Source organism: Anabrus simplex, chromosome 1 (genome assembly GCF_040414725.1).
Source record: "Anabrus simplex isolate iqAnaSimp1 chromosome 1, ASM4041472v1, whole genome shotgun sequence".
NCBI lineage: Eukaryota > Metazoa > Arthropoda > Insecta > Orthoptera > Tettigoniidae > Anabrus > Anabrus simplex.
The window spans coordinates 62368846-62513024 of record NC_090265.1 but is presented as its reverse complement, the minus strand read 5'-3'; the positions used below and the strand labels follow the sequence as shown (position 1 = coordinate 62513024).

At 39.5% G+C, this 144179-nt stretch overlaps 1 protein-coding gene and 4 non-coding genes across 5 annotated transcripts; 1 reads left to right on the top strand and 4 right to left on the bottom strand.

The window, feature by feature from the left end:
* Positions 1–42147: 42147 nt before the first annotated feature.
* On the bottom strand, positions 42148–42221 carry TRNAS-CGA (transfer RNA serine (anticodon CGA)). Its single transcript has one exon. It is a non-coding gene; the product is annotated as a tRNA-Ser (tRNA).
* A 223-nt stretch (positions 42222–42444) lies between these two features.
* Positions 42445–42518, bottom strand: TRNAS-CGA (transfer RNA serine (anticodon CGA)). Its single transcript has one exon. It is a non-coding gene; the product is annotated as a tRNA-Ser (tRNA).
* A 223-nt stretch (positions 42519–42741) lies between these two features.
* On the bottom strand, positions 42742–42815 carry TRNAS-CGA (transfer RNA serine (anticodon CGA)). The gene has a single exon. It is a non-coding gene; the product is annotated as a tRNA-Ser (tRNA).
* Positions 42816–43038: 223 nt separating this feature from the next.
* TRNAS-CGA (transfer RNA serine (anticodon CGA)) lies at positions 43039–43112 on the bottom strand. Its single transcript has one exon. It is a non-coding gene; the product is annotated as a tRNA-Ser (tRNA).
* Positions 43113–48854: 5742 nt separating this feature from the next.
* On the top strand, positions 48855–98440 carry mRpL38 (mitochondrial ribosomal protein L38). Its single transcript, XM_067138805.2, has 8 exons — positions 48855–49022; positions 50640–50786; positions 54436–54644; positions 67084–67202; positions 80080–80238; positions 92907–93043; positions 94342–94429; positions 98163–98440. Exons 1-8 carry the CDS (start codon positions 48893–48895, stop codon positions 98362–98364), a joined length of 1191 nt encoding a protein of 396 aa, XP_066994906.2. The 5' UTR covers positions 48855–48892; the 3' UTR covers positions 98365–98440.
* Positions 98441–144179: the final 45739 nt, after the last annotated feature.

Here is a 144179-nt window from a genome sequence, read left to right as displayed (position 1 = left end):
GCTTGGACTGAGTTATATAGTTTTTCACACTCATTTTTCACAATAAATTCATGAGTTTCCTGATTAGAAGACGTGTGTATATTTTAGCATTTCATTCGTTTACTCGCTCTTTCAAAGCAGGATACATCACATTCTCTTTCAGGTTTCTTCTTATAGCTCTCATGAAAAACAGATGGTATATATGATGGATGATTTTCAATATTACTTGGCTTTCCTCCAACAAAATATTTCGCCGGGCTGAGTGGCTCAGACGGTTGAGGCGCTGGCCTTTTAACCCCAACTTGGCAGGTTCGATCCTGGCTGAGTCCGGTGGTATTTGAAGGTGCTCAAATACGTCAGCCTCGTGTCGGTATATTTACTGGCACGTAAAAGAACACCTGCGGGACTAAATTTAGGCACCTCGGCGTCTCCTAAACCGCAAAAGAGTAGTAAGTGGGACGTAAAACAAGTAACATTATTATTAACAAAATGTTCACTGCAAATGACGGAGCATTTGCTGGGTTCCCATGGAGTTCCATCTGCACTGAAATGCAGGAAAACATTTATTATTATTATTATTTTTATTATTATTATTATTATTATTGTTATTATTATTATTATTATTATTATTATTATTATTATTATTATTATTATTATTATTATTATTATTATTATTATTATTATTATTATTATTATTATAAATATTCGGCCTAGTCAAGACACGTGCACATGGAAGTACATGAATGTAAACATACGAATCTGCTGCAATGCATACTTGAAGTGAAATGTACTATTTCAAAATGTACTTAAATAAACGTGTTCTTGACTTGGTATACCTGGTATGTTTGAAATGTGTGATATGAAATGTGTGATTTACGTCACTAATGAAATAAGGTACTGTACTTACCTTATTCTTCCCACAGCCAAAATCCCCTTCCTGTGTCTGTTCGATTCCCATGGACGACCAGGAAATGTGTGAAATTTCTTTTCCATGTGTGTTTCTTTGTGTGTTGTGGCAGTTCACTGCACTACAGTTTCTATTTTATTTAGGCATTTCAATACACTACTACTACCACCACCACAATTTCACACCCACAGTTACACAGCCTGGACTGACCGCTCAAGACAAGATTACCTAAACGTTACCGATTTATTCCGCTAGAGGCGCTAAGAGCTGCCGTGCACGCTCTCTATAGAAACCCCTATAGAAGCCTGTACAGGCTGTGTGTTCTGTGTGTTCCGTGTGTTTGTATGTTCCGTATGTATGTTCTGTCTGTTCTGCCCTTCTGTCTATTTCTGTGTTTTTATATTAAATTTGGTTATTAATGTATACTGCTTGTACATTATGTCTGCTTTTATTTATAAACTATTTATAAAAATATGTTTTGTCTGTATATTTTTGTCTGTTCTGTCCTTCTGCCTATTTTGTGTTTTTTATATTTAATTCGGTGTTAATGTATAGCATTGTACATTATATCCCTAATATGTCAAAAATTAAAAAAATTAAAAGGTAAAAAAATATAAAAGAATACAACTAAATTTAACAAAAATGAATACAAAAAACAAATATGCTTTAAATCCAGTCTTGTCTATAATTACTTCCAAATTTTTAATATCTTCCTCTATATCTTGTTTTCCAACTCTTACAGGTTCCTCGTTTGTGTTTTCGTAATAATCTTCTATATTATCTCTCTCGCTTTCCTCGCTAGTATCTTCCGAATCGTTTTCTTCCTTGTTACATTTTGTAAGCGCTTTAAGCATTCTATTTATGTACTTTGTTCTTGTTCGTTTTGGAAGGTCATTTAGAAGTACAAACTTGTCTTTTTCTTTGTTGTAAACCGTAATTTTTGCACAACCATTCTTAAGTAGAATTATGTCTAAACATTATACTTGGTACTCTTCATCTAGTAAATCGTTTAATTTTTCTCGTGTTTCTTGGTAATGCATCTTATTACTATAATATAAGTCTATAATTTTAGAATTAAACTCTTGGACTCCATTTAAAAAGTATAACATATAAACCTGTCCTTATGTATCTGTATTGGCCGAGCAATTATAAGAGATATAAAACCGATTCGTGGATAAAATATGTTAGACGCCTATCGAATAGGGGTCTTAAATTATAATTCTACTTATAAATTAAATTAAAATTTGTTAACCGTTTTTTACTATTTAAAATTTATTTTTACTATTTAAATGTATAAGTTAATTGTTCCTAAAGATATAGCTCCATGGCATTGCGATGTGGAAGTATACATAACAAATAAAATAATAATTAACGACGACTATGTTTTCTTAAATAGTTTTTGCAATTATTACGTTTACCATAAATTTGTGCCAGAAGATATTATAAAATGTGGACGAGTTTATTATTTTGGAAGTAATTATATAGAGAATTTTATTAGGAGTATATCTGGATTAGCATGTAAATAATATCCTAAATTTATGTTGGATTATTGTAAAGATAACAAAATAAAAATTCCAGAAACATTCTAAGTAATTACTGTTAATTGCTAAATTTAGATTGTAAAGATAAAATATTAAGCAATAAACGCTAATCTCTCTTTATGTTTATTTGGTGTCGTTTTTATTTTATCCAACTTAACTTTTAACTTAAAATTTAAATCTTTCTTTTTATCTTGCATTTCTTTCTCCAACCAATAATTGGAAATGTAACAATCTGCAATGTTTTCGAATTTAAATATATATCTCTCTTTTCCTCTATAGCTTATTACAGATAAGTTGGAAATAATTAATTCTAAACCTTCTTCTAAGCTTTCGAGTCTTTTACAATCTATTGGTTTTATTTTTCCAGTTATACTACCCATTTTCGAATTATCTATTTGTTTCTTGGTGTCTTCGGAGTATTCTAGATTAATTTTAGACTGGAAAGAATCTAAGGCTTTATAGATTTTTACATTTGGAAAACTATTTCCATTGTACGTTTTAGTACCATCCATTTCTATTTCCATAAAAGGATTCTGTGTTGGATAATAAATTATTTCTAAATCTTTTTTTGTATGGAATAAAAACAAACCCTTCGTTCTTTAAATTTTCTCTGTCTTTAGCGATATTTATTAATGTATTTTTAAATACACCCTTAATAAAATAAACATCTTTACCGCCTTTTCTTTCGCATAATGCACCAACATAAATATATTTTCCTCTTCCGTTTACTAAAAATGCATGTAAATTATAATTCCCAAATGTGTGTAAATTATCCCATTTTTGTCTAAAGTAATTCCCTATTTCGTCTTCTGTTTTCTTAATCTGTTCCTCCTTTTCTAATGCTGTTTTGTAATCTTGTTGTATAGCTTTCGTTTTATTTAAATATTCTAATTTTCTCTCTTGTAGCATTATTTCTTCCAATTCTTGTTCTCTTTTCTTTGTGGATGTTAAGTATGCATTATTAATTGGTTTTACTTCTTTAAATGTATAAGGGAATAGCTTACTTGTTATGTTAGTTCTCTTTCTTAAAACTAAAGGCATAACATTCTTAGTTTTAATTAATCCCAATCCTTCGATATCGATATCTTTATCTAAAGAAGAATAAAGAGTATTAGATTTGGAAAAAATAAGTTTCTCCAGCTTTAATATAAGATTTTTGGATTATAGACACATTATTATTATCTTCTGCATCTTCTAAAATTTCTAAGTAATTAATTGGTAACATGTTAAAACTAAAAGCCGATAATACATAATTTATATGCTTGTTTCTATCTTCTGGTTTTTCTGGTAGTTTTATTTGTATTCCAGTTAATTTTTTAGTATTTATATTTCCCCAGTATGCATATTGTAACAAGTTTTTAGAAACAACACAACAACTGTTTAATAAACAATCTGTTAATTTTATCCACATTTTTTTGCTAGGGGCTTTACGTCGCACCGACACAGATAGGTCTTACGGCGACGATGGGATAGGAAAGGCCTAGGAGTTGGAAGGAAGCGGCCGTGGCCTTAATTAAGGTACAGCCCCAGCATTTGCCTGGTGTGAAAATGGGAAACCACGGAAAACCATCTTCAGGGCTGCCGATAGTGGGATTCGAACCTACTATCTCCCGGATGCAAGCTCACAGCCGCGCGCCTCTACGCGCACGGCCAACTCGCCCGGTATCCACATTTTAGAGAGTGGAACAGAATAAAATGGAGCATTATCGAAGTATTTTCTACTATCTCGTATTAAATTTACGCAGTCGTTTAATGGATCAAATTCTTGTTTGTTTTGGAATTCTTTACTAATATAATTGTAAATTGTTGCTTCTAATCTTGTTATTCCATTCTCCTTTGCTAAGTTAGATGTAAATGTATCTTTTAATCTTTTATCTGGACAATTTAGAAAATCTATAATATGGTTTCCTAATTGTTTACTAACTCCAGGACTTGTTAATTGGCATATAAATTTATTATAAATTTTAACTCTAGAATTACAATTAATCCATGTTAGACAATTTATTCCAACTGTTTTGTCGTTATCTACAATTATATTACAATCTTTTTCATATTCTCCTTCCTTTCGAAAATTATAGTTGTTTATTAAATAATTAACCATTTTTCTTTGTTAAATATTCCAGCAAAATCTTGGTGTTATATCCAAATTTAATAGACAATAGTGTTCTTTTCTAATCCCTTCTAATATTTTTGGTAATTCGTTTAAAACCGTTTCTAACTTAACGTCCGCAAGTTCTATCTTATATGGCATAATAATTGGATTGTTATATTTCCTATTTATTATATCCATGTCTTGTTTCGCGATTTGTTTTACTCCATTAACTATGTTATTTGTTTTAGAAGAAGAATTTAGTAAATACGGAAGTTTAACTTTAGCACCATGTCCAGCTAACTTAAAATTAGAAAAGCAAGATCTAAGAAAGCTATTAAAAGACCCACATGCAGATTTTTTAAATAAGAATTTTCCATTTTTTAAATCTCCTTCACAATGCAAAGAATCTGTTTTAACTACCATAATATTATCGCAAAATGGTTCTGTAATAGGTTTAAATTCTTGTAGTTTTTCTTCTCCTTGTACATAATTAATATCTCCAATGTTGGTAACCAAATTATTTTTATGCATATTTTCTGTTAGTAGCCATAATCCAAATCTTTCGTTTGTTGGTTTTATTTTATTTCCGAGAAACTCTGTAATAGAATATTTATTAGTAGTAGCAGAGTTCTTATTTTCAGCTTCCATTTATTAAAGACAAAAAACATTTAATATAAGAAAGTTTTTAGAACATGTTATAAAAATAGGTAGATTACAAAATATTTGGTGGTAAAAATAAGTAAAATATAACACAACTCGTGGACTGGAGTGAAAATTAAATAAGCGTAAATTATAATAATACTAGATTAAAAATTAATAAACGATAAAAAACTTAGGAATATTAAAAAGTAGCAGAAATGAGAGGGAGCTGAAAATTTTTCTTACCTATCTGAAGGAGGAATTTTGCCTCTTATATTTGCTGCTCTGGGTGCTCTTGGTGCATTAGCTGGAGGTGCTGCGGCAATAACAAGTTCTGTACACAATAAACAAAAGAATGACGCTGAACTAGAAGAACAAAAGAGACATAATCTAGCTGTAGAGAAAAAAAGATTCTGGTTTACCAACAATTCTCGGATCACTTTTAGTCAAGTACGGTTTAGAAAAAATCATTGAGGCACTAAAAAAGAAATCTGGTCGAGGGATTTTTTAGAGAAATAGACGATGGTATATTAAATTCATTGATCAAACAATACTCACAGGCACTGAGTAATTTTGACATAGAGAAATTAGTTATAAAATTAAAGATTAAAAATTTTAGAGGTGTATTTATGATTAATGAACTACCAACTAACCCTAATAAAAAATTGAATCAGGGATTGTAAATCTAGATACTTCTGATCATGTTGGTACGCACTGGATTTGCTACTACAAGAAAGGCGATGAAAAATTTGTATTCGATTCCTACGGTGGTAATGTTCCGAAAGAATTGGTTGATTATCTTAAACCCGAAAATTTATTCTTTAATGCTGAAAGAATACAAAACTATGACGAATATATCTGTGGTCACTTGTGTCTATTTGTTTTGAAACTGTTTTCGGAAGGACATAGTAATCCGAGTGAAATTTTAGATATCGTAAATAGCCTTAGACGCTAAAGCAAAGACACGATATTTTCTTTCATATAAATGGAGAAAATCGAAAGCTATCAGTGGCATTCATTCCCAGTGAATGAAAGAACTAAAAATAATGTCATGGTTCCAAACAAAGACACTGAAAATAGAAGTCAAAGTTGGTGATGGATGGATAAATGATAAATTCCAACTATTCATGAATTTAAATGTTACTCATGTTAATGGCACAGACTATACACATGAAAATCGAACGTAAGACTCATAGATAATTATCCAGCATTCTTGTTCTCTGCAGTAACTGTTAAAAAAGGTAACAATGATGTTTCTAGAACAGAGAATCCAGGTATCGTTGCCTCTGTATTGCATCAACTCCTTTCGTCTTTAAGTGAGGAAGTTAGACTTGAATCTAACATTGTCAACAATGGAAGGTTGCAATCAAAATCAGTCGAAGTACTGTATCCGTTAGAAAAGTTAGGTGGATTCTTCAAAGATTATCAAGATATTGAGTGGGAAGGTAATTATACAATAAGTTTCACTTGGAGCCCAAACGCAGGAGATGTGCTATACAGATGGTTCAGTAAAGATGAAACAGGAGGTGATATCGTTGGAACTCGGCCTGAGGAAGGAAAAGTAACTATTACGCATTTAGACATACGCACTCCTGTTGTCAAGTACGAACCAAATTATCAAGTTGAGTGCAGAGAACAAATATATAAAATCCAAAAAGTCTCATCTCATTTTTTGACCTACAAGCACATGAATTTTCAGATATTGTTGGTAAAAGGAACTTTGAGATAGACATTACCAATTACTATCAGACTATGGAGTTTGATCAACATTTATTTATTTTTGTAGTATTCCAGACAAACAGAAAAGGAAATCAGTTGCTAGATTCGTCTCTCTTTGGTCACGTACAGCTTCAGAACATATACGTAAAAAATGCTCGAGATGAAATATTTCCAGAAGAATCTCGGAATCTTGACCCTCCAGGAAAATTCTTAAAAGCTTACGACGCATTTACAGATTTCAAGAGAATAACTCAATTAAGCACAGATGTTGGTATTAGTCCTCGTCAGTATATTAAATCATATCCTGTTTATGTTATTTGTTACGGAGTTTTGGTGGATCCGCAGAGGTGAAAGAAGGTGCGGGCTGGAATAGGTCTCAACTACAAAATTAAAGTTAATTTAAAACTTTAACAAAGGTTATATTTTCTTTTCGAAATCAACAAATAACAGAGTATAACAGGTACCAAGTAGCAGATCAACAAATTAAGAACTTACAAATTACAGTTCATTACAAGATTTAAGCTTCGAGCCCCAAGTATAATTTCTGAGCTCTAAGCTCACAACCACAATTGCTAAAGGGTAGAAAACCCCTAAATGCATAGAGCACTTGCTCCCAGCTTTTAACTCAAGCCTCTCAGAGGCACCTTTCACACACAAGAAAGAGCTGACCCGCTCTCAAAATTTTCAAGCCTATTTAAGAGGCCATAAACTGACTTTCCACTAACTGCCCTCAAGGCACACATATAATAGAACAGGGGTACCTCGTAGCCAATCTACAGGGCCTTCTCGAGAAGAAAACAAAACATCAGGTTAAGTTACTTGCCCAAAGTACAGAAAGGACTGGAGGCGTGAACTTGCACTCCTAAATACACTTTTAAAACCTAAGTGGCTCTAGGCCGGTACACAGGGGCTAATCCAAGCTAGGGAGGTGACCCGTATGAGAACTTTAATACATTAAGAAAGAGAAGAAACGGTTATGAAAACGTAGTCACCTCAATTTCAAAATGATGGGGAGTTCGAGAGGGAAAAGCACTCCCTATCCCCGCTTTACAGTGAAAGAGATTTGTAGATTTTACATAGACAGAAAAGGAATTTACATTTTAAAAAGATGGGTTACATATTAAAGGATTCGAACCCTCCCCGAGAGTTAGACTGCTGAGCTAGCAAGAAATACAGATGTTAAAAGGCCATTACCTTGTAGAAGAACTGCTGCTTGAAGAAAGAGGCGCTTCCCGCCCCCTGCTACACATCCACACACTGAGTTAGATGTTATACTACTGGCCCTGAGACAAGAAAAACAGCAGTTTTTATACCCTCGTGGAAAATTCGAGACTTTTCAGGAATGAGTAGACACACCCTCTCACTTTTATTGGATAGCTTAGAGTAACATACCCGTATCGAAGAAGACATACATGATTGGCTGAAAATTAATTAAATTCTGGATTGGCTAAGTTCAAACCTGGCGGAAGGAAGGATTAATATTGCCAACCCAAAAATAAAAGAACAAAATTTAGTAAAGACAATAACTTTTGACTACAAAATTTCTTCAAGAAGGTTCATTCCTTTGCACCAGAGTGCATGATCATAGTTTCTTGTAGAGACATCTGGTAGAGAACGTCCACACTTCTTGATCAATGACGAACAAAACACATCAAAATTCACACAGAGCCATCTTCGGAGAAACAGTTGAGTTAATACAGTTTTTTTTAAGTTCAGGCTTTCTCCTGTAGAGGAGTTTCAATTGGCGCAATGTTTGAACAAGCGGCGTGGAGGTGTACCGCCCGGTACATTATTAATATGAGTAAACGTAGAAATGTTATAACTGCTACAAAAACAAGTATGAAGTTGTGTGCAACATTTAATGCACCTATTCCTGGTAATACATCGATGTATGTAATCATGTATGGAAAGAAGAATCTAATCTTCGATGCTCAGCATAGACTAATTACAGAAAAATTTAAGCTATATAAATGAATAAAAAACTAAAAGGCATTCTAGAGTTGATTGGTGTATGTTTTTCATCCTTAGTTTTCTTAGAAAACGCGAGAAGGAGAATAATTAATTCAAAGTCTCTCTTTTATATTTTTATATTTTCATTTGCAGGGACATTAAGGACAAATACGAAAATATTAATAATGTTAATATATTTGTCTTTCAAGACAAATCGGAATAATAATAATAATAATAATAATAATAATAATAATAATAATAATAATAATAATAATAATAATAATAATAATAATAATAATAATCGCGCGGCTGTGAGCTTGCATCCGGGAGATAGTAGGTTCGAATCCCACTATCGGCAGCCCTGAAATTGGTTTTCCGTGGTTTCCCATTTTCACACCAGGCAAATGCTGGGGCTGTACCTTAATTAAGGCCACGGCCGCTTCCTTCCAACTCCTAGGCCTTTCCTATCCCATCGTCGCCATAAGACCTATCTGTGTCGGTGCGACGTAAAGCCCCTAGCAAAAATAATAATAATAATAATAATAATAATAATAATAATAATAATAATAATAATAATAATAATAATAATAATAATAATAATAATAATAATAATAATAATAATTGTCTTAAATGATTTTTATTTTATATTTTTTACGAGGGGGTACACTTAGGACAAATTATAGGTATTTAAACAGTTTTTTCATCATTTTAGGTATTTACACATTTTTTTTCATTGGGGCGCGTTTGGGACAAAAAGGAAAAATAATAAAAATAGTGTTTATTTTTTCGTAGGCTTATCGAGGACAATAGGAAAAAATTATGTGTTGTAAATCGGCATGCCGGGTGAATGCTGGGATTGTCCTGATGGGCCCATATACTACTACTACTACTACTACTACTACTACTACTACTACTACTAATAATAATAATAATAATAATAATAATAATAATAATAACAACAACAATAATTGTATGGATTATTCATGTCGTGGCAAGCAAAACTCGTCTTCTCTGCCTACCCCTGTCTGACGTGTATAGCGTATCGTTTTCGTTTGTGAGAACAAAACACAGCAGTGCAGTACTTGTGCACTGTGCAGTTATGGTCAGTCACTCGCTCTGTTCGACTGTGTATATCAGTATATTTTTACTTTATTGTAAAATTCAATAATAATTCTTTTCGTTATTCGACAACAGCAGTGTACATTTATAATATCTGTGTGTAAACGTGGAGGTGGACCTAATCTAATGTGTTCATCGTTTAAAAAATGCCGACGGATAATGAACTTTCTTCGATACGTGTGTGCATAAGTGGACAATCAAGTCTCCCCTCTCTCACTTTCATCAAAGCAGCTTTCGGGACAAGTTGAGCTAAGGTAAGCACGTGTGTACTGTTTGTAAAAAGAATATCTATTTATATTTAAAAAAGTAAAATGAATTATATTTTTACGATTTATTTTAGAGAATCACCATTATCATCGCCATCGACATCGGTGAATGTTATCTGAAGTCTACTCTTATAAAAAATGGTGTGTCTTGATTTCCTACATTCATCAGAAAAGTAAGTTGATTATAAAATTTATAAAATATAATTTTTCGGTATTTTTCATAGATTTTTTAGATATTATCTTCATTTTGTAAAAAGAAGACACGTAATATCAGAGCGACAAAAGTTGTATGAAAAACGTATACTTATTGGGTATTTTTTGCTGCATCCACGTCGCAGAAAGGATTGGATGCTTAGCTTTAACCACTTTCGCCGCATCCGTAATTTATTTTTGAAGGTATGTTTTATCTTTTTATTAAAACAACCGTGCGTTTGTTAATTGTAAAAATAGGCTAATATTAGTATTTTCATTATAGTATGAATACAATTAACAATCTGGGATGATTCACAGGAACTCCTACAAGACTAACCGTTCTTTTAACGAACAATTTAGAGTTATTTCACTACAGAGAATAACTAAGAGATTTGGAGATAGAATATTATGTACCTGACAAGATTTTAAATTATTTCTGTCTAATAGGTTTAATAAGCTAACCTATTCTGGTCTTGAAAAGATCAATCAACGAACAATTGCCTTGTCATAATCACGGATTAGAAAACAACACGTGTATTCTTAGTTTTAACGATATTTAATTTGAATATTATATCATCTAAAACAACATCGCACACATTGCACGAATTGAATATACATTTTTATGACATGGCATCTAATTGAGAAACTATTAACACATGTTTTTCATCACGTATAATAAGTGGTATTATACAAAATTCAATGAATATTTTAGATCAGACATTTTTAATATCATGCTATAATGTTGTTCCGGGGTATCTGTGGAACGAAGAGGTGAAAGAAGGTGCGGGATTGAATGGGTCTAACTACAATGTCAAGAATTGAATTAAAACTTTAACAAAGGTACTATTTCTTTCATTATAACAAAAACAAACTTAACAAGTTTCCACAACGGAAAAATAACAATCAGGTACAATGCCGATCTTGAGACCAGATTAGGAAAATCCAAGATTCAGAATCTTAACACTGTGGGCTTTAAACCCCTAGTTTTACAATTTTACAAATGGAAGAAGAATTATTTAGTTAAGGCCAGAAATCCCCTAATTCAAGAGCAGTTGCTTCCTAAATCATAATATCTAGCCTCCCAGATGCACTCGTTACTATTACAACACTTGAAAACCGACCTCGATAGCTGCAGTCGCTTAAGTGCGGCCAGCATCCAGTAATCGGGAGATAGTGGGTTCGAGCCCCACTGTCGGCAGCCCTGAAGATGGTTTTCCGTGGTTTCCCATTTTCACACCAGGTAAATGCCGGGGCTGTACCTCAATTAAGACCACGGCCGCTTCCTTCCACTTCCTAAACCTTTCCTATCACATCGTCGCCATAAGACATATCTGTATCTGTGCGACGTTAAGCAAAATAGCAACAACAACAACACTTCAAAAAGAGGTAATAGGCTCTCAGTTTCTTACTGCCCACTCAAGGCAACGTTGCACAGAACTCTTACACTCTCTGGCCTCTATATGCACAATTTACAATTAACATTTATTTTACATGGGGTATTTATAACCCAACCTACTGGGCCTTCATGGAAAAGAACAGGTTAAATAACTGTCCCAAACACAAAAGGAATGGAGGCGTACACTGCGCTCCAAGAGAATGAAAACTTAAAAACCTAAAGGGCTCTATGCCGATAAAACAGGGGCTCTTCCCACACTACCGAGGTGACTCGTATCGAAATTACTTCAACACATTACAGAAGGAAAACAGTTACAAAACATAGTCACCTAAAACCAAGATGAAAGGGAGCTCGAGAGGGTAATTCACTCTCTATCGCCGATTTCCAATTAAAGGGTTTACGAAGTTTTTACATTAGTCGAAAGAAGATTTACATTTTAGAAAAGTTTGCTACATAACTAAAGAGTCGGACGTTTCCCTCGGATTAAACTGCGGAGGTAGCAAGAAAGAATGAAGTTATGTGGCCATTACCTTATAGATGTTCTGGTTGTCGACGAAAGAGTCCTTCTGCATAACACACACACTCAGATAGACGATGATCAATTGGCCACGAAACGTGACAAGCCGCAGTTTATAAACCCTCAGGGAAGGTTGGAGATCATTCAAGACTAAACTAGCCACAGCCTCTCAATTTTATTGGTTCATTTCAAAAGTAACACTCAGAATCGAACTGGCGGAATTAAAAAGGAAATATTGCCAACCCAAAAATAAATGAACATCAATCAGATACAAAAACCTAGAAATACAAAACTTCTTAAAATTATAAGTTCTTTCACTTTGCACCAGACGGCATGGTTATAAATGTTTTAGTGGTGTTACCTGCAGAAAAATATCCAAACTTCTTGATGAGTATCAAAACAAAACAAGGAGAAATTCACTCAGTTTAGTAAAATGCACAATAACAAAATTACATAATATTTCGTTGGTGACATCTTCTGCTTAAAGTTCTAAGTTCCTGTTGTATTAGTTTCCACTTTTATTCGATAAGGGAGTTCATTAATGCGCGTATTTTGAATGAGCGGCGTTGAGATGTACCTCCCGGTACAGACCTCCCCCCCGCAAAATGTCCTTGCTTGGGGTGACACAGAAGAATTTTGAGGAAACATTTACAATTGAAAAAATTCTACGTTTTTTTTTTACGTTGATAGACAGAAACTGGTTTAACTTCAGCTTTAGAGTGTCTTTGTTGTTGTAGAATATGAAATACACGTTGGTAGATTTGACGGCAAGTCCTGCCGCCGCTTGCCTACAACCAGGTGAAGGTCGCCCGGACCCCCCAGTACTCTGAAGTACACCTCTCCCGCTTCTATGAGAGGGGTAATCTTGGTGATGGTCGCCGCAGATTAGAAGTATATGTACAGTCCCCATATGAGTTGGCAGTAAGGTCACCTTACTTCAGCCTTTGCCGGGAAGGTGGACTCCGGTACGCCGTTCAGAAGGAGACATTGTCGTGTCTGCCCCAGTTCGAGCTCACGACTCACTCTTCCGAGGATCGAACCCATGACCGGGAACGTAGGAGGAATGGTGTCGCTGAGACATACATTGATATTATGGGGAAATTAAGAGCTAATATTAATGACTATGTAATGGCAGTAAGGCCATGGTATCATAATTATAATGCTGAGAGAAGAATATAAGTAGATTAAGAATCATAAAAGACTTAAGAGTTTGAAGGCACACAAATGTTTGAAACAGCAAGTTGTGAAATTAGGAGAAAGGCTTGGTCGAAGTAGGGTGAGTCACATGCTGCACCCTGCTGAAGGTGCGTAGTATGTCTTTAGAAATGGTGGGTGGAAAGTGAACGGAAAGAGGCAATTCCGTTTTTGTGTGTCTGTGGACAGTCTCCATAGGATGAGAACTTCAATGGCCTTCTCGAAGGGAGGCGAAAGTTAGTGAGGGTATTGCACCCGTCCCTACACATAATGGCTCCGGCATGATATCTACAGGGCGTTAACGGGTTGGAATAAAACAAAATAGGCGCTTAACTAGACTTAGCTTAAAGGCATACAGGGTAGGAGACGGATCATACCTAATTACAATGAGAACACATTCGGGTTAAAGTTTAGATTAATACAAGTGGTTTATTAGGCCTTGATGATGATGATGGTAATGACGCATTTATATACAAATGAATTACATGGATTATTATCAATTGTTGTGGTTTGTTATCGACTTTTAGTCGTATGTGATGGATCCGAGTATTATCTATCGCAGAGCGATCCATTGTGACGAGATTCGAACGGAAAACACTTATCATAGACACTGAGGCTATGTGATATCATTGACTAATAGGATTAACATGCATGCAACGAGTCTGAGCAATCCCTATACTAAACACACAACTATTCCCCAACGAAGTACCAAGAAGGAACTCATAAAAATGTGGAACAAACGCCCGGGTTTGAACCGACCCTCACTTGTATACAATTCACCACCCCGATGGTCAGCACCATCGGCAACTCAATTATAATCACAACAAGATACATAAACACTTAGAGAACACAAATTATATACAGTAAACACGTGAGACATCCAGCCTTCGGTTGAGCATTGGGGTACCAATGCCGCTGTCGGGAACTGAACTGACACCCCTTTGGATGGAAGTGGGACTCTGAAAACCCTAAGCTACATTATACTCAAATGCGTAATGACAGTAAACTAACAAGTACTGGTAACAATCGCCGTGTCATTTATTAGCGACTACATCATTCTGGCGTGTTGAATATTTCCATTATTAGGCGATTCTTCCGGGCCTCGTTCTCTTTAACTCACGGCTCCCCCTTATACGAGCGGACGAGCATACAAAAAAAAAACACTTCTCCTCACTAGGTCAACTGCCCCAACCCCTGCACGGCGGGTGGTCAATGGCCTCGGCCTTCACAGGCATAACGCCCTTTCTTAACAAAACACCCCATCTCGGGGATCGTTCACTAATAAACTGAGCTTCATTGTTCATTAAGCAAAATTACATCGGCTCTCAATACTTCACTTCAATTCAACACACACATTCGTTTACAATATCATGATCCCGCGACGCGACACCGGTTTCTATGATACCAATACTTGCATGATTACCTTAATTACAATTCATTATTATTATTATTATTATTATTATTATTATTATTATTATTATTATTATTGGGTTCATCATTACACTATCTCCCTACACGACTTACCTGGAAATTAGACCATACTGCGTGATCATAATTAACTTCCTCGTAATAACGGTGTAATTAATCCATATCTAAGTTGTGATTTCTGATAAAATCGTCACACGGTAATACAATTATGAATTAAATATTCCTCAATTTGCACTTAAATTGTGATAAGCCTGCCAATTAAAATTGTACAATTCCTATCTAAATATATGTCAGTGGAGGCCTGTGGTGTCAGTTCCGAAGTCATATCTCGTAGTTCTGGGTGCTCACGGAATAAAATTACACTATTCACCAGCCATGCATTATCAACGCTGGACTAACTACAGCCTAACTTGAATTACTCTGAATTACTAAAAATTGGTTTCCTGACGCATCAATAATTACAAGTTTCCCCAAATAAAATGATTAAGCCAATCTACTACTGCATGCAAACTTATCGTATTACACCTTTATTTACAATTGATTGCTCAGACGTGTTACTAATTAAATAAAGTAAATAGGAGCTACGTGTATCATGGTAGCACATCTACATTACTGAAGTTACAATCTCTAACATTATAGCGTCAGGTAATGATAACTGTTCCCCGCCCAATCTGATCACGTCATATTAAATATGATTAATACTCATCTCCATCACTTGATGACCCGTTGTCGGCTTGGGAAGTCCATTATTGGTTTAGTGCTGACCCATAGGCACCAAAGCAGTTACTGGAGGCACCATTCTTCTTTCCAACCGGGAGTCCATTGTTCTAGGTTGACGAAACCGCTGGCAGTATTCCTGAGGCACACAATACGTCACTATTTATTCCAAGATTTGTTTAGTTACATTCAGTGTGAACGTCCAGCCACGATATCGGACCTCACTCCGCAATCCGCGGTTCAGTATCGGATTCCGCGTACCTTTGTTACTACTCGACACAGTAGCGCCGTAGTAATAATAATAATATTATTACAAATTATATTAAATGTTCGCGACACGTCCCTGATCTTTAAAGTTTAGACACTAGCATCGCGTCTATCCAATCTCTGCAATATTTACGCACAGTACACGATTTCACTTGTAAATTAAATTTAAATTCACTCAAACAAAAGATCGCTGGAAGCTCGACTGCACATAGCTTCGCCGTCTGTAAGCCACGAGTCCCGACTGACTCTTGTCCCTTCCTGCAGTAGTTTTTACTAGGGAGCGATACCCCTTCCACTAATTTGCGTAGCGCCTATTCCCGGCGTACTCGAGGTATAATAGTACGGGTAGTCGGTGACCAGTATCTAGTTGGTGCGATTGAGACATAACCACTCAATTATCCTTCGGTGAATCTCTTTAAATTAATTAAAATCTGTTCTGCTTCCCCTACCACACGGGGTGAAGTCCCTCCGTCGAGGACGTGTCATGAGAATAACCAGATGGCCTCAGTACCTTTCCACGCAGAAACAACACAGTATTCTTTCTTCTGCTGAAAGTTATCACGGAAGAGAACATTAAACACTCTAAATAAATGTCCCAGTAACATTTATCCCTTTTAAATCGGGAGATGAGCCCCTAATTCGAGTTTTATTAATTTTCTAGGTCGTAGGTAATTAAGTTGGCCAGTCCGATTCCAAGATGGCTCCTATATTTCGTTTCGAAAAAGTTAGTTTCCCCTCATTCTGTGAGTCTTGAGGAGGGATGTCTTCTCTCGAGTGATGTCACAGGGAATCCCCATTCGTAACCCCTCCCGGGTCTAAGTTGGCTTGGCTTCATCTACGGGGCCCCCGCTACACAAAGGATAATACTGCGCAATAAGTCGCAGACAAAGAAATCTCGTAAAATAATTTTAAAATACACAATTTATCTATCTCAATGGTATGAATATTAATTAGTTTCGGTATGACCTCTATTAATGATATGAATATTAATCATTTTCAGCGTTCTTTCCCTTTAATAGCATTGCGTGCGTAATTACGGAGATCGATATCAACCTAAGGTCCTTGGATCATGCCCCTGTCGGGTTCAGTATAAAACAGGGATACACACCCTAGTCGACAATTTTTGGAACAATTCTACTAGGAGTGCGGGCGGAAGCTTTGCCAGTCAGGTCTCCGATAGTAATAATAATAATAATAATAATAATAATAATAATAATAATAATAATAATAATAATAATAATACCCTTGTGGGGATTTACCAGTTACCTCCATCGGGCAAGTCCCATTGGAATTGGGGAAGCTCGCTGACTCTGCCACCAGCTGAGTCAGAGAGAAGTAGGGAAATAAAATACCACCGTGAAAAAAACTGCCCCCTTGCCAGGGTTACGGCGAAGACTGGTAAATGACCAGAAGCCAGAAAACATATTGAGGTAACCTCTAGGGCTAACAACCCTAGTTGTAAAAGGATGGGTACCCGTCCAAAGCAAAGTCAAGTCAAAAAGCATGATGGCACAACATTTCAAGAAACATACCCCAGGGGGTAAATCTTCGGATAAATCCCTCGTCGTGAACGCCACGGCGCACGAGTCTCGTTCGGATTCTGGGGGAGACTCGACATCATGCAAGAGACGAGACGGAGCGTCTCGGTGTACCCCGAAGAATCAAAAACTCAGGCCGAAATCTAAAACCTTTCCAGCAACTTTCAACATAAATTCACTTACACAAACTGGCAAGCTGAAAACCCTCACCAAAGCTCTTCACGAAAATCAGATATCCAAAATGGCCCTACAAGAAACAAGGTACCGAGATGAAGAGATTTTTGAATCCGAAGGCTACCGATTTTTCAAGAGCAAAGCGCAAAGAGGAATGCTCAATGGAGCTGTGATGCTTGGAACCGCGTTTGCTGTTAGAACCAAGATCCTTAAATCGGTTGCAAATTTCGAACCTGTGAATGACAGAATGTCTATACTCACAATTAAATGCGCGAACAAAACCTACGCCCTAGTTAACGCACATGCTCCTACAAACGATAAGAACAAGTCTGATCCAGACGAAGTTGAAAATTTCTGGGACCTACTGGATGAAAAATTAAACAAAATCCCCAAACACCATGTCAAGCTTCTTTTGGGTGACTTCAATGCCCAACTAGGTCGTGAACAGAAGTACAAGAAAGTTATAGGAGATTACCCTGCTCACAAAAGGACCACTCCCAACGGCGAAAGACTCGTGTCCATTTGCGAAAATCACAACTTGCAGGTCATGTCGACCCACTTTCGCCATCTACCCAGAAAGCAAATGACTTGGCGTTCTCCCGTCCAAGCTCTCGGAGAGTTCCAAATTGATCATGTTGCAATCTCCAGGAGAAACAGCCCTGAGTTTATGAATGTCAAGGTAAAGAAAGGCATCAATGTGGCCTCAGATCATTATATGTCTCTTATCAAATTCAAACCAATTCCCGCAAACACAAGGAAGACAACCAAACAGATCGCACGCTTCGACAATGATAAACTTCGGCAAAGGGTCGAGGAGTTCCAGGAGAAGGCTAGACCAAATGACTGTGACTTTAACAACGCCAAAAGTCTCCTTGTTGAGGCCGCCAAAGACGTTGCAGAAATCAAGAGAAGCAAAAAGCATGCCTGGTGGAATAGTACCTGCGAATCAGACCTCCAAGAAAGACTCAATGCGTGGAAACAGTACTACTCTACGAAATCAGAAAATGATTGGGAAACCTACAAAACCCAACGTGCTCAAGCAGCTAGGGTGTTCAGAACTGAGAAACGTAAATACGAAAAATCTCTCATTGAAAAGATAGAACAAAACTTTAGGAAGAATGAAAGCAGAGAGTACTACAGAGCCTTCAAACGCAAACTCACTGGCTATAAACCACCATCTCTATGCTCTGAGCGAAAGGACGGCACACTGGCGACGTCAAATGAATAAAATTGCAGCATTCTGGCAGATTACTTCAAGAATTTACTTAATTGCTCTAAACCGCAAAGCCCCATCGAGACCAGGGAACCCTTACTCAGGTACCCAGATTCCAGACCACCAGACAGAGATGAAATCAAGCGCCACATTGCCCGTCTCAAAAATAACAAAGCGCCGGGGGAAGACTCAGTAGTAGCAGAACTATGGAAATATGCCCCAGAGGAATCACTTGATATCTTGCAAAAGCAAATAGAAGAAATTTGGAACAAGGAGACCCTACACGAAGATTGGAAAATAGCTTTGATCCATCCATTACACAAAAAGGCAGCATGAAGAACATCAACAACTACAGAGGAATATATTTGCTACCCGTGACTTACAAAATTCTATCACTTGCCATCCTGGAGCGTTTGGAAGCACAAGTCGAACATCAAATAGGTGAATACCAAGGAGGGTTCAGAAAAGGTCGCTCAACATCTGAACAGATCCAAAATCTCAAAACGATCATCAGATATTGTACACTAAGGTCCAAGCAGTATGTGTCTGTCTTTGTGGACTTTAAGAAAGCGTACGACTGCATTGACCGGGAAGTCCTGCTAAACATCTTAAATGAATTTGGAATTGATTTGAAACTGCTGGCATTAATTAGAGCCACCCTGACCGATACAAAATCCAAGGTGAAGTTCCACGGATGTCTCTCGCATTCCTTTGACATCAAAACAGGAGTCCGACAAGGTGTTCTTGAAAAGATCATCAGAACCTGGCGGGTGAGATTACAGGAAACCAACTACAGTCCATTGAGAATAGGAACCAAATCCAAGGGGATCGCAACAGACTGCTTAGCATTTGCCGATGATATTGCTGTTCTCTCAAACGACATAGAAACCGCTAGAGCTCAAGTTGAAATTTTAAAGGAAATTGCCGAACAAACTGGTCTGCAGATATCGTTTGAGAAAACAGAAGTAATGACTAACATCAAAGAGGCTCCTCCAAAACTCCATACAAAATACGGGGCATCACCCGAGTCGACAAATTCAAATACCTGAGTGAGATCATCATGAAAAATGGACTGGACAAAGAAGCACTTCAGGAGCGAGTACGCAAATTGGAAATAGCCTACCAAACATCCCGCACAATCTACAACAAAAAATGCCTTTCCCAAAACACCAAGATACGTCAGTATGAAACAGTTCTGAAGCCAGTAGTTCTATATGCAGCCGAAACCCTGTCTCTAAATGCCAACAAAGGACTCCTTGAAGAACTGGAGAAAAGAGAACGCAAAATTGTGAGGGGAATCTTGGGATCAAAGTATAGAAATGGAATCCACCAGAAGAGATCCAACAAGGAAGTCTACAGCAAAATAGAGAAAATTACCGACATAATCAGAAAAAGACGGGCACGATTTTCCGGTCATCTGAAAAGAATGGACGGAAGAAATTTAACTAAGGAAATCGTTCACTTTTTTGATTCAAACCTCAAAACCACAATTCCCTGGTTTAGAAATACCAAAGAAGACCTGCAAATGCTTCATATCTCAGCTGAAGACGCCCTTAACAGAGATCTCTTCCGCAAGAAAATATTGACGAACGGGCTAAACCGAGACGAGCAACCGAAGAGAAGACATGGTGCCCCTTGGACAGAGGAGCGTAAGCAGGCCCACTCACAAAGAATGAGGGAAATTTGGGCTCTAAAGAAGGTCAAGTTCAGTGTCAAATGCAATAGGACTTAACGTGGTCCTTGATGGCCCCAGCGAATTATATAATAATAATAATAATAATAATAATAATAATAATAATAATAATAATAATAATAATAATAATAATAATAATAATAATAATAATAATAATAATAATAATAACAGGGTCCGAGTTTGGACTTAGAATATTCAGTACGGTACTTCGACCACGCCAAGTCTTCTATATTCTAATATTTGAACTTGAGGAGAAGTTGTAACTACTGTATGTAACTATACATATATATATTCATCAGTTTATAATTAAAGAAGGTTTTGGGAAGCAGAGGACTTCGTCTCATTCACACGTAGCGAATCACCCAGGCCATTTGAAGTAAACATCCTTACCGCTCGGGAAAACAATCTGATTATTCATCACTACTCGTCGTGGCAAAACCTGTGTCACGACAGACTACCAATCTTAACTGGTGTGCAGATGTAGGGTACTGGCTTCGATTCCGCCTCAGTGAAGAGACAGATTTTTTAAGAGCCCCGCAGAAGAGGCTAGCTCAAGCAAGAAGATTCGCAGATCCGGTCCAGAGTAGCAGACGGGAGACCTATCGTTCCAGCCGACGCAGGAGGCAGCGGACATCAGGACAGAGGAACAGCAGCAGGCACAAGGCCCCTGGAGGAGCTCAACGTCGGGATGCCAGGAGAAGACAGCAGATATTCGGGCAGTGGTAAGTACCCACAAGTGTTGTAAATATGGCAGATTCCAATGTACCCAATGATGTGCCAGATAATGTTTCTGATTATGATAGTGCGGGGAGCGCAAGATGGACATTTATACGTGTCAGTTACTGAGGGATACCGGTTAATTGGTCATGAATTCAGTGGTGCTAAACCAGAGCAATTACGAGAGTTTATTGCTAATGTGGATGCCGCACAGAGTATGATTAAGGATAGGGACCAACCGTTGATCTTTAAATATATTTTGACAAAGTTTACGGGTTCTGCTCGCGAAAAGTTGTTATCTACAGGTGATATAGTCAATTGGGAAAGAGCTAAGGACGCTCTTTGGGAATATTATGGAAAACAGGGCACTTTTGACTTTTATTTGTGTCAATTGTTCCAAAAAAGCCAAGGACCGAAGGAGACGGTGGTCGAATGGGCACATAGGGTTGAAGAAATAGCGTTGATGTTTCGAAACGCTATCCTAGAAAATGAACCGATAGAATATCGTACAGGACAGCGCAGAATGCTAGTGAAAATCGCGATAGCGGCTTTCATTCAGGGGATCCATACGGCGCGAATACAGGGTAAGCTACAGGATCGTAGTCCTCAGACTTTTGAGGCAGCTGTAGCCATTGCTAGACAGGAAGAAGCCTTAATTAATTCCCAGAAGGAGAGAGAGGCACTCCTCAGGAATAGTACGGCTTCTAGAAGAGAAGGCGCCCATACCCAGCCGGTAAGCCACTCGAGAATTCGGTGGCAGAGCAAGGCCGCGCAGGGGACGCAAAAATCTGGTAAATCTCCCCATTATAACAAAGTAATGTTAATATGCTTTAATTGTAACAAGGAGGGACACATGGCTAGGGATTGTAAGCAGAAAAATCAGGGCTCAAAGGCGAAGGAATCCCTTAATCCTCGAAGAAACTCCACGGGAGAGATAAAATGTAATTATTGCGGAATGCCAAGCCATTGGGCAGTGCAAAAAGGAATTAGCTAATCAGAACCGAAATAAGGTTGCAGGTAACAAGGTGAACATAGTGCGCACCTCTGGTTACCAACAGCGCGCGAATAATATGGGATTGAAGTGCTTTAAGTGCAATGAAAGAGGGCACAAGAAGGCAGAGTGCCCACGTAGAGACCCGAAGTCAGAGTCCACGCGTTGTTATGCTTGCGGCAAGGTTGGCCACCTACAGTGGCAGTGTCGCACCAGATGCGATAGTGAGCCCAAAAGCAGGACAGAGTTCTTGCCTAGGAGTCGAACTAGGAATATTCAGAATGTTAACAGTAATAATAATAAATCCTGTGACAAATCACGCGAAAAGGCGTGGTGTAGAATCTGTGAGAGATGGTCGCATTCAGCCAAAGAGTGGTGGTTCAATACTGAAAGAGAGGCTTTAAACTAGGCAGGGAATACAAGTCAGGGACGCTTAAGACCTCCCCGAAGACCATCAGTCCCAGTAAGGTTGGACAGCATGAAGAAGGTACCGTACTAATAACGGTAGCCGGGCGTAAGGATGCCTTAAGATTTTTAATCGATGCAGGAAGTCATGTCTCTCTTATTAAGGAAGGTAGTGTTCCTTACGGTGCTTGGGTTAACCGCAAGGAAATTTTGAAATTAAGAGGAATAACGAAAGATTCGAAGCAAACCAAAGGAAAGGTCCGAATCCCCGTTGTTGGTAGGTGCCCGGACTTTCATGAAGTGGATAGTGACTTTAACTTGAAACAGGACGCTATAATTGGAAACGACGTGTTAAGAGGCAGCGTCCTAAATTATAAGGAAGGCTATGCTGTCATAGCAGGTAAACGATATCCACTGGGTGGAAAAAGGCGATATGTGGGTAGTACTCGAACCAAGAGTGGAGAAAATCGTGTCTATAGAGATAGATAAACAATCAGCCGAAGGCTTAATAGAGCGACAGGAAATAAAACGAGGCGTATATTTAGCTGAGTGTTTAACGAAAGCCAAAGATTATGTCGCACTCGTTAGTACACTGACTGACAGAGCAAATGCAACACCAAGAAGGAGTGGTTCGAAAGGGATGAAAGTTGGGGAAAAAACAGAGACGACACGGACGAATAATTGATGTTTATTTCAAACCGATATGCAGGTTACACAATGCGCACGGCATCGACTCAGTAGGATGTAGGTCCACCGCGAGCGGCGATGCACGCAGAAACACGTCGAGGTACAGAGTCAATAAGAGTGCGGATGGTGTCCTGAGGGATGGTTCTCCATTCTCTGTCAACCATTTGCCACAGTTGGTCGTCCGTACGAGGCTGGGGCAGAGTTTGCAAACGGCGTCCAATGAGATCCCACACGTGTTCGATTGGTGAGAGATCCGGAGAGTACGCTGGCCACGGAAGCATCTGTACACCTCGTAGAGCCTGTTGGGAGATGCGAGCAGTGTGTGGGCGGGCATTATCCTGCTGAAACAGAGCATTGGGCAGCCCCTGAAGGTACGGGAGTGCCACTGGCCGCAGCACATGCTGCACGTAGCGGTGGGCATTTAACGTGCCTTGAATACGCACTAGAGGTGACGTGGAATCATACGCAATAGCGCCCCAAACCATGATGCCGCGTTGTCTAGCGGTAGGGCGCTCCACAGTTACTGCCGGATTTGACGTTTCTCCACGCCGACGCCACACTCGTCTGCGGTGACTATCACTGACAGAACAGAAGCGTGACTCATCGGAGAACACGACGTTCCGCCATTCCCTCATCCAAGTCGCTCTAGCCCGGCACCATGCCAGGCGTGCACGTCTATGCTGTGGAGTCAATGGTAGTCTTCTGAGCGGACGCCGGGAGTGCAGGCCTCCTTCAACCAATCGACGGGAAATTGTTCTGGTCGATATTGGAACAGCCAGGGTGTCTTGCACATGCTGAAGAATGGCGGTTGACGTGGCGTGCGGGGCTGCCACCGCTTGGCGGCGGATGCGCCGATCCTCGCGTGCTGACGTCACTCGGGCTGCGCCTGGACCCCTCGCCCCCTCGCACGTGCCACATGTCCCTGCGCCAACCATCTTCGCCACAGGCGCTGCACCGTGGACACATCCCTATGGGTATCGGCTGCGATTTGACGAAGCGACCAACCTGCCCTTCTCAGCCCGATCACCATACCCCTCGTAAAGTCGTCTGTCTGCTGGAAATGCCTCCGTTGACGGCGGCCTCGCATTCTTAGCTATACACGTGTCCTGTGGCACACGACAACACGTTCTACAATGACTGTCGGCTGAGAAATCACGGTACGAAGTGGGCCATTCGCCAACGCCGTGTCCCATTTATCGTTCGCTACGTGCGCACCACAGCGGCGCATTTCACATCATGAGCATACCTCAGTGACGTCAGTCTACCCTGCAATTGGCATAAAGTTCTGACCACTCCTTCTTGGTGTTGCATTTGCTATGTCAGTGTAGTTAGTGGGACGTAAAGATATTATTATTATTATTATTATTATTATTATTATTATTATTATTATTATTATTATTATTATTATTATTATTATTATTATTATTATTATTATTATTATTATATGTCCGCCTCTGTGGTGTAGAGGTTAGCATGATTATCTGCCACCCTCGGAGGCCCGGGTTCGATTCCCGGCTCTACCACGAAATTTGAAAAGTTGTACGAGGGCTGGAACGGGGTCCACTCAACCTCGGGAGGTCAACTGAGTAGAGGGGCGTTCGATTCCCTCCTCAGCCATCTTCGAAGGGTTTATTTGTGGTTTTCCACTTCTCCTCCAGGAAAATGCCGGGATGATACCTAACTTAAGGCCACGGCCGCTTCCTTCCCTCTTCCTTGTCTATCCCTTCCAATCTTCCTATCCCCCACAAGGCCTCTGTTCAGCATAGCATGTGAGGCCACCTAGGCGATGTTCTGGTCCTCCTCCCCAGTTCCATCCCCAACTCAAAAGTCTCGTGCTCCAGGACACTGCCCTTGAGGCGGTAGAGGTGGGATCCCTCGCTGAGTCCGAGGGAAAACCCCTGGAAGGTAAACAGATTAAGAAAAACAGAACGAAAGAAAGATTATTATTATTTATTTATACATCGAGTTGAGCCTCTATGGACTGCGTGGTAACAACCAACTTCATTTCAGTGTCTAGGTCTTGTTCTTGTTCCGGCTTTGACTTCCTGCCAGTATCTTCTAAGCCCAGCGACGAGTGCCTGTTTATGCTCTTCAGACAAAGGTCCTTTCCGTTTTCTGGAAGTTGATGCCATTTGGAAACCTTGATAGTTGTTTACCAATCTTCTGAATGTGCTCCTGTCATGAATTTCTTGGTCTGAAATACCAAGCTGCATCAGATCTTTGATTATTATTATTATTATTATTATTATTATTATTATTATTATTATTATTATTATTATTATTATTATTATTATTATTACTATTATTATTATTATTATTATTATTATTATTATTATTATTATTATTATTATTATTATATAATTCGCTCGGGGCATCAAGGACCACGTTAAGTCTTGTTGCATTTGACACCAGCAGCGGCTGCTGAAGGGGACTGGTGGAGGGGCACTACTTTTTTTTACAAATTTACGTTATTACCAAGCACACACAACAAACAAATGCATACCCGGATACAAATCATACAATGTTAAATACTTGGTCATTACTCACCTATTTCACTGTCATCTTCTTCATTTTAAGAGAAAATGTGGAGTGAAATGTTGGTGTCCATTTGAAGAAGGCGGCGATCGAGACTCTTACCTCACCCAAGTATCTTGAATTGTTTAAATGTACAGTAACTACTGTCACTAAAGTATCTTGAAATATTTAAATGTAGGCCTACGTACTGTCACTGAATGCTATCTGAAATACATTCACAGCTCTATATGTATTATCGAACTACCGTTGGATGCCCGCGTAATTCTTAAGTCCATCCAGTGGCGTATGCTGGTATCAAGACATGGGATACCACTAGACTTAGGCTACCCCTTTTCGATAATTGGATTAGGGAACATCAAGCCTTAAGCATTTGGAGCTGCAGCCAACAGCCAACGGAGCTACGCGTTGTGTTGTTAAGGCTGCTTCACAAGCTACTGCCCTGGCCTCTGCCACCGCCAATACTCACCAGCTGATCAATCGAGTTGGTAGCCTGTAACGGTTCAAATCCCGTTACAAGATGATATCTGTATTTTTATTATTTTATTCTTTTATCTGTATTATTATTATTATTATTATTATTATTATTATTATTATTATTATTATTATGTCAGTATTATTATTATGTTATCTGTGATATTGTTACTATTATTGTAATTATCAGTCTTATTTAATTCGATTTTGCAATTGCCTGTTGCTTGCAAGATTGTACTTAGATGTATGCATATATACGTATGTGTAGAATAACACTCAATATCTGTACAGTGAGAATTGTTGTATATATCAGAGATTGGGTGTGACGTTGGTGCATTGTGCAATATTGTTGGCGATTCTGCCAAGTCATCGCCACTCCATGGCTATGTCATCGTATTTATTTAGATATGCGCTCAGAGAGTCGGCCGGCCCGGGGCTATTTCACCACTGTGTGTAATATCTGTCGCGTAGGTGGGAGTATGTCATTGTTATTGCTGGAGATTACGTACTGGTGTCAACCAACGTCTATATAAGGTGGATGCATATTGTAGCGGCAGTCATTACTTATACGGATGCAGTACAGTGAAGTAGTCTACTAGATCAAGAGGCCTTAGTTGGTCAGTGAACGAGAGATGGAGAAGACTCAGTGAGCCATTAATTATTGGTCATCGAGAGAGTGAGACCAAATGGTTGGTCCGTCACTTAGTGGAAGACGCGGACGCAAGGCTTACCAAGGAGTCAGAGAGGGCAACCCTGGACCTGCCAAGAGGTCATACCATACTGACTTACAAAGAAGTCAGATGAGATGGAGAAGAAGCAGTCACAAGGATGTATCACCACGTTAGGCGTGACACATCTACAGTAAACACCAGAGCAATGGATTACGTCGTAATTACACTCAAAGTGTTGAAGGTACAGTCAAGTGAATCAGTGAGGGAAATATTTCGTATAAATTGTTAAATGTCCGGTCAAGAAGAATTCAAATTCATGCCTAGTTTCTTTCAGTTGCAATGTCATAATTTCATATTCTCATCTGTTTTATCGCAACAAGACTCACTATTTTTGATATATTATTTAAAGAATATATATTGTTCTATCAAACGAATTCATAGTTTTATTTCAATTACAGTAAAATATTTTAACCTCAAAATCAATGGGGAAACCGAACGCCAATCTCCTTTTCCCAGAACTTATATGGTATGTTGTCAACAGTAAGCTTATTACCCCACACCCTAGAGATGGTCAAGAGTCTCATTCTATTATTGCTGTACTGAGTGACAGCTGGCGCCCTTCAAATAACGTATGTGTAAGTAAGCAGGTAACAGGTGGGTGTGAGTACAAGGTACGACGAGTGTGTATTTTATTTAATGAATGTTGATTTTCATAATTTCCATTTTAAATGCAGATATACAGATTTTTCAAGTTAAATGCAGTTTTATATATATGTTTGTAAATTTAGTCAGCGACTTGGAAAACTTTCAATGTGTCGACGCAACGTGGGACTCGAATAAATTCAGAATCTGTTCTGAATGACAGCATATCATAGGTTCATTTGGGAAGAGTATGCACATTTAAGCCAACGGAATTATTACCGGTAAATTTCAGGACTATAATTTTGTGATATATATTTGTATTTTGGGGATATGTCAAGGGATTTGAAGAGGGAAATTAATTTGAGATCGCGTACTATCACTAGTGAACCAAAGATGGACAAGGAAGACAATAACAAGTCATGTGACAACGAGGTCATTGCTTCTGCGGACATCCAAGGTGAGATTGAAAATAGGGAGCAGGTGAGCACGATGGAAGGTTCTGAGGTAATTCAGGAAAGTGCAGAAATTGAGAAGCACACAGAAACAGAAGGAAGTCCCAGGGGGGATGAACCAAGATCAATTTTCCTTACTGATGGCCACAATAATTAGTAGTAATGAAAGTCAGAAAAGAATGGAGGAAAAGATTGATACTAATAATGAAAACTGTAAGAAAATGATTGATACTAGTAGTGAAAATAATAAGAAAGAGATGAAAGAGATAAAAGAATTAATTAGTAATAATAATGAAAATAATAAGGAGCAAATGGAAGAATTAATTGGCAGTAATAAAGAAAATTTTAATGTGACCAATGAGAAAATAGATGCTTTAAGTGAATCACTAAATTATAAAATAGATACTAAGATAGTAGAGGTAACTAGTCATATATCTAAGTTAGAAAATAAGTTAAATAAAGTGTGTGTTGACCTTAGGGAAGAAATGGAGTCGAGTCGGAGCGAGCTTCATACTCAAATTGAACATGTCAAAGGAACTTGTACAGAGAATATCTTAAAGTTAAGTAATAAGATTTCGAGTAATCGGGAAGAAATTCATGAGGTAGTCGAGAAAAGATTGGACAAGATTTGCAATGCAGTTAGGGAAGATACGAGAGAACAGATTAGTAGAAATGAACAAATTGAAAGCAAACTTGTGGAGGTCACTGAACTACGGAACGAACAGGAAACGCTATCACAGCAGGTGAGAAATAGAGAGGAAGAATTGCAGGAAGACGTGAGAATAGTGGAAGAAAATGCTGAGAGAGCAGCGGAGGAAGAAGAAGAAGAAGTTGTGAACTGCCAGGGAGTGACGCAGGAATTTGCAGGTGAGTCGGCGGGTGAGGTGATAATAGCGAGTGGTTTGTTCAGTAGGGATCGTGATTTAACCAAGTTTTCTGGAAAACAGTTCAGTACTATAGAATTGGTAAAAGTAGTTGAGAAAAGATTTGCAAGGAAGTTGAGGAATAATGTTATTGAATGGGAATACGTGCTGGAAGTTTTGTCCAATGTTTTTATCGGTGAAAGTAAAATATGGTTTCGAGTGTACTGGAATAATGTGTCTAATTTGGGAGAATTTAGAGAAAATTTCATTGACAGGCTTTGGAAGGAATGTGTGGAAGGGCGCGCGCGTGAGAGAGAACGCATGAGGTCTGGTAAAAGTATTATAGTAGAGAGAGGGGGAAAAATGTTAGCCATGTATCAGAGAAGAGGTAGTGATCATGATCCGCAGAGGATTAATAGTTGTGTTGATGGTGATAGTGGTCGGAAGAGTAATCAGAGAGAATTGGAAGATGGGAGGCGTATGAATTTGAGTTGTGAGAGAGAGTATCAGAGGAGTAATCAGAGAGAATCGGAAGATGGGAGGCGTATGGATTTGAGTTATGAGAGAGAGGTTCAGAAGAGTAATCAGAGAGAATCGGAAGATGGGAGGCGTACGGATTTGAGTTATCAGAGGGATTATGATAGTCTCAATATGAATGTTATCAAGGTGTCGTTATCAAGCCAGAGTATTGCAGATTCACAGGGAATCGGGTAAATTAAGTGAACAGTCTGAAGGTAGTAGATGAACAGGTACGTAGTATAAGTAGTTATGTAGTGAAAGTAGATTTAAGAGTACAGTGTGATTGTGACCTAAGTAATGTTAAGTGAGATATTTAAATAGTGCCGTAGTCGTAGATCATGCAGTAATTAATGGTAGCAGTAAGTTAGACGTAAGAAGAGTTCTGTTAAGTGATGTAAGTACTTATAATACTGAGAATATGATGTAAGTAGTGAGATAGTAACTCCAATGATGGAAATTGTGTTGTGAAGAAGGTACTATTTTATAACAGCTGTTGGGAAAGTCACAGTGAGTAAATAAGATAGCGGTACCAGTCAATTGAAGATAATTGTAAGTTTCAGCCACGCCTTGTTGTACCAGAACTTGTGTATTCAGTTGTTTTAGGAGCTGACTTGGTTGCAAATTATGGAGGTAGAGTAGACTTTAATTTAGGTAGTGTGTGTTTGTTCTGTGAGGAAACTAGCAAAGAAGTACGTGTTAATTATGATGGTCTGAGGTAAGTGTGTTGGTGACGTGTGTTCTTTGAAAGATATGAGAGGTAAGTGAAGTTGTTCCTAGTGAGAGGAAATGTTTTGTTGGGTGTGTTACGTGCCTGTACGACCAGTATCCGAGGGATAGTCGGTATGAGGCAGTGACGTGAGGTAATTTGAGTGAATTACAGGAGGAGTAATTGTGTTCGATGTTAGGTAAGCATCGAGAGATATTTAGTGGTAAGTGAGGAAGAACACGTATATGAACATAAATTTGTAGTATATGACCATAGATCGTTTGTGGGAGGTAAGTACCCCATTCAATTTAAATGTGCTAGGGAAGTCTAAGAACAAATAAACATTATGCTGGATTACGGTATAATTGAACCATCTTGTAGACATAGTGTTGATTCTTTAATTATTGTTGCCAAGAAGGATGTGATTTATTGATTTGTAAATTAATGAGGGCAAAATTGATTCAGTTTGAGTGACAGGGTGCTAATCACAGTTCCATTTCATCATCTGCAGAGGAGGGAAATATGTTGAAGTTATTTTTTATCAGGGGTATTTCACTATTGTGAACCGTATCGGGGAGTGTGCATATTCTTATAAAGATCAGGAGGGGGATATTGTCGCTATCTATAGTATTATATATGTAAAGAAGTACTTCGCGTGAGATTTGTTGAAATAAGAGTAAGATGATTAAATGTTGTGAGAAACTGGCAAAATAAAACTAACATCTGCGATATGCGTGTGAACCAAGTGTCGTATTGGTGTATTGGAAGAATAAGTGCTACATTGTCATGTACTGTGTGACAAAAAAACGGAGAACAGGACATTGGACAGTTATCTACGATAACAATATGCGAGAAAAGTTCTCATATAAGTGATATTTCACAAAAAGTTTTGATATGTTAAAAAAAGAAGAATGTAGCGTAATCATTTAAAATTATTTGTGTGTGTTAAATTAAGGGCTATGCTCTTATGTATTGTATGAGAATGGGACACTGAACAATTATCTACGATGGCAATGTGCGAGAAAAATTCTCATATTTGTGATGTATTATAAAATGTATGGATGTTAAAAAAAGAAAATTATTGTTGTATACTCATTTAAAGTGTTTATCTGTGTCAGTGTTATATATATAATTTTGTTCATAAATCAATCGATTCTTTGTTCTTCGATTTATTTATGAGGGAGGCGAATTGTAACGGTTCAAATCCCGTTACAAGATGATATCTGTATTATTATTATTATTATTATTATTATTATTATTATTATTATTATTATTATTATTATTAGTATTATGTCAGTATTATTATTATGTTATCTGTGATATTGTTACTATTATTGTAATTATCAGTCTTATTTAATTCGATTTTGCAATTGCCTGTTGCTTGCAAGATTGTACTTAGATGTATGCATATATACGTATGTGTAGAATAACACTCAATATCTGTACAGTGAGAATTGTTGTATATATCAGAGATTGGGTGTGACGTTGGTGCATTGTGCAATATTGTTGGCGATTCTGCCAAGTCATCGCCACTCCATGGCTATGTCATCGTATTTATTTAGATATGCGCTCAGAGAGTCGGCCGGCCCGGGGCTATTTCACCACTGTGTGTAATATCTGTCGCGTAGGTGGGAGTATGTCATTGTTATTGCTGGAGATTACGTACTGGTGTCAACCAACGTCTATATAAGGTGGATGCATATTGTAGCGGCAGTCATTACTTATACGGATGCAGTACAGTGAAGTAGTCTACTAGATCAAGAGGCCTTAGTTGGTCAGTGAACGAGAGATGGAGAAGACTCAGTGAGCCATTAATTATTGGTCATTGAGAGAGTGAGACCAAATGGTTGGTCCGTCACTTAGTGGAAGACGCGGACGCAAGGCTTACCAAGGAGTCAGAGAGGGCAACCCTGGACCTGCCAAGAGGTCATACCATACTGACTTACAAAGAAGTCAGATGAGATGGAGAAGAAGCAGTCACAAGGATGTATCACCACGTTAGGCGTGACACATCTACAGTAAACACCAGAGCAATGGATTACGTCGTAATTACACTCAAAGTGTTGAAGGTACAGTCAAGTGAATCAGTGAGGGAAATATTTCGTATAAATTGTTAAATGTCCGGTCAAGAAGAATTCAAATTCATGCCTAGTTTCTTTCAGTTGCAATGTCATAATTTCATATTCTCATCTGTTTTATCGCAACAAGACTCACTATTTTTTGATATATTATTTAAAGAATATATATTGTTCTATCAAACGAATTCATAGTTTTATTTCAATTACAGTAAAATATTTTAACCTCAAAATCAATGGGGAAACCGAACGCCAATCTCCTTTTCCCAGAACTTATATGGTATGTTGTCAACAGTAAGCTTATTACCCCACACCCTAGAGATGGTCAAGAGTCTCATTCTATTATTGCTGTACTGAGTGACAGCTGGCGCCCTTCAAATAACGTATGTGTAAGTAAGCAGGTAACAGGTGGGTGTGAGTACAAGGTACGACGAGTGTGTATTTTATTTAATGAATGTTGATTTTCATAATTTCCATTTTAAATGCAGATATACAGATTTTTCAAGTTAAATGCAGTTTTATATATATGTTTGTAAATTTAGTCAGCGACTTGGAAAACTTACAAGCCTAAGGTTTAGCAAATTGAAGTCCAGCTTTGAGGCTAAATGGATAGAATGCTTACCTTTGGTCCGACGGCCCCGGTTCAATTTTCAGAATCAACCCCGTCATACTGTTAATTCCCCTGGCTTGGGAACTGGGTGTTTATGACGTCTTCACCATTCATTTTATCCTTATTAGGTCACCACCAAGCCTATGTAGATGCCATGCACCATTATTATTATTATTATTATTATTATTATTAATATTATTATTATTATTATTATTATTATTATTATTATTATTATTATTATTATTATTATTATTATTATTATTATTATTATTATTATTATTATCGTTAAATAACAATGTTGAATTTTACAGCGGTCGTACCCATTGTTCAATGGTTAATTATCTTCCTCGGAAGATCAGTGGAGTGGTGGTGTCCGACCCATGATCACGGGTTCGATTCCAATCAACAAAAGTGAACATTAAACCTGAAAGATCGCGTTTCATTTTAGCAGATCTACCAATAAAAAGTAAACTATATTACTCCTATAACAGCAGCCCTGCAGTGTCTTCCTACAAGGATGTAGAAGTAAACAGGAGTGAAATACCAGCACTCCGTTATCTGTATATTTAAGACAGAAGGATGAATTGAGGAAGTATGCACGATGAGTAAGGCATGGTGATAGCAGTGGCGATCTGACGGACCGAAGCCTAGCACAGCTATCTTCCGCCGGTCCCCGCGCCTGTAGGCAAACAGCAGCAAGCCGAGTGAGGCTAGTCGATGGGAAGGGGGCGAGAGTCTGGGCTGCAATATCAGTCTCCGAAGCCTTGTTCTCAGAAATACGTGCGACGTGTTTTCTCATTGCTTTCAATGTTTGCAAATGGAGCAATGTGTCAGATGCTTACAATATAATGTGCTTTAGATTTCCATCCCTCGCATTTGAGGTTTGGGCTTCACTGATAGCCTTGGTAGCCCTCAGTATACGCCACTGAGTCCATCCAAATTACTGTACCGACTGATAGGCCTACTATTGAGTCTACAGGACAAATGAAATACAGTCTACTCGCCCTGGCCATACAAATGAAGAATGCGGTAGGGCCTGTGCAGTGTTCGATGATGGCAGTGTTATTCCTTTATTTAAAGCCAAATTCCGTTCTAATACGCCGTAAATCCACAAACTTAGAAATGACTTTATCTTCAAAGGCAGGCGTATCGTAAATGAGGTCTTTCGCAATAGAAATCATTGCCAGAGCAGACAGTCGTTCTTCGGTCATTATACTGCGTAGAAATGTCTTAATACGAGCCAGTGTCGGCTGTGGACATGGATGTTGTCACAATTATCCTGAAAAGCTTTAGCGTTTCTTTGAACGTTGATTTGACATTATTTTCTAAAATAAAAGCGAGGAGTGGTAGAGCTCCTTTTACTTGCCTGAAATCTGTCCGTTTATAAATCACTTCTAATTCCCTCTTTGGCCTTTCTTTCTGGAACATTGGAATGTGTCACACAGTAGAATTTAACACATTTTCTGGAACGTTTATAGAGAATATGTCAAATGAATCGGAGTACAGTACTGTTTTCAGCTGCAATATACCCAGTAAATGCAAACCTATCATGCACCTGGTTCATTACAACGTCACAAACTTCCTTCGCTGCAATGGTCCTTATTTCACTTCTCTACGTCTTTTATCGGAATTATTGTAGTCCGTGAGATCACATGCAATTGTATCTATTTCTTCACGTTGTTGTGTTACACACTTTGCGAAGTCAGAAATAGCCTTTTTTATTTGGATTGAATCTGTTTGGCGTTTTTGTAGCTGATTGTACATTATGTCAAAATGCGGCATTAATTTGTGAAAAACAGACAACCAGAACATGAGTCTGGTATCCTCATGAGCACGGCGTAGTCCACTGGCTTCATTTACGCTAATAGACGTTTTGCCTTCTTCTTCTATTCTACGAAAGCACTCAATCAGTTTCTCTCTATTCTCGTAAACTACATTCACCGTACGAATGTTGTAGTTCCAACGAGTTGTGATTGTCCGAGGGAGTCTAGTCTTCATTATTTCATTTAAGAGGTCACTTCTGTGAGACGAGTTGTAAAAAGAAGTTGGATTTGCGGTCAGGTTACATAAAAATAATTTGACTTTGGGATCGTACGAACAAGCCTTCTGCATTGTCAAATTTAATTGGTGTCCATAACAATGAACGAAATATGTATTAGGGTAGTGTACTTTCAATTTCGCCTGCATACCTCCTGTCCTTCCACAAATAAGTTTATGTGGTGTGTCCCTCAATATGGGATTAATTTTTTCTAACAGACACTGACTCAATCCATCGGCTGTCCTGTCGGTTGGATTCACGAACTCCCAAAACCTTTCATGGACGTGATCCTCTAATGCATATCGAAAAACAAGTACCACTTCGCATTTGTTTGATACATCCGTTGTTTCATCTGCTTCTATTGGAACGAATTGGGATTCCCCGATTCCTGAAAAAAAAAATTCCCTACACACATTCATCATACAGTTGAGAAGCTTGTTCCGAATGGTCTTTGTCGTACCTATAAATACAGAAGCTTTCGCCAGGTGTTCTTTCATAGCAACGACTATTTCAGCTGTAAATAAATGAGACCTTTGAAAATTTTAGGATTTAGAGAATTTTCCGTCTCATCATGGCCACGGAGTACCTCTTCAAATACGCCACAGAATTTTATGCACTGAATAATTCTGCGTAATATGTGCCTATTTTTCCTAACTTGATCATTGTGTTTCTAAATGGATTGGCAATAAGCAGGCCCGGTTGAGTCACTATATTAACTTTCCCTACTCTAGAACAGCTAATTCCAAGCATGAATTGATATGTTGGCAGGAACTTTCGTGATTTTTAACTTTTTTCCTTAGTGTTTGAGATCGGTTACTCGGGTTTTCGTCCACGTCAGGTCATGTCCGAATAACATGCACGGAAAACAGAAAAATGCATTCCTTGAATCACAGCCACACAACCACTCGTATTCTGCATACAGTCCTGGCTGGAATCTATGTCGATATTCGCGCCACTGGGCGAGTTGGCCATGCGGTTAGGGTCGCGCAGCTATGAGCTTGCATCCGGGAGATAGTGGGTTCGAACCCCACCGTCAGCAGACCTGAAGATGGTTTTCCGTGGTCTCCCATTTTCATACCAGGAAAATGCTGGGACTGTACCTTAATTAAGGCCATGGCTGCTTCCTTCCCACTCCTAGGCATTTCCTGTCCTATCGTCGCCATAAGATCTATCTGTGTCGATGCGACGTAAAGCAAAAAAAAAAAAAAGAAAGATATTCGCGCCCGTTATATTGTCCGACTTCTTCTAGTTGTAAATGAGGTGTTGGTCGACTGAGTGTCTTTACCTCCGTCTTTTCCGTTAGGGACAGTTGAGAAAAAGGTCTACTTAACCTATTACTCACAGAATTCATTGTACGTAGTCTAGAGGTTAATCACACATGTGTGATATACCTATTGCGACTCTTCATAGGGATTCTATATATCCGCACACAACATACAACAGATTTACTTATAACGACATCACAGTAAATATTACGAGATAGGATACTGACTAATTTCATTAGCCAGTAGAGCACGTTTATCAGACCGCAGATGACAGACTTGGAACACGAATTTGAAACGGATGTTCTGCTCGGCGCGATAAGCCTTCGGGTATTTTCGGAATCGTAGCGGGCTGGCTTCGCCAATGACCCAATCTCCCATTCAGTGTATGTTAAAAAATAGTTACTTCTACGCGTGCGCGAACGAAAATTACCTAAGAAAGAGTCAACAGCGGCCAGCGTAGAGCCCGCCGGAGGAAGCAAAGTACGTGTCTGATGAAAACATTGACGCACTAGCTGCATGCGACGCCTAATATCAAAACTGAATGTATCATCATTCAAATTGCCAGTACTTGTAAAACAATGCATTAAGAGATACTTAGCTGGTGAGGCACGTGCCCCTCTGCCCTTTAGAGCGAGCCGCTACTGTTTGACACTGAACTTGACCTTCTTTAGAGCCCAAATTTCCCTCATTCTTTGTGAGTGGACCTGCTTACGCTCCTCTGTCCAAGGGGAACCGTTTCTTCTCTTCGGTTAGTCGTCTCGGTTTAGCCCGTTCGTCAATGTTTTCTTGCGGAAGCGATCTCTGTTAAGGGCGTCTTCAGGTGAGATATGTAGCATTTGCAGGTCTTCTTTGGTATTTCTAAACCAGGGAATTGTGGTTTTGGGGTTTGAATAAAAAAAGTGAAAGATTTCTTTAGTTAACTTTCTTCCGTCCATTCTTTTCAGATGACCGTAAAATCGTGTCCGTCCTTTTCTGATTGTGTCGGTAATTTTCTCTATTTTGCTGTAGACTTCCTGGTTGGAACTCTTTTGATGGATTCCATTTCTGTACTTTGATCCCAAGATTCCTCTCACAATTTTGCGCTCTTTTTTCTCCCGTTCTTCAAGGAGTACTTTGTTGGCATTTAGAGATAGGGTTTCGGTTGCATATAGAACTACTGGCTTCAGAACTGTTTCATACTGACGTATCTTGGTGTTTTGAGAAAGGCATTTTTTGTTGTAGATTGTGCGGGATGTTTGGTAGGCTATTTCCAATTTGCGTACTCGCTCCTGAAGGGCTTCTTTGTCCAGTCCATTCTTCATGATGATCTCACCCAGTTATTTGAATCTGTCTACTCGGGTGATGTCCCTGTATTTTGTATGGAGTTTTGGTGGAGACTATTTGATGTTGGTCATTACTTCTGTTTTCTCAAACGATATCTGCAGACCAGTTTGTTCGGCAATTTCCTTTAAAATTTCAACTTGAGCTCTAGCGGTTTCTATGTCGTTTGAGAGAACAGCAATATCATCGGCAAATGTTAAACAGTCTGTTGTGATCCCCTTGGATTTGGTTCCTATTCTTAATGGACTGTAGTTGGTTTCCTGTAATCTCACCCGCAGGGTTCTGAAGATCTTTTCAAGAACGCAGTTGAAGAGAATCCGGGATAGCCCATCACCTTGTCGGACTCCTGTTTTGATGTCAAAGGAATGCGAGAGACATCCGTGGAACTTCACCTTAGATTTTATATCGGTCAGTGTGGCTCTAATTAATGCCAGCAGTTTCAAGTCAACTCCAAATTCATTTAAGATGTTTAGCAGGACTTCCCGGTCAATGGAGTCGTACGCTTTCTTGAAGTCCACAAAGACAGACACATACTGCTTGGATTTTAGTGTACAATATCTGATGATCGTTTTGAGATTTTGGATCTGTTCGGCTGTTGTGCGACCTTTTCTGAACCCTCCTTGGTATTCACCTATTCGATGTTCGACTTGTGCTTCTAAACGCTCCAGGGTGTCAAGTGATAGAATTTTGTAAGTCACGGGTAGCAAAGATATTCCTCTGTAGTTGTTGATGTTCTTCATGCTGCCTTTTTTGTGTTATGGATGAATCAAAGCTATTTTCCAATCTTTGGGTAGGGTCTCCTTTTTCCAAATTTCTTCTATTTGCTTTTGCAAGATATCAAGTGATTCCTCTGGGGCGTATTTCCATAGTTCTGCTACTACTGAGTCTTCCCCCGGCGCTTTGTTATTTTTGAGACGGGCAATGTGGCGCTTGATTTCATCTCTGTCGGGTGGTCTGGAATCTGGGTACCTGAGTAAGGGATCCTTGGTCTCAATGGGGTTTTGCGGTTTAGAGCAATTAAGTAAATTCTTGAAGTAGTCTGCCAGAATGCTGCAATTTTATTCATTTGACGTCGCCAGTGTGCCGTCCTTTCGCTCAAAGCATAGAGATGGTGGTTTATAGCCAGTGAGTTTGCGTTTGAAGGCTCTGTAGTACTCTCTGCTTTTATTCTTCCTAAAGTTTTGTTCTATATTTTCAATGAGAGATTTTTCGTATTCACGTTTCTCAGTTCTGAACACCCTAGCTGCTTGGGCACGTTGGGTTTTGTAGGTTTCCCAATCATTTTCTGATTTCGTAGAGTAGTACTGTTTCCACGCATTGTGTCTTTCTTGGAGGACTGATTCGCAGGTACCACTCCACCAGGCATGCTTTTTGCTTCTCTTGATTTCTGCAACGTCTTTGGCGGCCTCAACAAGGAAACTTTTGGTGTTGTTAAAGTTACAGTCATTTGGTCTAGCCTTCTCCTGGAACTCCTCAACACTTTGCTGAAGTTTATCATTGTCGAAGCGTGTGACCTGTTTGGTTGTCTTCCTTGTGTTTGCAGGAATTGGTTTGAATTTGATCAGACACATATGGTGATCTGAGGCCACATTGATGCCTTTCTTTACCTTGACATTTATAATCTCATGGCTGTTTCTCCTGGAGATTGCAACATGATCAATTTGGAACTCTCCGAGAGTTTGGACGGGAGAATGCCAAGTCATTTGCTTTCTGGGTAGATGGCGAAAGTGGGTCGATATGACCTGCAGGTTGTGATTTCCGCAAATGGACACCAGTCTTTTGCCGTTGGGATTGGTTCTTTTGTGAGCAGGGTAATTTCCTATAACTTTCTTGTACTTCTGTTCATGACCCAGTTGGGCATTGAAGTCACCCAAAAGAAGCTTGACATGGTGTTTGGGGATTTTCTTTAATTTTTCATCCAGTAGGTCCCAGAAATTATCTACTTCGTCCGGATCAGACTTGTTCTTATCGTTTGTAGGAGCGTGTGCGTTGACTAGGGCGTAGGTTTTGTTCATGCATTTAATTGTTAGTATAGACAATCTGTCATTCACAGGTTCGAAATTTGCAACCGATGTAAGGATCTTGGTTGTAACAGCAAACGCGGTTCCAAGCATCACAGCTCCGTTGAGGATTCCTACTTGCGATTTGCTCTTGAAAAATCGGTAGCCTTCGGATTCAAAAATCTCTTCTTCTGGGTACCTTGTTTCTTGTAGGGCCATTATGGATATCTGATTTTTGTGAAAAGCTTTGGTGAGGGTTTTCAGCTTGCCAGTTTGTGTAAGTGAATTTATGTTGAAAGTTGCTAGAAAGGTTTTGGATTTTGGCCTGAGTTTTTGACTCATCGGGTTACACCGAGACGCACCGACTCGTCTCTTGCATGATGTCGAGTCTCGCCCAGTACCCGAACGAGACTCGTGCGTCGTGGCGTTCACGACGAGGGATTTATCCGACGATTTACCCCCTGGGGTATGTTTCTTGAAACGTTGTGCCATCATGCTTCTTGACTTTGTTTTGGACGGGTACCCATCCTTTTACAACTAGGGTTGTTAGCCCTAGAGGTTGTCTCAAGATGTTTTCTGCCGGGCTGAGTGGCTCAGACGGTTAAGGCGCTGGCCTTCTAACCCCAACTTGGCAGGTTCGATCCTGGCTCAGTCCGGTGGTATTTGAAGGTGCTCAAATACGACAGCCCCGTGTCGGTAGATTTACTGGCACGTAAAAGAACTCCTGCGGGACTGAATTCCGGCACCTCGGCGTCTCCGAAGACCTTAAAAAGTAGTTAGTGGGACGTAAAACAAATAACATTATTATTATTAAGATGTTTTCTGGCTTCTGGTCATTTACCAGTCTTCGCCGTAATCCTGGCAAGGGACCAGTTTTTTCACGATGGTATTTTATGTCCCTACTACCCTCTGACTCTGCTGGCGGCAGAGCCAGCGAGCTTCCCCAATTCCAATGGGACGCGCCCGATGGAGGTAACTGGTAAATCCCCAATATTATCATTATTATTATTGTACCGGAAGGTACACCTCATCCCATGCATTTAAATGAAGCGCCTTAAGGAACGCTACCCATCATACAAAGCTTGAAACTGCTAATGCATGAAGTTGGGACATTGATCAGAAGATGTCACTACTACTGTAAATTATGTAATTATGTTATTTGAAAGTTTCCTAAACTGATTGGATTTCTTTGTTTTGTTTGGGTGTATCACAGGAAGTTCGCACTTTTCTCCATAGATGTCTCTACTAAAAACTGAGTTCATGCACTCTGGTGCAAAGTGGAATTAGAGGTTTAGAGAAGTTTTGTGTTTATATGTTTTTTCAACTGAATTGACTTTCATTATTTTGATACTTCAAGGTTTGCAACACTTCCTTCTCATCCCGCCAGCTTTGGGTCTAGCCAATGGCAAATTTTCTGTATTTATTTTTCAGCCAATCAAATGTTTCTTGTACCTATTTTATCTGCCAATAAAAATGAGAGGGTGTGTCCGGATTTAGTCCAGAGCCTTCTCGAAGCTTCCCCTCGGGTATATAAGCTGACGCCTTTTCGAGTTAACTTGACTTATTGATCGTCGAATTACTGAGTGTGTGTGTTAAGGCAGGAGGCGGGGGCCTCTATCTTCGGCAGACAGAACATCAGCTAAGGTAATGGCCAACAGTTTTTCCATCTAAGTAGTTATCTTCGCAAACTGACCCGAGGGGAAGGTTCTAATCTTTAACTATGTAACCGCCTGTTTTCTAAAATATAAATTTTCATCTTTCTAATGTAAAATTGTAAATCGGGGATAGAGAGTTCGTTACCCTCTCGAAATCCCTCTTCAAATTAATCTTGAGGTGACTACGAATTTGTAACTGTTTTTCCCCTGTAAATCTTAAATTAACTTTCCTTCTAGTCACCTCAGTAGTGTGGGATTAGCCTCTGCATCGTCGGGCTGCAAACCCAAGTAGGGTTTTAAAACTTGGTTTTCTAGGAGCACAAGTGTACGCCTCCATACATTTCGTGTTTGGGCCAGTAATATAACCTGTTCCTTTTCATGAAGGCTTGGTAGTATGGGTACTAGATACCCCTGTATAATATAAAAGGTAATCAATCTGGCGTTGTAAATTGGAGGTTGTGCCTAGAGAGGCCTAGAAATATAATTTTATTGAGCAAAGAAGCTCTAATCTCTAATGTAATTTAAAGGTTGCCTGAATTAGGCTGTAAGGGTTGGGAACACAGTCTCCTTTGTGAAGTTGTAGAGCCTGTAAGCTCTTTTCTGGTTATGTAACAGATAATTGTGTAATAGTGAGTGGTGCCGTTGGAAGGCCGTAAATTATAACCGTTGGAGCAAAGTGCTCTTGAAAAATTTGTGTTTTGGGAGATACCTCTCCTTTGCCAGCTGTCTATCACAACAATTTGAATGTTGGGACCTTGGTAAATTATGAGCTAGAAGCTCAAATTGTAACTAGTCTTTTCTGGGTCTTCCCAGTTTTTCTACTTTGTACCTGACTACCTGTACCTGATATATTGTTTGTTAAAATGTAATTTCTGAAAAGAAATATAACCTTTAATCGAAAGCGACTTTCAACCTATTAGGTCGTGTTGCGTGCATTTAGTACGTGTTGAAGAGATGTTAAGTACAGAACAAAAATGGCCAACCAGGCACCAGTGGGATCCGAACCCACAACCTCCCGATTTCGCGTCGGTTGCTCTACCAATTGAGCTATGGTGGCCCAGGCCATCTTTGTTCTGTTGGAAAGGATCTAAACTACAGGTCTGGTACTACTACCATCACACTGTAGAGTGCGTTTAAGTTGCCCGTTGAGGGCCAAGTCAATGAATATTGAATTTTCACGGCCACATTGTAATCGAAAGCGACTTTCAACCTATTAGGTCGTGTTGCGTACATTTAGTACGTGTTGAAGAGATGTTAAGTACAGAACAAAAATGGCCAACCAGGCACCAGTGGGATCCGAACCCACAACCTCCCGATTTCGCGTCGGTTGCTCTACCAATTGAGCTATGGTGGCCCAGGCCATCTTTGTTCTGTTGGAAAGGATCTAAACTACAGGTCTGGTACTACTACCATCACACTGTAGAGTGCGTTTAAGTTGCTCGTTGAGGGCCAAGTCAATGAATATTGAATTTTCACGACCACATTGTAATCGAAAGCGACTTTCAACCTATTAGGTCGTGTTGCGTACATTTAGTACGTGTTGAAGAGATGTTAAGTACAGAACAAAAATGGCCAACCAGGCACCAGTGGGATCCGAACCCACAACCTCCCGATTTCGCGTCGGTTGCTCTACCAATTGAGCTATGGTGGCCCAGGCCATCTTTGTTCTGTTGGAAAGGATCTAAACTACAGGTCTGGTACTACTACCATCACACTGTAGAGTGCGTTTAAGTTGCCCGTTGAGGGCCAAGTCAATGAATATTGAATTTTCACGACCACATTGTAATCGAAAGCGACTTTCAACCTATTAGGTCGTGTTGCGTACATTTAGTACGTGTTGAAGAGATGTTAAGTACAGAACAAAAATGGCCAACCAGGCACCAGTGGGATCCGAACCCACAACCTCCCGATTTCGCGTCGGTTGCTCTACCAATTGAGCTATGGTGGCCCAGGCCATCTTTGTTCTGTTGGAAAGGATCTAAACTACAGGTCTGGTACTACTACCATCACACTGTAGAGTGCGTTTAAGTTGCCCGTTGAGGGCCAAGTCAATGAATATTGAATTTTCACGACCTTTATTTTAAAATTTTAAATTCATCTTTGACTATCGTAGATAGACCCATTCCAGCCCGTACCTTCTTTCACCTCTGCGTTCCACGACAACCCCGAAACAATTATTATTATTATGATTATTATTATTATTATTATTATTATTATTATTATTATTATTATTATTATTATTATTATTATTATTATTATTATCACCGTCACAGACACTCATTGACAGAAATAATACTCACAATAAATCGCACAAGATAAACACAACATCACAATTACTCCGCACATCGAAGACCGACTCCAATCCTCAGACCGTAATTTTTAAAAACATGGCGACCGAAGTAGCCGGATTCCTGGGATTGGCCAACGCCAAAATATCACGTACAATGGTGGTAATTTAACATGATAAATATAACATCATAGGGAAAACACTTTTTCACGAATGAAAACGCTTCGCCAACAAGTACGCACCACATATAATGAACTAAAATCACATATATTCAACTAGAAAAGAGAATAACAAGGTGATTATTTAGACATTTCATTTAGTCAAATAACATTTTCTCTTAGATTTCACACGGGTGGGTCGGTCAAAATGCATGATAAAACTGTTAAAATGATATTTAAAACATCATTTTGAATGTTTCAAAGTAAATTAACGTGCGAAATTCCTCAATTTATTCGCTCTTATGAGAACTATGAAACATAATTTGTTGCCTTAGTTTTGAAGTGGTGGACAATTTCTTATATTCAGCACACAGGGAAAGGTAAGTACCCGAAGTAATAATATTATTGGATTTACGTCCAACTAACTACTTTTTACGGTTTTCGGAGACGCCGAAGTGCCGGAATTTAGTCCTGCGGTAGTTCTTTTATGTGCCACTAAATCTACCGACAAGAGGCTGATGTATATGAGCACCTTCGAATACCACCGGAGTGAGCCAGGATCGAACCTGCCAACTTGGGGTCAGAAAGCCAGCGCCTAAACCGTCTGAGCCACTCAGCCTAAGTACATCCGAAATAATTATGTTAACCCATTGAACGGCCCTGGTAATGCTAATATAATGTTGACATATGGCATAGCAACACTTCATACAATGATGGTAACCTTAGTAATGAAACGTTCAGGCACTAAAGATATAGCCTAATAGATTTCTACCCATTAAAAATAAGTGCAAAATCTCTGTTGATTCTAAACATTGATATCCAACCACATGGACGAGCTTCAGTTCGCTGTAGTCTGCTTGATAACAGATAACCACAGCATGAATCGGAAGGTGTTGGTAGTGTTAAAACCCTGAGTTACAAACCCAGCTAAGCCCTCCAAGTCACTATTTCTTCTGTGTAACAGTATACAACAAATAGGGAATCTGCCACCTGGGTGAATGTCCTAAATGCAGAACAGTATTGATTGATTGATACAAATTGCTCCATCTCTCACACTTTTGTTATACTCCACAGTTGTGTTATACTCCATAAGATCCAGCCAAACATTTCCACAGGCAAGCACAGATTATTGTAAAATACACTTGCATCTAAATCACTCGACACTTTAAAAAACATTCACACTGACGGAATATCACAACATCGATTATATTCTATCTAAATTAATATTTTTGAGGAATACGAATAGGTTCCCCGTTTACAATTAGAGAAAAGTCTTCCCTAACCTCAGAAATATTCTCAAAATAATTTATGCACACTACAGTTTTGCCTTAGACTTCAAAGGGGTCACGATGTATATTCCTAATCCATCTCTCTCTAAATATTGTATTCCGTAGAACACTTAAGAATGGTTGTAAGAGAGATATCGTCGTAGTTAGACAAACCTGGCTCACAACATGATCAAAACCAACACATTCTCACATTACTGCGTATAATTACAGATCCCAAGTGTCCACTGACTCATATAAATACACTCGCTCACGTATACTCTACAAAGAAACTGACATTTATAGTCAATTTTCATGAAATTACACCGACTACATACGATAACAACAAACCAAAACAAACGCACATTTCCAACATATCCGGCTACTCGATTCGCCATCTTTGAACGATCGAGAGTAGCATTAAGGTCTGAGGATTGGAGTCGGTCTTCACACATCATAATGTTAAAGTTCGCCTAGAACAGAACAGAAACCTGACATCTGCACCAGCCGGTACCGTCCTTTGAGCTGGTACGAGTACACGACAAGGTAAATAAATACATAAAGATAAAATTAATCACTGGGCACATACCCCCACACAAACATAATCACCAAAGTAAAGAAAACTTACCTTTAGATAACAAGAAGTCCCCGTGGATACTAGAATAAAACTGGTACAGTATTAACCGGTACAACTAATTGAAAGAAAGACCAACCAGATATGGAGTTTAAAAGGCTTTAATTTTAAAACATTGAAGAGTGTTTAACAACTAGGGAAAAACAATGCAATTATTTAGGCTTAAAGAGCTGCAACGTAATGAAGTTAATTAATTAATAAATTTAACTTAGATTACTAGGAAAAGAAGAAATTAACGGTTAACTCACAAATTCAAAGACGGCCGTCAATTAAATTAAATTAAAAGAAAACAATCTGATACCTTAAGTAGGCCTACGGCAGGAGTTAAGTTACCTATCTGCAATCTCAATGAATTTCCACCAAAATTCGCAATTACTTTTAAAGTTTCAGAAAACACTTGACCAGATTCAATTTTTTTGCCATGAGCTTTCACAAACGTCAAGATTTTAAAAGGTCTCAATTATGAACCCGAAATAGGCCAAAAAAACCACAACAGAAAATCGGACGAAAATAAACAGAGATTCCCCGAAAGGGTCATTAAAACATCAATCAAGAAACCAAGTACACCGAAAAAATAGCGCAGAATGCCGAAGTCATGCTCCAAAGGAAAAATCCACCCTCAACATTAAGTCAAACAATCATCAACAATCATTAAAAATTAGTAAACGTCGCCATGGTTACGGAGCAGGCAAAATTTACGAGGTACCAATCCCAAGGGACACACAATAATGGAAAACGAGAAAGAACAAAGGAGACTCAAGGATAATGAATTATCAGAATTAAGATAAAATAGAGAGAAAGCATGACACCAAAATGAATAGAATCAACAAGGGAACGAAAACTAGAAATAGACGCTTGTGGGAACTCTTTCATGCATTACACAAATGAATTATACATTTCTTTAGAGCGAAGCAAAACCACCCCGTAACTCCCGAGAACATTACTTTAAATATAAAATAACAATAGCCAAAATTTTGGGAGCAAGCTTTTAGAAAATTACAAATGAGAAACCCATGTTTCAGTAGGAGAATTACCAATACTGAAAAGTTCTTTCCTTTTTTAGTGATTACATTAATTTCAAGAATCAGACGATTTCCAAAGCACCGCTCAAAGTTCGGAAAATATTCGGAGAGGAAGATTTATATGAAGTCACAGACTCATTGATGATGAAGACTTGATGCATGAAAATGTAACTTACAGTTCCAATATAGCTTCCAGGTTCTGGAGACGCGTTGTTTACATACTCACAAATTTATTCGCCGTAGTCGTACTTAATCCACTATTAGGAAGGTATAACCAATTCTAAATATAAATGAAGTTCTTGAGGATGAACAACATCCTCGCGCATCAACGGTTTTATCCGTAATCCATGGTTACACAGATTGCTCGCGTAGAGCCACAATGAAGTTTGCTTCTGATCGCCATGATAGCTTCCAACAAACAACGGGCCACTACAAGCCAGAGAGAGAGAGGTCCATTACGTAACAATCCTCGCTAGCCCTGATTAGCCAGCTACATAGGCACGGCTAAGAGTCACGCTCGCTTGCGCAGAAGGCAGATACTAGTTTAGCGCTGTTTGGCACAGAATACGCGAAACACCAACAGACAGTTCTTGAATGAAAATAGTATAGAGAGTTTTAGGCAAGTCGAAATAATATGTTAGGAGTACGGCCTCCAGTAACTTAGAAGTAGTCGTAGAAAACAAGTTTGAAAGATGACCATGATGTGATACAAATTTCTACAGCGATAGCCGGCCCAAACATGAATGGGGAAGGCTAAAAACGTTACTTCGGTAACACATCTAGTGGCCAAACCGTGAACTCGATCGGGCCATCTTTTCATCGATAAATGGATAGCTATGTCCCCACAAACGGGCTAGAAAGAGGACTATTTGTAGCTCGTTAGTCCCCGCAGACATATAGTAAATAAAGAGGCAGCGCCCTATCTCGTAGCATCAGTGTAAGTGAAGTCGCAAACGTGCGGCTGACGCCATCTTACGTCACTACGGATCTATACTACTATAAACATGTATTTTGTTGTGTTACATGCAGTTTTGGTTTATGTTGTTTTTATGTACATTTTACATTAATTTTTTGGCAAAATACTGTGTGGCAAAATGGTGAATACCTGCGTAGTGTTTGAGTGTGGATTTCTTCTATTCACGTCGAAAGAAGAGGGAAGGAATAGGAGTTTCAATACACTGCTAAGTGCCTTACATGTGCTCATGTAAACTTGTTGTCTACTTATTAATTCAGTTAAATTCACTATTAAAGATGCCTAATTATGTAGGAGACAGAGTTCACCTTCTTTCGATATATATTTGTAAGCGTTAGCCCTCTTGTGATAGAGTGTGACACAGGGAATAATAATACTAATCATAATAATAGTGTCAACCTCTCTGGATTAGTGGTTAGTGTGATGAGCTGCCACCCCAGGAGGACCGGGTTCGATTTCTGGCTCTTCTACGAAATTTGAAAAGTGGTGCGAGGGTTGGAATAGGGTCCACTCAGCCACGGGAGGTCAGTTGAGTAGAGGGGGTTTCGATTCCTACCTCAGCCATCCTCGAAGTGGTTTTCCGTGGTTTCCCATTTCTCCTCCAGGCAAATGCCGGGATCGTACCTAAGTTAAGGCCACGGCCGCTTCCTTCCCTCTTCCCTTCCAATCTTTTCACCCCCAACCAAGGCCCCTGTTCAGTATAGCAGGTGAGGCCATCTGGGCGAGGTACTGGTCCCCCTTCCCAGTTTATCCCCCGACCCAAAGTCTCATGCTTCATGACACTGCCTTTGAGATGGTAGAGGTAGGATCCCTCGTTGAGTCCGAGGGAAAAACCAACCCTGGAGAGTAAACGGATCAAGAAACAAGGGAGATAATAATAATAATAATAATAATAATAATAATAATAATAATAATAATAATAATAATAATAATAATAATAATAATAATAATAATAATAATAATAATAATAATAATAATAGGTTAAGTTTAGGTTTTGTTAGTAATTGAATAAAAGTGGTCTCGGCCTCTTCTAATTTTTAAAGATTAATGTAAGGATGTCAAAATTACTGTTAAAATTAGAGTGGAAGGATTGGTAAGCTTGCGTCAATCAAAATAGGTGTTAGGTTTATTATCACAGAATATTATTACATATATCTCAGGGTTTGTGGAAAACATGTTAGTCAATTCTCTACCTTATGACACTTGTAGGGAACTATACATAAAAGAAAATCCTTATCTATTAATGCATCGGGGTAGTGTAGTGTGGTAAGATGGCGGTAGCCGCGCGCTTCCGGCTTCAGAATCCTGCTGCTCATTGTCAGTCTATCTGTTTATGGACTATGTCATGGCTTTTATTCTCTTTGGCAGTAGGGGAAATAATAAAAACGTGATGGTGTTAGTTGGTTGGAGGTGTGTCTTTCACGATTTGAAAACTATCCAAATATGTTTCGTTCGAAATGGACATCGTTTAAGAGGCAAAGCGCCCGGCGTTGCCCGAACATTAAAGCAGAGGCTCGAAGGTATGCTTTTCTGTGATAAATATGACATTATTTTGGTAAACATAACCTATATAGTCTGTGTATCTGCAATGGATAATACCATTCCAACATTGTATTTAATAAATGTTAGTAAAATAATACCATTCTAGTAGTGTTATATAGTTCTATAAAGCATTATATGCGTTTTATGTGGCAAACAGTGTGACAGGTATCACATCACGACTTGCAACAAGAGAATCATGTCGATAAGTGAATATTGTAAATCCTAACGCCCATTCGGGTGCCCCTTTATAATGATAAATTATACTTTGCTGAAAAAACGTTGTGTTTAAAGTTCACTATGCCCTCTGTTATAGGATAGAACAGATGTTGCTTCCATTCAGCATGTCTCGATCTCTCCTTAAATATGATAAAATGAAAGAGGCTGAAGTATGAGCGATTCTAGTAATATTATTCCTTTTGCAGCCCCAGTCTCTGTTATGAATGGTGTGAAAATGTTGCAGATGGAATTTTTCTTCAGGTTTCCAAACCACTTTTCTATTTTCAGGAAAATTCCGAGATATAGCCTTACTTTAAGTTGCAGGACATTATATCTATCTTATTCCTTAATAATTCCAATTACTCGTGCCATCACAGACCCTACAAGAACACTGGGTACGAACATAGTCTGTGCTTGCAAGCACCAAAGATGTCCCTGGCCCATGATGGTGGTGATTATTGTTTTAAGAGGAAGTACAACTAGGTAACCATCCTCTATATAACACTAATCAGAGGGAAAAAATAGAAGGGATCCGACACTTTGAAAAAGAAGATATCGGTCAAAGAAAGACAAGGGCCACGAAAAGCGTGAAAATGAAAGACTCCCTAGCCCTAGCAAACCTAATAGCTTCGGGGTCGGAAAAGAACAAGAGTTGACCAAGGGAGGTCAGATAGGATAGATGAAAGTGAGGAGCCTGGCACAAGTAAGTGGAAGCAATGCCAGGACTCAGCTAAGGGCCCCGTCGTCGCCAACCCATGCTCCCAACATTCAGAAACCCTGGGGCCCCTTTTAGTCGCCTCTTACAACAGGCAGGGGTTACCGTGGGTGTTTTTCTACCGCCCCCACCCACAGGAGGAGACCACCTGGCCCATGATACTAAGTAATAGGCCTTAAGTAAATTTTCATTTCTTTCTAAGAAAGAAAACCATTAGGCACATATAAATGAATTATTTCCTTTTAAGTTCAAACCTTGCTTAATCTGATTGATGCTAGTGGCCTAGTGACTGCCCCTAGCTAGACTAGGTGGCCGGTGGCCCACTGATCCAAGCACTATCAACAGTGGGGTGACCATTTCTTTCCTTTCTCCCCTTAATCAACAGCTTATGGACTACCCATTCATGTTGCTTAATTTAACATATCTGGTGTTTCAACATGACTGTTGTTGGTCTTCTTGATAATATGTCTAAAATAATGCCAAAACTTAATCCCTTTATGAAGTTAATAGAAGAGATAGGGAGAAAACATGTTCGAAGACATTGTTATTGTTGGAGAACCTTCAATTTAAAAATATCTCCCTGATATCCTTAAGCTGGTAATCTCGCTTTCCCTATTTTTACTTCTAGTATATTTATTAATCAGTATGAATTTCTTCATTTCAGAAATAAACTACAAGGACCCAGTACTGTCACAGAAAATTGATATAGGATTTAAACCTCCAAAATCACCACAGATGAAAGAACTTTATAAGCAGTTGGGTGCGGTCCGATCAAGTAAAGGCCTAGAGAAATTGGCCAGAACTGGAGAGTGTAAGATGAATTATATTTATTTCAACACAATATTTCAGATCCTTATGAAAGATATGAATTACATTGAATTCATTAGATGCTTATAGGTTATTTTACTAGTGATGTAGACCAGGGTTCCGGTATTCAAACTTTTTGGTTGGCATACCCCAAAAAGTGATTATTTTAATTTTGACTGTATTGAAATTCAATGATTAATGTTTAACATAGTATTGAATAGGTGGTTTCAATAAATTAATGTTTAACATTTAATACCCCCAAAATCCAATAGTTTTATCTTCGTATCTCTGAAGTACAATTATATTGTGATTATACCAGAAATAACAAATTATTGTTGCTGGATGCCACATAATATTAACTATAATAATCATCTTCCGCAGCTTATTCCGCTTGCACAGAGTCCCTGCATGTACTGAGGCATGAAAGAGTTTTGGCTGGGGATTTTAGATTGCATGTCCTTCCTGCCACCACAGGATTTCCCACCCCAGTAAAACGGGGAATCAAACTACATTCGCCAGAATGTTGGGCAAGCAGCTAAGCCGCTACACCATCCTGTTCCCCAATAATAATAATGAAAATAATAATCTATTGTATATATATCGTCGCTGGGCAAAGGAAACCTCGTGACGCTTTCGGAGTAAATTTTACAGAAGGAACCCAAAACTGAGCGGTGATCAGTGGTCAAAGAACTATTCCTGCCATATTCATTGCTTAATGATAGCCCTATTATTCAACCATTGGAGTCTTCTGTTCACTTCTCGAGCAACATGGCAAGTCTTCACAAGGTAGATAGAGAAACGTTGTATTCTCATGAGTTTTCATTACCTAGCAACGATATACACTGAGTGGTCAAAAGTCACGGGAAGGGGTGTCCCATTAGAAAATGTGCCGTGTATGACCCTAAGCCGCTATACCATCCTGTTCCCCAATAATAATAATGAAAATAATAATCTATTGTATATATATCGTCGCTGGGCAAAGGAAACCTCGTGACGCTTTCGGAGTAAATTTTACAGAAGGAACCCAAAACTGAGCGGAGTAGCTGAGCAGTCTGTCACACACACCAGTGTCGTGAAGATGGCAACACGTCGCAAGTAAACCGACTTTGAACGTGGAATGATCATCGGCGCATGGGTCATAGCATTGCAGAGATTACACACGAATTCGGGTTTCCGAGGTCAACAGTATTGAGGGTGGACTTTAGTATCACAGAGAGAATGTTACCATCCGCATAAACTGCCTCACGGTTAGACCACAAGTGTTTAACGAACGGACATCACATCGCCTGCGCAGAATCATTCTGGGTGCTTGACGGGCTACTGTGAGTCATATCACTGTCCAGTTGAATGTTGGGAGTCAGGAACCCATTTCTACCAGGACTGTAAGGAGGCAACTGCACCGCATAGGCTTCACCAGCTGACAACCAGCTCATGTCTCTTTGCTGACACCTCGACACAGAGATCAATGACATGCATGGGCCCGCGAACATTGGCAATGGACCATGGCACAGTGCCGACATATGGTATGGTCCGATCAATTCCGGTTCCAGTTGTATTGAGCTGATGGGCGCGTGAAAATGTAGCGTATGCCCCATGAAGCTATGGATCCTGCGTTTCAACAAGGTTGTATCCAGATGGGAGGTGGCTCAGTTCTGGTCTGGGCAGTGTTCTCATGGTTGCAGTTAGGCCCTATTGTCCGGCTGGAGGGAGCGCTGACAGGTGCACATTATGCGGACATTCTTTCCGACCATCTGCATCCCTTTCTGGCCCTAGAGTACCCAGATGGAGATGCCATGTTTCATCAGGACAGTGCGCCATGTCACTGCTCTGTGGTGGCACGCAGGTAGTTGGAGGAGCACTCCAGTGAAGTTACGATCATGGTTGGCCCTTCAAATCAGTCGATCTTAATCCAGTCGAACATTTATGGGATGCTGTCGACGCCGGTGTACGCTCCATGAATCCCACACCAACTACAAAAGACCAATTGTGGGTGGCAGTGCAAGATGCGTGGGTCCAGATCCCTCCAGATCAATTCCAACACCTTGTAGAGTCGATGCCTCACCGTATTGCTGCCGTTTTGAGGGCTTGCGGAGGAGCGGCTCGTTATTAACATCACATTCAGTGTCTTCCCATAACTTTTAGCCCCTCAGTGTGTATACTTATGAATAGGCCTATTAATACAGGGTCTTTATTTATGCTTGGCAAGGACTTTCTCGCTCGACCTCGGCCGCCAGTGATGGTTCAGTTGCCGGTTACCGCGCGTGCGTATGTAGAGCAGAATACAGTGCATTTAATCATTATCATGCATTTTACTCACCATGTTTACAGTTTATGCTCAAAAGCATTATCATGCATTTATCATGCATTTTACTCACCATTTTTATAGTTTATGCTGAAAATGTTCCCCATGCGCTGCCAAACATAATCGGCATCTCCTAATGAAGTTTTTGGTTACTCTACCAAGTTCTTCAGCACTGATGGTTGCAATTGCAGCTCTTATATTGTCTTTAAGTTCATCTAGTGTGTGAGGGTTGTTCCCATAAACTACATATTTTAACATTCCCCACAAATAAAAATCACATGCCGTTAAATCTGGGCTACGAGGGGGCCACAGATGTACCGAACACGCTTCAGTAAGGAGATAACGACCTTTAGTCTTTTTTTTATTGTTTACTGAACCTGTACGTTTGAATCTCTTGGCACTGAGCTCTATAGCTGCAGTCGCTTAAGTGCAGCCAGAATCCAGTATTCGGGATATAGTAGGTTCGAACCCCACTGTCGGCAGCCCTGAAGATGGTTTTCCGTGGTTTCCCATTTTCACACCAGGCAAATGCTGGGGCTGTACCTTAATTAAGGCCACAAACGCTTCCTTCCCACTCCTAGCCCTTTCCTGTCCCATGTAAGACTTATGTGTGTCGGTGCGACGTAAAGCAAAAAAAAAAAATAATCCCTTGGCCAGTTGTTTTATTGTCCGATTGATAGGAATGGGTCTCCCTAGAAATTTCGCTCAAAACTTTTGTCTTGTCCTAGCGCACGATTTTCTGCACTTAATGTAAGTATTGTGCAGATATACATGTTCACGTAACGAATATTTCACATACTTTACAGCACTATACACAATCACAATAAAACACTATACAATACGACATACAGTACGCAGCAGCTTCATTGAACACCCTACTATCTTGGAGCTCGGCTCTCAACAACTGCAGGAAGTGCCGGAAACTGCGTGCCCAGCGGCCGGTAGTGGCCTGTCATCGGCGGCCAAAGTCGAGCGAGAAAGTCCTTGCCAAGCATAAATAAAGACCCTGTATTTATGAAAAAATTACTATTGTACTCTACACACGTACTGAAGAAAAATTTAATCAGTGGATTTCAAACAAAATATTTGAAAAAGAACAGTGCAGGATAAGTAAGCAGTACATACCTAGTCAATTCATAGTTCAGAAAGGGGGCTCTGTATATTGATAGACAAAAACACTAAATCAAAACAAGATTTTATTGAAAGTGGGTCAACTCTTTTTTTGAACTGCTCACCAAAAATAATTAGGAGCTATGATAAATTTGCGTACCCCTTGAGATGAACTTTTTTAATACCACTGATGCAGACCATACTGGTGTTATTTCAGTGCTCATTATGTTCATTCTTCCAGTGCTGATTCCTTTGGATGAAGTCAAGAAAGATTGGAAAACTACAGTTGGACCTCAGCAGATAAAGAAAGTTGCAGAACATTACGGCGTATATGAAACTCTCTTTGGAGATGCATATTTTACTCCGTGTGTTATGGTAGATATTCATTACAAAAATGCCGACGGCTGCTGCTTTCCTGTTCATCGAGGGAATGTTATTAAACCTAATGAGGTAGGAAAATTTTGTGATCTTTTTATTTTCATATTTTATTTTATTTGTATGGTTACAGTCAGACGAGTACCGTCCGACTAAAGTATAGTAGAAGTTATCTTAGGACAAGGAATATGAATTGAATCTAATGAGCCGAGCTCGATAGCAGTCGCTTAAGTGCGGGCAGTATACAGTATTTGGGAGATAGTGGGTTCGAATCCCACCGTCGGCAGCCCTGAAGGTGGTTTTCCCTTTGTTTCCCATTTTCACACCAGGCAAATGCTGGGGCTGTACCTTAAGGCCACGGCTGCTCCCTTCCCACTCATAGCCCTTTCCTGCCCATCGTCGCCATATGACCTATCTGTGTCAGTGCGACGTAAAGCAACTAAAGAATCTAATTATATTTTCTTCTTTATTGTAAATGCTTGTGAATTTCTCAGTGCTGGAATGCTATTTCCTCAAATTAATCACCAAAATTGTGGTGTCTGCAACTGACTGTTATGTTTTAACTTCTATAATGGCAAGAAATGTTACTGTTTTATTATAAATACTTACTAGCTTTTACCCATATCTCTGCCTGCATTGACCAGGCTTTGTGAATCCAAGCAATTGTGTCCTTTGAGTTTTGTAAAAATCATTTAGTGGAACACGTAGATGTACCCGTTCTTGATTTTGCAGTGAAATGGAAACATTGGGTTAACCTTGACTGTCAGAGGTTAAACAGAAATTTCTGGGGGCTTATACTTCCAGTGCTTGCCACTGTAATCATTATTCTAATTTTCATGTACGGCCATATGAGACCACGTTAAGCAACAATCATACATTATTGGAAGCATTTTTCACAGCCCAAAATTTTTGCATTCTTTCTCTGGCTGCCTGTCTTCTTTCCCCTGCCCATCCCCTGTTCAATTTCTGCTCATCATGGAAGCTTCTGAAGCTGTCGATTACTCATCTTGCTGTAATGCTAAATATACTTGGCTAATTTTGTTTGTCACTCAGTGGTGAATTGTTATATATCTAAAAAAAATATATAGATGTTGGAATACTATTATTTGCAGTTTATTAGTACAGTGGAACCTCGATATCTTGGATCACCTCGGGAGCTAAATTTTATTTTGTTATCGAAATTTTAGGATATAGAGAATACTGTTCTTCAGCATGTATAGCACATACAGTATAAGCCCGATTTTACATGACCTCAATTTAACGTAAACCCGCATTTAACGGAAGAAATTTCAAGTCCCGACAATTATGCCATAAGAACAATGCAATTTCATATTCGATTTAATGTAATTAATATTACGGCAAAACCCGCATTTAGCGTTAGAAAATTTTAATATTTGCAAGTATTCATTTCTATTCGTTATGGTAATGGGACATTAAGAACGTATGAAAAAAGACAGCATAAGCTTCCTAAGGGTGATTCAAGGCATAAGAGGAATTTAAAGCGCGGTCGCATAGCGCTAAAGCGAAATGTCAGACTCTGATACACATCCGCTGCAGTACAGTAGAATTAATGACAATATACCGTATTACCGGGCAAATTGGCCATGCGGTTAGAGGCGCGCGGCTTTCAGCTCGCAAGGCATAGATATTTCATAGATATTTCATAGATATTTCAGCTCGCACCCGAAAGATAGTGGGTTCGAATCCCCCTGGCGGCAGTCCTGGAGATGGTTTTCTGTGGTTTCCCATTTTCACACCAGGCAAATGCTGGGGCTGTAACTTAAGGCCACGGCCGCTTCCTTCCAACTCCTAGACCTTTCCTATCCCATCGTCATTAAACCCGCGGAAATAAAGAAGAATTCTGCAGCCGCAAAAAAAAATGCGGCATAACGAAAGCCAATGTTCGGCGTCTAAAAATAGTCTTAAGAATGTGTACTGTACAACAAAGGCATTCATATGGTTTTATAAAGCACTTTTTGAGCCTGATTAAAATTTTTTTAAGGAAAAAGTGGGGTTCGTCTTGGATTTGGAGAAATGTGGTGCTGTAATTTTTTCAGAATGAAATTAAAGATACATTTTTACATAGTATTGGATTTCGAAAAATAACAAACAAGTAAGCCGTAGTGTGGATATCATCCGCGGAAACGCAAATTTTGAACAAGCTGATTACCGTTTCATACCGATTTTAATGTGTATGGGGGTTTTCCGACTGTTATACAAAAATTGGATATAAGGACAACCTGCTATAGTGAGTAAATTTTGCGCTTGTGTGAATTCTCGCTATAATGGACTTCTACTATAGTAGTTTGCATGATATTTTATTGCATTTTAAGGCATTGTCTTATTCTACCATAATCTATCATCTATCATTTTACCGAAAATAAGGCATTGCGAATTAGATCCACTGATTGTTTTAAACTCACAATCATTGTTCATTATCATTTGTTTTAAATCCTAGTCAGCGGATACATTTTAAAATTTTAATTATCATATCATGTCGTCCATCTCGTACCATTAGAGATTGATGACGTATGTTAGGCCCTTGTAAACAACAATAATCATCATCAGGTTTTAAATACTATTTTCAAAAATTCAGTGAACAAAGAGAGTCGCATAACACTACAACTGTGTGCAAAATCAATCAGTAAACTTGTTGAATTATATAAATATATTACGTTTTGCTGAATAAATAACAGGAAATTGACTTTTTTTTTAAAATGTAAACACTGTCATTCCCATTCAAAGAATTGTAAATCGTATCTTGTAAGCTTAAACCCTGTATGTTTGTAAATTATAATGTGTCCATTTTTTTTTTTTTTTTTTTTAATATAAGAAAATAAAATTTACTGTTTATATCGAGCGCAGTATAAATCAAACCGGAATATCTTGAAAGGGTTGGTTTTCTTGCGATTATAGCATCTTTTTTAACATTTTAGCATCGACGTGTATATTTGCTTTTTCCGCGGTAAACTGCTGAAATGCAATATACATTTTTCAGGTTGTTGTGGGCAACGGATGTTCGTAATTTCATTCGTAGATGATAATCAAAGACATATTTTATGTTCAAAGTTACTATTTTTGTGTCCCCCCATTGGGGTGACATATGGTTATTAGGTTGACTATGCAACAGAGAAAGCACATGTCACCCCTACAGGGGTGACGGCCTTTTTACCTTTGTTGTTGTGGAACACTGTGCTCTGTACTGTGAGCCTGTTGATTTACGCGCCTTTCAACGAGTTCCTTGTAATTTACAGTTTTGTGACAAGAAATTAATTCATGTTATGTGTTTCTGTGTTGAGTAAGCCATGGTTACCGATAGAGAGATAGAAGAACAACCTGAAAAGGGTTCGAGTGTTGAATCAAGAGATGTTTACATTTAGGATTTGCAATGTGATGCCACCTTTTCCGAGTCAGAATTCAACAGTAGTTTGTGTAGTAAGGACACTAGCAAAAATTCCGGTGCTGCACCGGGCAATGATTCAACCAAATCATCAGCCAGTGACAATTACTGGGGAACATTCCCAGGTTTGCAGAAACATTTTTTTATTCACACGTAGCCCTGGTTTACAATTTCATCTGAGTGCTAAATCTCAACCAGTATGTAACAATAAAGCAATAATAGACTCCAATCCACATTATTTTCCTTGCCATTAATAATTGAATTCTGATGGTTGCGTATGTCACCCCATATGAAATTCCACTGTTTGTTGCGCAATGCACAGCGTGCTGAGAAAGGAATGGGCACTGCGCTGCACTCTATGAACACCTTACGTGAACAAGCAATGCAATACAACAGCGAATGGTAGCGCTAGTTTCGTGCGACAGCCTAAAATTGAAAGGCCTGGACACATTGCCGTGTCACCCCATGAGGGGTGACATACTATATTTTGTATGAGGGTCCGTCACCCCACATGGGGTGACATCGTCTTCAAAGTGTTAAATTTTATTTTAATACTGCACCCCAGTTAACATTTTGCTGAGTAGTGGAGGAGAGATTGGTAATCACAATCGAACGTCACTGCTCTACTTTCCTGCAAAGTGTGTTTGCTCTCTCGCTTCACTGTGATGTATGTTTACTACGTAAGCTGTCCCCATTTACGTCAGGCCAGCCTGGCTGCACTGGGCTAGCCTCAACGGGCGCTCAGCTGAGCACTGGTTTAGGCAGTGCAAGCCAAGAAAATAAGTGTTCACATGCTGTAACTTTCTTCAAGTTGTTTTGCAAGATTGATTGATTGATTGATTGATTGATTGATTGATTGATTGATTGATTGATTGATTGATTGATTGATTGATTGATTGATTGATTGATTGATTGTGGTGAAGTTAGAGCTCTTGCCCCTCTCTTACACTTCACCACATACAGATTTTTACATATTACTACTACTGCTCAGCTTCCATTAATCAGTTCAGTATTTGATACACAAAATCCTTCCATGGGAGATCCTTTTGGCAACAACAAAAACTGTATACAAATCTCTCTGGTGGCTTCTTGATTTACAATGGTTTAGGCAGAATTAGCCTGAGACTCAGACATTTTCTTCCCATTCCTAGTACAGGGTTTCTGCTGTGAACAGATATAAAATCTCTTTTTATGGGTGACCCGTTCCCAACTCAAACAGAACAAAATGACTAAGGAGTGATGTTTGACAGTAAATTGTTATTTGTCCCCGATATACAAAAGATAACCGCACGAGCAATGTCACTTCTCGGTTTGTTGTATAGATTTTCTGACATCACCGATATCCACGCCCTCCGAGCCTACTATGTATCTTGCATCCTACCAATTATTGAATTCGCGTCTCCCATTTGGTCTACCTCTTCACCCCACTAATCTGAATCATATTGACCGCGTGCAGTCATTCTTCTGTGCCATTGTTAGAGCCAGAGTATCTGTTTGTCGAAACTTCAGCAGTAATCAGATACTAGACAAGTTAAACCTTCACCCGTTATCTAGTCGCAGGAAAGTAGCCGACATTAGATTCCTATATAACGCTGTTAACGGTTTATTTCGTTCTCCTGAACCTGCATCCTTCTTTTCCTTACATGTTCCAACTCGCAAAACCAGGATTAATCCGCCCCTCCATATTCCGTATTCCCGCCTCTCTCTCGTTCAAAGAAGTTTATTTATCCGCATACCAACCCTCCTTAACTCTTTATCTTCTGACAGGAACTTGGACGTTTTTTCTTCGTATGCCTCCTTTAATTGATTCCTCCTTAACTTAACCTAGTTCATTTTCTTCATATTCCTTTTTTCTCTTCTTATTGCTGTCCTCACTTTTGTACATAATATAATATTTATTTATTTATTTATTTTTACTGTACTATACCGTTACTTAAGTGTTATATCTGTATTTATCTTACTGTGCCTAGCTATAAGTTCTTCTCTTCGTTTTACGTTCAATCTTCAATTTTTCTCGTTTTTTCTTTAGCCTTTATGTTTTGTTGTTATTTGTTGTGTCTCTACAGTTATTTTGTTAGTTTTTAATTTTTTCCTCTATTTTTATCATTAGATGTTTTTCCGTCATTGTTCTTCCACTTATTTTTTATGTTTGCCTTGTGCTACTCTATTGTAAATATGTTTTTCATTGCGGAACTCTGTAATTCGGCTTCTCGCTGTTTTGGTTTCCCAAATAAATAAATAAAAAATAAATAAAGGACACTGGGTACTCCTGAACATGTGAATTATGTACATTAGCAGGCATCATCATATTAAGCATTTTCTCGGTTTATGGTAAGGTTATAACTAAGATTCTTGTAACATGTAAAGAGCAGTTTATGCTGAGGTGGATTATGGCCATATTATGGTATTTGCGGTTGTGAAATCTGCAAAATAAATACAAATTTTAAGAGAGAAAGTAACCTTGGTTCATTCAGGAACCATTATCTCGGTTGCCATTGATGCCCATACTTATAGACATGATACTGTATAGGGTTTTGAGCTTATGCCGTGTCAAGAAAATAAGGTGAAATTCTTTACGTTTTGCAGAGAATGCGGAATGTGCGGTTATGGTATGGTTGTGGGAAACAGCTGGCAAAGATAACAGTATATTTTTTGCATAGCTACCTTAACTTTAGAACATCCCAACTGCGTAATCTACATCTTTATGTCATTCTGCTTCTTCCCTTATCCTCTTCAAGTTCCTTTTTCTGCTCCTGACCTCTTGGTCATCAGTTCATTGAACTTCTTTGCTCTCCGTACATGCATCTTGTCAATATTAAAGAGAGAATTTTCCATGTTGGGTCCACTTTTTATTCCCAAGTTCCTCAAGACATTGATCTTAGCTTTTGCACCGCCATTGAAGCAGATTACTGCATCTAAATCACCCATCTTAGAGATCATCTAGTCCTACAAGAACCTTTTTTGGTATCCTCTTTCAAATACAGTGATTAAAACTCTCATTGGGATTCTGAGTGCCACCATGTAAGCATTTGGCTAGGAGTTTTACATCACTGAGATCCCTCTAAACTGGTTTAATGGCAAGCATTACCGCTGCTGGAAGTGAATGTTCTTGAGTATATGGCTCACCAGATACCAGTGTTTTTTGGTAACCACACCACGAGTCACTACCCTTCGGACAGAGTTCATGAACTGGCTGATTATCTGTGGAGACATTTGACATGGACGTGGCACATGATACACCATTTTTAAATGGCCAGTGAAAGGTATTACAGGTGTCGAAACCCCAACAAACTATATATATATTTGGATTCAGAAAACATAGGAGAATTTTATGGGACCAAAATAAAAAATCGCTTTAAAGATATATATGTAGTCTTGCCTACAATTTTTGTAAAACCTTTTAAGCTTTGCAGTTCTTATGCATATAGTTGGTGATATCTTTAATGGTTTAGGCAATGAAAGCCGAGAAAATGTTTGTGTGCTGTCACTTTCGAGTTTCACTGAAACCATTAAGTCACTACTCGACTTAATTTTCTTGCATATCAGTATTTAATACCTGAAAACCTTCCTTGGGAGATCCTCTAGGCAATAGCAAACACTGCATAAAAATCTGTCAAGGATTGTTAGAGTTATAACTCCCTATGCTCGACTTGATTTGGAATGTCAAAAACATATCAGATGTAAGGCTTTTCAGGCATTTGCTCTATTAACCAGTGTTTCGTCTTAGGTCTGACACTAGACTCATCAGAGTGGGATGTGTCAGACCCTACTCACTGACGCTGGGATGTATGGAGGTGAACTTATCAGAAGCTCTTATAAGAGGCACAGTCTGATAACTGCATACGGGAGATAAATCACCACAATGGAATTATTGCCCGCCTAGCAATTCCGAATGGAAAATTCTAAATTCCCATGGAGAGCTCTATTGGTGAAAAACATCTAATTCCCTCCATGGGAATTTAGAATTTTCTGTTTGATTTGGAATGTTAAAACTCATGATGGTTTTTTGTTGACCTTATAAATGAAAAAATTACCTATAAAATGACTTTAAAGTCATAAAAAAAGGGCTTAAAATGTGCAAAAATGACCCAAAATATGAGGAGAAATATGCATTTACCTGAAATATTTGCATTGTCCCCATTCCCATTAAATTTTAATCAAGTGAATACAATTGAGGCGTCTAGTATCAAAACCGGCCAAGTCACTGAAGGCATATTTTTCAGTATGGATGAAAAGTCTGTAGAGATAAAGCAATGATAGGCACAAAAGAATTTTTCATAGTTATATCCTTAATGGTTTAATATTTTAGTTCCGCTGTTTTGAGAAATCTGTCCAATAACGGACCATTATATTGGTATTATAAATTTACTCATTCAGGACAAATATTTTAGGTTCCCTATGGGAATCAACATCTACATCATAATGAACCCTTCTTTTTGTTAATGTAAATTTTGACTTGGCCATTTTTGTTGCAATTTTGTATAATTGTAGGCGTTTTTCTGAAACAGTATTCAATTTAAACTCCAAACCCTTGTGAAAAAAAGGAATTTAATGAAAATAAATTGACATTGTAATTACTTTCTTTATCGCAATTTAAAAAAAAAGCATTTCAGCACACATGGGATAATAATATATGAAGAAGAACATCAGAAAGCTGAGGAGAATACAAAATAGGATTTCTCTCACTAAAAGTTTGTAGTTCACATAGATCCTGAACACAGTAAAAGAAAATGATCAGCAATAATAGTCACTTATATTATAGAATCATTATTAAGATAGGTACTGGTCACACATATTAAATAATATTGTTGTTTTAGGTCTTCAATTTGCTCTTATTTATAATACAATGTCAGGCATTTCACGTGGACTACTGATGCAGACTTCAGAGATGGTGTTGGAACTCCCATGACCAGTGAAAGCTGTTTCACTTGCTAATATTATACTGTAGTTTTATAAAACTGCAGGGATGGATGATCTTGCCATGTTGAGCCAAAGTGGTTCTGCAGGAGATTTTTTGTCTTCTGTTTTAGAGACAGGAAGAGTAATGCCATTGATCACTATGTGAGGTTTCATTTGAGCCAGCGATTTTCCTCTTTTACACAGACTTCGGTACTTCTCGAGATCATTGTTGTAAAATACCTCACCATTTACACAAACAGAATTTTGTGCGAGAAACTTTGATAATCTGTATTGAAATAAAATGAAATATTATTCTTACCACTCTCGCTTTTGTTGTAGTGATGTCCACTTTGATGTATCTCTTGTTCTCTTTCTTGCACTTGATTTGGGGTTTCATCTATTGATGTTTCCATTATGTAGGACAAGGTATGAAAATAAATTTTGCAGTTCACCACTCGGAAAAAGATACACGTTATACTATGCAATAATGACAGAATACGACACACAGGAAATAGGATTGGTTTTGCGCAAATGACGTTAGAAGCCTGAGAATACGTAAGTCAGTGTTGCAAACGAACAAAATGCGAAATATTACGACTTCAAAGAATACACTGTACAATATAAGGAACGATTGTGCCTAGTGATATTATCACATTGTTGCATATTGTAACAACACAAGATTCCAGACAATAATGCTAAAACCAGACATGGCCGGTTTTGAATTCACTGCCTGCATGACTTAGCCCATTCTGTTGCACGACCAAGAATTCAGTGCGCTGTAACGTGAAGACATGGACGATTTCAAAGCATATTCTTGTTTCACGTGATAGTGCTAGACTTCTACTTCCAGTTAATAACCTTAAATCATTTTCATAAACTGTGTGACTTGGCCGGTTTTGATACTAGATGCCTCAATTAATAAGTGTCATAAATAATAATAATAATAATAATAGATATAGAAACATCTGAGAAAATAATGTTTCAGTCCTTGTTCTTAAAAGCAGTTTTTGCAAGCAAAAATACTGAGCATCTATAAGTCATAATTATTATCTAATCTCTACAATCCACTAATATTCTGAATACTACACGTTCGTTGCGGTCTGCATGTGCCAGAATTTTAACTGAGAGCAGGAATCTGTTATAGCGTACAATTCTTTCAGTGTGCCATAGCTCTGTATGCCTTGCTGCAGTGGAAGTTCGGCTCCCCACCAACTGCCGCCCTTTTCATTTCGCATATTGCTCAGAAATATTTTAGGATATCTAGAAAAATTATCCCTGCCGAATTTTGAAATGATTTTCCTTCAGTGGACTAGTGTTGGCTACTGAGTGTATGATTTGAAGCAGTGTGGTGATTCATTCAAGTGTCTGAGTGAATCGATTCACAGGAACGGTGAGCTCACGGTACATGATTCAGCTGACTCGCAGCAGACAGTGCCGAGTGGCGCATTCACCGATCAGCGAGACACAACACATGCACGGTTCATTATTGGTAACTGGACATTGGCGGGGAGCCAAACTTCTGCTGCAGCGAGACATACAGAGCCATGGCACACTGAAAGAATCATATACAATCACAGATCAGCAAGACACAACACACATACGGTTCATTGTCGGTACACTAGACATTGGTGGGGAGCCGAACTTCCACTGCAGCAAGACAAACAGAGCTATGGCACACTGAAAGAATTGTATGCTATAACAGATTCCTGCTCTCAGCTCATTTGATGCTAATACCCAGAGGGGTCTCTTCCCGCATCGCACTCACTTGTTTCTCTCCCTGGCCGCTTTCTGCGTGACTTCATGTTATATGAGACAGCGCTCTCCCGTCCTGCTGACACGTATTACCACTACAGTTTAAAATGGTCATAACTTCTGAACCATTCATGCAAATAATGTCCTGACAAGGTTATTGTAATCCTTATAAAATACTGGAGGATGTCAAACAATTTATTTTGATGAGGAGCTCGAGGATAATATCGAAATATTTATTTAATTTTAAGGAGTTATATTTTTACCGCGGACTGTAGCATAAAATCGCTTCTAGAGGGCAGCCGGTTGGAAATAGGTATGTACCATCCCGGACTTTTTTGTAGAGGATTCTATGCTCTACATTTCGTACACTTACACTTGGGGTCTATCGTTGATGGTTCACGCAGCGTAAGCCAAGAAAGCAAGTGACCGACCGACTGACATTTTTGTCTCTTTCTACGTATTTACTGTATATCGGATCACGGATACATAATTTTATAGTGGTTCACTACGTGAACAGTGTTCGTGTTGTCAGTATCTGAAGTAGAACAAGAACCACTGTACTGATTAAAATGCAGTCAACATATTGTGGAGACGTGTGTGGCGCTATAAATTGTCGGTTCACAATTAAGTATTTATTTATTTTCCACCTAGTCGATACAATGATTGCTTAAGGCAATTTTTAATGGTCAAAAGTGGTACATGTTTCGTATATTATCAACATCTTCAGCCACATAACACAGTTTAGATGAAAAATATATAAATTGACAAAGTAATGCTTTAGAGGAAGTGTCCTTAAAATTAACATAAGATTGTCAATTGTTTCACGGTAAGACTGTATCCAGACGGTTGAGGTGCTGGCCTTCTGACCCCAACTTGGCAGATTCGATCCTGGCTCAGTCCGGTGGTATTTCAAGGTGCTCAAATACGTCAGCTTCATGTAAGTAGATTTACTGGCACGTAAAAGAACTCCTGCGGGAGAAAATCCCGGCACCTAGGCATCTCCGGAAACCGTAAATGTAGTTAGCGGGACATAAAAATAATAGCATTATTATTATTATTATTATTATTATAAAATATTTTTCCGGTTAATCCGAAAATTTCGTAATCCGAACAGACTCCGGTCCCAATTAGTTCGGATTAAGGAGACTCTGCTGTAGTTCAAAGTTCTTTCATAATTAACATTCCTTTGCAAAATTTAAGAATGTTACAGTGTAGTATATGTTTTTGTATTGGACAGTTCTTGAATAAAATATTGATTTAGAAAAAAAGAGCGCTTACAGATCGAAACTGATGTGTAAACAGAGGAAAGCACTCAAACAGTGAAGCTCGTAGTTTTGCATGCCTGTTGATTTCATGATCACAACCATAGTACGTTCAATTTTGTTTGAAATCAGAACCTCAGGAATGTAATTTCAGATATCACACACTTTGATTGGCGTTTGAACTGTGGTCAGTCAGCTATCTTGCTCCCTATTTGCGAACAATCTAGCATCCTGCCAATTAATACTAGTTACTACATTTTGTTAAAATGGCCTGAAATTTTAAATGTTATATTTATTTTAAGGAAACTTCTGTTTGTTGTGTATAGATCCTAATGAACTGGACTGTTGTGAACAACGTGCAGTGATCAAAAGAGTGGATTATGACCTGTTTTTCTCTGTGAATTAAATTCTGATAATATTGTTTGGAAAAAAAATTGGGTTGAATGTGGTTATAGTTGTACTGTTACTTTAGGGACAGATTGTACCAGGTTAAGAATTTGGAAATTGCCAGATGTCCTGCAATTAAATATAAATCACATTAATTAAAACAAATAAATGTAAATGATAAATATTTTACAAGTTTGAGAGTTTGTAACATACAGTGTGTCCCACCTGCTACTGAACCTGACATTTCGTCAATAATTCCAACACCAGTGAAGATATTACAATGAACCTTGAACAACAATACATTCAGTGAGAGAGAAAGGAGTCTAGGACCTAATTATTGTGACATGGAGTAACCGCTAGCCAGCCAGTGTGATGGTTGCCAGCGGTGCCTCTCTGTTGTTCTTTCTGTAATTTGGCTGAGGTGCTTTCACAGTATTGACCAATCTCATGCTGCCTGATAATTCTCTATGGGGATATCTGACAATGAGAGAGTATTGAAACTAACCCTGAATCATAGACACCTTGAAAGCAAACAACATCAAAGAAATTTCGCCTGTGACAGCGGATGTCCTGGCAAGGACTTTCCAGAATATGGTGCATCAGGTTCAATCCTGTCTGGGCACAAATGGTGGCCATGTCCAGCGTATATTATGATATTGTCACATTCCTTACAAAACAAGGCAAGTCCTGTTCAAATTTCATTGCAAATCTGTATTGGTGTTGGAATTATTCAGGAAATAATGTGATGTGAATACTGGTAAATACAGTATATATGTTTTTAAAGATCTGTTGTACGTTCTTCAAATATTTTCAGGCTTCTGTAGTCCCAGAGGTCTCTTATGAAGCTAAGCCTGATACTCTTTGGACATTGATTCTTACCAATCCTGATGGTCATTTTACTTCAGATGATGCTGAATATGTGCATTGGTTTGTGTAAGTATATTTACTCTCTCAATTCTTAAAAAAAAAAAAAAAAAAAAAAAAAATAAAAAAAAAAAAGAACTTTTACTACCATTAGTACATACTTCAAATGACAAGTTTTTTATTGTGTTACCTTCTACTCAGATTAATTCATTTAAATGTTACCCATTTTTCAGTCAGCTATTTACAAATATTAGTTGGGTTATTGAATTGGTGTTAAGAAGAAATGAGGCATTTAAGAAGTGACTTATTCATTTGGACCAGGGGATAAATAAATGACATGACTAATCTCAGAAGTACGGTAGCCCAGTAGGAACTGCCATAATGAAAGGGAAAGATCTGTTCCCCCATGGGTGGGAGCAGTAAAATATGTCCATGATATCCCCTCACTGTTGTAAAAGGTTGTTAAAAGGGAAGACATATTGATTCACAACTAGAGAGTGTGGGTTGGTGGCCATTGGACACTTACCTGAGTTCTGACATTGCTTCTACATGCTTGTGCTAGCCTCTTCACCTTCATTTATCCTATCCAACCTCCCTTGGTCTGTTCTTGGTCCTTTCTGACCTTCAGCAGTATTAAGTTCGCAAAGTCCTTCATGACCCTTCGCTTTCTTTTGCCAATACCTTCATTCTTTAAAGGATTGGACCTCTTCCTTTTTCCCTTCTATTAACCCATTCATGGCCAAACCCGTATATACCGTATTTACGTGAATAATTCCCGCCATCGAATAATCTCCGCATCCTAACTTTAGGAAGGCTGAATTTGAAAAAAAAAATGCCAACATTAACTCAAATAAAACCCGCACTCCAATTTCGTGCCTCAATTTAAAAAAAAAACTGTATGTGGGTATTATTCGCGTAAATACGGTATACATTATTGAGCGCCGTGCCTCGTCCGCCAGACCCATATATATATGTTTTGATGCAGTGTGTACTTCACCGATCTTACAAATGAACGTGATGTCATACTTTGAGATTCCATGGAAATGCTCAAAGAAGTTCTATACGGTAGATATACCACTCCATTTTGTGTGTATTGAAAGTGATCTGGTGTTATTTCAGCTTTGTTGGAGTGGAACATCTTTCCCAATAACGTGTAGCCATCATGGCATCTTGAAGTATACATGCATCTCTTGTTGACAAAGAAATTAAATGTTTCCTCATAAACAGTGATTCTGGAGTGCTATATTTTGATAATGAAGATGGAGAATATCTAAGTGGCAATATTGAACTGCAAGAAAGTACGAGACAAAGTAATGATGATTCTGATGCGGAATTGTCAACCCTTCCTCAGATAAATTATTTTTCCCCAAATGTAAATGATTTTGATAATACCAGTTCTTGGATCAAAAATTTTATATTTCAGTAATAGTATCACCGAGTGGAGTAGCTGTGTATATTAACATGCTACAACTATGGAGCCAAGCTATGCGTTCGGCAGCCGAGTGGGTTCAAACCCCACCGTCAACTGTCCTGGGATTTGTTTTTGTTTTTGTGGTTTTCCTTTTGCACTCCCAAGCAAATGCTGGGACAGTTGCTATTCATAAGTCTCAGCCGATTCCTTCCACTACCTTACCCAGTTTCATTCACCATCATTAATTTCATATTTTCTCAGCTGAGGTTTGAATCGGGAAGGGCATCCAGCCGTAAAATATCTCACTTTATCCCCACCCCCGTATTGGGCTGCAGGGCTAAGGGGATGATATGCATTCCATTAATATTATCAGTAAAAATATATCTGTAAAAGTGCTTCTTCCTTTTTAAAAACCCAGCCCAGAGGGTTCGCCTGGTCATCAAAACTCAGCAGTGAAAAGGTTAATAGAGGGTGGTTGTCTAAAGTATGATCATGGAATCTGTGTAAACAAACTTGCATGGGCAGCATCATAAATGGCTTGTCCAATGAGGTCAGTGTGAAAGGCAGAGGAAACATAACATATTGTGTGGCTACTCTGACCACTACTCTTATACCTTCATATCTTCCACACAATATAAATAACATTTGTATGAGCGCCAGTTGCTTTTTTTTAAAAAAACAACAAAATTCGGTAGAGCATACCTCTTATATCAATTATCTCAAGGCGTGAGGTGATAAACTCACATATCTGGCAATATACAGGGATATGGATCAGGACAATATTAAATTACTGTTGCATTTCCACAATTGAGGATTGTACATGGAACTGGAATCACTTATTATAATTAAAATAAAACTGAGTTTATGACTATAATTTACGTCACAATGAACAATCATTGACGTCTTTTAATTTAACAAAAGAAATATATCGTGAGATTTGCGGTACTAAGAAAAGGAAAATTTAATCTAAACAAAAAAAGCTATTGGCATGAACTTGAAGTGAGATGTGATATCGCCGCTGATTACACTCTTCTTCAAGTTATGAATGCATAACATGTCTGATGCTTTAATTACCTGTTGTCTGCATACACCGCTGTTGAACTTGAAATTCTTGGGAAAACCTGTGAGCTGAAGTCGGGAGCCGTCTGCTGTTATCTTCTTATATAACAAGGAGTTGGCCTACATACCATGTACGCGTGTAGGGAGCTCCAATGTAATTACGTCCACTCAATATATTATAAGAAATTGGAAAATATTCTTGAAACATCTTGTGAAGTCCATCCTCACAAGAAGATGATGTTTCTTTATCAGCATAGTACCCGTCTCTGCTCGGATACAACCACCACTTGTAGACCTCCTCGATTATTACAAGACCTCTTGAAAACACAACTCTTAGCTCTGACCATCACACTAAGACCACTTCTTCCATTTGATACATCTGACTGTTACATATGACCTGCACGATATGATCTGAACGATATGAACTGAATACCTCTCCCCATCGTAGCATCAACTTATATAACCTCGCGATGACGACTCATCTCCCTACTCACTCTTCATCCCTTCCACTTCAACATACAGTAGCTGGCGAATACTGACACTTGGTCGCAATCACGTGCCCACGCACTGATGTCATCAGTCACGCGTTGTCTAAGCGTACCCAAGCGGATCGAGGATGACTATGCTGAATGCGTCACCGGGAAATCTACTTGCACACAACATTCCCAGTTAAACATAGCCTTGATTGCAAAATACTATGCCAGCCCATCTAGCCAAAGTTACAAGCCACAGCATGACAATATGAAACCAACAAATCTCACTTACTACAATACAGAATAATTACAAACAAATTTCACTTAACCTATGATTAAATACAATAATATACGTGATACCTAATTATTACAGTCTAAATGATGAGAAACAGAATATAACATCTAATGAATCGGGTTAATAATAATAATAATAATAATAATCATCATCATCATCATAATAAATACTGAATGGAATCTGTAACCCTGTTGTACGGTTACAGAACGCCTCCCTCATGAAATAATCGATTAAATGAATCGATTGATTCATGAAATATATACATAATCACCTGAAATCGAGTACACCATAGATACATGTATAAAAATGCCCTTTACAAATTGGGTACATGTTATCATCCATCTGGATGTTCGTTGTTACACATATAAAACATTGATCAATTATCATTTTCACTGTGATTATACAGTATTATTTACATACAGATTACATTTCTTTCTCACTTCTGTCGTTTCAAACGTTCATTTAGTGTTCAAAAGTAATTCTCGAAGACATTTCATTATATACACTGTCTCCAAGCACTGGAGTTTATTGCACTGCCGTGCTTCACTTAATATCACAACACACGCTAATTTCACTGAAGTCCTGTTCGCAATGCCAGCTTCATAAAATATGGTGAATTAGCATAATAATGAAAATTAATCAACAAACTCACATGATATATTTCTTAAGATTTCTTATATTGTATGTGCCTACGATATTTCCTTCCTTGTCTTCTAATGAATAAGCACATTTCCCAATCCGTTTCACTACGGTGAAGTATCCCTGATATAACAAGAAAAACTTAGAAAATTGACCAGCTTCTGCTGATGACGGGAGTGGCACTCTGAGTAAAACCTTGTCACCAAGTTCAAATTCATCCAATTTAGTCTTACAAAATTTATCATGCACAATCTTACCGTGTTATCCTTCTTAGGTATAATAACAAGTGGATTCAAATTAGGACTACATGATGGTTCGATTATATTATAATCTAGCATAATGTCAATCTGCTCTTCAACAGCGCTAGCGTATTTTAACGGAATGGGATATTTAGGTCCTACAAAAGTTGAGTTATCAATAACATTAAATTTGTGTTCGTAAAGATGTGTTCTACCAGGCCGATCGCTAAAAACATCACTATGTGATATCAATAATTCACACAATTCGTCCTTCTGACTTTCCGCTATATTACATTTCTCCACTGTCTCATACAATTCATCACTAGAATCTCTCTGTATAGACACATGGCAGACATCAATATTTTTCCTAATATTAGGAATTTCACAAGATCCTTCCGTACTAGAACACACTTTATTCGCACTAATTTCTGACAAAACATCATATGGTAAACTGACTTCCCTGCTACTCCTTCCCCAAATAAGATTGACATTACACAGATCAAAATTTAATTTAGCCTTGTGACACGTTAACCAGTCAGTACCTAAAATAACGGCATAAACTAAATTAGGCACAACTAAGCATGGTTGGAAAATACATTCTCCACTTATGTTAATGGGGACAGCTATTTGTTTATTCACTCTTTGAGACTTGTTTCCAACAGCTGTTACGATGAACGTATTCCTCACTGGAATTTCCGCTACCTCATACTTGTCTCTTAAAACTTCCTCATACAGCTTGGAATTTACACATGACTTCTCACTACCAGAGTCCAACAAAATCTTAACCTTTCTGCCCCATATCAGCAGTTCAATCGTCGGTGTAACAGTAACACTACTTAAATTATCCTCATTACATAATATAAGATCACTTAACAAATCTTGCCTTATATCTAAATTTAAATTGCACTTATAAAATTTATTTTCTACGATTAAGTCGTCACTTAAAATATTTGAATTAATTGCTACTTAGGTCACAATCATGTTCACTTACAACTATAGGCTGGTCGACATTGCCATACTTATCTACCTTATACGTGAACCCACCATTTACGGACTGTCTCAGTGACCTGTTTATACAGTCCGTTGCGCGTTTAAAGTACTTGGTTCGGTTACGACTTGTTGGTTACACACCTCAGTCGGCCTCCCCTGTTGCCTATTTCCTCTAGCGTCATTATTATTATTATGGCCTGTATTCTCCCACCTCCCAGCTTCTGGTTGATTACCATAATCACGCCTCCCAGTCCTGAAATTTTCCGAACTATTTTGATAATTTCTCTCCCTGTGGAAATTATTATTAGGTCTCTCCTGATATTCTCTTCTGTAGTTACGATTATTCATAGTCCTGTCCTGATTATTAGATTGGTTATCCCTTCCTTCTACATTCCTATTAGGTGTCCTACTATTATTCAAGCTACTACCTAAAGCATCAAAACTTTCCAACAAAATCTCCATTTCCTTAATAGTCTCCACTCTTTGCATACAAACAGCTTCTCTTATTCTATCGGGATAGTGCTTAGCCATAAGTCTAACTATATCAGCCTCAGGTCCAATACATTCTAAATTTCTCCACACCAAAACATGAGCCAAAAAGTATTCAGTCATTCTAACACCCTCGTTAGAATTATACCTGCCAAACATTACTCTCTCTCTCTCTCTCTCTCTACTCTGAACACCTTCACTCCAAAATTTAGCCATGAATTTCTCCTTAAATTCAGTTAGACTAGACATCGAGCTTTTATATACTTGAAACCAAGACTTAGTCTCTCCTACGAAAGCATTAGATAAGATCTCCAATACAGTTTCCCAGCTAATAATATTGTCTCTTAATTGAACAGCAAATTTCTTCTCCACTACTCTCATAAATTCCATCGGGTTGAATTATTTCCCAGAAAACTTAGGTAAATCATGATCTCTAGTGATTAAACCATTATTTACAATTATCTCATGTACATTCTTACTATCACGCACTTCTTTCTGGAGTACTCTCTGGCAACTCAGAAATTTTTCTTCCACTGTTTCCTCAGCCTTTTCTTGAATTTTTCTTAATTCCTCCTGCAACTTTTCTTCCGATTCTCTCACCTTCTGTGATAATGATTTTTGTTCACTCTCTAGATCACCTACTTCTCCAAGTTTTCTTTCCACCTGTTCTACCCTACTAATACATTTCCTAGTTTCTTGCCCCACTGTATTGGTTATCTTTTCAAACCTTTCTTCTACTAACTCATTGATTTCTCCTTTATTAGACTCGATCTTGGCGCCTAATTCATCAATCTGTTTGATGCATGTCTCACTAATTTGCTCGATTTCAGTATGGAGATTGCTCCGACCCAATTCCATCTCAGCTCTGATGTCACTACACTCCCTATTTACCTTACTTTCTAAATTATTAATTTGCTTACTTATTTCTAACACCTTATGATCTATCTTATTACTAACATCATCGATCTTCTTATTAATACTAATACCCTGAGATTCAATTTTCTCACTCATAATATTATTCTGAGATTCAATTTTCTCACTAATAACCGTTTCAATTTTCTCACTCATAATATTATTCTGAGATTCAATTTTCTCACTCATAATATTATTCTGCTCAGTCATTTTGGACATCAGCAAATTAAATAAACCCAGGTCAATCACCCCTTTACTTCGATCTTGCGTGACAGCGTTTTCCTCAGTTTCTACTATTTTCTTACTTTCAGTAGGTCCCACCTTAGTCACCAACTTCCTATTTATGTTACCACCTTGGATTTCCTTGGACACAATAACCTCAGCCTCATCACCTGACTGCATATTGCTATCCTTGTCCATCTTCGGTTTCCTACTAATTTTTCGCGATCTCAAAGCTATTTCCCCTTGCACTTCCTCTGACATTACCCCTTAAATACAAACTTCAACAAAATGACCTTCCTAACATTACTCGGTGAATTTAACATGTGCGTACTCATTAAAAGAACTGATCTATGTATATTGCCATTCAGAAACACTTTTTCTGAACCTTTCGAGTCCCACGTTGCTGGCGACACTTTGTGGCTACTCTGACCACTACTCTTATACCTTCATATCTTCCACACAATATAAATAACATTTGTTTGAGCGCCAGTTGCTTTTTTTAAGGAAAACAACAAAATTCGGTAGAGCATACCTCTTATATCAATTATCTCAAGGTGTGAGGTGATAAACACACATATCTGGCAATATACAGGGATATGGATCAGGACAATATTAAATTACTCTTGCATTTCCACAATTGAGGATTGTACATGGAACTGGAATCACTTATTATAATTAAAATAAAACTGAGTTTATGACTATAATTTACGTCACAATGAACAATCATTGACGTCTTTTAATTTAACAAAAGAAATATATCGTGAGATTTGCGGTACTAAGAAAAGGAAAATTTAATCTAAACAAAAAAAGCTATTGGCATGAACTTGAAGTGAGATGTGATATCGCCGCTGATTACACTCTTCTTCATGTTATGAATGCATAACATGTCTGATGCTTTAATTACCTGTTGTCTGCATACACCGCTGTTGAACTTGAAATTCTTGGGAAAACCTGTGAGCTGAAGTCGGGAGCCGTCTGCTGTTATCTTCTTATATAACAAGGAGTTGGCCTACATACCATGTACGCGTGTAGGGAGCTCCAATGTAATTACGTCCACTCAATATATTATAAGAAATTGGAAAATATTCTTGAAACATCTTGTGAAGTCCATCCTCACAAGAAGATGATGTTTCTTTATCAGCATAGTACCCGTCTCTGCTCGGATACAACCACCACTTGTAGACCACCTCGATTATTACAAGACCTCTTGAAAACACAACTCTTAGCTCTGACCATCACACTAAGACCACTTCTTCCATTTGATACATCTGACTGTTACATATGACCTGCACGATATGATCTGAACGATATGAACTGAATACCTCTCCCCATCGTAGCATCAACTTGTATAACCTCGCGATGACGACTCATCTCCCTACTCACTCTTCATCCCTTCCACTTCAACATACAGTAGCTGGCGAATACTGACACTTGGTCGCAATCACGTGCCCACGCACTGATGTCATCAGTCACGCGTTGTCTAAGCGTACCCAAGCGGATCGAGGATGACTATGCTGAATGCGTCACCGGGAAATCTACTTGCACACAACATTCCCAGTTAAACATAGCCTCGATTGCAAAATACTATGCCAGCTCATCTAGCCAAAGTTACAAGCCACAGCATGACAATATGAAACCAACAAATCTCACTTACTACAATACAGAATAATTACAAACAAATTTCCCTTAACCTATGATTAAATACAATAATATACGTGATACCTAATTATTACAGTCTAAATGATGAGAAACAGAATATAACATCTAATGAATCGGGTTAATAATAATAATAATAATAATAATCATCATCATCATCATAATAAATACTGAATGGAATCTGTAACCCTGTTGTACGGTTACAATTGATACAGCACTTTTGACTGTTAGTTTTGAAGCAGAGAACATGTCAAAATGGGTGAATGTGTTATTTTTCACACTGAAAATAAAAAGCTCCATACTAATAATACTCTAATAATACTCTAAATAACGATAGCCGAAAAGAAGTCAGGTGCTTCACATTAGAAAATGTGCGTATGCACGAAATGGTATGCAAGACCTTCAGTGCGATCTTTATTTTCTCACGTTCTTCTTGAGACTAGCTGAGAGAAAATAAAAGGATCGTGTGCCGCCAGGCTCCACCTTTTCCCAAGTAATGTCATGCGCAACGATCTTTCACATGTTCTGTGAACAGACTGGTTTTAATTCCTCTTAAAACAGCAGTCACGACTACCCACACTGTTCAACACTTGATATTACATAATTAAGATATGAGTAGTGTGTCTCGATAAATCAGAGAATAAGGACTGGAATGAACAAGGAAACCCCCTTTATGAATACATACTTAGATACAAAGAACTATTAAATATAAAACAAAGGTGTTCAGCAAACAAACCAACAAGTGTGACATCATGATGTCACAACTAACCCCCCCGAGAAATGGCTGATGACAACACACCCTTGCCTCCCCTTCCCCCACCGGATCACGCCAGCAAGCAGGCGATGGCACACCACTGCTTCACCAGGTCGATGATGGTGGACACAGACCAACACCCAGAACAGCCGGCACATTTCCTATCCTCGCCGCTGGATGGGGGCTTCATTCGTTCCATCCCTGACCCGGTCGGCAGTGAGAGTACGTAGGTGCTTTGAAAAGTTCTCGGAATGTATTAGAATTATCTTACCTCGGTGGAACTGCTTTTATTTTTCAACATAGTCTCCCTGTAAACTAATGCATTTGGTCTAGCGATGTTCCAATGCCTTGATCCCATCTCGAAAATGAGATTCCTCCAGGCCTGCAAAACACCTCTCCAATTCGGCTGTCAGTTCTTCCCTTGTAGAAAATCTCCATCCACCGAGGAAAATTTTCAGCTTGGAGAATAGATGAAAGTCTGATGGTGCCAAATCAGGTGAATAAGGTGGATGTGGCAACAATTCGTACCCCAGTTCATGAAGTTTTGCCATGGCAATAACACTTGTGTGCGGCGGAGCGTTGTCCTGATGAAAGTTTACCTTTTTCCTTGCCAAACCAGGCCTTGTTTCGCGTATCTTTTCCTGTAGTTGGTCTAGGAGGTTTGCATAGTATTGCCCTGTAATTGTTTGGCCAGTAGGAAGATAATCTATCAGCAGAATGCCTTTTGCATCCCAGAAAACTGAGGCCATCCTTTCCGGCCGAACGCGCACTGCCTTTGCTTTCTTTGGTGGTGGTGAATCAGCATGTTACCACTGCTTTGACTGCTGTTTTGTCTCTTGGGTGTAGTAGTGGACCCAAGTTTCATCTGCAGTCACAAACCGGCACAAAAAATCTTGTTGGTTGCACTGAAAACGGGCCAGACTTTGTTCGGACATTTCCAGTCTGGTGCGTTTATTGTCCAATGTCAAGAGCCGCGGCACCTATCTTGCGGATAATTTTTTCATACCCAATTCTTTGGTTAAAATATAATATACCCGTTCAAAAGACATCCCTACAGCTTCAGCAATCTCCCACACTTTCAATCGACGATCCTCCATGATCATTTTATGCACTTTTGCGATAAATTCTGGGGTCGTAACACTTTTTGGCCGTCCACTACGCGGATCATCATCCAAGCTCTCCCGACCAAATTTAAACTCGCTGGTCCACTTGGCAACAGTTGAAAATGAAGGAGCAGAGTCCTCCAGTGTGTTCTGAAAGTCAGCATGAATTTCCTTTGCTTTCATACCTTTCTTTACAAAGTATTTAATCACTGCTCGAATCTCAGTTTTTTCCATTGTCACAAATCACTACGTGGGAACAACAACAAAGAGTCATCAATACCACACTCCTGCAGCTAGAGCACTGATGCGTCACGTGTTCACTCACAAAGGATGTGTGATTATTGCGCGGGAACCTTGTTGCTCTAGCACTGACATCTAGCGGTGATTCCGAGAACTTTTCAAACCGTCCTCGTAGTAAGGACGTACACCAAGTATCGGTAGGTTAAGAATATTCCTAACGCCCCAACTTCTTAACACGAGTCAACATGTAAAATTCAAAACTAAAATACATTTAATGACATTCGCGTATTTTCTGCCAGTTACAGATCGTGTGCAAGCTACCCATTTAGATGAATTTGAACACATTGAAACTCCCAACACAACAGTGTATCTTCCGAAGGCAAATAAATAAAAGCAAGATAAACAACCTAGTTTACAAATCTTTAGAACAAGTACTGAAGGAACTTCAAAAAGAGTTTTATACCTGGTGATAAGAAGCTGGACACTCAAAGGAAAACAATGTCCTACACACTCCAACTGTACTCAGTGAAAAGTGGACCAATGTTTTTAAGCATATTCACATATTTTGTAAGACATTTTAAGCCATTTTAACTACCAATAAGTATTTTTAATTTTTCCATTCATCATTGCAGTATTTTGTCCATAATAAACGTAGCCACACCAAATCAAAAACTTATAATCGGGAGTACAAAAATTATTATACAACAACATAGTTGTGGTTATTATAACAAAGCTTATAACAGCTTCACTCACACTTGTAGCCCGCCCGGTGGCCATGATCATTAAGGCGTTGAAGTCTATAGGGTCCGACACCATGGTTAACCAGTTCGAGTCTCGTTGGTCGGAAACAATTTCAGCATCAGAATGTTGGCCAGCAGGGTAGGGGAGATTGTGGTATACAATTCTAATCTCTAGATTGCATGCCAAAGACTGGATAAAATTCCAAACCTCTCCGCAGTGTTCATATGGAGTGAGAGAATATGACGCTGATTCGTCCGTCGAATGGGGACGTAAAGCTTTGAGCAGATCCCTTGGTGCTATTCGACAGGAGTAGGCTGTGTGCCGGCACCACGTTTCACCCTCTCCCTACCTCATTCTCATCATCACCCCACATCCAGACGCGCAGGTCACTTATGGGAGTCAAATAGAAAGACCTACACCAGGCAAGCCGAACATGTCCTCGGACACTCCCAGCACTAAAAACAATACGATAGATAGATAGATAGATAGATAGATAGTCACACTTTTAAAAGTTTCTATTGTCATATATGTTTAAAGCTTGTTAACAGATTCAAGTTCACAGTTAATTTAACTTATCGGCCTACATACAGAGGATGTGCCCAGTCAAGGTGGTAAAGGCATGCATGATTCACTCGGAAAGAGGTGGGTTTGAATGCCCGTCAGGAAGTTGAGAGTTTAGAAACAATATTTCCTCTTCCAAATAGCCGCACGGTCCTTAAGGTTCACTCAGCCTACACTAAAAAAACCCCTGTGGGTGGGGATGAGAGCATGGGTTGGCAACTTCGGGGCTTTTAGCCGCATCCTGGCATTGCTTCCACTTACTTGCTCCAGGTTCCTCACTTTTGTCTGTCCTATCCAACCTCCCTTGGTCAACTCTTGTTCTTTCCTGACCCCGACCGCATTAGGTTTGCGAGGTCTGGGGAGTCTTTCATGTTCACATCCTTAAAGGCCCTTGCCTTTCTTTGACTGATACCTTCATTTCTTGAAGTGTCGGATCCCTTCCATTTCTCCCCTCTGATTAGTACTAATATAGGATGGTTGCCCACTGTACTTCCTCGTAAAACAGTAATCACCAACCAACCAACCAACCTACCCCAAAAATGAGTACCTGGTTAATTCCTGGGGCAAAGGAGGGAAATGCAAAGCAGTGTATGACAAGCAGTGTTATTAGGACTGTCACCTTAGATGTATAAATGGAGGGTTGTTGAGGAATCAAGCAGTTAATGTATCAGAGTGTGGTTTGGGTTACAGCTTGCATTCGGGAGATAGTGGGTTCGAACCCTACTCTCGGCAGCCCAGAAGATGGTTTTCCATAGTTTCCCATTTTAACACTATAGAAATGCCGGGGCTGTAGCCTAACTAAGGTCATGGTCGCTTCGTACCCACTCCTAGTCCTTTCCTATCCCATTGTCGCTATTAGACATATCTGTATCAGTTGGACGTAAAGCAAATTGAAAAAAAAAAAATTTAAAAATCAGAATCGACAGGCTGTAAACCTTTCTCCAAGAATCATTATGCCTTTTTCGTGTTAAAAGGGTGCATCATAAATGAATGTAAGAATGGAGATGAACAATTGGCTTGCTTGAAGGTGAAGTTTCATACTGTGATGTTGCCGCCCTTAAGTGGGACTCATCCAAAATAACATAACTTTACATTATGTTGAAGTTCAGATGAATAAAACTGACTTTTAAAACTAACATATTATGTGTTGTTTTCATTGCAGAGGTAATATTCCTGGAAATGAAATCAGCAAAGGAGAGGTAATATGGGACTATTTGCAGCCATTTCCTGCTCGTGGCACTGGATATCAGAGATTCATTTTTGTTCTATACAAACAAGAACAAAAAATGGATTATTCTCAACTGAAACAACAATTGCCATGGTAAGTCTGTACTGAATTATATTTCGGTTTTATATCATTCTGATGAAATGGATACCCAGTTCCACTGACGATGTGACTGTCAGTGTAAACCAATTAAGTTGGCTACACGCTTCAGGTCACATACTGTGAGCTTGCATTCAGGAGATGGCGTGTTCGAAACCAACCATTGGCAGCCCTGAAAATGGTTTCCCATTTTCACACCTTTCCTGGTCCTAGCCCTTTCCTATCCCATCATCACCAGAAGACCTAACTTGAGTTGGTGTGACATAATACTCATGCCAAAAGAAGGAACACTTATTATAATCTTCCCCAATTAAAAATAGGAAGGGATTTCCACCAATCAGTACTTATTTATTGCATATATTAAGCTACAGGACCCGTTTCGACCTCATATACAAGGTCATCTTCAGCTGAACCATACATACATATTTATATAATGAAGCTTTGATTAAGATTGTATTGTTAAAGGAATGCTATATGATGATGATGATGTACATTTAGTCACATACAATGCAGTCGCTTAATTGCGGCCAGTGTCCAGTATTCGGGAGATAGTGGGTTCGAACCCCACTATCGGCAGCCCTGAAAATGGTTTTCCGTGGTTTCCCATTTTCACACCAGGCAAATGCTGGGGCTGTACCTTAATTAAGGCCACGGCCGATTCCTTCCCACTCCTAGCCATTTCCTGTCCCATCGTCGCCATAAGACCTATCTGAGTCGGTGCGACGTAAAGCAAGTAGCAAAAAAAAAAAAAAAAGTCACGTACAAATGGGGTATGTCTTAGCGTGAACTGGCGTATATGTCATTATTTTTAAAATTCACCCCCTCTTCACCCCCCCCCCCATTATTTAGATTTTCCAAAAACAAAAAATACGTGTTTCTTTATTTTTAAAGGAGATCCCAAACACCAATTTTCAGGTCTGTAATATCTTCACTTTCTGAGATATAAGTATCCTCATTCAAGGCATTCAACCCATTTTCACCCCTTTTCACCCCTCCTATTGGGATTTTCCGAAAACAAAAAAATACGTGTTTATTTTTAATGAAGATTCTAAATACCGATTTTTACATCTGTAAAGTTTAAAAGTTTTGAGATATAGATGCAATCATTTTAAAAATTCACCCCCCTTTTCATCCTCCCATTAATTGGATTTTCCAAAAACAAAAAAAAATACGTGTTTCTTTATTTTTATAAGAGATCAAAAGTACCAATTTTCAGGTCTGTAATATCATCAGTTTCTGAGATATAAGTACCGGTATTCTGATTGAAGGCATTCAACCCATTTTTCACCCTTTTTCACCCCTCCTATTGTGATTTTCTGAAAACACAAAAATATGTGTTTCCTTATTTTTAAAGAAGATTCTAAATACCAATTTTTACATCTGTAAACTTTTAATGTTTTATGTCTATATCTCAAAACTTTTAAAGTTTACTGATGTAAAAATTGGTATTTAGAATCTCCTTTACAAATAAAAGAACACGTATTTCTTTGTTTTTTGTAAATCCCAATAGGAGGGGTGTAAAAGGGTGAATAATGGGTTGAATGCCTTTAATGAGGATACATATATTTCAAAAACTGAAGATATTACAGAACTGAAAATTTGTATATGGGAACTCCTTTAAAAATAAAGAAACACGTATTTTTTTCTTTTGGAAAATCCAATTAATGGCGGTTAAACAGGAGTGACAAAGTGGGGTGAATTTTTTGAAAGACTATATCTACAGAATATCTGAGAAACGTAAAATGTTACAGACGTAAAAAGTGGGTATTTGGAATATCCTGTAAATGTAAAGAAACATAGGTGATTTGTTTTTGGAAATTCCACTTAAGGGGAACTAAAAGGGGGTGAAATTTCAAAATGAGAATTTCTACAGTATATCTCAAAAATACTTAACAAGTTACAGAAGTGAAAAATGGTATTCTTTATCTCTATTAAAAATAAAGAAACATATATTTTTAGTTTTCGGAATTCCACTTGGGTGGAGGGGGGGCTGTAAAAGTGACTGAAAATGGTGTTGAATTCTTTTAATTAGGCAACTGATATCACAAAATGTAGACATTACAGACGTGAATTTTGATATTTGTAATCTGCTTTAAAAGTAAAGAAAGACTTATTCTCGAAAAATCCAGTGAAGTGGGGGGGGGGGGGGTGAAGAATTGAATAATTAATTGACTTAATTGTATGAGAATACATACATCTAATAAAAACTAAAGTTTTTACAGACGTGAAAATTGGTATTTGGATCTCCTTTAAAAACCAAAGAAAACGCGTTTTGGGGGGGAAACCATCTTGGGGGACGGGAGTGAAAAGGAGTTGAATTCCTTTCATGAGGACACATAAATCAAAAACTGAAGAAGTTAGGGTCGTGATAATTGATATTTAGAAGATCCTTTACGATTAAAGAAACAAGTGTTTTTTTTTTTGCCCGAATATTCACTTGGGGGGGGGGAGAGGAATGTGAAAGGAAGGGAAAAAGATAATTTTTTTTATGGGGATACTTATATCTCAAAACTGAAGGTAATAGACGTGAACATTGGTGTTTGGAATCTCCTTTAAGCATAAAGAAACATGCCTTCTTTTAATTTTCTTTTTTTTTTAGGGGAAATCAACTTAACGGCGGTGGGGTGTAAAAGGAGGTGAGATCAATTGATTTTACTGTTCATAATGTACTTATAAGGAGCCTCCGTTGCTCAGGTGGCAGCGCATCGGCCTCTCACAGCTGGGTTCCGTGGTTCAAATCCGGTCACTCCATGTGACATTCGTGCTGGACAAAAGGATCAAAAATTGGATGTATGGCTTTTCAGGCGTTTGCTCTATTAACCAGCATTTCGTCTTAGGTCTGACACTAGACTCGTCAGAGTGGGATGTGTCAGACCCTACCCACTGATGCTGGGGTGTATGCAGTTGTACTTATCAGAAGCCTCTTAAGTGGCACAGTCTGATAACGGCATACGGGAGATAAAACTCCACAATGGAATTAATGCCCGCCTAGCAATTCCAAATGGTAATACTAACTGCATACACCCCAGCATCAGTGGGTAGGGTCTGACACATCCCACTCTGACGAGTCTAGTGTCAGACCTAAGACGAAATGCTGGTTAATAGAGCAAACGCCTGAAAAGCCATACATCCAATTTTTGATCTGATTTTTTATATGCTCTGTTGGTGGAAAAATATCTAATTCCCTTCATGGGAATTTAGTATTACCATTTGGAATTGCTAGGCGGGCATTAATTCCATTGTGGAGTTTTATCTCCCGTATGCCGTTATCAGACTGTGCCACTTAAGAGGCTTCTGATAAGTACAACTGCATACACCCCAGCATCAGTGGGTAGGGTCTGACACATCCCACTCTGACGAGTCTAGTGTCAGACCTAAGACGAAATGCTGGTTAATAGAGCAAACGCCTGAAAAGCCATACATCCAATTTTTGATCTGATTTTTGATATGCTCTATTGGTGGAAAAATATCTAATTCCCTTCATGGGAATTTAGTATTACCATTTGGACAAAAGGAGGCGGGACAGGGATTTCTCCGGATACTCCGGTTTTCCCTGACATCATTCATTCCAGCAACACTGTCCAATATTTCATTTCATTTGTCATTCACCGATCATTGCCCCAGAGGAGTACTTCGGCTACCGGCATAATTCCTATTGTCGCCGCTAGATGGGGCTTTATTCATTCCATTCCTGACCCTGTCGAATTACTGGAAACAGGCTGTAGGTTTTCGGTGTACTTATTCTGATCATAAACAGATCATTTTTAAGCTTTCCTGGGGTTCGTTTTCAACAGCCATATTTTCCTTCGGAGAACGTTCTTAGATTACAGTAGATTCTCCTGGCATATAAATAAAAATTTAAACACATTTGAAATAAACCATAGGAATGAGATTGACCGTCAAATTGTTCACCTCTATAATAAGATCAATAATGCACGGAAGTATGTCATTCGTATCGCCAGAAATCCCGCACACTTGCCTACGCGTGACAATGGTGTTGGTCACATTGTCAAAAATGACAATGGCAGGAGATGTAATTTACAGCCATGCAGCGGTCTTGCATGTTGCTGTGGAGTCCAGAATATCTAATAATAATAATAATAATAATAAGAATAAGAATAATAATGTTTGGACCGTCGTCAAAATGTGCGGAGCGCGCTAGAAACGGGTCCTGGCCAGGTAATGACTACGAATGCAGTCCGGCCGCGGGTTCAGTACCGCCAAGGCACCCAAGACGACACCACGCCGGATCTCCTCAAGGATTTCATCCATATTAAAATGCTTATGGGAAAAGATGGCAAATGTTTAGGGACCCAACTGGCCGGGTGGAATCCCTGGACCTAGCCTGGGAAGTACGAAATCGATTGCTGGAAAGAAAGATTGAAGAATTGGAGGAACTTTGCCGTAATCTCTCAGAAAAAGAGTCAGATCAAGAATTTTGGCGGATTCTCTCAGAAAACGAGTTAGATCACGAATTCCGGCGGATTATTATATAAAACGTTAAGCATTCAATTATAAATTTCATTATAATACCGTAGCGAAGCACGGGTATCTTGCTAGTGTATATATATTGTACCAGGAAAGCCTAGGTCCTGGTCCATATCAATCGAAAGAAACGTTATTCCAGCATAAAAGATCCGACCGACGTACGAACATCTATGTAAAGAATGTTCCAGTATGTGCCAGACTCCACGAGTGCACTAGGCGGAGTCAAGTGACGTCACCTGTCGCTCGAAGCTCACCTCCCCTAGATATATTTCTCGAAAAGAATTTTCTTTTGCCTGCTTTTCAACGCCTTAACCAATTTCAACGGGACAAACGCTGAATCGTAGTGGACGTCATAAAAGTTAATCCCTGTGAATTTCGAATTAATTCATCCCATGGTTGTTGAGTTATAATAATTTAAAGTCTAAAAGAAATTACGCACTCACGGTCACATGGCCAAGAGATGCTACCCCTCCCAGCGCTGGTATATATATGTCAAGGCTAGCCAGCAGAGCAGAGCAGTACAAGGACGAGTATACAGATGTGTGTGAGTGAGACAGAGGAGAGACCGACCCGCGTACAGTATGTTCGCGCAGTCACGGTGAAAGTACTTGCCGTCACATTTCCGGAACACGAAGTTATATCGCCGACAGAATTATAAAAGACGTCGCACTGTATTTAGTACATCGCGTCGCGACTACAGTCTAATTCTAAAGACATTTGAGAATATAATACGAGTGAACTTATTGAAGTGCAAATATCAAATATTTAACGTTCACAGAATATGTCATTACGTGTAGACTTAGGTTACTTCAAATGATATTGAACTTCTACAGAAACTAATGTGTAGAATCACCAGAACTCATTTCTTTTCGAGTATTGAACTGTATTTCTTTATTCACGCCACATCAGTATACGACTTACAGTAGTAATCTGGGTGAAAACTAAGAACTTTTTCTGAGGTAATATGACGTTATAATAACAAGATAAGCAGAAAATAATCCTTAGTGACTTAATGACTGTGTTCAAAGACTGTGATTATAGACTATGATTTGCCTTTTCAAGTGTAAACTGTGTAATTATGAACGTTTCAGTAACGACTTTAAATAGTATTTCATACAGGAAGGACTGTGATTCTTCATTTAACGTCTTTAAGTTCAATTACGCCATGAATAGTGTTCAACAGTAAATGACAGTGTCAGTGATAACTACTCGCACTAAGTGAATTTTTCGTGTGCGAAAAATCACCCTAACAAGCTGCAATTCTACATGATCCAGTTCCAGCCGTCATCACCTCATCGGGAACGTCAACATGGTGTGTTAAGGGAACATCGCCGATCCTGATTCTCCACGGAACATTCCAGATGTCCATCCTTCGACATTTGTAGCAACATTTCTTTCAGTAAGTGAGTAGTAACAAACTGACTAAAATTTTTTCATTAATTTTGAACAGTGGAAACTTCAGTGCCGCGTGTGAACAAATATTTCAGAGTTCTCATAATTTCTCAGAAGTGATTAATTTAATTTCAAATTTCATTTTTGTATCTCACAGAAAGACTTTAGGCTTTTCAAGTGTGCTATATATCAAGGTTTACAAACTGAAAACTGAAAACTTTTAACAGAAATTTAATTTCTCATATCAACTTACAATTACAAGTGTGTGCTTAGGTTTAGAAAGACTTTAGGTGGAAATTCAATACCTCATATTCTCACATATGAAAGACTTTGGAATCAGTGATATTTATTCCATTTTCATGAACAGAATTCAGGAAGATTACGTTCAAACTTTTAATTTCAATGCCAGATTTGAGTCCAATAATCATATTGCAGGGTGAAGAATTAATAAATTGTTTTAAAAAAAAAAAATTTTAACCATCTATTATTCGCTCTGCGAGTCTATCCTACTCTGTATCGGCTCCAAAACCAAGTTCCACTCCCTGAGGTCCTACTCATGCCCTTTACCCAAAAACTTTTCCTGGTACAATATATATGTACAAGATAAATACAATATATAAAAGCACTTCATGCATATGAACATTCGTTCTTGCTTGTTGGTCAATACATCGACTAACTTCCGTATTTAAGTCTTATTTACAGTTGTACACTCAGCTGCTATTCTTGGAGTTTATAAAATTGCATGGGTAAAAGATTTTGTCTTCATGTGTGTATGTGGGATAAAACACTTTCCAATTTTAAAAAAAGGTGCCAAATGTATGGATGAAATTCAACTAAAATATGTTCAGCTCTGCTGTGTGTGTTGCCTTTTATTGGAACCAAATCATGTTGTCCTGTGGCGTCTGTAAATTTGGATGACATTGGGTTCAAAGTAGTGGCTCCTTTCCCATTTGTAGCTGTGCAATGATGTTATGTTTATCTGTGGAAGATAAGATTGAGTTATAAGTGATATTGTGTTGGAGGAATGTCTAAGGGTTATGTGTGTGAATTGGAATATGTACTTACTGTTGTTGGTGTAGCTGAGTTGTGTTTGACGTGCGAGCTTGTAATGTACTACTTCGTGTTCTTCTTGGGCTCATACTAGCTGCTGTGAGGGGAAGGGAAGGAGGGGTAGGGAGAGTTGTTGTTGTGGGGGTAGGGGTGGAGCTGGGTGTGTTGCTTGGTGTTTTTCTGTTGCGTGTCGCGTTCTGTTTATCGATTAACTTAAGGTAAGGGTTTTTTAGGGCAGGGATAACTGTATTGAAGATGATGATAGTTTTTTCTGTGATTTCATTTATGTTGTAATTTGGATTGGTGTACTGATCTAGAGTGATGTAAAATTCTTCTGTTATTTTGAGCAGGGGGCCTTTGGGGTTTATGTTTAGGATTTACAAATCGTTTTTGATGTTTGTAAAACTGTGTTTATAGTCTGCGACATGTTGTCCTATTGAGGAAAAATGATTGTGTTTCACCGCGTTTATGTGTTCGTTATATCGGGTTAGGAAGTTTCTACCGGTACGTCCGATATAGCTTGTCTCGCAGTTATTACATTTGATACTGTATACCCCTGAGTGGTTGTATTTGTTGTTGCTGTTGATTGTCCTGACGTTGTGTATGATGTTGGTACTATTGTGTGTAGTTCTGAATGCTATTCTTAGGTTATGTTTTTTAAAAATGTTAGTTATGGGGTATATGTGTACATTATTGAAAGTGAATAGTGCATAATCTTTCTTGGATTCGTCTACTTTTGTTAGTTTTCCTTAAAGATACAATGCATTTTGTTACAAAGCTGGTATTGTGTACACCCCGGTCAAATCAACCATGTGCAACCAATCATGTAACTCTTTTGACACGACTCCTTGCGGGTTAAAGAAGAAAAATATATAGACCCAAATGGGAGTTAGATTACGATATTATAATCTTGTCATGCATATGGCAGAACAAAATTTAACCCGCGAGGGATCGCTTTACGGTCTTTTAGACCAGCTGCTGCATACCCTTTTTATTCTTTCAAACTAGTTTCACGGTATAAAGCTTCATTTCTTTCAGTACCTTTCATTGGACTCGTCTACTACACGTGCTTACGTTCGTTGTTCCCCACTTTCATCACCAATCAGTCAGTGGAAAGCTTTTTCTGTAAGCTCGGTTGTTTCCACCATGCGCGACTCCTGGCATTGCCTTATTATACGGACCTTTACACCGTGCACAACTCCTGATGTTTGCCGTCCGCTGTCTTTACTGTTGGTGTCGAAGTGTTTTGTGAGTTTCATGGATATATTTCTCTTTAATAATACAATGTGTTTTGCTACAAAAACCGGTATTTTGTTTCACAGATATGCTTTCCTTTAATAATATAATGTGTTTTGCTGTGTATTTTGTTTCATTTATATATTTTTACTTTACAATGCGTTTTGCAAGAAAATTGGTATTTTGTTTCATGGATATATTTTTCCTTAATAATACAATGTGTGTTGCAGAAATAAACCCTGGTATTTTGTTTCAGGGATATGCTTTCCTTTAATAATATAGCTTGTTTTGTTATAAAAGCTAGGATTTTGTTTCATGGATATACTTTTCTTATACAATACAATGTTATTTGCAAAAAAAACTTGTCTTTTGTTTCATGGACATAGTTTTCCTTAAAGATACAATGCATTTTGTTACAAAGCTGGTATTGTGTACACCCCGGTCAAATCAACCATGTGCAACCAATCATGTAACTCTTTTGACACGACTCCTTGTGGGTTAAAGAAGAAAAATATCTAGACCCAAATGGAGGTTAGGTGAATTGCCAAGATTTCGTATTAGAATTGAAGTTGTTCTGTTGATAGGGGATGACTTACCATATTCAGTTGCATAATTTTTCCCCTTATGTGCGTTTAATCTAGAGTCAACACTAAGTTCAGTCAGTACGTTAAGGATATCGTTGACGGGCTGAGTGGCTCAGACGGTTGAGGTGCTGGCTTTTTGACCCCAACTTGGCAGGTTCGATCCTGGCTCAGTCCGATGGTATTTGAAGGTGCTCAGATACGTCGGCCTCGTGTCATTAAATTTACTGGCACGTAAAAGAACTCTTGCAGGACTAAATTCTGGCACGTCAGCATCTCGAAAACTATAAAAGTAGTAGTTAGTGGGACGTAAAACAAATAACATCATTATTAGAAAAGGATATCGTCAATGGGGAACTAAAGTTATGTTTATGAAAAAAATGTTTTTTTGGTGATTTATTTTGTTGATTCTGATGTCATTGAACATGGATTCATTCAGGGTCATATCAGTTTATCCACTCCTCAAATCTAATAGAGGACAGCATATGTTATCTGTAATGTAGGGCTTCAAAATATGCAAGAGATATAGCTGATAAAGAGCACTTGTCTACTTAATAGTTTACTGTTGGTACTTATCATAGTTATGTGATGCAGGAAATATTAGGAAATAAAGTCTTAAAGGAAATAGATGAATATTGTTACTCGGGTGGTAGAATAACTAATGATGGTAGAAATAAGGACATCATAAAATGCAGACTAGCACAAGCAAGGCTTTTCTTAAAAAGTAAATTTGTTCACTTCAGACATTGATATAGGAATAAAAGATGTTTTTGAAGATTTGTCTGGAGCATTGCATTGTATGGAAGTGACACATGGGCTATAACTACCTCAGAGAGAATAGAAGCTTTTGAAATGTAGTGTTACACAAGAGTCCTGAAGGTGAGATAGGTAGATCGAATCACAAAAACCGGACGAGTTGGCCGTGCAGTTAGAGGCGTGCGGCTGTGAGCTTGCATCCAGGAGATAGTGAGTTCAAATTCCACTGTCGGCAGCCCTGAAGATGGTTTTCCGTGGTTTTCCATTTTCACACCAGGCAAATGCTGGAGCTTTACCTTAATTAAGACCATGACTGCTTCCTTCCAACTCCTAGGCCTTTCTTATTCCATTGTCGCCATAAGACCTATCTGTGTCGGTGCGACGTAAAGCCACTAGCAAAAAAAAATCACAAATGAAGAGATACTGAATTGAATTGGTGAAAGGAGAACCATTTAGTGAAATTTGACCTGGATAAGAGATAGAATGATAGGACACATCTAGACACCCAGAACTTGTTCAGTTGGTTTTTGAGGGAAGAGTAGGCGGTAAAAACAGCACGGGTAGACCAAGGTATATGACAATCAGATTAGAGTAGATGTAGGAGTTCTGCGGGAATGAAAAGTTTAGCACAGGGTGGGGTGACATGGAATGATGCATCAAATCAGTCCATGATCTGTTCACACAAACAACAAACAACTTACCGTATAATCCCGAATACCACCCGCCACCGAATACGACCCGCACCCTAAATTTGAGATGGCAAAATACGGAAAAAAAATAAAAATAAAATAACTTGCATACCTATTTAATTTTCTTCAAATATACCACAAATATAAATTCAAACAGCTTACAATTAATAAAATCATCACAAAAATCTTTTTAAAAAATCGGTCTAATACTCGGATCATTCACAATTCACTGTCGTCATCTGAAGTTTCACCATAGGAAATTTTGTCGTTGGCATCTTTCCACAAACAGTCGTCCTCACTACCGTCCACTGAATTTGAAATTCTGCATTTCTTAAAGCTTTTGGACACTAGATCGTTGGGAATGCATGCCCATGTGGTCTTGATCCAGCTGCATATTAGTCCCACTTCAGGCCTCTTCACTCGTCCGGTTGGTGTCAACGCGTGATCACCATCAGACATCCATTCGATGTACAACTGTTTCATTGCAGTTTTGAAAGGCCGGTTCACGCACACATCTAAGGGCTGTAGAATAGAACTGAGTCCTCCGGGAATTATCGCAAGATCGTTTTTTCCTTTCCCCATCATATCTTTTACGGCGTCAGTTTTATGTCCTCCGTAACTGTCCAACACAAGCATGTTTCGTTTTTGTAACAAAGCTCCCGGGCGACGTTGCCAAACACACTTCACCCAGCCTTCAACTAACGCACTGTCCATCCAGCCGGACATATGTGTTCTAACAATAACACCAGACGTCAAGTTTCCTTTCGGAAGGGTTTACCTTTTCAGAACCACATATGGAGGGAGTTTGGTTCCATCCGCTAATACGCACAATATTACCATGCATCGTTGCTTTTCGTTACCACGTGTTCTGATGGTTACACTTTTAGAACCCTTCGTATCCACTGTATTTTCTAACGGCATTTCAAAATAGACAGGTGTCTGGTCAGCATTTCCAATTTGCGACAGCCAATAATAATTTTGCTTCCTTAAATGAATAATGTGACGCTGAAAGGCCGTTAATTTTTCTTCATACGCCCCAGGGAGACGTTATGAAATAGACGTACATCTCCGAATGCACAATCTCTTTTTTCGATAAAAGTTTCGGATCCATCCGCGGCTTGCAGTAAAACCCTGTGTTTTGAGTTCTTTTGAGATCTCTAGTGCTTTCAATTGACACATTTTACTAGAAACATCATGTCCTAACTCACGTTTTTCTATCACAAATTTGTGGAGTCGTTCTTCAGTTTCCGGAAACACTGCACTCCACCCGCGGAACACTATTGATCGCCGTTACTTTTTAGAAGTTTTTCCTTCTTCTGCCAATCGTGAATACACGATTCATCAATATCATACTTTCTGCCAATGGTACGATTTCCATATATTTCAGCTTCACTTACAACTTCAATTTTCTCATGCACAATAAATGACCGCAGGCGCCGTTTTGAATCTATTGCTTACTATCGAGACAGCACTTTCACGGGACAGATACGGAACTCGAATGTGAGCAAGGTAGACTTCCGTAACCAACAGTCTCGACTCTTGCAAAGTACCATATTCCGCGAGATCAGCTATTCGCACACCCAGCATGCCAGCAACACTTGCGAAACAAATGATGATTGAGCATCCGCAGCAGCGGCTTTCGTATTTACCGCATATTTACCCATATACTTTGATTTACCGTATTTCATTACCTTACATTTCGCTTTTACATGCCACTGTAACCGTATTGAGAAAAATTCGATCTTGTTTTCTAGAACGCATCTAAAACACAATAAGACCTGAATGCCCATTTACATGTGGTATATTGAGTACAGTAACCATATTCAAATCTATTTCAATACTCCCATGTAAACGTAGTAAATATTTACGAGAATGAACGGCTTGAATACGACCCGCACCCAAGATTTAGAACCAATATTATGGGGGGAAAAGTGCGGGTGGTATTCGGGATTATACAGTATTTTATGAACCAGGGATATCTTTGGTTAACATACCCATCCACTTGTGAAAAAAATCTCATGTCTTTTTAAGGTGTGAGCACAGTATTTGAAATAATGGGGAAGATATGAGGAGATGTGAGAGGGGGTTTTCCTCCCCTTGTTAATGAATTTTCCTGGCTAGCAAATGAAGGATTCCATACCTGACAGTGAAGTCTTTAATTATTTAATTGTTAGAACGCATTCCATTAAGAAAATAAACCAAAGCATTTTGATGCAAAAATATGCTATATACCCATTTTATAAGATGCTTTGCTTGTAATGTACTTCAGATTAAGTATTAAAATAAAGAATAACCTGCATAAGCAGAAACGTATCAGGAAGAAGAAGATTAAAATACAAATATGAAAGTTTGATTCAAAGCATCCTCGTATGTTGGTGTTATGTTAACCAGAATATTGTAATGCTGCAGAAGGAGACCAGTATTATTTGTTGCTGTTTCCTTAGGCTTGTAATTAATATGTGGATATCTTTAGTTTACAGCTGCAGAAGAGGACATTCAAAACATTGGATTTCTACCGAAAACATCAGCATGATCTAACTCCAGCAGGTCTTGCATTTTTTCAGTCAGATTGGGATTCAACACTTACAGACTTCTATCATAATACTTTGCGTAAGTTATGTATTCATTGTTAATTTTAGAATTGGATTGCTCTAATGGTCTGTCTCCACTGCTTGGTCTTTTGCAAGATTTACCTTTGTGTACAAGTGTCTGGACATTATATGTACTGTAAATACTCCTTGGCTAAACAGCAGATTCTCTAATATAAGTCTCAGGTAGACTGGTGCCCATATGGAAGCAGTAGCGGAACAAGGAATGTCCCCGTAATATCTATACTACCCAAATCTGTGCACATGATTTGTATGTGAATGTAGTTATGTGTAGTCAAGAACACCATTCCCAGAATTAAGATTCTGTTTAAGTAGTGTTATATTTAATTAAACTGTATCACCGTATACTGTATTTACTCGTGTATTAGACCCCTTCATGGCTTTTCGAGATGATGAAAATGAAAAATAAATCTTGCATACAAGACCCCCCCAATGTAATTCATCAGAGAAGAATGATTCCGCTTTGAAGCGGGTACAAGTCATATTGCAGCTCGGATGACATCGCACAAATTTGTGAATAGTTTCGTCCGTACGACCCATGCAATGAAAACACGCGCCAAAGTCATGCGGTACATCTGTGTTTCGTAGTTAAGAAATGTCCGCCTCCATAGTGTAGGCCTACTGCAGCTCTAATGACGTTGCACAAATAGGTGAATAGTTTCATGTCCGACCCATGCATTGCAGTCATGCTATATGTCGTTGTTTTGTAGTTAAGAAAACCAGCTTCCAGATTTATGTATGTCAGGAGCACTGTACCTCCCTTGACACAAATAATACCTGTACTCCAACTTTTCTCCACTAAACTTTGAAAAAATGGAGGGGTTATCCATGTAAATATGGTATGAAAGTCATTGCTGTACAAAAGACCAATTATTAAATACACATAATGTCTTAGGTTTGGGAAATAAAAACAAATGTGAAAAAATCTGAAATCCTATTATTTGAGAAATTCATGAGTAATAGCCACTCCACTCAAATGTTTGGCTGGAAGGGTGTGTATAGTACAGTCTTTTTTTTAATGCAGTTTTCTTCCTCCTGTATTCTTTTTCAGTACTTAGGGACATTTCTGTAAAGGAAATGGAATGGAACATTTTCTACACAGCCATCAACTACAGTAGTTGCTTTATTCACAGTATTTTACTATGACCTGTATATGTGCAGACTACAGCTTTTCTCTTCCATCTCCTCACTAAAATAGATAGAGTAGGTCTGCAATAATTTCAGTACTATTTTTAGTGTACTTAAGAATTCAGCTTGTTATTACTGAAGACACTAATTTTTATTCTTGTCTGTTTGCAGAAATGAAGGAGCCTGTTTTTGAGTATGACTTCACAGAGCCTTACATTAGTCCTCAGAGGTGGTTTCCTCTCAGAAAACCATTTAATGTGTAAGTTAAAATTCTTTCTAGTCAATTTACGTATGAGAGATTTTATATTGTATTTATTAAATGTTGGCTATCCCCTTTCCATCTTTCCTTCCATCACTTCAAAGGGTTTACCTGCACAACCATGGACTAAATTTGTCTTCTTCTCTGATTGAGGCAGACACAAAGGACTGCAAAACCTTTTTACTTCATTTGACTTTTCTGTTCTTAAAAGACACAGAAAATGACACTTTGTTACAGTAGCTACTTTTCTGATGCTTTTATTAGAAATTGTCTTTGATTGGTTGAACTCCACTTTACACTAATGTAAACACAGATGGTTGGAGAGTTTATGAATCAGTGAACACCAAACTTAACCTTGTTTACAGTAAAACCTTGTTAATTCGAAGTCGTTGGGATGCAAAAATCGGGCTTCGAATTACGTGATTTTGAATTGACCACCAACTCTTAATTCAGAAATGCCAACACTTGCCGCGTCACATAATATTCTAAGACCCGTTACTGAATGCAGTTAACCTTGGTTCACAGTTTAAACCTTTCGAATGCCATGGAAAAAAACTATGTCCAAAATGTATCTAGCAAGGTGCATTTATAGTATTCAAATAATGCACTTGGATAACTCGCCGGCAAACATAACCTCACGCAAGCCTTGTACTTGCACGGAAAGTACCTGTCACCATTAAAACATCATGGCTTATAGAACTTTCCTATGACAAGGGGAGAAGTCTCTCTCTTCCATCTGGTCTGCATTGCAACACAGTACAGTGACTTCACCTTTGTATGACTCCTGGCCTGGCACTTCTCTCCTTTGAAACCATAAGTCCGGTTGGCCTCGCTGTTTAAAAAGCAATGCAGTTTCATTGGCATTGACAATATTGTTTGGTGCGTACGAATTGATTATAGGAGCCACACTTTTTCACCAGCTGTAGGCATCGCTAGTGTTCGTGGATTCTGCTTCTCCGCACACTGCATGCTACGTGATATTGCGGTATTCCTTAAAACGCAAATACAAAAGAATTACAATGTCACTTGAACTTAGCAAATATGAAGCACACTGTAGACACACTGAAGTGAGAGAGAGTGTGGAAAGTTACCCCTGCACGTTCCGGAAAACTCATTCTGTTGTGACGCGGAGAAATTTTGAATTGATTTTACTCTGTAAAATACAATTTTTACAATGTAAAGGCAGTTTTGAATTAAAAGTCTGAATTTCGGTAATGGGGCCGACATTGTTCTTCGAATTACGAATTATCCGTATTTCAGATCAGTTTAAATAACTTGCAAAACCGTACCTCATGTTTCCAGGAATGAGAGTTTCTTCGAATTAGGTGAGATTTTGAATTAACCGATTTTGAATTATCGAGGTTCTACTGTAATTGTTTGTCTGCCTAATTGCAGCACTGTGGTTCCATATCCATCTACACCAAAAATGTTACCTGAGATTTTTCCTAGGTTAATCAGTTTCCATCAAATAAATACCGCATATATCACAGTATATCATAAAGTTCTTATTACCTTGATTAATCCAGGACCGGGGAACCATGTTTATGACGCTGGTAGCTTAGTGGACTGTTCGCTGCTTCAAATAACATTAATTTCGATGATTCATTACAACATAACTCATTGTACACACTTCTCATATTATTCATAGAAAAAAAATCCACACACACAAGAGTTACTGAATGGCGACGTGTCAGAATTATTTATAATTAACATTTAATTAAGAATAAGTAAATTCGCCAAAGTATGAAATAAAATATTGTATGCAACAGCCACTAAAATGGTAACTTACTCATTGCATAAATAATTATTTAATTGTAGTTGCTTACGATGAATACTTAACTTTTAGAGTACCAAGAAGCAATATATCACTCCTGGATGTGCTCTCAAAATCCCTCATGCAGTCCCCTAGTAGGAATGGAAGCACTAAATGACGACATGCTTAATGGAAAAGATGGTGATAATTCTGATCAGCAGGTTGCCTACTCAACAACATGTGAAGTTCTTGATGTGTTTCTTAAATCAAATTTATATTTTATTGTATTCTCTATAAAATTAGGGTGTATGGATTATTTGATAGTGTGGATTATTCTAATCAAACAACTGAGCAACTTGGCTGTGTGGTATGGGCTGCATAGCTGTATCTTTCATTTGGGAAATGGTGGCTTCAGATTCCATCATCACAGCCTTGAAAATGCTTTTCCATGGTTTAACATCTTACATCAAGCAAATGGTAGTGCTGTACCTTAATTAAGGCCACACCCACTTCTGTCCCAGTTCCATCTTTGCTTGAGTTAGTTCAACATTAAAACACCAGCAAAATAAAAACACAACCCTCTAGCGAAACATACACATGGTTGCCACAGTACCAGTAAAACTCCCAGCATACATCACCAATCACTCTTCACATCCAGATCCTTCAAAAGAAATTCAATGAATGTTTCACTGTTCAAGAACTTCAGTATTTCCTGCATTCTTCCCACCCCATATCCTCTTGAGGGGCTCAAAACATTATACATCAGGTAGTGCTCCATTGCAAAAAAGCTCCCTTTCTCAGAATCAGATAGCTGCTTCTTTTTATCCATCCTCGTTTTATCCAATAGCATCATCCAGAAAACAGTGGCTAGCTCCATTCTTTTTCTCTCCTCTACCAGTGGTTTTATCTGAAAATTCAGTATTATGTAAAATTTGTTCTGTAAATAATTTCTTAACTGGTTTTATGTAGTATTAGATGGTATAATTTGTCCTCTAATATTAGTACTGATTGTGAATTAATTTATTTCCTCTGAAGAGTGAAATTCCAGCTGTGCCGGGCTGAGTGGCTCAGATGGTTAAGGCACTGGCCTTCTGAACCCAACTTGGCAAGTTCGATCCTGGCTCAGTCTGGAGGTATTTGAAGGTGCTCAAATACGCCAGTCTTGTGTCAGTAGATTTATTGGCACATAAAAGATATGTGGGGCAAAATTCTAGCACCTCAGCGTCACTGAAAACCGAGAAAGTAGTTCGTGGGAGAAAAGCCAGTATTATTATTATTATTATTATCATCATCATCAACATCATCATCATTGTCCGGCCCCGCGGTGTGGGGGGCAATGCGCCCGCCTGTCACCCGGCGGCCCCGGGTTCGATTCCCGGCCGGGTCAGGGGTTTTTAATTATAAATGATTAATATCCCTAGCCTGGAGACTGGGTGCTTGTGTTGTCCTTAAAGTTCCTTGCCTCACATTCAACACATTACACTTTCGCAATTCCATTTACACGCTGGTTCCTCTCATATGGTGAAAGTAGTGGCAAAAGATCTGTAGAGGTCGACGCCACTAACAAACATCATTTTTACCGAGCTCGATAGCTGCAGTCGCTTGAGTATCCAGTAATCGGGAGATAGTGGGTTCGAACCCCACTGTCGGCAGCCCTGAAGATGGTTTTCCGTAGTTTCCCATTTTCACACCAGGCAAATGCTGGGGCTGTACCTTAATTAAAGCCACGGCCGCTTACCTCCCTTTCCTAGGCATTGCCTATCCCATCGTCGCCATAAGACATATCTGTGTCAGTGCGAAAGCAAAATAGAAAAAAAAATTATTATTATTATTATTATTATTATTATTATTAATTCCAGGTGCGAGCCTGTTTTTAGTGTGATCAGTTGGCAGAAAAGCTTTCTGGAAATTAATTTATGCAGATGTGCCTGAATTCTTTGTTTTGTATATGGCAATAAAGAATACAATTCTTTTGTTTAGGTACATGGATAAGTACAGGGACCCAAAAGACGTGATTAAAGGATACCTGTTGAAGAAACTGAAGAAGACTCACCCGTTTAAGAAACCAGAACCACCTCCATTATACCCAAATGCTTTCAGACTGGATGATGACATACCCTCCTGGCTGAAAACGGAGATTAAGAAAGACAGACTTGGCTGGGGCAGAATTAATGATGTTTGAGAAAGGTGTCTGTAAATGATGTTATCGCTGCACTTGTCATTTGTAAATAAATGTATAGTATATGTTTACACTTTTACTTTGTCTTATATATTGCCCCTAGCAGTGTAGTTCTTAATATTTTGCAACTGACCTTAGTAGTGCAATAATTTTGTCATCAGTCATCATCTTTCTTTCCCCAAAATATTGGATTTAATTCTGACTGAAGTTGATAGTATTTGAGGATGTTGACATGTGACAACTAGGTTGTCTTTCAAAGACCTTGTGGGACAAAATTCTGTCACCTGGTTTCTCTTTTAATCTGCAGCAATTGAAGGAATGTTAAATTTTATTATTATTATTATTATTATTATTATTATTATTATTATTATCATCATCATCATCATCATCATCATCATTATTCACCTTGCCACAGTAAATAGAGTAGAATGTACAGCCAGCAGCTAAACACCAAGTGTCAGGTGGTAGAAGAAATATGCTGAATTCCCATTACAAGTAGCATCTGCCCTCTAGAGGAGCATTTACAAAAGGCATCTGTTCGTCATATAAAGAGTGACCTAAATTCTTACTGGCAGTAGCTCTAAAATGCTAGGCGTCAGATTGTGCGACTGATAGGTGAAATTCTTAATATTGCTTCATGATGCTTCACACCAATCGGCATGATCTACTAAATGCTCGACTCTGCCCGAACAGGGTGAGAAATGGGCAAAGGCTACCTGTACATGGCTGGGAAAGGCTGAAGAAGCAAGGCCAGGTCACTAGATTAGGAATTATTAATATTGAGACGCTAATATTGAGGCAGCTACAAGAACGACACTATGAGTATGGGGAAGATTTAGTGCTGGTCTTCATGGACATAGAGAAGGCATATACTGTATATTACAGTGTCCATAGAAACAAGATCTGGGAAGCTACGAGAGTAAAAGCAGTAAATGAACAGATAGTGACAAGGGTGAAAAATATGTATGATGGAATCAAAAGCGGTGTTAGTTGGAACCGAAAGAAGTGGATGGTTTAAAACAAGGAAGTGCCCTCTCACCTCTCCTATTTATAGTGGTGATGGATAATATAATACAGAAGGTAGCTCAGATCATTGGAGAGAGAAGAATGAAAGTGGTGCTGTTTGCAGATCTATTAATATGGGGAAACCATGAGAGAGAAGTGCAGGAACAGAGCATAATGTATGGAAGGAAGTTGTGTCATGGAATGAAGTTCTCAGCACAAAAGAGTGAAGTGGTGGTAACGACACGAAACAAGGACCTAGTGTATAATGGCATGACATTAGAAGGGGAGCAGTTGAAAAGAGTTGACAGCTTTAAATACCTGGGAAGTGTAATTGAAGAAAATGGAGGAAACACGATGGAAATCAGTGAAAGAGGAGGGTGTGCAAATTGATTCTTTAAGAGTGGGGGAGGATCGCTATGGAACAGGGATGTACCACAGAGATGTAAAGGTGTTATCTACAAGACTTTTTGTACCAATTCTGACATATGGATCAGAAACGTGGGTGATGAAGAGGGATAAAAGTAGAATACCGGCAGTGGAAATGAAGTTTCAAAGGTGTCTAGTAGGTTTAACAAGAATGGACAGAGTAAGAAATGTGAGAGTTCGGGAGATGGTAAATGATGTACCCCTACAGCAATAGATAGTAAAATCAAGGCTGCAGTCGTATGGACATGTTGTTAAGAGAATGGAAGAAGAAAGATGTTAGAAAGGAAGATGAAGAGGAGGCAGCCTAGGGGAAGACTGAGAGACAGATGGCTGAAAGGTGTAAAGAAGAGCATTAAGGCAAGAGGAGGGAAGTGGACTAGAGTGAGAGAAGAGAAGTGGTGGATGGACAGAAAATGATGGAGAGGCTTATGTTTCAAGCAGACTCAGCCTGTGGTTGGAAAATGCTCCAGATGATGTTGATGACGCCAACTGATTGGAGGTGCGAATTGGTCGAATTGCTCAAACATCATTGAATCGGTATGTAGCTTGCATTCAGGAAATGAAAAGCTTGTGACATGTGTGATGGATAAAAGTTTATATCATATCTGGCCATCTGTGAATGGCTACAAAACGACGTCACCAAACGAGCATTTGAATCATTACTGAATTCACATCTCTCTGTCCATAATTTCATGCAAGGCTCTACAGACTAGTTGCCCAGATGAAGAACAAGATAAGTTTTTTGCAATTTGCTTTACATCGCACCGACACAGATAGGTCTTTGGCGACCGACAATATAAATTTTGGTCTTATTTGGAGGCATGCATCTATTTCCTCAAACCCACTAAGCCCCTGTTACTTGGTGGTGACATTCTTATCATGTCGACATATCACGTGATGGCTTTCCACATGGTGGATATGGACATTGTACAAGAAATGTGAGCTTTAGGGTGTGCTCAGGTGTATGATCTAGTGTTAGGAAATACATTCTTTAAGAAAAGAATATCACACTTTGCAAGATAAACTAGTGGAGGCCGTGAAACTTAAATTTAACTTGTGGAAAACGTACCCGAAGTTACTGTACCGTACCCAAGGGTAAATACCCTCTAGGACGATGCTTCCATTCCTGTATGAACATCCGACTAACTCAGGGTTGGGCAGAGTGTGGGTTGGTTGTCGGTTGGGTCAGGATAAAAAGTCGAAGTTCTACACTAAACTATCAGTCAATGACAGGAAATGGAGGTATAACACGAATGAGAAACAATCATAGGGGTTAAGATGGATTTATTGATAAATATCCCCGATCATATTACGATAAAACAATTAAATCAAGGAATAATAATATGTCAAAATGAACTCAAAAATATAGGAAATAAATGGAAATTAAAACGTTACTTGAATGATAATACCAAATTTGACATCAGAATCAAGTTCAACAAAGAACACTTATATACATCAAGACTGAGCTTCTTCTTATAGTCCATTGTTTATATTGTATGGCAACAAGTGTACGCAAACACTGACATGTGGTATTTCCGTATGGAGTTACACACTATCGCATCACAACGATACGGTTTCCAAAGTTAAGTTAAATCCGAGAGTCGCCGAAATGTTACCGTTAAATAAAAGTTACATTATAAAGAAAAGTTACGACGAAAAGAAAAATAATTAAGACGCAATGGACGCTATGTAAGTTATGCAAAATAACTAGGGGCATATCCTATACTATATTTACAACAATTCAAATAATCAAACTAAACATATATATATATACATCGGATATCGAGTAAAATCTTAAATGCTACACAGATTCTAATGTGAAACCCGGTTCACTGCAAAAGATCTAGACAGAACTAGATAAACCACCAATACTTCAGCACTCGGGCTGTTCCCTTTAAATCAACGAGACAAGGTATACAACCACAAATAACAATGTAAAACATCATCCTGTAAGGGAAAAACATATAAATAACCCTTGATATCATGAAGAAAGCAATGGGCAACATTGCCTCCTTCTGCTGCATTTGAGCGCACAACAGCGCGGTCATCCGTCATGTACTTCCGGGTAGATTACGAGCTGAAAAGAAATGTTGAACTCAACACTATGCTAAAGTTTGGATTCTGTCTCCCGAGGCTGTCACAAGGAAATATCGTCTCATTCGCGCCTACTAATAAACACAGGCCAGAAATTAGCTTGCCATGAGATAACGTCTTTCGCCGGCTACACGGAAACTCGCTATATTCATTCCTTCTTAGCATGCTTGTGCCGTTTAACAACATCAGACTCAATAGTCTGGAATTAATACTGTCCATTCTGATCACAATATACACTCAGAAGACACTTGGCAAGCACACACATCTGCACAACATTCTTTCTCTTGTCAGGCATACAATCAGCCTGCACCAATACATTATAATTCATCATGCAATCTTTATCTCTTATTTCTCATAAATTCCATTGGCCTTCCACATTATGAGACTCAGATCGTGTCCTTTGCAGACCATCAGGCTAAACAGAGTCCAACTTAACTTCAAAGATCTTAGTCTAACGACAACGTTCTGCAGCTCCTTCAGTCAGCTTCTGTAAAATCATGCATCATGCAGAATAGCTATACCTGTCTCTCTGAATAACCGAAATAAAATGAAATAATACGTATTTAACGTTGTATAAAGATGAAACTGTCAATCTAGCCCTTTTAGCATATATATAAGGAAAACTCGGAATATCCTACACTAAGTAACATGCATAAATAAACAACAACTAATCCTATCAATCCCTCATTTTCCCAATCATCTAATCATAAAGCAAAATGAAAATAAAATAAACATGCATTATTCTCGTATCCGAATCTATCATAATAACAAAATTAAACAAACACATGCCGTCAGGCTTACTTTACATAAAATTAAAAATCCTATCTACACTGCCCTAGTACCTTAACATAATTTACATATCATGCCATAAATAACACATGCGTCTTAACTGAATTTCATCCGACGACTCTCGAGATACCAGGATAGCAGCTTACATCCCCGCTGATTGAGGGATTTACACCATGTTAATCACAGCATTAACCTGTGGGAATGCACTTCCTTCTTCTGCATGCATAGCCATCATCTTGCTGGAAAATAATTCACTGGAACACAGAAGACTTTGGTTGACAATATCTTCGCTGCTCAATGCTACGAGCCGAAATACCCGTTCTCTTTACAAGATCAGCTAAACACACTGATACATTTATAATACACTCTTCACTTAAAGGGTGAGAATACAGTTTGAAAAGCAGCACACGGTTCGTTACGAAAGTTCCTCGCGAAACGCGCCCGTCGCGAAGTAGTGAAACAATAGCACGTTTCCTCTACACTTGCTACACACCGGTCACTAAACACCGTCTTTATATATTGAAAGTAAACTCTGCCAAAATATACTCTTCCATTTACTCAAGAACAGTAAAATCTTCCAACTGCACAATTTAAAGTATCATTTAGAACCAGTTACTGTTACTGGAATAACACTACGTTAATCACAATCACCAATCAGAGTTTGTGCTTCCGCACTGTCCAAGCATTTAACACAGAGTGACGCTCTCCAGAGCTTGGGTTACTGAGGAGGCTTCGGTGACGCCATTTCAATACTGGGGTTCCCGGGTGTCTGAACCAACCACCAATCAGAAAATTCGTCGTATATGATGACACAATATTTATTGTGATATATTTACAAAACACAGCTCAAACACTAGCAAATCTCTTCCACCAATTTTTATATTACATTTCCAAATATATCTGACTTCTGAAACTGTGGAAAACCGATTACCAACAGAAACTGACTTTAGCAACTGAGCACGTTGGTCATTCTGGAATTAAGATTTGGCGCTGTGTGGCCTCCATGTTTGCCAAATCCTTAAGTTCCCATTGGCTGAAATATCTTGCGTGGTCAGCATCTAATACACGTGTCGATCCTTGCCAACGCTTGGTTACGCCACCCTTTCTCACGGTCATACGGAAATATGAAGCAATGTCCAGCAGTAGTAATAGATTCAAATGTCATCGATCACCTGACAATGTTGCACTCCAGAATAAGCTCTTAAGAGATTTTCCTCATTCATCTCCACCCTACCATCAGGTGCATCACGCTTACCAAGCAATAATTTGGTGGAAGCTCTCCAATCAAAAATTAATGGATTCCATTGGCCTGCTGTCAGTTAAGTTGACCACCAGACTTGGGGAGGGTTTACTACCCATATCTGGGCAGGAGCAAAAGAAACTTTGATGATGGTAAAACCAAGAAGAAATTTTCTGGACAGACAAATCTGGTGGTGGTATAAGGATGTGCAACAAGATGTGAAGTGGTAAGAAGGTTGCCTTCAAAAACTGGTTCAGATCTAGAACTGAGCTGACCTAGGCCAATACTATTGGCTCAAGTCTCAAACCAAAGAGGCTGTCACTGCTGCAAATTCCAGGTACTATAATGACCTCTATGAATGACTAGATAAGTGTGAGGGGAATAATAAATTGCACGAACTGGCGGGAACTCTGCGTTGTACTACAGATCATAGGACCTGACTGGATATCTACGAAAACCTGTAGACCTTCTCAGGCGACACAGTAATTTTGACTCCATATGCAATGAGGAGGAGGAGGAGGAGTGGTGGTGCTGGATTTTTTAGGGAAGTACAACAGGGCAACCATCCTCTATTAGCATTGATTAGAAGGAAAACGGAAGGTGACAAAAGAATGAAGGTAGCACCAAAAGGGAAGACAGGGTCACGATTGACATGAAAATGAGGATTCCTTGGCCTTGCAAACCCAATACCATCGGTGTCAGAAAAGAAGAGTTGTCCACGAGAAATAAGATAGGAAAGTTGGAAGTAAGGTGACTGGCACAAGCAAGTAGAAGCAATGCCAAACTCGGCCAGGGGAACAGTGGATGCATTCTACTGCCCCACCCACCAGCGGACAGGAGATATCATCCATTGTGCAGAACCTGTCCAGGGTGCAATACCACTAATCACCTTATATGAAGTCACCAGAGCCATTAGTGCCACCCCCTGTGGGTGGGGGAAGCAGACGAAAAATACACCCATGGTATCCCCTGCTTCTCGTAGGTGGTGACTAAAAGGGGCGACCAAGGGTTAATTGAATTAGAACCATGAAACTCCTTGTGATTAGTACCATCACCCGGGGAAAATCATTGGTCGCCTTTACTTGCGAGTAGTACTGCTATGTTAGGTAACAATACATTTGTGATTATTAGCAGCAGAGAGCAGTTCACTGTGGGTTTCCAGTACTTATGATTAGTACCACTAAAGCGGAACATCACGGGCTCACGCTGCCTGTGATTTGTACCGTTATGCGAGAAACACCACGGGTCTGGGCGTTGCCTGTGATTAGTACTACTTATGAGCGACACCGTTGGTCTGTGTTGCCTGTGATTTGTTCCCACTATGTGAGGAACACCACGGGATAGTGCAAGTCCCTGTGATTAGTGCACCTATGTGAGGAACACCATGGGTTTGTGTTGCCTACGAATGGCGCCATTATGTGAGAAACACCATAGGTCTGCGTTACCTGTGCGACGTATAATACTTGTGAGTATGTAGTACCATAATGCTTGGAACATTGTGAGTTTACGCTACTTTTGATTAGTACCGCAACTTGAGAAATACCATGATTCTACTTTACTCGCGATAAGTACCATTACGAGAGGCCATAGACCTGGATATTGAACCCCTTTAGACAACAAGTATCATTGATTCAGGATTGTGCTTTAGAAGTAGTCCCTTGGTCACTAATATAGTTTCTGGTAAGGTGAGGCATTGCGGGTCGGATCCACTGTTTGTTTTATATTCATATTCATCCATTCATTTGTTGTATTCATGTTTTGAATTTTGGTCAGTGGATGAATTTTGGACTTTTAAATTGTCATTGCATTTCGTCTCATTTTGTATCATTAGGGGCCAATGACCTAGATGTTAGGCCCCTTTAAACAACAAGCATCATCACGATACGTGCCATGAAAAAGTGGTAATGCAACTGAACCTGATGACATCCCCACAGAGTTCCCGACTGAGTACCTTTTAACAAGTGCATTAAAGATAACTGAATCCTAGTACAATTTATGAACTTCTTCGTGTAGATCCGTATTGATACAGTTAAAACTAAAAAACAATGTTAGGTTTTGGTCCACCCAATCAATACACTTCACTTTACAAGTGAACTATTTAATTAAAAACATATTCAAAATATTTAAGGACATGTTTCGTCTCTATTTGAGACTTCATCGGCCATAAAATCACGTGGTGAGTTACAAAACTCAAATCAGAAACTGAAAAAAAAAATGGAAGAACCCAATGTCTTTTTAAGGACTATTTGGGAAATGCAAAAGATATAAATATATATACATTGTTTACACAAATTGACCTCACTTCTTGCAAAAACTTTTGTCTTCAATGTTAAAAATGGAATGAATTTGAAACTGACAAGCCTGCCATAACGTCTCGTATGGAATCAATGTCCATTGTTGCTGTCCTATTTGAAACAGAAGTTCCTTTTTAAACTATTGAGAAAACATAGGAGAACAAATATACAGTACATATATTTAAAGAGGTAACTTAAAACTTCTTGCAAACAATCGTTCAGCCAAGTTAAATATGAACGATCTTACTTGAAAAACATTGCAAGCATTGTTAGAATCTGGTAGTTTCAGTGTGTTGAATGGGAAGATCGAAATTCTGGCCTCGGAAATGGATTGGTACTAAATCCTTGTCAGAACAATTAAAAGCATTGACTTGTAGAATATTCTTTCAAAATTTAGCTAATTTGGTAAGAGTTTTCAAACGAGATATCTTGAACACGTCAATGCTAACAGACACAAGAAGTATCCTGCAGTGAGTGTCCATATGGGAGATACTGGTCACCAATATGCTAACATAAATAGACTTGACTATTTTAAAGAAAGTAAGCAAAGGGAACGTGATGAGCAATTACGAAAATATTTATTAAGTTTGGACCAGAGTATCAACGCAAACAAAAATTTAAATGACGTACAACAGAACAAAAATCCGTTATACTCTAGTAACAAGTACAATCACTTCTATCCTCACGAAGAATTAATAATTGGAAGTCACCTCCTCTAATTCAAACTTCCCGCCCTCCTGCTCCTACTACAGGCCGAGCTATTTCCCCTTCCCCCACCAATAGCACTGTTTCCCCCCCACCTACCACCACTAGCCTTGTTCCGCCTGGTGAAATTAAACACAACTACAACACACGCTGAAGCGTGGCGAGAAGCAAGGCTCATCATAAACCAGCTATAGGGAGGGTCATTTACGGTAAGCTTTTACGTCATACATTTGTGACGGAATCTCTTTTCTTAGTTATCTAAGGGTTTTAAACCCATTAATTTTTATATTACTTTCTTTCCAGACCTTTTCTTTTTCAAAAAGGATTAAAGCCATGAATATGGTAATCATGCAGCGTTGGGTCTTTGCCATACGACAGGCGGTCTCATAAGGCATCAGATTTCTTCTACCAAATTAACTGAGCGAGTTGACCGTGCGGTTAGAGTTGTGTAGCTGTAATCTTGCATTCGGGAGATAGTCGATTCGAATCCCACCGTCGGCAGCCCTGACGATGGTTTTCTGTGGTTTCCAATTTTCACACCGGGCAAATGCTGGGGCTGAACCTTAATTAAGGCCACGGTCGCTTCTTTCCCATCCTTGTGTCGCCCAAAACCTTCGATGTGTTAGTGCGACGTTAAAAGCCATTAGCAAAAAGATCAAATAATTCTTGTCTTGCGAAGCTCCTTGAGCTTTTAGTGTCATAATCCGCAAACGAACAAGAAAAAGGAGTGAGTAAACGTGTAGGACTTCTAAGAGACCATGGTGAATTTCAAGAAAATGGACCGAGCGAGTCACCGCGTGGTTTGGGGTATGTAACAGTCAGCTTGCATTCAGGAGATAGTGGGTTTGAATCTCACTGTCAGCAGCCCTGATTTTCTGTGGTTTCCCATTTTCACACCAGGCAAATGCTGGGGCTGTACCTTAATTAAGGCCATGGCCCTTTCCTATCTCATTGTTGCTATAAGACTTATGTGCATCAGTGCAACATAATGCAAATTCAAAAATCAAAAACAAAATATCAACAAACCGTTAAAAAATTGGCAAGTTTTTATAGTTGACTAGTGAAGTCAGATTAGAAACAAAAATGACAGTTAAAATGATGCAGCATAATAATAATTAAAACACAACTGAAACCTAACATCAACTCTGATTTCAAGTATTGAATTACGGCATTATTAGAAATGCTTGATTTATTTCATTTATATGATACCTGGAGGGACATTAAGGGATTAGTTTCTTTCTTACCAATAGGATTGCGTTTCATGTCAATTTCGTGCAGAATCTTCAAAACAGAAAGATCAGGACACTTGTACAGTGGAGCGTGATCCAAGACCTCAAGAGGCATGGGTAATGCATTCTTCTATGTTGCATCTCAGTTGTCAAGAAAGTACTCCTTACCTCAAGAGAAGTCTATCGTTACTGCAGAAATTTTAGCTATCCATTAGGTCATTAGGTATGGAATTTGTAACTTCCGTAAGATCCTAGTACTTTCTGACTCACAATGTGCCCTTCAAAAGCTACAACATTCACGTTGGGACCTGTGAACTCATCAGTATGTATTAGATATTGACAAAGACACCTCCGTACAGGCCATGAAGGCCCTTGGAGGAGTGGAAGGTAAAGGCTTCCACCATTGTTAACCGCGGCACGTGATGGGGTAGAGTGGTCAGCTCTACGCCCGGCCGCCTTTGCCTGGTACTCATTTTTGATGTAGGCTGAGTGAACCTCAGGGCCATATGCACCTCCGGAAGTGAAAATCTCGTTTCTTAAATTTTACTACTTCCTGACGGGGATTCAAACCCATGTCCTTCCGGGCGAACCGAGCACGCCTTTACCGCCTCGGCCAGGCAGCCCCTATTAGATATTGAACTTAATTTATTCTCCTCAGAAAGCATCTCAGGAAGTACATCTCCTATGGATTAAAGGCCACGCTAGTATAACGATGAACGAGATAGTAGACCAGCTAATGAAAGAAACCACATGTGAACACCGTCTCTACAGACAGTTACCATATTCTGATTTCCTACCCACAATCAAGCAACAGGCTTACATTGAATGGTCTGAGTAATGGAAAACGTCACAGCTTCCAAGAGGAAAGCACTGTGCTAGAAATCACCATCCCAATGCAAGTCTGGCTCAAGAATTTGAAATGAACATGAAGACACCTTTCATCTTTAATAAGAATGCGTCTGGGTCATGGATGTTATCCGAGTCATCTCCACGGGATCAAGGTATTGGACACTCCTCTCTGCCGAGATGATCCTGGAGAAAGAGACAACCTGAACCACATCATACTCTCATGTAAGAAGTACTCCCAACAGCAGGACCATCTGTACTCTTCTCTAGTGAAGTTAAATATCTCACTGCCAACCTAAGTTAACATCCTCTTATCAAACCTAACTATACAATAATTATGCACTATAATTTCTCAATATTTATCAGACTGTAGTATTAAGCTATAAGTTATGATTAATTTTCAACCAGGAAGCTCTATAAATGTATGCTCTCTCACTGTGTAAATACTGGCCTCATGGTCTTCCGAGGATGAAGACCATTTGTAAAATCAAAATAAAGAGGAGCATGCTATTGAGCCTTGAAAGAGCGGTAGTGCTATGACACAAGTTCAGACGTACTGGCAAAAATGAGGGCTATTGGAATAAACAAAAGACTGACTGAGTGGGTGGCTATATTTCTAGAAAATAGAACTTAAAGAACTAGAGTAGGTGAAGCATTATCTGATCCTGTAATTACTGAGTAAATTCCTCAGGGCAGTATTATTGGACCTTTATCTTTTCTTATATATAAATCATGTGGGTAAAGAACTGGAACCAGAGATAAGGCTTATTGCGGATGATGTTATTCTTTATAGAGTAATAAATAAGTTACAAGATAGGGAGCAACCGCAAAAAGACCTCGACAATGTTGTGAGATGGACAGCAGGCAATAGTATAATGATAAACAGGGTTGAAAGTCAGGTTGTGAGTTTCACTAATAGGAAATGTCCTCTCAGTTTTAATTACTGCGTTGATGGGGTGAAAATGTTCTTTATGGAGATCACTGTAAGTACATAAGTGTTAATACAGTATAAGAAAAGATCTTAATTGGGGTAATCACATAAATGGGATTGTAAATAAAGGGCACAGATCTCTGCACATTATTATGAGTGTATTTAGCAGGCACGGTTTCTCTAAAAGGGCTGCAGGGCTGCAGCCCCTCCCAGTGCTTGGCGAAGGCGAACAAAAATATAATTGCATATCCGAAATGTTTACTTCCTTTGAAGTATTTAAACTAGTGTAACTAATTCTAAATCTCTCAGGACTAGAGAGGCTGAGTGCAGTAGCACTCCAAAGAGTATGTGACACACTGTCACTAGCAAGCAGCAAGGCTGGATTCCCACTGTTCAGGCTGTGCCATACCTGCGTGCTGCGCAGTTCACTCTGCGCACGGAGGAAGTGGAAAGGGAGTCAGGTGCATAACCGTGCCAGCCGGACTGCACAGCCTGACCAGCCGCCAGCCAAGCGGTTGCACTGTTTTCGAAGAGCAAGTAGTATGTCTTGTTTGTTGCACCTTCTAACAATCAGTATTTATAAAGTGTCAATTATTTTAAACTGTACAGTGTGCATTTACCAGTTTCAGTGTCTCAGTGAGACTGTTAATTGTAGTTAAAATTTTATGAATAGGCATGGAAAAGAATATTGTTAGGTATTTACAAGGCATTTCATTTTCACAATTAACGCTTGCTGAGAAGAATGAGATGAAGAATGCCGATCGTTCTACACCTGAATTGTCAATGTGTCAACCATCGTCAAGCAAACAACAAACTTACATTAGAAAGTTTAATTATTCGGTGTGGAACCTCCGTGGCTCAGACGGCAGCGCGTCGGCCTCTCACCGCTAGATACCGTGGTTCAAATCCCGGTCACTCCACGTGAGATTTGTGCTGGACAAAGCAAAGGCGGGACAGGTTTTTCTCCGGGTACTCTGGTTTTCCCTGTCATCATTCATTCCAGCAACACTCTCCATTCTCATTTCATTGCATCTATCAGTCATTAATATATCACTTTGGGAGTGGCAACCCCATCGTACTAACAGCCTATGTATGCTTCATTCATTACATCCCTGACCCGGTCAATGACTGGAAAACAGGTTGTAGGTATTCATTCAATTATTCAGTGTATAATAAGTGGAAGTGGTTAACTGGTTGCGATGAAAGAAATGCTCTGTTTAGCTTTCCGTGTTTGTTGTTTGGAGGTGATATAACTTGGACAAAAACCGGAGGGGTGGGTTTGAAGCATTTAGGTGAAAAGGCTAAGAACAGATGAACAATTAGCTAAACACCTCAAGAACGAAGTTGACTTAACTATGCTAGGTACAGTGAATATTGCTTCACAACTAAGCGAGGCCTACAAGCAAGAAACAAACAGATATAATAAGAAAAATACTCTAAAAAATAATTGACTGTATAAAATTCTGCAGTAAATTTGAACTTTCACTACGAGGCCATGACGAGACTGATCATTCATCAAATCCTGGCATTTTCCGAGGATTATTAGAATTTACTGGGAAGATAGGTGATTCTCTAAAGCCCATGTATTGAAACCCGCCGTCTTTAGGGGAACATCCAAGGTTATCCAGAATGAGCTTCTAGAATGTATTCTTGAGGTGTGTAAAGAAGAAATACAAAGTGAAATTAAACAAAAGAATTTTGAGCTGTAATGTCGGATGATACGACGAATGTTTCTGAACTTACTCATCAGGTTATTGTTTTCCAGTATGAGGTAGATAGTGCTGTGTATGAGAGATTCTGGGGATTCTTTAATCCTGAAACTCAGAATGCAGAAGGACTTGTACCATATATTTTAGAGCAATTAGAGATTGTTTTGAATGGTGAAACAAAATATCGCGCTAGCATACAACGGGGCGGCGGTAATAAGTGGAGATAAAGGTGGTGTGCAGGCAATAATTAAAAAGTCTCACCAACATGCACATTTTGTGCATTGCCGTACACACCAATTAAAGTTAATTACTGAGAAAGCTGCATCACAGAATCGACAAGCCTGAATTTTCTTCAGCAGTCTAGCCGCAATGCCAGCATTTTCTTTTCCAAATTGCCTTTGCGGTTAGCTGTGTTGGATGGTATAATCTAAAGGATCCCCTGTGTATGTAATACCAGGTGGAATTTTAATAGCCAACTTGTTAACACAGTCTCTGAAAATAAAGAGTCTCTTCAAGAGTGTTTCCAGGAACTTCAAAATAACAGGAATCAAGCAACTGTACAAGCGGCCTCAGGGTTTTTACGCATGATAAATGATCATGACTTCAATTTCTGGCTTACATTTTTCCACTGCATCATGCCTCATGTGGACATGTAGTATAGCCAGCTACAACATCGTTTTGCTAAGTCATTGAGTATTCATAAGGCAGTGAATGAATTTCTCCATGCTATCAATATAGAGGAAAACAAGATCCCTTTATTAGTTGATCAACTTGAAGAAAACTCTCCTCCAGTGAGGAATAGGAAAGGAAACAATGAGGACATAGTTGTAAAAGAGAAGCTTGACACTATTTCCCATCAGGCAAAAGAAAGATTTGCTTTCACTAAGAATTTGACTGCTGTGAAGTGGTTCAGGGCATCTCTTTTTGAAGGATGTACTGACTAATACAACTTTCCATCCAGTAAACTCGATGACAATGTTGAAGCCTACTCGTTCATGTGCGAAGAGCGACTGGTGACCGAACTGACTGTTTTGTATCAAAGCGACAGGAGTTCCAAAGTCTATCCAGACTTCTGAAGATGTATGAGACAGTGTTGATTACTGGAGTTAGTGAATGTCGCATAGAAGTATTCATTCTGCTCTGAATAATACAGACCAAACCCATGAAAATGGCTGAACCTGAAAGGTGCTTCTCTACTTTAAATCGAGTGAAAAAGTTTTTAAGGTGTACGTCAGAAGAATGACTTTCAGCATTGGCAATGATTAGTGTAGAAAAGAATCTGATGGACAGAATTATCAATTTCAACAACATAGTGGCTGTGACTAATTTGCTTGCCGTAAAGAAAGGAGAATGGACTTTGTGTATAAGTAAATGTGAAAGTGAATAAAGAAACATCTTTGTTAAATTAAGTGTATATTATTTCTGTGCATTAAATAATGTTCCAAGTTATTGCAGACTTGAAAACTAGAAATTGGTAGTATTTAGCTGCAGCCCTTCTGAAAGGGAAAATCATGAGCTGCTACTGGTATTTAGGGGTTATAGTAAGGATGTAAACGAGAGGGTGTATAAGTCTCTGGTAAGACTCCAACTAGAGTATGGTTCCAGTGTATGGGACCCTCAACAGGATTACTTGATTCAAGAACTGGAAAAAATCCAAAGAAAAGCAGCTCGATTTGTTCTGGGTGATTTCCAACAAAAGAGTAGCGTTACGAAAATGTTGCAAAGTTTGAGTTCGGAAGACTTGGGGGGAAGGAGATGAGCTGCTCGACTAAGTGGTATGTTACAAGTAACAACTCTCATAATTGTTCCATATTGGAAATGACGTTAGGCAAAAATATCTCAAGGATAATTTAATAAAACCACTTATTCAATACATACCACGTTTAATGTGGTTTGAATCTACATGAATTTATATAGACTTATAAGGTGCATGTTACACCCTTCTTCTGGGCATCTTCAGCCTGTAGACAACTTTAAGGTCAAGGTCCGGGACCTTATTTAACCATATATATAGTATGAAATACGGGCGTTAATGTTACACATCATCATCATCATCATCAATGTCCCACTCCGGTCGCCCGGGTGTGGTTAACAAGCCTCTTCTGCTCCTTTCTGTCCTTTGACCTTTCCTGCTCCATTACTTCTGCCACATCCACTTCTCTAATGTCCTTCCAAATCTGATCCATACACCTTCTCGGTCTTCCAACTGGTCTCTTTCCCTTAACTTCTCTTTCCAATTCCCTTCTTGCAACCCGTTCCTTTCCAATTCTTTTTACACGTCCAAACCATCTCAGCTTAGCTCTTCTTTGATTTTAATATTTTGAATTCTATCTTTTCTTCTCTTTTTAACCGATGTTCTTAAAAATTTCATTTCTACTGCTTAGATCTTATTATCTTGTCTCTTATTAGTTACCAGTGTTTCTAGTCCGTATGTTACAACTGGTATGAAATACTGTTTATATAATGTTTAAGTTATAATAACAATATACCAGTACCAATATAAATGGTCGGTTATTGGACATTATATATTTTCCAGCTAACTCATTCCTGGTTGCCAGCGTTTCACCCCCGTGTGCCAGGTTGGGCTTGTTAGTTGGTACCTAGCACACCTACCAATGGACCATCTTCCTTCTTGTTTCGTATAGGCCGACTAAGGGCCGCGATATTCACCTATTGCATTTGGGGTGGGTTTTGATGTTTGTCCAGTAATTGCACGTCCTCTGACTGTGTTGTTCTTTCCTCTCCTTTGCCCAGAGGTTACCCGTCTCTTTCTTGGTGGTTTGTCCTGGAATCTCTTTTGTTTTAGCATCCTCCTGAAAAATGTCTGGTCTTTTAAGTCTCTTTCTGTTCCACCTAGTTCCTGCAGATCTTTATTTCTTCCATCAACCATGGTGACTTGGTCTTCCTCTTTTGCCAGTAAACGAGAAACTGGTTGTTTAATCTGGCATGATGCATCCTGTAGACGTGTCCATAAAATGCTATGCATCTCTTTCTGGCCACATCTGTAATTTTTCACTGTATTTGTAGAGCTCTTGACTGATCCTAATATCTTTCTCAATATTTTTTCTCCTGGATTTTGAACTTGTCCATGAGTCCCTTCCTGTTGAATATTAGACATTCTGAAGCATATAAAGCTTCAGGGCGGATGACTGTCTGGTAGTGCTTCATTTTAGTGTTTTGGGAGAGACACTTTTTATTGTAGGTGTTCTTGGTCAGTTGGTATGCCAGTTCTAGCTTATTAACTCGAGTCGATAATGCTACTCCTTCAGATAAATTGGGTTTCAGCCAATCTCCCAGGTACTTAAATCTCTATTAATACTAATCAGAAGGGAAAAATGGTCCTTCGAAGGATTGAGGAATCGGCAAGAGGTACGAATGGTGTGGCTCCCTAGATCTCGCAGACCTAAAACCATTGGAGTCAGAAAAGAACAAGGGTTGACCAAGACAGGTCGGATAGTATAGATAACTGTGAGGAGCCTGGTACAAGTTAGTGGAAGCAATGCTAGAAGTCGTCTAAGAGCCCCGTAGCTGCCAGCCGTCGCTCTGAAGATAGGAGCCCCCAGGAACCCTTCCAGTGGTCTCTTATGACAGGCAGGGGCATCCTGTACTGTATATCCTCAACCCTCTCTGTTAATTACATGTAAAATTATTATGTGTGGAAACTACTTTCAATATCATATTCGTTGCAAAATAATTCACCACTGTTAAGCTGCCAGTTACAGAACAAGGGAAAGGGAATAGACATATTATTTAATCAGTTTACCGTCGAGGGCAAGTTTTTCCCTCAGACTCAGCGAAGGATCCCACCTCTACCGCTTCAATGGCAGTTTCCTGTATCGAGAGACAGTTGGTCGTGGATACCACTGGGAAGGAGCACCAGTACCTCTCCCGGGCGGCCTCACCTGCTATGCTGAAGAGCGGCCTTGTAGGGGGTGGAAAAATTGGAAGGGATAGGCAAGGACAAGGAAAAGAAGCGCCCGTGGCATTAAGTTAGGTGCCATCCCGGTATTTGCTTGGAAAAGAAGTAGGAAACCATGGAAAACTATTTCGAGGATGGCTGAGGTGGGAATCGAACCCCATCTACTCAGTTGACCTCCCAAGATTGAGTGGACACCGTTTCGGCCCTCGTACCACTTTCCAAATTTCGTGGCATAACCTGGAATCGAACTCGAACCTCCGGGGTGGTAGCTAATCACACTAACCACTACACCACAGAGGCGGACAATAAAATATTAATCTGCAAAATTCGAGATATAGGTCGAATTTATTCGTCTTGTTCAGAAAATTGTCAGGGTTGCTAATTTCAGGTTGTTTGCTCTCTGGTACTTCTGTCTGTAGGTCTGTCTGTTGAATCATGAGCCTGGAGGCTGGTTGGATCCTCAAACAGCACCGACAAAGGTTATGCAGTTATATGGAAACCGCAGAAACTGATGGTGGTGCCAAAATAAGACGTACTAGGCAAGATGATGAATGAGGTAGTTTGTCATTGCATTCCTCACTGGGCCATAATGTTCTATTGCAGCACAAACAGTCCTATGAGTAGCATCTTTCATAACTTCAGACGCACTCTTCGGACTCCCAATGACATTACTCCGTACCACCCATACCACAGTAGCTTCCATATTGTCACAGCAATACATAAAACTGAGACTTCGGTGGAAGCTATATTTTACTCTGGCCTGTGCAAAAAATACTTCATCCAGGCCGACTTCGGGTAATTATTGGGGGAGGGGGAAGGGTATGATTAACAAAAGCACAGGCATGTGAAATGAGGAATAATTACATATTAATGCAAACATTCCTATATAATAACAATATTCACAAACAAACAGAAAAACAGACCAATAATAGAGCTTGTTTATCAAATACATTTTTAACGAGTCTTATGTGCCAAGTTTTCAATAGTATTCACAAGTAAACAGAAAAATATAACTTGATTCATAAATATAGTAAATACTTTGAAGGAATGTTTTATGTAGGTACGAAGCTATAACAAACAATCACAAGTAGGAAAATTAGAATTTGCTTCATAAATACATTACTGTATATTACGCATTTCATGATACAAAATGTGAAAAACTCTACCACCAGATGAACCGCCTGAACAGTCTCCATTGGGAAATGTAGTTCTCTGAAGGAATGCCCGCTTTCTGACCTCATTCCTTGATATAAAACTAGAGCTCTGCATTTGGAAGAAAACAACCGCTCGAGCATTGCCCACTTCGTGCCGCTGCTCGACGGCTGGGAAAAGCCCGCGCTGCGATAAGGCTGTGGCCGTCTAATGGACCATGTGGCCGGCCGTCCTTCACTTCTCGGTGATCAGTGGAACTGTCGAGCACTGCCGGGCGCTCGAGCGTAATCGTAATCCCGGTCGGTGACAGTAAAACCGCCGCGCGCTATACAGTGCGGAATTCATTAGCAATCGTGTGTAAAATCAGTTGAGCAGTGCAGACAGCGTTATGGATCAACCAAGTACAGGTCGTTAACGCTGCATTCAAGAAACGAAGAGAAATATTCTGGAGAGAATTAGGAACGGCTCGTTATTCCTGAAGAAGAAAGATATGTCGGAAGAGGAGGCGAAGAGTGAAGATTGGAAATCGTTTGCACTTGTAGTGGATCCTGTCACGCAGGCTTCTTCTGGGTTCGTGCAGTGTGCCACATGTGATACTGTACTTTCGTACCAGCCAAGCACAACAGTATGATTTGGCGCTGCAAAAGTAACTGAGGATCAGAATTCCACCGAACACGTACAGTACCAAGCAGCATAAAGAAAGTTGGTGTTGATAAGTTGGTCGATATGAGTGGAATAGAATTGCTGCCGTCAAATACTTGTAGTAAGATTGGCTTCAAGAATTATTCGCCGGAGCTCATCAATGTTAGCGCCACTTATGGCAAAGTCAATAATAGAAGATGTTCTTCCGCACCCTACCACTGTATCACGGCATATTAAAGAAAAGGCCGACAAAATAGGGCGAAAATGGTGCCCAAGCTAATATGTGCCATAAAGAACAAAATGTACGCGTTAGACGCTAATCTGTGGTCTGATAACTACAAGAAGAGAAATTTTTTGACTGTGACATCGCATTATGTTAACGATGAGTAGCAGCTAGAAACGCTTGTTTTGCTAACAACTGAGTTTCCGGACATACCTAAGCGAGAGAACATTCGGCACGAAATCGAAGAGCGGTTGCTTGAGTTACCAATTAACAAGAATGATCTTACAAAATGTTACTTTGGCACCGACCAAGGAGCTAATATGAAGAAGGCACTTGAATCTTACGACCTTTTGCCTTGCTTTGATCACTTCCTGATGACTGCGCTTCGTCACACATTTTAAGAGACGTCTTTAGAAGACGAAGTTCCTGAATTCCTGTCGTGTCTGCTATCAGCAAGAGCTATAGTAGGCTATTTGAAGAGATCGGGTCACTCGGGGAGTCTGCAGCACTCTGTGAAGCAAGAAGCTGTAACGCGGTGGAACAGTATACCATTAATGCTCAATTCCATCATAAGTCAAATTGACGATATTCGATATCTACTAGAATCCCGTGGGCAATCGAAACTCTTAGAAACTTTCCATGAAGAGTGCGTACGAGAAGTTATCGCTTTTCTAACCCCCTTTAAAGAAGCGAATTTGGATTTGGAAACCGTAACAAGGCTGGAACGTGTGCTGCCTTGGTACACGCGTCTGTTACATCATTGTGAACCAGAAAAGAGTCACAACGAAGTAAGAAATATTTTTATAAGTTACGATCGTTTATAAACCTGCTGAATTATCGGAAATTATGTATATATTGTTTATCCTTTTCAGTGCATGACGAAAATAAAAACGAGAGCAGCATACTTCATCAGAGAGAAGTGCAAATTGGAGGATATCCATTAAAAAGCCACGGTTCTATGGCCATCACGACGTCATTTGAAGAAAGTCACAGCAGAAGAAAAGCAGGTCGCGTATGCTGAAGTTCGACGATTGTGCTCGTAAATGTGCCTGTAAATGGTAAGGTCGAATCACTGAAAAACTTAGTAAACGAATGTTTCTGTATAGGCTTTTGGGCTTATGCCGTGTCAAGAAAATAAGGCATAAGCCCAAAATCCCATACAGGATCATGTCTTTAAGTACGGGCCGAGAAAGCATTAATGACAACAAAATGAATGTTTGTTTGTCTAATCTTCCACCTTTCTTTAGATCAGCGATTATGCCGTCTAAAATGTACAATATTTGGGAAGAGTTTCGCAGTCTAAAAATTCCACAATGCCTTTTGATGTAATTTTTGCGATATATTTAGGAACTCACTGGAAATATAGCTTTTTAGTAACCAGTAATCCTAAGTTTTATACATATTTAAAGGTGACAGGAATGCATTACGGATGTTTTGTTCATTTCTATAGCCCATTCAAGCAAACACTGACCAAGTTCTTCCCATGAAGAAGTCCAAGGTGGACTGGAGTTCGGATGAGGACGACGAAGATGGACACACAAATACTACTAATGATCTCGACAAGTACCTTTCGCTCTCCAAATCCGACTGTAACTGTGCCGAAGGACACTTTTTGAAGTGGTGGAAAACGCATGCGGAGTTATTTCCAAGGCTGTTGGTAGTAGCCAAAAGAGTACTCTGCATTCCTGCCACTAGCGAGAGAAATTTTAGCCAGGCCGGTCACCTGCTATCCAGCGAAAGATCGTGCTTGGAATCAGACAAGGTGGATGATTGCTTATTGATCCATCACAATTTCGTAAGTATTTTGAACATACCACGTAATCAAAAGAAAGGAAACATTCCTCAAACGCTATAAATGTATGATTCCACTTTCATTTACTTCACATGAAGAAGTGCAAACCGCCAGCTGTAGTAGTAGCTCCAGGAACACAAAGGAATCCAGCACCAATGACGAAAACGAATTGTATATTTATGATTCACATATAACTTTATTTACAGGTCATAATTTGTTTATAAATGAACGCATGTAAAATGAAAATTGATGAGTATTTGTTTAAAAACAATCCTGCACTCCTTCTTGATCCTGCATTTGATATTAGTACAGTGTATATGTGGCCGAGTCTGGAGATAGGCTACACATAGCCCACTATTACTGTGTCCCGGTTTAAGGACAGAAGGCAGGTAATCTCCACCATTTGGCAGTCCATTCTGGGCAAATTTTAAACTAATACAGCCAGGATCCTAGTCATAACATACTAATTAAATTTATACCACATATTTGTAGTGTCTTTCTGACTGTTATTGTACCGAGAGAACAAGACACTGGAATGAGGAAATGGGCGTGTCAGCTAGTGGCGGCCATTTTTAAAAACCCAATGCATGCCATTTAAACGGATAAATACAACCAAAAAAAATATATAGGCTTGTAGAGAAAAGCATGACGAATCATTTAAGACATAAATGCCTTTTTTGACCGATAATACCTGCCTTCTGTCCTTAAAAGAAGAAGAAAGCCAAACACAAGCTGAATACATGGCAGGAATGTTCTAGATACTTGTCAGTGATCTTTTTTTTTTTATTTCTTCATTTACTCAAACATTGAGTTTTCAGACATTCAGGTGCACATTTCTCAGTAACTATTGAAGGTAAAGATCTGATTTTTTCTATGGTGTACCTCGGAACCACCCTCAGAGAGGTGAACATAAAATTATGCTACTGCAATCAGAAATATTTGAAATATAAAAATAAAATGAGTGATTTTTTATGGTAAATTAAATTATGTACTTGAAATTCTTTTTTGATAAACAGTTGGTCACTTTAAAAATAATTTTGTGTTTAGTATATCAAATTTCTTGTATTATATCCTATCAAAAAATTAGGTACCCGTAAGAGTTTTACTTTTAGAGAAAAGTGCACCTAAAGACAAGCATGCGTGAAACAAAATTAATTTCATATGTTTTCAAAATAATCGATTATGAGTGATCAAATTAATTCAAGATTTTGAAATTGTACAATAACAGTCAGAAAGACACTACAAATATGTGGTATAAATTTAATTAGTATATTATGACTAGGATCCTGGCTGTATTAGTTTAAAATTTGCCCAGAATGGACTGCCAAATGGTGGAGATTACCTGCCTTCTGTCCTTATCTAGCGAACGGAACAAAATACTATATGAAGACATTACAGTTCATAACTTTACAATTATTGGAATACATAATCACCTCAAAGACGAAAATCCAATAGTCTGCAACATTTTAACACACTTCAAATGTAACATACAATTGTAATATTTAGGTTATAGAACTGATAGTAAAAAACAAAGACATTTGTAAAAGAAATAGGTGAGGATTAATGTAAAGTAGTGGCCTATGATCTCGAGTCCGGCGAAGCGCAGCTGACTGGCTGGCTAGCACTGAGTCCGCCGGTTACTGGCGACCGACCGAGCGTTTGGCGCGCTCGGCCAGTCGCTCATGATCGATAGCCCGCAACCGGCTGCACAGGACGCTCGGCCGCATATTCCCGAGAGCCAGAGAGGCGAGCGGTACTCGCCGGTAAAAATCAGAGAAAATGCAGACCTCTAGTTGACAACACGTGCACTGCGCTTCCCTGTAGTCGTTTGCCATATGGAAGTCGCATGTTATTCCTTTCGTATGTATGCTTTCTTTGTAAAAATGGCAAATTACTTTTGAGACTTAAGAACGTTAAATATTTATTGCGAATGGCCTTACAAGTATAATATAAAAATAAAATTGAAAAGCTCGTAACTTGATTCGAACTCTAAATGCCTGCTAACATATCGTATGCTCGCTGCGATTGGTGCCATGTAGCCACTGCAGGCGACAAAGAATTGGTCTCGTAGCTCTGTACTAATGGAATTACCTAGGCTATCGCTTCGATACTGATCGTTGATGTTAAAAGTTCTGAACTCGAATGTGCAAACACCACAGTGAACTAAAGAATCGCGTCTCTCTTACGCCCAGATAGTTGCAACCATTTTTTACGCGTTACTTGGTTGAATGAGTCCAGCGTTATGTTTCAGGTGGTATTCACAATCGGTGCGTATGTGGCGATATTTATACCTGTTTATTATAACTTCCGTAGAAGAATATCGGAGACTTCAGAAAGGTCTTCGTAAACGATGCCTAGGCGAATACGAAATGACATTAAAAAATGCATGACTCAAGAATGGTTGGAACCCTTCCTGCTTCAAGTAACCTATCGAGGTACGTCTTCCATACGTAATTTCGCGCAGCTATTTTTATGCAACGTACAAGCGCCATCCTTGTAACTCTGTATTCACGAGGAGAGCGGAAGTTCCCGCTTCGACAAGTTACGGATGAGTTACAGCCTTATGGTCCCGTTTTATGCCTTTTTTGATCGCTCTAACGGTAGTAATTACATGGCGTAAGCTATCACATCTGCTGTACAGCATTTGCGTGCCACAGATTATAAACTACAGTGCAAAACACGTTTCTATCAATTTCGATGTGATGAGACTGTACAAAATGGTGGTGCATTGACATGTCTGTAATTGGTCTTACCCTATCACGTTTTCTATGATACCACGACCGCCCTTTCTATCAAAAGAAAATGGCCTCTTGGACCAATCAGGTGCGCAATTCTCTACCGACAGCTATAGGCGTGTTTATGGTTTGTACAGTATAGTAACATTTCGTAAAAATTAGTAGAGTATTGGACACCGCTCTACATACAATGGTACAGTGTTTTTGAGATGGACCTCACTTACTGCCTCTTGTACCATTTTTCCATTATGCGGAGAAGTCTACATCGGGTTAACTGCACATAACATTGCTGTAAGGTGTTGCGCAAGATGGGACTAAGAGGCATTTACGTCCTAGCTGGTTGCATATATTCGGGAAAAAATAGGGGCAGCTGTACCACCCGGTATATAAAATAAGAGTTTTGGCTGTACATTGCTCAGAATTTGAAAAGAATGGTATTTCTGTATCGGTCATGTCCACAGTAACAAGGAAATGCATTTTTTTTTCTTTTCCGTAATTTCTGTCTGTCTGTCTGTATGTATGTACACGCATCACGAGAAAACGGCTGAAAAGAATTTAATGAAAATCGGAATGTAAAATCGGGTGATGAACCGCTACAATCTAGGCTATAAATTATTTTACTCACGCCGAGTGAAACGGTAGTTTAGGGGAAGGCCTGAAATTTAATTCTCAAATATTTATGTTATTAGTGGCCGTGTCTTAATGAAAATCGGTATGCAAGATCGGGGTAATAAGTCGATATAATCTAGGCCATAAATAATTGTATTCACGCTGAGAAAACTGGTAGTTTAAGGGAAGGCCTAAAATTTAATTCTCAAATATTTATTATATTAGTGGTCGTATCTTCACGAAAATTGTTATGCAAAAAGTCGGGGAATAAATCGCTATAATCTAGGCCATCAATAATTTTATTCACTCTGATTGAAATGGTAGTTTAAGGGAAGGCCTGAAATGTAATCTATATATATAAAATAAGAGTTTTGTCTGTACATTGCTCAGAATTTGAAAATAATGGTATTTCTGTATCGGTAATGTCCATAGTAACAGGAAAATGCACTTTTTACTTTTCCGTAATTTCTGTCTGTCTGTCTGTCTGTCTGTCTGTATGTATGTACACGCATCACGAGAAAACGCTTGAAGAGAATTTAATGAAAATCGGTATGTGAAGTCGGGGGATGAGCCTCTACAATCTAGGCTATAAATCATTTTACTCACGCTGAGTGAAATGGTAGTTTAGGGGAAGGCCTAAAATTGAATTCTCAACTATTTATGTTATTAGTGGTCCTATTTTAAAGAAAATGGGTGTGCAAAGTTGGGGAATAAATTGCTACAATCTAGGCTGTCAATAATTGTATTCACGCTGAGAAAAATGGTAGTTTAGGGGAAGGCCTAAAATTTAATTCTCAAATATTGTTGTTATTAGTAGTCCTATCTTGATGAAAATCGGTATGCAAAGTCAGAAAATAAGTCGCTATAGTCTAGGCTGTAAATTATTTTATTCGCGCTGAGTGAAATGGTAGTTTAGGGGAAGGCCTAAAATGTAATTCTCAAATATTTCTTATGAGAAGTGTAGTCGATGAATGCTAGATAACTAGGGTTATTTAGTATTAAATTTCCTATTATTCATGTCTTATACATTGTTACCGTACTGGCTATGATCACCAAGATATTCATGAATTTGAATTTTTGTTACTAAGTCCATATCCGCGCCGAGTAACGAGAAAATGGGTAAACAGTATTTAATGAAAATCGGTATGTAAAGTCGGAGAATAAGAAACTACAGTTTACGGTATAACATATTTTACAAATCACAGAGTCGAAAGAAAACTAAATGTGTAGGCCTACAATATAGAAAGCTCATAACACTGATCAACAATAACATTACATTGACCATTGTTTGTCGTGATGTGCTTTGTGTCTTCTGTTGCCCCTCATCTCCGGTAGATAGGATTACTGCTGCGTATAGAGTATTTTTTTTTTTGCTAGGGGCTTTACGTCGCACCGACACAGATAGGTCTTATGGCGACGATGGGATAGGAAAGGCCTAGGAGTTGGAAGGAAGCGGCCGTGGCCTTAATTAAGGTACAGCCCCAGCATTTGCCTGGTGTGAAAATGGGAAACCACGGAAAACCACCTTCAGGGCTGCCGAGAGTATTTTTTATTTGATTTCCGTCGCACCGACATAGATAGGTTTTATGGCGACGATGGGATAGGAAAGGGCTAGGAGTGACTTAGGCTGTAATTAAGGTACAGGCCCAACATTTGACTGGTGTGAAAGTGAGAAACCACGGAATACCATCTTCAGCGCTGCCGACAATGCTGTTCGAATCCACTATCTCTCGGATGCAAGCTCACAGCTGCGCACCGCTAACCACACGGTCAACTCGCCTAGTCCGGACAGAGTGTAACAGCCTGCCTGAATATTGTTGGGAAGTAGCTGGTGAGTTAGATAACTTTCTTCTTTAGCATGCAATTCCCCTGGTTTATAAATTTTCTGATACTACTGGTACGTAACACACTGGATCATCAAGCATTCGGGCTATTCAATCCCTACTCTGAGGTACTGATTGGAATGAACAGTGTGCAAATTTAGCGGAATAATGACAGATGAGTGTCCATGGCAATCTGCGGCCTGGTCCTCCCAGCTCTGGAACTTTGGACTATTAGATTGGCACCGCAATCTAACCGCAGCACTGTTCGTTAAAAGTGATAAAACGTGCGGCTTTCCATTTGATCGAGTATTTTATATGATCGCATTGCTTTTAATCGCTACATTCATACTTACGTTTTTGTAATGACATATGTTGATTTCAGTTAAGAAAACCACAAAGTCAGTCTTTCTGAGAATCCCGTAGCGAAGCACGGGTACATCAGCTAGTCTATATATAAAATAAGAGTTTTGTCTGTACATTGCTCAGAAATTGAAAATAATGGTATTTCTGTATCTGCCATGTCCACAGTAACAATGAAATGCATTTTTACTTTTCCGTAATTTCTGTCTGTCTGTCTGCCCGTCCGTGTGTATGCACACGCATCACGAGAAAACGGCTGAAGAGAATTTAATGAAAATCTGTATGTAAAGTCGGGCGATGAACCACTACAATCTAGGCTATAAATTATTATATTCACGCTGAGTGAAATGGTAGTTTAGGGGTAGGCCTGAAATGTAATTCTCAAATAATTTATTTATTTCTCGAATAATGTTCTCAAGGGATACCTGGTAGGAAGGTATCGATAAATACTACATAACTAACATAATTTTAGTTATGTCGTAATTTAGTAGTAGTTATGTAAGAAGTTATTAAATTTCCGATCACTTATGTCTTATACATTGTTACCGTACCGCATATAATCACAGAGATATTTAATGGATTTGGATTTTTGTTACTAAGTCATATCAGCGCCGACTCACGAGAAAATGGGTAAACATAATTTAGTGAAAATAGGTATGTAAAGTCTGAGAATAAGTAACTACAGCCTACGATATAAATAATTTTGTTAGACGCCCTAAAGCTCATAAACTTCATCAACAATAACATTACATTGACCATTGTTTGTTGTGATGTGCTTTTTGTCTTCTGTTTCCACTCATCCCCGATAGATAGGATTACTGCAGCGTACCGAGGTTTTTTAAATTTGATTTACATCGCACTGACACAGGTAGGTCTTATGGCGACGATGGGATAGGAAAGGAATAGGGGTGTGAAGGAAGCGGCCTAGGCTTTAATTAAGGTACAGTCTGGTGTGACTGGTGTGAAATGGGAAACCACGGAATACCATCTTCAGGGATGCCGGCAGTGGGGTTCGAATCCACTAACTCCCGGATGCAAGCTCACAGCTGCGTGCCTCTAACCACTCGGCCAACTCGCCTGGTCGTACCGAGTGTAACAGCCTGCCTGTATATTGGCGGGGAGTAGCTGGGGAGTTAGATAACTTTCTTCTTTAGCATGCCATTCCTCTGGTTCATACATTTTCTGATATTACTGGTACGTAATACACTGGTTCACCATAGCATTCGAGCTATTCAATCCCTACTCTGAGGCACTGGTTGGAATGAGTAGTGTGCATATTTAACGGGATAACGACAGATGAGTGTTCACGGCAGTCTGTGACCTGGTTAATCCAGCTCTGGAACTTGGACTGTTAGATCGGCACCGTAGTACTGTTCGTTGAAAGTGAGAAAGTGTGTAGTTTTTCATTTGATCGAGTATTTTATATGATAATGTTGCTTTCAATCGCTACATTCCTACTGACGTTTTTGTAATGACCCATGTTGAATTCAGTTAGGAAAACCACCAAGTCAGTCTTCCTGAGAATCCCGTAGCGAAGCACGGGTACATCAGCTAGTCTAGCCTAATGTCACTCTGCACGGAAATGCTCAGGTTGATTTTGTAGAATCAGTCGACATAGTTTGTTTTTACAATTTGTACGCAGAGGAATTGCCACTTGCTTGAATCTAGCAGCAGGTAACTGTGTTGAGTGTAACATAGTTTGTTGTATGTTTGTCCAACCCTTGTCCCGTTTCTCTACGGGATCGGGTATGAAGTGAGGTGAGATGAATCTGTTGTGGCGAGTTTTTATGACCGGATGCCCTTCCTGACGTCAGCCTCATCAGAGGAGTTAATGAGATGAAATGAATGACGTGTTATGTGATACTACGAATGGAGAGGGTGAAACCCGGTGCCGGCACGTAGCCTACTCCTGTCGAATAGCACCAAGGGGTTGCTGAGTGTAACACAGCACAGCTGTAAACAAATGCTTGCCCTTGCCGTCTCTCGGAACACGGTGACACACTCTTCAGAAAAGACCTGCATAAAATTATTTAAACATAATTAAAACAATGAACATTCATACCAAAATATCATATTTTAGTTACAAAATGCTACGTTCGAGCTGAATAGAGAATAGAGAACAAATTTTGCAGAACATTTAACGTTTGTCACACATTTATTCGACAACAATGTATAATGACTAATCAGTCAACTCAGTTTCGAAGGAGCTCTCTTTGCGTGAAGTTAATAATATGCTTATCAGTTGTACGGTTTGATATTTTTCAAGCTTTATTTGAACAGTTTTTGATTTAATTTTGTTCGTATATTTTTCTTTGTTGTAATCGAATAATTATTCAAAACGAGACTTCCGTATCGGTTACAGGTATAGTTCTGTAGTTACTGAAAAATGAAACCAATTAAAGTTAAATTAATACATCTCATTGATGCATGGTTGGCAGTTCAGCAGCTTAGCCGTTGAACCATGGGGGCAGTCAAATAAAACCTATACATTATTCAATAATAATCTTGCAATAACAAATTAATCCCATTGTTCATATAACTTGAAAATATGATAAATTACTTCTAGCTGCTGTAATTAAATTTATATTAAGTTTTCCATAGGTTTTACATATTATTTGAGGGGGACCGAATTTTTATTTTGGAAGGCGGGCCCGTATTACATTCGTTACGTCCCTGCCACAACTTTTAAAAATTATGTAACAGGAATGTAAAAAAAATATAACAAATCGTTTAAATAGTAGTACTAATAGCAAATATGGAGATAGTAAATATAGATATAATTGTAGAATGTACAATTTGACAACATAAATGAAGACGATGATAGTAATTCATAGCCGACTACAGTAGATGGCTCTGTAATAATTATAAAACTAACAATAATAATAAAAGGAGGAAATACAGTAAAAACCTGTAACTAGCAAATACATTTCTAATTTGTTATGAAAAGATTCTCATTCATGCACTCATTCACATTCCACACATCATACAAGTCAGCCAGAAGCATTCAGCAAGTGATAGCGGCAATCCACCTTAAATCTCCTACGAGAACGCAAATCTCGAATGTTAGCAGGGAGGGTATTCCACAGCCTAGCGACAGTGACTACAAAGGACGGGTTGTAAGCCCTGGAGTGACTGAGAAATATAGTTACAGAGAAACCAAATCGTGTTTCGTGGTTATGATAGGAGGAGTAATTCAAGTTTGATGAAAACCGGGCGAGTTGGCCGTGCGCGTAGAGGCGCGCGTCTGTGAGCTTGCATCCGGGAGATAGTAGGTTCGAATCCCACTATCGGCAGCCCTGAAAATGGTTTTCCGTGGTTTCCCATTTTCACACCAGGCAAATGCTGGGGCTGTACCTTAATTCAGGCCACGGCCGCTTCCTTCCAACTCCTAGGCCTTTCCTATCCCATCGTCGCCATAAGACCTATCTGTGTCGGTGCGACGTAAAGCCCCTAGCAAAAAAAAAAAGTTTGATGAAAGGTAATTCGGAGCACCCGAGTTCAGAATTGCATGTAGAAGGGATAAAGTTACAATTTTAATTATATCTGGCTGTTAGATAACAGAAGGTTTGCGAAAATGTAAACCCTCAGGGAGTTAATAGGGGTTAAGATCCGAAAACAAAAATATTAGTTTCTCCGAAACCGCTTAACGTACTAAGACAAAATTCCAAATGGCGGTAAATACCAGGTGGCTCAAGAACGCCGTACTTTCTACTTACAAATGTCCCGCATGCACAAATGATGAATGGGATGTCTACCAACTGATTTTTCACAGGCGCACTACTGCCAGCGGGTAGGTTACACCAGAATATGAAGAGATAAGGACCAGCCTGTCGCTTGCAGCATGTTACTCAGCGTTACAGGTCTAATGCACCCCTTGCAATAGTAAACATCGTTTTCCACCGCATATTTCTAGGCTGGTGTATGGTACAGCCGCACTATATTTGCTGTCAGCATATCGGCAATGGATAGTGTGTTCAGCAGCGACAAATACATAGACATTATTTTATTCTGAACAACCTGGTCGGAATGCAGCCGAAGCTCCAAACAGACGTAGGCCAATGCCTTCTACGCACGTATTTCACCGAACAGTATTCGTTTCTGTTTCATACAAGCAACTCTATTATCAAGTGGAATGTCTACACGTGTATAAATTAATAAGTTATTAAATTTCCTTTTCTGCATCTTTGGCGTGTTTAAAAACAGTAGCGGTGATTAGGGGGTGGGGTGAGGAGGGACAGTGGTACCCTCCCCCAAATTTTTTGGAGTAAACATTAATATTTTTTTTCCACTTTAGCCAACTGGAACTAGGAATTATTTTAAAAAGCTATTTGTACAAGCCTTGTTGTCTTATCTGCTAATTCTTTCCTTTATTTTTAATTATTAACATAATTATTGGTGGAAATACGCACAAAATGCCGTTCGTCGCGCCTAACCGATGTGTATAGCGCTGCGGCAAGTAGTGGAGACTTTGCATGTGCTGTGAGGAAGGGTAGTAGGGGTACATTTTTTTTTTTTTTTTTTTTTTTTGACAAGGTCGTGGACACTGAGTTATAATTCACCCGCTTGCCGCGCGCATCCGTCAGTCTGGCAATCTCGTTTGGTGTCTGTTGGTTTCTTACTGTGTATTCAAATACTAAATGATTTTTAATTGCATAATCATGCCGTACTTCTATTTAATTGTACCGGGCGGCAGACCGTGGGGTTAGGGGCGCGCAGCTGTGAGCTTGCACGCGGCAGATAGTGGTTTCGAATCCCACTGTCGGCAGGCCTGAAAATGGTTTTCCGTGGTTTCCCATTTTCTCACCAGGCAAGTGCTAGGGCTGTACCTTAATTAAGGCCACGGCCTCTTCCTCTCCACCCGTATCCCTTTCCTGTCTCATCGTCGCCATAAGTCGTATCTGTGTCGATGCGACGTAAAGCCAATTCTTTTTCTTCTTAATCTACTTACCCTTCAGGGTTGATTTTTCCTCGGATTCAGCGAAGGATCCCACCTCTACTGCCTCAAGGTCAGTGTCCTGGAGGGCGAGCCATTGGGTCGGTACTCAACAGGGAGGATGGCCAGTACCTCGCCCAGACGGCCTCACCTGCTATGCTGAACAGGGACCTTGGTGGGGGAATGGGAAGTTTGGAAGGGTTAGACAACTAAGAGGGAAGGAAGCGGCCGTGGCCTTAAGTTACGGACCATACCGGCGTTTGCCCGGAGGAGAAGTGGGAAACCACAGAAAACCACCTCGAGGAGTGCTGAGGTGGCAATCGAACCCACTTCTACCTAGTCGACCTCCCGAGGCTGAGTAGACCCCGTTCCAGCCCTCGTAACACTTTTCAAAACACCGTGGCAGAGCTGGGAATCGAACCCGGGCCTCCGGGAGTGGCAGCTAATCACACTAACCACTACACCACAGAGGCGGACGTAAAGCCAATTGTAAAATAAATTCAATTGTAATTGTAATTTCAACGGAAGATAATACTAACGTTCCTTTCACTGGGCTAGATTATTTGTTTTGTGTTATTTATTAAGTAAATCTATTTAACCTACCCCGTGGTTTGTTTGCGAGACCTGGTGAAAATTTTAGTATAAAGCTTTCAAAACATCGTGGTTACGGCCTCAGGATTTGCCTGGTATGTACATGAGGAACCACGGAAAACCATCTTCAGGGCTGCAGACAGTGGGCTTCGAACCCACTATGTCCTGAATACTAGCTCACAGCTGCGCGCCCCTACCCAACCGGCCAACTCGCTCGGTGTAATAGTGTCTAGTGACATCTTTGAAGTTAAGAGTTCCGCTGACAAACCAAACTTATGGAAAACCAAAATTTATTGTGTCGAAACCTCATAATTGGTTCCTTTCTAGAGTGTACCGACAGAGCAATCAGTAAATGAAATGAAATGTCGTATGGCTTTTAGTGCCGGGAGTATCCGAGGACATGTTCGGCTCGCCAGGTGCAGGCCTTTCGATTTGACACCCGTAGGCGACCTGCGTGTCGTGATGAGGATGAAATAATAATGAAGACAACACACACAGTCCCCATGGCAGCGAAATTAACCAATGATGGTTGAAATTCCCGACCCTGTCGGGAATCGAACCCGGAACCCCTGTGACCAAAACCCAGTACGCTAACCATTTAGCCATGGATCCGGACAGAGCAATCTGTATTACAGATAGAAAAAGTTGCTTAGCTGTTTCGTTCAGAGAAGTGCACCAACTACATACAAGCTTGTTGACTCCGTTGTGTGATTTGCGCGTTATTTTTGTCAAGTATCAAGCAAGCTCTTCCTGTTGTATTTTAGATATGTGAAGTGTGTACTCCACAGGTGCTCAAGGTCAATAGCTGAAGACTCATCATTGGCTTAGGGCTCTTGCGCGAAGTCAAGGACCACACGGCCATAGCGCGTGTATGTCAGGAGTAGAGACGACTGCTCAGTGACATGTTAACACTGCTAAGCTCCTTCCAAAAAAAAAAAAACGTCATGGCGCAACAGCCCCGAAGGGCCATGGCGTACCAAGCGATCGCTGCTCAGCTCGAAAACCTGGAGATTATGAGGTGCCGTGTGGTGACGAATTCTCTCGGCCGTTATTCTTGGCTTTCTAGATCGGGACCGCTATTTCACCGGCAGATAGCTCCTAAATTGTAATCACGTAGGCTGAGTGGACCTCGAACCAGCCCTCAGATCCAGGTAAAAATCCCGGCGACCATTAAGAGGGGAATTCCTCAAGGCAGTATTATTGGACCTTTATGTTTTATATAAATGAATGATGAGCAAAGAACTGGAATCAGAGGTATAGACTAAAGTAATAAATAAGTTACAAGATTGTGAGCAACTGCAAAAAGACCTCGACAATCTTATGAGATGGACAGTAGGCAATGGTATGCTGATAAACGGGGTTAAACGACAGGTTGTGAGTTCCACTAATAGGAAAAGTTCTCTCAAGTTTAATTACTGTGTCGATGGGGTGAAAGTTCCTTATGGGGATCACTGTAAGTACCTGGGTGTTAATATAAGGAAAGATCTTCATTGGGGTAATCGCATAAATGGGATTGTAAATAAAGGGTACATAGCTCTGTACATGATTATGAGAGTATTTAGGGGTTATAGTAAGGATGTAAAGGAGAGAACATATAAGTCTCTGGTAAGACCCCTACTAGAGTATGGTTCCAGTGTATGGGATCCTCACCAGGATTACTTGTTTCGAGAACTGGAAAAAATCCAAAGAAAATTAGCTCGATTTGTTCTGGGTGATTTCCGGCAAAAGAGTAGCGTTACAAAAATGTTGCTAAATTTGCGCTGGGAAGAACTGGGATAAAGGAGACGAGCTGCTTGACTAAGTGGTATGTTCCGAGCTGTCAGTGGAGAGATGGCGTGGAATGACATTAGTAGACGAATAAGTTTGAGTGGTGTCTTTAAAAAGTAGGAAAGATAAGAATATGAAGATAAAGCTGGAATTCAAGAGGACAAATTGGTGGAAATATTCATTTATAGGAAAGGGAGTTGGGGATTGGAATAGTTTACCAAGGGAGATGTTCAATAAATTTCCAGTTTCTTTGCAATCATTTCAGAAAAGGCTAGAAAACCACAGATAGGGAATCTGCCACCTGGGCGACTGTCCTAAATGCACATCCATGTTGATTGATTGATTGATTGATTGATTGATTGATTGATTGATTGATTGATTGATTGATTGATTGATTGATTGATTGATTGATTGATTGATTGATTGATTGATTGAAAGAGGCAGCCCTACACCACCTAGCTGTCAACGAAAGAGTAAAATAGGCATAAACAAACAATTCATATCGCTCCGCGAGATCCACGTGCTCTTTTCGTAAAGATGGACCTAAAAGAAATTTGAAGATTCGCGAGAAATTGTGTTGTGCCTATTTGTACTTCATTTCACTTGGTCGATCTGTTTCTTTTCACAGCTTCATCGTATATTTTTAAATGCCTCACTTACTAAGACGTCTTTTCTCCTTTTATCAAAACGCGCTAGAGAAACAATGGATGCAACATAAATTTTAGGATTTTCGCGACATGCGCATAGAACACGGAAACTATCCATATTCTTGATACCGTCATTGGTCCGGGCGGTTTTGTTTTCATTTGGAAAAAGTAAACACGGCCAGCTAAAGAGCTCAGGCGACCTCTCACTGCTGGGTTCCGTGGTTCAAATCCCGGTCACTCCATGTGAGATTTGTCCTGAACAAAGCAGAGGCGGGGCAAGAATTTCTCCGGGTACTCCGGTTTTCCCTGTCATCTTTCATTCCAGCAACTCTCCAATATCATTTCATTTCATTTGTAAGTTAGGATTATTTGTAGGAAAAGCAATTAGGTATTTCTTCTTTGAAACCATTTAAGAGAGGTAGTGGTGATTATTGTTTAAAGAGGAAATACAACTGGACAACCATACTTTATCAACACTAGTCAACGAGAAAAAATGGAAGAAAGACAAGGGCCACGAAGGGCGTGAAAATGAAAGGTTCCCTAGGCCCCGAATGTTCTAATACCGTCGGGGTCGGAAAAGAACAAGAGTTGACCAAGGGTGGTCAGATAGGATAGACAGGATAAAGGAAGTAAGTTGAAGCAATGCCATGACTCAGATAAGGGCCCCATGGTTGCCAACTCACTCTCCCAAGTTGAGAGTTGGGACCCCTTTTCTTATCACTTTTGATGGCAGACAGGGATTAACTTGGGTGTTATACTACCGCCCCCGCCCACAGGGGTGTCATTTAAGAGAAGACTAGGTAAACAGCTGATAGGGAACCCACCGAACTCGATAGCTGCAATCGCTGAATTGCGGCCAGTGTCCAGTTTACGGGAGATAGAGGGTTCGAACCCCACTGGTCGGCAGCCCTGAAGATGATTTTCAGTGGTTTCCCATTTTCACACCGACCAAATGCTAGGGATGTGCCTTAATTAAGACCAAGGCCGCTTTCTTCCCACTTCTAGCCATTTTCTGTCCCATCGTCGCCATAAAACCTATCTATGTCGGTGCGACGTAAAGCAGTTTGTAAAAAAAAAAAAAAGATAGGTTATTTGCCACCTGGGTGACAGCACTAATTGCAGATCAATGATGATTGAAAACTCATTTTCAATATGCCCCATATCTAGCATTTGGGACCGTGAGATTCGGAAAGCAGAAAGGGCACAGTAATGTAACAATAATAATGTTATTGGCTTTACGTCCCATTAACTACTTTTACGGTTTTCGGAGACACCGAGGTGCCGTAATCTAGTCCTGCAGAAGTTCTTTTACGTGCCAGTAAATCTACCGACACGAGGCTGACGTGTTAGAGCACGTTGAAATACCACCGGACTGAACCAGTATCGAACCTGCGAACTTGGTGTCAGAAGACGAACGAGCCACTCAGGAAAATGTAACAAGTTTACAAAATTTAAGTTGATTTTTCTTTATTTATTATTCACCTTCCTTCCTCTTTGTTGCAAGAAGGGCTGAGAGAGATTTGTCGCTGTACTCTCCCCGACGAAGGTATCAGGCTACAGTCACTGGAGCCGCTCTCACCGCTGGATACCGTGGTTCAAATCCCGGTAACTCCACGTGAGATTTGTGCTGGACAAAGGGAAGACGGGACAGGTTTTTCTCCGGCTACTCCGGTTTTCCCTGTCGTCTTTCATTCCAGCAACACTCTCTATTACCATTTCATTTCATCTGTCAGTCATTTATCACTGCCCCAGAGGAGTGCGACAGGCTTCGGCAGCCGGCACATTTCCTATCCTTGCCGCTAGATGGGGGCTTCATTCATTCCATTCCTGACACGGTCGAATGCCTGGAAACAGGCTGTGGATTTTCATTTTTTAACTGCCGCCGCCACCCCCCCCCCACACCAAATAATTGGAATATTATAAAATTACAAATAGGCCTATTCCTTTCTGAACAATAATTTTATTCCTCTTTTTATTTACAAAGTGATTTCCTAAAACCAAACAAAAGAAAAACAAAAAACAGATCACGAAGTACATCATTTAGATTTTGAGATTGCGTTACTTCCTTCTTCGAAATACTCTAATACCACATCATTGACCAAAATCACTATGATTCATCTTCACATACCGCATCAGACTTTACAGATTCATTACACACAGACACGAGTTCTCATGCCACTCAACATGTTCAGATTTTAAGCATTTCATTAGCGAAAGAACATCAACCCTTTTGCTTGCTTTTACACCAGGTTTTCTTACGTCAATTAAAAAACTGAGAAAGCTAATATTACTCTTTAAGAAAGTAAATGGCACATAGATAGAAGGGTAGTACTGACCCTGACACAACACCATTATGGTAAGGAAGTCGCACAAATTTCTGTATCATGAATCTATTGCCTTTAGCAGACGGCATTCTTAGAAATATAGGTCGAAGTGCTGATACCCAGTCTTTTACTAACTGTGATGCCACTGCTGCACTGAATGGTTTTGGGTGTATCCTACTGTTCACAAATCCTTCCCTTCCACTCGCTGATATATTCTCCAACCAAAGAACTGGCGGCAACTTAACTCACCGCTTGTGAAGCATGCCTAATGCAATAACAGCGTAGCGCATGGTGCCGGTTTTAGTGAGTTCCTGACCTGTAGCGGCATCCTAGCGATCTGAGACCTGGACTGGGTAATGGCAAATTGATTATGAGAGTAGCCGTCTCGTTGGTGCAGGCGGCCTGCACCGTGAGAATTTTACCACGTTAGTCTCATTTTTGGGCTTTGGGTTCTATTTCTGGACGTTGTCTTCTTCCACGGCGCGATGGATGTTGTTTGGTGGCCGATGTTGTATTTGTGGCTCTTGACTGGTCAGAATATGACCTTCGCCCTTTACAGGGCATAGCGGAGATGACCTCGGATCTGCTCTGTGAGTCCAAGAATGTCTTGAAATGATGAGTGGAGCAGAGTCGGGCGTAGGGGTCACCATCCAATTGGTGACCACGCCCGATGTTGCTTCTTACATGACGCATTTATAAATAAGTTCATTGATCAGAACGAGGTAGGTTAGGGAAATAGAGGGGATTGGAGTTAGCGAGGCGAATGCTGGGATGGAGGGGGCTGATTAGGGCTTTGTGACATGGGATGAGGTAGTTCCTTGGTGGGGCGTTAATGCAGGATAAGTTGTCTGCTTGGTATGGTGGGCGTATGGAGTGAAAGGTGTGGGGACAGTAAGTTTAACAGGGCAAAGACGAGTGAAGAGGTATCGTGATTGGGCTGGGGGACGGGGTTGGGATTCTGAAGTTCAGGAGTGGGGGAGGTTTATTGTGTGCATGTAGGTGTTTAGCATGTTTGCAATGCGCTCTAATTGCCCGTTTGATGAAGGGGTAGCCAGGGAACGAAGCGGTGTGGCTGCCTTGGCAGTTGGCACACTTCGCCAGGTCCCGCGGCACCGTACAATCTGAGTGGCGATGTGAACCGCCACACCGATTGCAGCGGGTGGGTTCCGTGCAGGATGCAGCGGTGTGTTTTAGTTTAAGGCAATTAAAGCACATTGTGATTAGTGAGGAGTGTGGGTGAGTGTGTGGCCGGGGGCGGGAGGGAGTATTGGTGTGCGTAGCAGGCTTTGGAGCAGGTATTTTGCGTCTGCTCCCAGTCTGTGTGGTAGTGTTATGTATATCTGGAACTGGGTCTACTGGCCCAGAACCCGTGTCTGTTAGTGTGGGTTGAGGGTTGGTTTGGACGAAGATCGACTGGGTGGGTGGTGATGAGGGCGCTGAGGGCTGTGGTGGGGTGAGAGGGTCAGTTTGAACTAGCTGGTTACGGGGTTTGCTTACTGTGGTTTGGGTTAGTTTAGATTTGAGACGGTTGGTGGTTTGGGTGCCAGTTTCAGAGGTTGAGTGCGAGGGGTTTGGAGGGGGAGATAGGTCCTGATGATTTGAGAAATTATTAACTGGATTGATTAGGATTGGGGAGGGGATATCGGCTTGTTACAATTTGCGTAAGATGAGTGGGATAGATTTATTGCTGAATGGAGTGATTATGAGGTGGTTATTGTGTGTCTGCTCAGTGATGGCAATATGACGATTAATTATAGGTTCGATGGCTTGCATAATAGATTGGCGGGTGAGTGGAATAGGTCCGAGGTTAATAAGTGGGATTAAGAGAAAGTTGCATTTGGCGGCGATAGGGAACTGTGTGTTTTTCTGGATATAGTGATAGGGGTGTTCAAAAGGGTGCAGTTCTTCTTCTTCTTCTTCTTCTTCTTCTTCTTCTTCTTCTTCTTGACTTCAGGCTTCTCGGTTTCTTCATCTTCCACTCGGAATTCTTGCTTTGAAGATGGAAACGAGGGAATGTTAGTGTTCTTTAGAAGTTGAGATATGGTGTTGCAGTGAGAAGAATTGATAGGGTAGATGTAGGGAAGGAGTCAGGGTCTTCTTCGATGCAGGAGACTAGATGGGTAACTGGTTGAAGGGCGGAGGCAATACGTAGTCTGTGACTGTGTAAAGCTGCTGAAGATGCATTGGTTGGAGCGTGAACAACCACGTAGTCGTCGTAGTCAATGAGGAGACTGGGTGGAGTGAAGGAAATACTTAATGGGAGGTCAAAGTTTGAATATGGGCCCCAGCTACTCGGTCCACCAGGGTTATCCTAATTTAGGGAGGGAGCTGTACTTGGTGGGAAGGGGAGTATTATACTTGATGGGGGTTTGGGGAAAGTACTAATTGGTCAAACTCCGAAGAGGACTTGCGTCAGTAAGGGCGCACTCAGTGGGTATCGGTCGTGTCAAGTGTAGTTTTATCTGGTCGCGCCGAGACAAGACAGGAACAGACAACCACACTGAGTACTAGACAAATTAACCAAGGTTAGTATGTAACAGGTTACCCACAACGGATGAAATGAAATGTCGTATGGCAGATCTTTCTATTTGACGCCCGTAGGCAAACTGCGCGTCGTGATGAGGATGAAATGATGATGAAGACAACACATACACCCAGCCCCCGTGCCATTGGAATTAACCAATTAAGGTTAAAATCCTCCACCCGGCCGGGAATCGAACCCTGGACCCTCTGAACCGAAGGCCAGTACGCTGACCGTTCAGCCAACGAGTCGGACACCCACAACGGATGACTTGCGGTCATTGGCTATTCGAGCGTGACGTCACACAGATACCTGCTCTGTGATCGCGGGAGCGCTTTACAAAGGAATTTAGCGATTGCGATATGATTTAACCAAACAATTATTAGCTCGTGTGTCCCCAATACCGGCTCAAACTGACTTTGTAAATGGTCGATAACGAACACAACAATGTACAATACAAAAGCTAATTGTGTCACAAGACCGTGGTTATTGCTAATAGGATTTTAGTGGCCACACTACACTACTGAAATCCAATAAAGTATTCTGAGTTAAACAAACCTGAGCATTAAATATGATCAATAAACAAGCAAGCGAACAAAAGAACAAACAGTTCTATTATGATAAAGTGAATTTTACCTTAGCTGGTAAGTTATGTTCTGAATCTTTTAACAATTCGTCAGCCATTTTCGTTTTGCCCCTTGTTTCGTGACACTTGCTCTATGCAACGCAAAACATGCAAATTTCTAGAGGGAACAGCGTCTTTGTTAAGCACACGTTTGGGAGGAATTCCTAATAATTCGCCCTTTAGATCCCTTTCAAAATCGTATCAGAAAAATGTTTGGAACACATCCGGCACGAATCTGCGTTCCACTTTCCATCACGCCTACATCTTTGGATCCACTTCTTCCTTAGTTCTTCATTTTTTAATATAAAATATTTATTAACCCAGGCCAGCGACGCCTTACGACTACAAAATACACTCAGGTCCACAAGTTAAGGGATCTTCGAGATGTGTGGAAAGACATAGGGAACGGTGATAATGTATGCAATAAAAGGTGCCCTGGCAACAATTTGACTCGTGGCACAGCGTTACTGATATCAGGTATACATGAAAACCAGACATGGGCAGGGCGAGGCACTGACGGTGTGTTGTGTCCCTCCACCGGTTGATTATAAAACTTCCGTCACCGAAAACCTCCGATGTGTTAGTGCGACGTTAAACTATAGCAAAAAGGTACAAATGTAGTGAAATGTGAAAGAAGAGACTTAAATATGGATCAACAGTATGTTAGTTTTATGTTCCACTAACTAGGTTTGCGGTTTTCGGGAGAGGAAGTGCCGGAATTTTGTCTCGCACGAGTTCTCTAACATGTAGGTAAATTTTCAAGCATGACGCTGGCGTATTTGAACACTTTCGAATGCCACCGGCCTGAACCGAAATCGGACGCGCCATCTGTGTTCAAAATGACACCGTCTGAGCCACTCAGCTCGGTATGGCGGAATTCAAAGCAGTCAAGTCAGAAAACTCCTCTTTTGGACTGGGACTTGAGCAGTCTGCCTCCACGGGCATTACATCGTGCACATATCACCTTGACATGGTTCAACCTGGACAGACCTTGATAATAATAGACACGGGCGGAGTACTTAATATACTGTATAGAAACATGGCATTTGGGATGCACGAAAATAATGCTTATTTTTATATGAGTTATAACTCTGGCATCCACCTCCGTGGGGTAGGGGTTACTGTGATTAGCTTCCACCCATGGAGGCCTGGGTTCGATTCCCGACTCTGCCACAAAATTTGAAAAAAGTACGAGGACTGGAACGGGGTCCACTCAACCTTGGGAGGTCAACTGAGTAGAGGGGGGTTGGTTTCCAACCTCAGCCGTCCTCTAAGTGGTTTTCCGTGGTTTCCCACTTCTTCCCCAGGGAAATGCCGGGATGGTATCTAAAGGCTATGGACTCTTTCTTCCCCCTATCCTTTCCAATCTTCCCATCCCCCTGAAGGCCCTTGTTCAGCAAAACAGGTGAGACCGCCTGTGTGACGTAGTGGTCCTCCTACGCAGGAAAAACACACTCTGGACGGTAAACTGATTAAATAATAATAATAATAATAATAATAATAATAATAATAATAATAATTGTTCACCGAGCGAGTTGGCCGTGCGCGTAGAGGCGCGCGGCTGTGAGCTTGCATCCGGGAGATAGTAGGTTCGAATCCCACTATCGGCAGCCCTGAAAATGGTTTTCCGTGGTTTCCCATTTTCACACCAGGCAAATGCTGGGGCTGTACCTTAATTAAGGCCACGGCCGCTTCCTTCCAACTCCTAGGCCTTTCCTATCCCATCGTCTCCATAAGACCTATCTGTGTCGGCGCGACGTAAAGCCCCTAGCAAAAATTGTTCCGTGGTTTATCGTGGATCGCAGAGGTGAAAGAAGGTGCCGGGATGAATGGGTCTAACTAAAATGTCAAGACTGAATTTTAAAACTTAAACTGAAGGTTATATTTTCAAAAATTTTAAGCATAACCATTTTTACAGGTACAAGTAGCAATCATTAAACACGATTGGAAAATATCCAAGAGTAGTAGTTTTAACATATCATGGGCTTCAAGCCCTCGAGTCACTTTTCTTGAGCTCCTAGCTCAAATTTACAAAAGAGCACAAATTTATACAAGGGCAGAAATCCCCTAATACATGGAGCACTTTCTCCTTAAATTACAATTTCAAGCCTCCCAGAGGCACTTTTACAACACTTGAAAAAGAGCTAACGTGCTCTCAGTTTTCCAAGCCTACTCAAGGCAACATAGCATGAAACTCTAATAATCTCTGGCCTTACAAGGCACTATTTACTAATAGAAATCTAATTACACAGAGGTATCTAGTACCCAACCTACAGGGCCTTAGTGAAAAAGAACAGGTTAAATAAACGGCCCGAGTACAATTTGAATGGAGTCGAACACTGCGCTCCAAAAAAAAAAAAAAAAATTAAACCTATAGGGCGCTTGGCCGACGAAACAGGGGATATTCCCAAACTACTCAGGTAGCACGCATGGAAATAACTTTAATACATTGCAGAAACGAAAGGTTACAAAAACGTGGCACCACAAACCATGATGAAGGGGAGCTCGAGAGGGTACATCACTCTCTATCCCCGATTTACAGTTAAAGTTTCTACGACGTTTTTACATTAGCCGAAAGAAGAGTTACATTTTAGAAAAGTTGGTTACATAGTTAAAGTTTCGGACCTTTACCTCGGGTTAAACTACAGAGTTAGCAAAAAAGAAAGATGTTATGTGGCCATTACCTTGTCGATGTACTGCTGCCTGATGAAATAGGCCTCCCGCCTCCTACGTTTCTAAAATGTAACTTTCTTCCGGCTAATGTAAAAATTTCATAAAATCTTTAATTATAAATCGGGATAGAGAGTGATGTACCCTCTCGAGCTCCCCTTTATCTTTGTTTGAGATGACTATGTTTTGTAACTGTTTTTCCTTCTGTAATGTGCTAAAGTAATTTCTATGCGAGTCACCTCAGTAGTTTGGGAATAGCCCCTGTTTCATCGGCCTAGAGCCCTGTCGGTTTTTCATTATCTTGGAGCGCTGTGTACGCCTCCATTCCTTTTGTGTTTGGGTCAGTTATTTAACCTGTTCTGTTTTCATGAAGGCCCGGTAGGTTGGGCACTAAATGCTCCTGTATAAAGTTATTTTCAAATTGTAAGTTGTGCCTTGAGAGGCCAGTGATTGTAAATTGATGTTGCCTTGTGTAGGCTTGGAATACTGAAAGCCTGTTAGCTCTTTTTCATTGTTTCGTAACTGTAAAGAGTGCCTCTGGAAGGCCAGATATTGTATTTAGGGAGCAAGTGCTCTGTGAATTAGGGGATTTCTGCCTTTGAATAAAATTGTGTTCTTTTGTAAATTTGAGCTGGGAGCTCAAGAAGTGTAAAGCGAGGGGCTTGAAGCCCAGGACTTGTAGGATTCACTAATCTTGTATTTTTCCCGACTTGTTTCAAGATTGTCACTGTACCTGATATATTATTGTGTTCACTCAGTGAAAGATTGTTAAGTTTGATGTTCTAAAAGAAAAATATAACCTTTTACAATTTTAATTCAATTCACCCCGGCACCTTCTTTAACCTCTTTCTGCTCCTCCGGTAACCCCGTAATAATAATAATAATAATAATAATAATAATAATAATAATAATAATAATAATAATAATAATAATAATAATAATAATAATAATAATAATAATAATAATAATAATAATAATAATAATAATAATAATAATAATAATAATAATAATAATAATAATTGTTCCGAGGTTTTGGTGGATCAGCAGAGGTGAAAGAAGGTGCGGGCTGGAATGGGTCTACCTACAAGTCCGAAAGATGAATTTTAAAATTTTAAATAAAGGTTATATTTTCAACAGATAACAAGATTTAACAATTTTTCACTAAGTGAAATAACAATGAAAAATCAGGTACAAGTATAATTTTACAGACTCCAACACAAGTTCAGGGATCTATACACTTTCAGGGCTTCGAGCCCCAGTTTTACATTCCTTGAGCTATTAGCTCCACTTTACCACTGTACACACTGGATCAAAAGGGCAGAAAACCCCTTCATACAGGGAGTATAAACTCCAAAAACCCTATCGGGCCTCCTAGAGGCACAACAATCACCTCAGACAGAGCTAACTCGCTCTCAATTTTTCACTCCTATCAAGGGCCACAACAACCTTCCTATTAACTGCCTCACAAGGCACACTTACAAATAGACGGGGGTAACTTGTACCCAACCTACAGGGCCTTAGTAAAAAAAAAACAGATTAATTAAATGGCCCAACAAAACAAGATGAATGGAGGCAAGTACTTGCACTCCTACATGAAACTTATTCAAACCTAAGCGGCGCTACGCCGATAAGCAGGGGCTATTCCCATACTATGGAGGTGACTCGTACAAGCAAAATTTTTAAGATATTACAGAAGGAAAAGTTGAGGAGTAGTAACGAAAACGTAGTCACCTCAAATTCAAGATGAAGGGGAGAACGAGAGGGTAAAGCACTCTCTATCCCCGATTTACAGTTAAAGTTATATGAAACGACCGGAAAGATTTAAATGTTTCAAAGAATAGTTTACATATTAAAGTTTTCGGACCTGCCCCGAGAGATAAACTGCTGAGCTGGCAAGAAATAAAGATGTTAAACAACCATTACCTTGTTGACGAACTGCTGCCAGAAGAAAGGGCGCTTCCCGCCCCCTGCTACCTATTCACACACAGAGCTATATGTTGTTCGAGTGGCGAAGAGCCGAGAAAATCAGCAGTTTTTAAACTCTCGTGGAAGATTCGAGACCTTTCATGAATAATAAAGACACACCCACTCAACTTTATTGGGTAGCTAGCTAAGAGTTACACATGGAAATTCGAAGAAGAAAGCTATGATTGGAGGAAAATTAATTACAGAAATTACTGATTGGCTAAATTCAAAACTGGCGTAAAGAAAGCTTAATATTGCCAACCCACAAATGACAGAACAAAATTTAGTAAAGACAAAAACTTTTGAATACAAAATTTCTTGGAGAAAGTTCATTTCTCCGCACCAGGGTGCATGATCCTAGTTTTTTTAAGGCAGTGACATCTATGAGAGAATGTCCACACTTCTTGATCCACCAAAAGGACAAAAACAAAACGAAATACACACAGTGGCATCTTCTGAGGAACTGTTGAATTAATTCAGTTGTTAAAGTTCAGAGTTTCTCCAGTAGAGAAGTACTTTATTGGCGGAAGATTTAAAATTGCGGCGTAGAGGTGTACCGCCCGGTACAGACCTCCCCCCCCCCCCACATGTCCTTCCAAGGGGTGACACAGAATAAGTTTTTGTGTTTAATCGAAAATTAATCAAAAATTTCTGATTCCTTGTCAATAGATTTGTTAAAGATTCATGGAAGCGGTATTAATGGTTAAAATTGATTTGCCGAAGAATTTTGAAGATGTTATCAAAAGGAAAATTTTCACAGTTTTTTTGGTAGATTTATGGAAATTGTTTAAACATTAGCTTTAGAGTTTCTTTGTTGCTGTAACCAGCAAGGTGCATGTTGATAATTCTGACGGCCAGACCAGCCGCCGCTGTCGATGTCCAGTTGAGGTCGCCCGGACCCCTCCAGTACCCTGAGATACCTCTCTCCCGCACTATGAGAGGAGTAGTCGTGGTGAAGCACGCCGCAGATGCGAAGTTGGTTTGCAGTGCTCGAGTAGTTTGCGGTTGGTGCGCCGCACCTCAGCCTTTGCCGGGAGATGGACTCCGGCGCGCCGTACGCAGGTTGACATCACTGGAGTGGGGTGGGCCCGTACCCCACCTCAGTGGCGGTACGGCGCCGCACGGCTGCGGGGACACTGAAACAGTAAGGACTCGGCGGCAGGATTTTCTTGACATATGATTTTAGGGTACTATCTTGGTAGAGAGGCTGAAGGGTCAGCGGCGTGGAAACTTTTATTTTTATTGCCACTGG

Excerpts from the sequence above, each read along its gene's own strand:
- mRpL38 (XM_067138805.2), top strand. The coding sequence starts at position 48,893 with ATGGTGTTAGTTGGTTGGAGGTGTGTCTTTCACGATTTGAAAACTATC. Across the intron at positions 54,645-67,083 it reads ATGTTATTAAACCTAATGAG|GCTTCTGTAGTCCCAGAGGT; the intron begins GTAGGAAAATTT and ends AAATATTTTCAG. Across the intron at positions 80,239-92,906 it reads CTGAAACAACAATTGCCATG|TTTACAGCTGCAGAAGAGGA; the intron begins GTAAGTCTGTAC and ends GGATATCTTTAG.